The sequence below is a fragment of the Ammospiza caudacuta genome, chromosome 3 (genome assembly GCF_027887145.1).
Source record: "Ammospiza caudacuta isolate bAmmCau1 chromosome 3, bAmmCau1.pri, whole genome shotgun sequence".
In the NCBI taxonomy this organism is placed as follows: Eukaryota; Metazoa; Chordata; class Aves; order Passeriformes; family Passerellidae; genus Ammospiza; species Ammospiza caudacuta.
The window spans coordinates 43577601-43713025 of NC_080595.1; the positions used below are offsets into that span (position 1 = coordinate 43577601).

Genomic DNA, 135425 nt, shown 5'->3' on the forward strand with positions numbered 1-135425 from the left:
AGTGCTGGACCAAACAAATGAATATCCATTACATTTTCAGCTCACTGATTATTTCTACATGAAAATCCTTTTGGTGCTTTTGGACCTCACCTTTTTCATTTAAAAAGTGAAATGAAAACAAAAAAGACAAAAGCCTGCTGACCCAGTCTGCTCCCAAATGAAACTTTTCTAACAAAAACTGCCCAGATGTGGCCAAACAACTTCTGCTAATAAGTGAAATGTACACAGGAGTTATATTCATCGTGTGAGTGTGAAGGAAGATTAAAATTAATGCTCTTTTAATTTTCTATACAATGTATGCTCTGAAAGGTGTTATTTTTTCAGTCAAGTAATTACAGGGTGGAGAGAATGTGAGGCCAATGGCAGGAGGTTAATTACATGACCAAACACCCACTACATCTTGCTCAAAGGACCCTGAAATGATTACACATTGTTGTAACTAATAGCCTAGTCTGGACTGCTGGTTGGAGGGCTACCCTCAGCTTAAAAGGAATGCATAACTTATACCTAAGAATCTTTACTATTTTAAAAAATAATGCTGTATACCACAAAGAGACTAGCTACATTTCTGGAGACAGGAGATGTCAGTTTATTTACATGGTCCACTTGAGGATTTTACATAGACTCTATTTCTTATGGTCAGCCAATTTCTCATCTTCTTTCACAACACAGCAGTTGGTAAGAAAATAGTTTAAAGTAGAGATCTGTAATTAAAAATAAAAGCTATCAGAATGCTTTTTTTCATACCTGCAGCAGCTCTGAACTTTGCTTTAACTGATTTCATTTTAGATTATATCGGAAAAGGCCAGGAGATATCATCCGATAATCTAATGTGTATACCAGTCATTAAAACTCTCCTCTATACTTCTGCTTTGAAAAAAACCACTCCCTAGATGTAAAGAGTCTTCAAGAAAAACAGTCAGTATTTATCTGAAAATGAATCCAGCAGATATTACAGTATTAGGATAAGATTGAGTGGTCACCTCTTACTGGGACTCACCTCTCTTCCCATGTGCTTCTGATTTCCAGGAGCTATTCACCTGAGGACAAACACACATCTTGCTTAAGTCAATCTGAATGCCCGTGTGCTACAAGACAGTCAGACTCTCATCCCCCTTGCTGAACATGGATCACAGCACAGCTCAGCAAAGACAGGACAAAGGCTGTCTGTGCTCTGAACCTACAAACACAGGTATGCCTGAGCACCCCATCCAGCAGGAGACCCTGCCTTGAAGCCAGATGCACAAGAAGAGCTTCCTGGCTCTTTCTCTGAAATGGTCCCCTGGGCCATTTCAGCATCCAGATCCACTCCTTTATTGCCCAACTATCTGTAAGTTAAGTGGTTAGCAAAGTCTGGCGGGGAAATGGATAGCTCATAGACAACTCCTGGACATGGACTAGGAAAGAGCACGTGCCAGCAACCTCTCCAGCAGGCAATCTGCACACAGCCACTCTATTTTACGGCTAAAACAATTTTAAACCATGGAGGTGGTCAAGCTAGGTCAGCTGGCTGTAGGACTAGAGAAAGGTCCTTACATTGCCTATTTCATTAGTACAAATATAACTCTGGATATTTTTGATCCAGGAAGTATTTACTAATAAATTACTTTGAAAGATCTATACATGATAAAAATTAGGCATTTTCCTTAAGGGAAGTTTCTTGACAGTTTTCATCCATACAGAAACCAAAAAGTAAGATATATTTATTAAGATAGCTGCCATTTTATACAGTTCTGTGCTTCCCCCTCCCTAAAAATAGAGCGAGGATAATTGAACTGAAAAACCTAAAGATTTCCAAAACCCAATTACATAACTTGCCACACTTCCTCTGTTTTCCCCTCTTACTTGTATTTCAAAGAGGTCAAGGTTATTAAATACAGGCTTCTGCATTAATACAGTAAGAAAAGCAGGAACTAAGCACATACATTTAATGTAACGTGAATTTGCTCACATAGCCTGTATATAGTATGTTTACCAATTTGGGTATGAAATTGATACTTTGATGTCCACAGTGTGTGCAATTCTTCTAGGTGAGATAATGGTACATTAAAAAACTTTTTCTCTCCCTGATTTCTGTGTGCTTATAGTGTCCAAAGCTGCAATCCTTATTCTGGATAATTTATTTTCCTCAGTGGGTGTGTCATCTATGCAGACACTGCAGTTTGATGATCCAGGTTTGTTAATATTGCTGTAACATAAGGTTTTGCACTGCATTATGCCAAATTACAGCTCTGGTACCTCTGCTCTCAAAACACACAGATGCTTGGGAAGCCATGAGAAGGGTTACTTTAATAATTTTGGTCTTACATATGAATTTATAACTTTCAGTAGTGCACTGACTTACACAGCATGGCACTATACATCAGATGCATGCAGCCTTGGAAAATTAATGCTGCATTCTGGCAACCATATGGGCAGCTGGCAAGCAGCCAGGAGACCAGCAGAGCATGACCCTACCTTCATGCAAGCCTTCCCGATGCAGGAGAGCTGTTTGCATGGGCTGCACTAGCCAAGGAGCAGAAGTAAAGGGATCCTGTGTGTGGTTGTTGCTCATAACCATCAGATCCCACAGGGACCAGCAGATGCCAGTGTGATTAATGAGAGGAGCTGCACAGACAGCAGACAGACTCTTGTGGCAGGTAATCACATGGGCACTTGTGACTTTGTGATGTCCAGGGAACGAAGAGGATTGTAAAGTCTTCCTTGTATATCTATGTTTCTCCTTTATGGTCCTCTCTTCTAGTTGGTGCTCTCACCTGTGACAAAATTCAGCTTGCAAGCTCTACAGGGAAGGGCATTTATCTTATTTGTTCTGTAAAATGCATATTAAATATTGAGTGCTGAACAAACAATCAGAGTAATAGCTTACAGCACCTTAGTTATCTTTAGCATCTTGGAAAAGAACACTGTTCAGCAAGAAAAGAATTTTTTAAAAAATAAGTATCACTTGCAAGGAGAGCAGCTTTTGTCTTTTGCTTCACTTACTCTATTATTTTTATCAAGCATGTCATCTTCTAAGGACTTAAATCTAACTCTGCAACCAGCTTCAGTGGGCATACCTGCAGGAATGATAGTCTGAATTGGAAACTCCTCAAACAGGATTGTCTTCTCACTGTGCAAATGATAAAAATCTCATGAAGAATAGAGAGAATTTAATTTAATGGTTTCAAGTAACTTTACGCATAACCTTAAATGGAAGATGTCTTGATGACAGTCTAACACACAATCTTGTTTATAATACATTTTATACATATAATGCTTTCCATTCATAAATATCTTTTAATTTTTTTTACAATTATTCACAGGAATCATGTCACTCTCCCGGCTTTACAGCAGCTGTTTTACTTCTCATTGCAATGGCCCTGTGAAAAAAAAAAGGGACTGTAAGTGAAACAGCACACATTTTCCACAGAAAACTAGCTGGTACACTGTAATTTAATGCTTTAGTTCCCTGCACACTTGCTTTTCCAAGGAAATCAGGGCTTATGTTTTATCTTCCACAGTATAGTCTCTATATGCTGGTCCTGCTGGTTCACTCAGACATCTAAATTTTTGTCTACACCAGTATTTTCCTTAAATCCTGATTCTGTACTAAAGATGCTGTCATTTGCCTGTTGATGGCAACTTGTTCAGCAAGTACAAGCAGGCCTGGTTTCTTCCAATGCTGCTTCAGCACTGACCAGATCATGGCAGAATTAATCATCAGCATAGTTGCTGCTGCTATCTGACCATCAGTAGCATTTCCACTGCTCCTGCTACACAGAAATACGTTGTAGTCACGCAGGATTTCTGAGAAGTCACATCTAAACATTATTAGCCTGCTCCAATTTTGCTCCATTTCAGGGATTTGTTTGTATCCAGGCTGGAGTCTAGCTATGGTTTAGAAATGCTGACTAGACATAGTTAAAATAGAAATAAATAAATTCTCAGCTGATTATATCCACCATGTGGATCCAGCACAGTGATAATTTCATTCCTGGTGCTCCCTGGCATTTGAAAACGAGACAGGCCAGCAATGCTAAATCAACTACTTTCAGTAGCCAGTTTTCCCAGAGCAACCACCTCTTTTCCCCAGGAAAACCAATTTTATCTATGTAGCCTGTAACAGCAAAACATCCATCTATGCACACTCTGTACCTAAGCCTCCTTTCTAATCCTGAAGCAATACAGCCACTGTTTCTCACCCTGTGAATTGAACCAACCCATTTCACCAATATGCAGACAGAACCAAGCATACAAACCAGCACAACACTCTGCAAATGTCATCTGTGACAGAGCACAGAGATATCTGCCTTGGGTAGTGAGCTATCACATCACAGATGTGATACTTGGTTTCTGGGAGGCATTGCAAAATATCAAATGCTATCTGGTAGCACACTCTGGATTTGGGAAAAAAAATAATTCAGGCTTATTTTCCCCCTTTCTTTTATGTAAGAAGGGTTTTGTCTGATTTTTTCTTCTCTCTACACTTTACATCGAAAAGGAATACAGTATAGTTTTAGTATCATAGCACTACAAGAACCTGAGGTTTTGTGTGTCTCCCCTGACTCACGCTAAGTCCTCTAAGGGCTCAGACAGGCTTTCAACATGTCCCAAAATCTGGGACCCAGGAAATAGAATCCCTTCCACCCTTGGAACTGGAAACTCTGAATATGGCACAGTTACATATGTAGGGCAAAAGTATAACTGACCTTCACCTGTAAAACCAGAACTTCTGGTAGTTATACAGGTGCTGTACCACTGGATAAAAACAATAATTTAATTGCTTAATGTAGACAAGGCCTCTGAGGAATCTCCTTCTTTAAATAACCCAGCCAAATCAAAACTTCATCAGCAAAACTCACTCTTATGAACTCCCTCAGCAAAGAGGAACTTGAAATACTTTGCCAGGTATGCTAAAAGGAAACAGTAGTTCCCCCTTTTTAACCATTCAAAGAAACCAAAAAAGATACACACTTGGACAACCAAGCTCAAACAGGATTGTTCAAGTCCTAAGTTTCAGAGGATGCCCAAAGCACAACAAATATGACCGCTGAACTATCAGGATGCATTACTTCTGCGGGTTAAGAAACAAAGCCAAAGCCCCAGAGCTGGACCGAATTCCAACGTCTACACAATGGGCGATGCCTCGTAGGGCCGACTGACACGTTTTGTGAGAAACCACAGAAAAATGACGCGTCTAAAATCCATTAAAACGTATCCGATGCTTTAACTTCTTATCAGGTTTATCTCAAGCTGTGGAAATTTCTGTCAATACGGCCTTTTTAGACAATTCCTTCCACGCGGCGCTCCCAAGGCACTCCATAACCATCATCAAACGCAGCAGCGACCGGGGCAGCAGCGGAGCGTCGCTGCCCCGGCTGTGCCGGGAGACGCCGAGGCACCGCGGCGACCCGGGGGCCGCAGGGCGAGGGGGCGGCCTTAACCCAGGGCCACTCCCGGGCCGTGCGCCCTGACCTCCGCCCGCGGGCAGGGCGGGCTGGGCAGCGCCGGCATTCCGCCTTAGCGCGGGGAAGCTCCGGCGGGGCCGCGCCGGGATCCGCCCGCAGGGTCTTTGTTCCCGCGGCCGCGGCGGCTCTTTGTTGGTGCCACAGCCCGAGCGCGGGCCCCGCGCTAAGGCGGCGCCCGGGGCTCCCGCCGCTTCTCCCGCGGGGCCTCCCGCCGGCACCGCGCTCCCCACCGGGCCGCGCTGACCCCGCCGCCGCGTGTCCCCGGCCGCCGGGCGGGCACTCGCGCTGCACCTGGCCGCGCCTCGCCCCGCCCCGGCCCCCGCCGGGTCCCGGCCGTCCCCCCAGGCCGGCGGGAGCAGGGCAGCGAGAGGAAGGCGGGACACGGAGGCCACTCTCCGGAGGCGCGCGCCGGCGGGAGGCGACGGCCGCCGGGAGCGCGCGCAGGCGCGCACACGCCCGGGAAGGGGAGGAGGAGGGCGGGCGGGCGGCCGGGCGGGGGCGCGCACGGCCGGTGTGTGAGGGAGAGAGCGAGGGGAGGGCGATCCCGGGGCGGAGAAAGGCGGCGGCAGCGGCGGCTTCGCTCGGCTCAGGGCACGCGAGCGGCCACAGGCGCTGACGAGCCGGGAGATACAGCGGGCGCTGCCGACTCGGGGCATCCTTCCTCTTCCTCCCCGCCCCCTGCCCGCCCTTCCCCCTTTTCTTTCTCTCCTTCCCCACTGTCCGGCGGGGCCGATCGCTGTCGGCGGCACGATCCCGGGGCGTTTCCGCGGCGCCCGAGCCGGCAGCGGCCGCGGGGAGAGCCGGTGCCTGCCCTGCCCGGCCGGGACTGAGGGACCCCCCGCTCCGTCCGGGGCTCGGCTGAGAGGGCCTGGCCCCGGCCCCGGCTCGGCTCCCCGGCGGCGGGCTCGGCGAGGATGTCGGGCGGCGGCGGCAGCCGGGAGGAGGAGCGGCGCAAACTCGCCGACATCATCAACCACTGGAACGCGAACCGGCTGGACCTGTTCGAGATCAGCGACCCCACCGAGGTGAGCGACCCCGGCGAGGGCCTCCCGCCCGGCCGGCCCGGTGAGACGCCGCGCCCGGGCCAGGCCGCGCCCCGCGGCCGCCGGGCTCCCGCGCCGTCCCCCGCCCCGGCCGGCGGCTCGGACACGGGCGCTCCTGCGCTGTCCGCGGCCGGGGCTCCGCTCCTCGGTGGGCAGCGAGGGCCCCTGGCCGTGCCCGGGTGGAGGCAGGTTGCAGCGGCCGGGGAGAGGAAGGGAGCGCAGGGCCGGAGCCCTCCCCTCCTCCCTCTGTTCCCTCCCGCAGGCACATGCCGGCCTGACCCCGCGGGACAGGCGGCTCCGAGGCAGGGGAGAAACCCGCTGGGAGATGGAGATGGCGAAAGGGGGCGGGCAAGGGCGATAACACAGGAGCTGCCCCCGTCCCGAGCTCGACAGCGGGTACCTCCGTGGGTTTTTGGTTTTTTTTTTGTCTGTCTGTGACTCTAACAGTACATACAGGCGACTGGTGGAGGAGGATTGAGGAGCCTGGTGCTAGGCGCTTTTTTTGTTGCTAGCTTGTTTGTTTCTTTAAATATTCGTCTTTGTGCGGAAGGCGCCTCTTACAAAGCAACCTGCCGCTTGCAGTCCGGCGGCTCTCCGGGCTGCTGGTGCAATCCCCGGAGTGGCTTTCCCAGGGCGTGACGGACGGAGCGCCTTGGCTCTCCGAGCCTGCAGGCTGCCAGCCCGCCGCCTAAAGTAAATACCATGAGCAGGTTCGTAGACCCGAGTTTACATGTTGTACTGGAAAAACACAGCGGGTAATTTCTGCCTAATGAAGTGGGTGTTTCTGATGGCCTAGAGAGGCTGGGGTTTGTCCTTTTTTAAAAAAAAAAAAATGTAACAGTCAAACCACACCCTCCCGCTGCCCCTTGTCATGTTCCCTTTGGCTGGTTCGTGCTGTGCGTCTGGTTTGAAAGCGGCGAGGGGGGGTAGGGGGAGGGCTGGGGACGCAGGTTACAGCCCTGTTTGTGTGTGACAGCGGGCTCCCTGCTCACAGGGTGGAGGCTGATCATGTGCGTGTTCCCGGGGAAAAGGAGGAAATTCACACTTGCTCTTGGCCTGGCCCTGGTTGTTTATTAACAGAAGCCTCTGAGAAATCACGTTGGCTTGGTCTTGGAGCTGGCTCCTGTTCTGCACCTTGGTGCTGACTGCTAGCAGAGCCACGAAAAAGTGTTGAAAGCAATTCTAAGATTAGGAACTACGACACCTTCGGGTATTTTCAGTTCTGCTCATTGCAGACAGTTTCTTGAACACAAAGATGAAGGTTTTCTGTGATTATTCCCTACATCTTCCAAGATTTATCATAATTAGAGTTCCTTGATTGCATTGCTTAGGTTTTAACAATGTCATTGTTGCTTGACAGTCACTGTCTCAAAAAAGTGGGCTGAAGCCAGTGTCAAGAAGCTTTCCATGATTGTGTTTGAGAACATAGCACGGTCTTTTTGGAATTGCAGGTTGACTGCTAACTGCCTGTGGCTGAACTTCTTGTTTTATTGATGTGTTTGTCCATTCCCAGTACGTTCTAACTCCAGACTGTGTTCTTTGTGTTTATGGCAGACTGTGCTTCTGTGGTTTTGTTAGTAAGTAGTTTAACAAATTATACTTTCTTTAGGTCAACCATGCATGTTTATTATTGTAGTTAACTAGAGTTTGCACAAAAGTCGCCAGCTTCATTATAAATATTATTGAAAGAAAAAATAATTTTACTGGTATTCACTCCACACTTCTGCACTTAAGCATCCTGTATAGGAGCATACTCACCATTGTCAGTGATGACATTTCAGTTGAACTACTGAATGTAAAAAATTAAGTGCATGCATAATATCCTTGAATACATGAGGTCTTTAGCTTACTGGTTCTAAAAGCATTTGATAACACTGCAGGTGAGTTTACATCCAACTGGCAGCAGGTAACAATTTTATAGATAAAGTATGTTTTCCTTCCAGATAATTACATTTACAAATGCTCGCATTTATTTTCACTCTTTCCCTGAGCTGACACAAATTTGGCAATATTTTCAACCTAGATCATGGTGTGATTCACATTTGTACTGTTTATCAGCTTAAATGAAAGCTCTTTTACTAGACTGCTTGAGAACTGACAATCCTCTTTTGTTTCCCTGTTTTTCCAGGCTCAGCTTGATCATAAGGCATATCTTGCTTTTTGTAGGGACTGCAGCAAGTCTGGCATCTGTGAAGGTGCAGTAACCTGGATATGACTTTTGGCTGTGTGTGCCTGAGCTGAGTCAAACTGAGTCATTTTAAGCTGTCCAGGCATAGTTGTTGAGCTGCTGGGTCAAGTTTGTAGCCCAGACTGCAGACTGTCGTCCAGGAGCTGCTGGTTGGATGCATCAGTAGAGTTGATGCCTTGTAGTGATTCTTCAGGCGCTTCCTCAGTGAAAGTGACCTGGTTTAAGTGAGTTGTAACTTTCCTGTGTAAGAGAGTAGGATTTTCCAGAGGGCTAATCACAGCCTTTATAGTGGGGTTCAGAGTTTTTGGTAAAGCAAAGGAAAAGTGAAATCTAGTGTAAATTGACTAGGGTTCTGACAGTATAGACTATGCAGTTACAGTGAAAGGAATTCAATGTGACCAACTGATGTACCTTGGTATTAGTTTGGAAGGTCTGATTCTTTGGTGAGATGCAGTTGTTCCAACTCCATTACATCCTCTTGGCTTTACTGCAGTGTGTAAAATGTGACTTTGTTTTGAAGGTTGGGTGGCATTTTGAAAGTAGTTCAAATGTGTGGGGCTTTATTCGGAGAATTGGTTCATGAAATTAATCTGTTTGAATTCCTGTTAATATTTTATTGAGTAGACTAGTCCTAGGGGATTAGAAATCTACTTGTTTACTTGCCTCTTGAGAGACTTCAGGAACAAATTGTTAAGGTATGTAAGACATGGAAGAGCAAAGCCTGGATAGGGCATGTTGAGTTCTGTTACTGTTTCTTAACTTCTCTTTGACTCTAGTAGTTAACTAAGTCATTCAGAGCGCCTTTACCCCAGCAAAACAAAAATAAAAACTTTCTTTTGCATGCTCAGAGTTGAGTATTCCTCTCTCTGTATTATGTGGAAAGCTGAAAGACTTCTTGGGAGTGAGGATTTCATATCTTCACTGGCCTTCACTGAAGTAATTTGTGGACTCATGCTTGAGAGCAAAGTGATAATTTAAAATTTATTAGATATTTACCTATTTGAGCCATTGTTGCTGTTATGAGAAACCTGTTAATTTGCACTATTTTACTCTGAAATTTTAAAATTATTTTTATTCAGAAAGTAGCTCAGAGAAGCTCTGTGGCTTGAGAAACTTATAATTGAGCAAACCCAAAACTCTGCATTTACTAGCAGAAGTTTAAATGATAATGTTTCAGGAGTGCTGCTAGGTACAGACCTTTGTTAAAGATGTTTGTAATACTGGTCATCATTTAAACTTGATTAAGCTTTAATGTCTCTACGTGAGGCAGCTACTCACTTCGGCAATTTAAAAAAAATACTGGGCTTTTTGGGGGAAGGTGGAGTGAATTGTGTTTTTGTTTGTAGATAAATTAACAGATTCAAAATGAAGCAGAGCATTAACCTTTTTCTTCAGTTGTTTCTCCTTGCCCTTGGTCCAAGTATTGTGGATGCTTTTTCCTTTTTCTTTATTATTTTTGTCAGGCATAGAAACACAGTAGAGAGACTTAGAAAAGACTCTGGCCTTTTGCAGTAGGAGATAAAATGATGGTTTGATCTTGATTTAAGTCTTGGGTGCTTACAGCATCCAAAGTTTTCAAAAAGGAGTGAGTTCGAATGAATGATTTTGTAATAAGTGCAGCTTTTTTTGGGAACTTGTAGATAGGAAATGATTTGCATTTATACAGTTTAGCTTTTTTAACCTCCTCGTTTAATAAAAGTGCTAACTGGAGTTGATTGTTATATAAAATGGATGTTTTGGGAGAGAGGAAGGAATGGAGGGGTACTGTAGACCATGCATTTATCACTGTTTGAATGCATCTAATAAGATGCCATATCTGAACTCTGTGTTACAATTATTGTTGATGACAAAATAAGGTTTCATCTTTAATTTATGCTTTCATAGCTGTTATATGAGAGGAAGAGAGGTGTTGTGTTTTTTCTAAGCATTGTTTGTGGACTAGGAGTGTGAATTGCATTTAATTCTTTTGAGACAGACACTTTGTAGAACAAGTGGGATTTTTTTATAACAATTGCCCAGGGGCTGGAGGATTGTTGTCAGAAACATTGATCTGTTGTAGTTTTGTTTTCTGATGGAGAATGTTTTTCTAGACTAATATACCTCTGTGTCAGCAAAAATAGAAAGGTCTAATCAAAAAGCTTAGAGAAATAACATGCTTTGCATTAAAGAATAATTCCTGAGACTTTGACTTTTAAATGGCCATCATTAAAAAAAAAAGAAGGCATTTCAAAAGTCTTCATGGTTATTTGATTACTTTATGTGTGAAAAAACTTAGTCTTAACAACAAGTTATTAGAAATAACCCTTCAGAATATGGGCGGGGCTTTTTTTTCCAGGTTGCTTTGTTTTGGTTTTTTTTTAATGTTGACTTTCCATGTGTTGTGTTATGTATGTTTGGTCTATTCAGTATGCTTTATATTGTTTTCTTTGGCTTTAAATACAGGTAAGTAGTCTATTAACAGAAAATATTGCACAGTACACTGCATGGCAGGATTTTTTAGGGCTGATGGAATTCTGGTCTTCTTCTGAACTTTTTGGTTTCAGATCTGTTTCTGGTTCATTAAGTGTCACAGGGAAGGTATAAGCTTTACAGCCTTTTAATGGTAGTCATGCAAGTTTGTTATTTAAATCTAGTTAAAGCAACAAGAAATGGGAATTTTTAGGTTTTAACCCCCCTGCTGTTTATCTGCATGGTTGCTCACCTGCAAAAAGATCTCACCCTTTAAAAATCTGGCTCTGAGGCTTTTTCAAGACCTGTTTTTAAAATTGGTAATCTATTGTGTTATGGGTGATACTAGTAGTGGAAATGCAAGTCTGGAGCTAAGGAAACACCATCTAAATGGTGGAAATACTTGTGCCCTCTCCACCAGTTGGATTGTACCACTTTCAGTAGTTTAAGCAAGTGCAACTCTTCACACTGTGTAGACCTCAAGAAGGTGGTAATATATCTGAAGGTATTGTCCTTTTCAGTTTGCCAAACCCATGGTGTGGAAAGTAAACTCTCTTTGCAACAAATGTTTAAACTACTATTTAGTCAGTCTGGGAGGGTGATTGGAATCCTGAGGACTGATGCCTGTGCTTTTTAGTGAACAGAATGTTTTTCAAATAATTGCTACCACTGAGCAGGCACAGTTCAAGAGGACATAAAAACACTTTGGCATTAGTTAGAGGTTTGGGATTACTAATTGCACTTTACTGACTCTGTTGAGCTCTGCATTAAAATGGTTGGAAAAAAGAAGTCAGGGATGCAGGCCTGCTCACGTGCATCAGGAGGAGTATTTGGAGACCAGTTTTCCTTTAACTGAGTCAAAGTGAATAGTCATTACAAATGAAGTCTTAGTGCTCTCTAGAGAGTCCCAATTATTAGTTTGAATTAAGATATTGACCACAGTCTACAGACATCATAATGTAATGAAAATAATTATAGGAAGAAGTTTTAGACTGTGCTTTTAATATTCCTTATATAAGTTATTTCTTGAGCCAGTGGCCAATTAGTTCCATTCAATTCAGACATGCTGGCTTTAAGAATTCCCTCCTGATGTGTGGATCTGTTCCCTGCCTGAAATGCCATTGACAAGCATTACTTTTCAGCTGAAAAACCCCCAGTCATCTAGACATGTAAGGGATTTGCTTTGTTTGTGCAAGTGTGTTTTTTCTGTCAAAACCATTTCTCTTTTGGAGAGGTTAAACCAAGATGAATGGAACACACTGTCATGATTTTTGAGGAAAACTTAGCTTTATGATTAATGAAATTCTGCTCTTGTGTCTAGATGCTTTTGTCATCTAAAGGGGGTAACAAAAGCTAAAACTTAGCTGGAAGGTGATAGAAATTGAAATGAACTGGTGTTTGTGGGAAGGCTGTAGATAATAAGAAACCACTCTGTTTGTCTTTGTGTCAGTATCTGTTGGAGTAGTTGCATTGTTATAAATAAAGGGAAATAAATGGTAGCTGTGCAAAATTCAGAACATGCATAAAGAAAACTCCTTGTTTTGAGCAATGGTTCTGAAGAAGGTGGAGTTGAGACTCACAGTGTGAATTAGTGAACTAAATGTTGTGATAAACTTTAGAGAAGTCTAATTTAGCAGATATTACAGATACGTAATGGAGTGTCTACTCTGTTTTTCGAAGTCAACTTTATGCTAATGGAAGCCTCTTCTGAAGTGTATTTGAGTAAAGCACTATTTAGGTAATTGTTGATTTTTCAAGGTTTTTGGCTAGATTTGGAAGAATATTTACATGTAAAATAGATATTGAGTGATGCTCGTTTCATCTTGTGCAAAGACTGAAGCTTGTTAATTTCTGCTGCTAAGATTGTTCAGTAGATAAATGAAAGAGGTAATTGATAGTTGTTCTGGATGCATGCATCACTTGGCTCATAATTGTGTTAAACTTCTTGCAGAGATTCCTCTTTCCCCTCAGGTCTTTAATTGCGAGTAAAAATTACTGCTTTTTTGTAACTGTCCCTGTCTGGAAGCTTAAGAATCAAAGATGAAAACTTGAGTCAACAGAGATAAAACTCTGTAGTAGTTCAGACCTAGCAGTAGCAGTCAAATTATCTTCCTGGACTGTATCCTGCCTCATGAGCTTTTGCATAATGAAGATGTATAACGTTGTAACATAACTTTTTTCAAGTTTTCCACGTGGTTGGTTGCCTTCAGTCATTCAGTTGCAGTTCTGCCTTTCGCTGCTGTCTAGTTTGGTTCTCAAGAAAGACTAAAAAATCTGCTTTGACATGAAGAAGTCCAATGTTCTTTTTTTTTTTTTAGCCATCACCTGTTTTTCTCATACCTTCTTATTATGCATGGCTTCAATGTTTTCTTGTTAGGTACATGTAACTTGCTAAAACTGTTTTCTTTAATGCTTCAGGATAATAGTCATCTCCTTCTCTTACAGGCATTGCCCTCAAGGTTATCAACTTATTGTTATTATATATTCAATTAAATTTTCTAGATCTTCTTCTGCCATTGCGTGCTCAAGTCAGACAGCTCCTCTTCAGATCATCTTCTAGCACAGAGGGCTCCCTCTTACTAGGGAGCCATTCCTCTGATTCTTGCTCATTCTTGTCTCCTATGAAGATGCCTTCTATGTAGATACTACTTGCTTCATTTCTCTATGCAACTGAGTAGAAGAGGGCTCTTTAATGCCCTGGTCTGTCTTGCAGAATTTTGTTGTAGATTACTCATTACTCTGGGAAATTTGTTTAGAGTTGGAATCCTGTAAGAACTGGAAAAAGTCCTAGGACTAGGGTTGTCATCTAGAAGATCAGTATAGGGCATTAGTTTTAAGTGCAAATTTGCACTCAAATGTGAACTTTACTTGGTTACGTGAATTTGTAATTTGTGTTTGAATTTCATCATATTAATAGAATAGTCTGTAAGAGTTTGATTGTACTGATGAAATTGTGTACACTGCTGTAAGTTTGTTCATGTCACCTCTTCCAGTGAAGAGCAGAAATTACACACCATTACTTTTGAAAATTTTAAACTTTTATTAAGTGGTGCTTGGTATATCTTAAGAATAATAATAAATGGATTTCTAATTTTACTTATGTATTACAAGATTATGAAATAGATTCAACTTTAAAAAAATATGAGTTACTATAGTGATTCTATTCAAGTATGTTAGAAAACTGGCTGGTTTGGTATGGAACTGGCAATTGTGTGTGTTTGGCTATGACCCCTATTGCCAGGTCAACTCCTGGGTAAATATTTTGGAATGGCTTTTATGCACTGCAGTACTAGTTGCTATAGAGTGATGGCAGACTGAAACAATGGCTGCAGGGTGGGGTTTTTTATTTGGTCAGTGTTTTTCTTACTATGATAATTTGCACTCTTGTGACCAGAACTCAGAAATAAGAAAGCTCTCACAAAAACTCACTACCTAGTGAAAGATGATAGTGTCCTGATTATGTGGTTTAAGGCTTCCCCTTGGTGAATTGTGTCCCAGGGCATGGCCCTGCTGTGTAGTAAGGGAACCTTTTATAGTGTGAAAAAGTGAAAAAGAATAAGTTGTCTGACAACAGTATTTATTTGGCTGACAAAGTATGTTGCTCAGAGCAGTATTTGTGAACTAAGATTTCAGTGCGTAGACTTTTCAAGCACTCCATGATGTGTTTAGTAGAGCTTTCTCTTGGTTAGATGACTTGATTTGTCAGTCCACACTCTTCTATTTTTTTAGAGGCAAGATACAGTTTGATGTCAGTGTCATGCTTTTACATATATTTACATTTTGCTTTTTCATATATTGCATTGCTTACAAAACCCAGTGGAAAATCAGTATCTCACTTCTTAATGAAAATTAGGGGCTGTTGGATGACCTGTGGTTGGGCAAGAGTTCAAAGGACAGAGAAACCCTGCCCCAATATCTAAAACAAGAAAAGGTCTCATTCTCTTTGCCCTCCAAAAGGTGCTCTGCTTTGAGCAGTACATCAGCTTGAAATTCAGAAGGTCCCTTTAAACATTTTGTTACTGTTCTCAATTTTAGTAAAAACAATTTTGCCATGTTCTTAATTTTAAAAACATTGTGACAATGCTGTCTGTGATACAGTGCCCTGGATGGGAAATTGTCTATGTGGAAACAAACAAAATTGAACCAGGTTGTGTTACAGAAAGCTTTGCAGTGCTAAAATGCTTTTCATAATATCACTTCTTTTATGTTGAGAAATCTGGTTTGCATTCACCTTCCGTGTACAATTTGATAATGTTTTCTGCGTTCGGATCATATCCAAGCATCGCATATTTCTTGTAGAATGCTGTGTGTTTTATTGGGAAACATGTAAGTTGTTGCCACTTAAAGTGATAGCCTTACTGAACATGGCTGCTACTTACTTTCAGTGCAGACAGAATGAAAGTTTTAAGACTTCTTTAATACTCACTGTACGGCTTCTGGCTGTTTAAAGATTAGGACAGTTTATTTTCATATCTGGAAAAGGAAAATAGTCTGAAAGTGGTGATGGAAAGCCAGTGTTTACTAATGAAAACACTGCTCAATCCTGCTAATTGATTTTGATGGATTTGCCTGTTAGGTCTAGTGTTTGCTGTATAGTGAAGAAGGTCAGAACTGGAATTACTTTAGATTATTGTATTTTGTGATCCAATTTTTTAGCTTTTTGAAACCTTTAAAAAAAATAAAAGGCCAACCAACTGTTTCCTTCTTTAAAAATCAGTGAAATGCTCTAATAAGGCCCTTCTTTGTTCTGAGTGGGATGTATTGTAATACTTTTGATAAAGGCTCCAGCAATACTGAAACTGTATCTAGTATTTCATGAGAGTTTTTCTTGTTGCCATAGTGCAGTAAAGACTATTTCAATAAATTCACTTGTTATGCCTATAGCAAACTGTTTTCAGACAGATAAGGATTGATATGTAGAATGGGGAAAAAAAAAAGAGAACAATGAAGTAATTTTATGCGCTGACTACTGGTATAGTCACCAAAGCCATCTACCAGCATCCAAAGTGGTGACATTATTGCTCATTATTGCTGCAAACCCAGCTTATTCAATATATGAGCTGGGTTTGCAGTCTGCTTCAGGTGTTCTGTCCATTTAACAGGAAAAAAAAAAGTGAAAGAAGAGAGGATTTATCTCTCTCCTGGAGCCTTTGTCAGGATTTACAGTAAAACATCTAGTTTTCTATTAACTTCTGATTTCTGCCTGTCTGTAGCTTTTGGCTAAAGTAGGATCCTGTAAAGTAGGATCTGTGATGAAATTAGAGTGTGTGAGTTTTACAGTGTTCAAAATTCTGGTAGAATTTTCTGAAGCAATAATCAACTGTATCTCCTAACATTCTGATACTGGCTCAGTATCTTGAGTATTAGATGTTCTGAAGGAGCTACTAATTCTTACTGTTGTAAATAAATTGTTTGTAGTCTGCTACAAGCTCCAGAATACTTTTGTTTCACGATTTGCTTTCTCACCTGCATTAAGTTTAAGCTTGAGCTCAAAAAATTGGTACCTCAAATTTTTGATAGATTAGACACATTTGAAAACTTTGCCTTCTCAAAGAAGTCTTCATTCATTTTGAGTGATCAAGTGGCAACACAAAAATTGGTAGCGTGTACCAATGTGAGACAGTCACGTATTGAAGCTCAAGTGTTGTACAATGTTCTGATACTGGTGGTTTGGAAAAACTTTTGAAACTCAGCACTTGCTTAAGTGCCTGTCTTATCTTCAGTGTTCCACATTTGTCTCCGGGTCTTTGACATTCTTGTGTGTATGGATGCTCATAAATATCCATGTATATAATTATAAATGTACTGATCTAGCTTTCTCAGTAAACCTACCTGTGTTGAGACCTTTTCCCCCTCATTTCCTCCCACATGCACTCTGTGCCAAAACTCTCACATCCACAACCTTAAACCAGACACTCCAAACTTCTACTTTCAGGGAAAAATACCAATTACAGCAATCTTCAAATGTGTTCTTCCTGCTGCACTGGCTTCAGAGAGCAGCCTTATGATTATCTGCCTCTGTGAGAAGTTTCCCGCGAGGTTACAGATCAGCCATTAGATCCTGTACAGCTGCCATGTGGACTTTGTAGTTTGGAGTGGCCTTGCAGTTGAAGCTGTGTATAACCAGCTAGTCTGTGTGCTGATGGTGGCTGTGACACCTGCGTTTTCTTCTAAGGGAGGGAGTGCTTTTTTGCTTGCTGTACTGTTATAACCATAGATACCTTTCCCTTATTTTGGAGAGGATTCCTTTTAAGAAGCTTTTGGCTTGTGTCATCTCTTCTGGGTATCTGCTCAGTAGAGACAGAGTGAGTTTCCTGGATTAACTGAATTCCTTAGCTGCTGAGAAGGAAATCTTGCTCCAAGGGGAAAAATGCCTTCCTAACCACCTCAGTGGTAATAAGGATGGTACTCAGAGCATGTAGAGCTTAATTTATCCAAATCCCGAGGATAAATAGGATGTTGCTGTACATTGCAAAAGGGTCAGGACAATTTCTCTGATCCTTGATGTACATGCCTTTCTCCTAGTGTCTGTTGTGTTCTTCTATGGCAATATCATGATGTTATCAGTAGTAGTAGAAACCTGCAAGTAGAGTGAGATACCAACATATTTCTGATACCTTTATATCCTTAATTTATGAAGTGAAATGTTGAATAGCAGTGTTCTTTGTCATGGCTGATGGATGTGTGAGTAATCTGAAGCTATTTCCACCCCAGCAACTGCAAGAGAGGATGAACACTTTCACAGGTACACACACACACACACTGTGTTCTGCAGCCCCTTCTTCATCTACCTCTCAGCATTTCTGAGGCACAGAAAGGAAATGGGCAGTGTTGACCCTTTTCCTGCCATCCCTGCCATCATGTGATTGCTGTCATGGGGTTCTGTCTTCTGCCACGCAGGACTGCCCATCTTTGATTGTCTTCCAGCTCTGTGGTGTTGATGATACTGACTTTTACAGCAACCACAAGTACATGGTAGCATTAAATTTGTATGACCAGCCCTTTCTCTGCCTTGTTCTCCACCCCCAATGTCCGTCTGACGTAAGCGTCATTAAATGTTGACAACATTTTGAAATTGGTGCTTAGTTTATTTCAGCATTTATTTTTTATATTTACATATGTGAAATTTAGGTAAAATAAAAAAAACTTTCAAGTTTAGGTTTTGCTAAAGCTTACTGCATTTGTTTTTGGGAAGAGCTGCTTACTTGTATGCAAGGAGACTTTTCAATTACTGAGCTTTCCTGTTTGTATATGCCATTACAAAATAATGTGGTAGTCTGACTTTTCCTTATGTTGATTATCTGTCTAAACCAGTTTTATAAGTAGAACATTTAGGATACATTTTGTTCACGCAATGAGCAATTTTAAGTCTAATTCTTGAAAGTGGGCAATGGTCATTCAAGTGTGTTTGGAACTGAGCCATATTACTTGATTTGACTTTTTTTTCCCCTTTGGAATGCTTCTCCAAGTTGTTGCTATTAGCAAAATTCAGAGTTGGGACTAGATGGTGTTCAAGGTCCCTTGCAGCTCAAGCCATGACGTGGTTCTAAGATGATATTTATTTAGATCATGCTTAGCTTGTATGTGTGAATAGCTATATCATCTTCATAAACTGTCTTGGTTTGTATAAAAGAAACCTAACATTCTCACTTTGTTATAATGTTTCCAGGACAGTGGGATGCTAAAAGTGATGCAGATACATGAAGTAATGTGTTGAAAACTGTTGTAAATTTAGTTACTACAGAGGCAGAAAGAGAAGCTAGATTTTTATAATGTATGCAATTCTCTAGGTTATCCTAATTTGGGATTTCACCCTATAGGACATAGGGATAAGGGAGTTAATCACACTTAGAGTGTCATCTACCAGCACCATCACACCACCTCTGGTTTAACTCTTGCATGTGTTCTATGGTGCAGCAAAGATTGCCCCTTTTCTCTATTGGGGAGCTGCATACAGTTGGAACAGTTATGTATCTTCCTGGGAAAATTGAATAATTCTCATATTTGGGGTTTTGTTTGTTTCAGAAATACTTCTGTATCAAATGTACACGAGACTGCCTCACTTCAGTAAATAGGTAACCTTAGTTCCAAATGTGAGGAATCAAAGTGCTGAGGGGGTGGAATGGACCTTAAGGATCACCTGGTTACAACCCCACCTGCCATGGAGGGGCCCCTCCAACTAGACCAGGTTGGGTTATCCAGTCTGGCCTTGGACCCTGCCAGGGTCAGGGCGTCCACAGCCTCCCTTGGAAACCTGTTCCAGTGTCTCACCACCCCCACAATAAAAAACTTCTTCCTAATATCTAATCTTTCCCCTCTTTCAGTTTTACTCCTTTTCCCATCACTGGAGTTCTTGTCAGACTCCTTTTCTAGCTTCCCTGTAGGCCCCTTTCAGATATTGGAAGGCTGCTTGAGATTTCCACACAACCTTCTCTTCCAGGCTGAACAGCCCTGGCTTTTTCCCCAGCAATTTCCTTTTTCCACATGTGTAACTTTCTGGTGTTCTAACATCTTGTAAGCTGTTAATTAAGGCAAGCATATATGTTTTATTAACATTTTTGAAGTGAATACTGAATAGAAAGAAATTCAAAATCCCCAAATACTTTGCAATAGTAGTTAAAAAAATTAAATCTATTTGAATGAGTTACTCTAAGTATCTAATAATGGAGAAAGTTTGTGTCTCATTGTGGAGAGTAATAAAAAATGCACAGAACAAATGATACGGTGTTAACTAAGACTATATAAAATGTGCCTGTGCTTTTGCTTGGAGTTTGGGTTTTTTGTTTCATATGTTTTTGTTTCTATACAAATAAGCTTGTAGGAATAAGTCTGGAAAAGTTCACTGTCCTCAGTGGTAGAGAAACACACATGCTGTAGTCAGGATGCATACTGCACTAGGAGACAGCATTGGTTGTTATTTAAAAGGAAAAGAAGCTAGAGACTTCTTAGATTTGTAAATTCTTTTTCACTTCTGCATGATCCTGTCTTTGCTTCCTGACAGAATTTTTGTTTTGGGTCATCTTCTCCTATTCTTGTGTCATACTCCTGCACTAATGAGAGGGTGGACCTCATTGGTATAACTTTTCAGCTGTGTTAATTCTGATTATTTGCTGCAGAGATTGTTTGGCTAATATTAGCAGTTAAAGCCTAAATTGTTTCACTGTGAGTCAGAGTGTACTTGAAATCTTGTACAGTAGTATCATTTATGCCTTCATTAACTATGTTTTAATATCTGAGTAAGCCAAACCAAGTTACTGAATGCTTTTGTAATCTGAGCCTGTTTAAACTCGAAATAGTCCTGTTCACGGTTAATCATCTGCGTTAATGTTTGCATTGTAACTTGTCCTTGCTCTGTGTGCCACTCAACTGACAGGCCCTTGATAAGGATAAAATTAAGGGTATTTGATACAATTGTGTTTCAGAGCAAGAAAATGCCTGAAAGTAAGCAACCATTTAATTTTCTGATAGTTTGTTGCAATGTAGAGATGACAAATGAAAGGTGGGAATTTAAGTGAAGTTAACTAAACATACAAGCCGTGTCACTGGCTGCAAAACTAACCACTGGGCAGGGGTGCAGAACTTGGTTAAAAGTGAGAGTTCATGCACAGTACACTGGCAAACATTCTTCTGGCAACTGCTGATTAACAGAGCTGTAGAGACCAGTTTTGTTAACTAATGTTGTATGATGAAAACAGTAATTTCTTCTCTTCTAGAAGAAATCTGTAGAGTAGAGCTGGTGGCACTTTTTAAAACACAGCTCTTTGGTAACCAAATGTGCTATTTGAAGGTGAAATGAGCATTTTTATAAGTAGACTCCCCTGAGCAGAGTTACTTTCCTGGCTTGGGAAATACTTCTCACTTTCTTGTTCTATATTTTAAAAACGTATATAATAATATTCTATGCAAATTAAAAAGTATATTTTTTGTGTGTTTGAAACATATTACAAAAAAGCCAGTTGCAAGAATAAAATTGCAGTATAAAATTTACTTCAATGTATTGAAAGAATTAGATTGTATTTTCAAAATAAAAGCATTTCAAGCATTTTTTTCATGAAGCTGAAGAATATTCTAGAGGATTGGAATTTAAATAGTGAACAAATTTTACTTAAGAAAAAAAACCCAAGAATTGCATTGCTTTAATAAAAATGCATCTGATCTGGGCTTGATTATTGTAAAAATCTGCTCCTTGAGATGACTTTGTTCTTGAAACAAGCATGAAAATTTTCAGTGCTTATTTTTGTAAACCTTACTGATGATGAAGAGGGGGTAGCATGTGGGACAGGGAGTAATGGCATGTCTGAGTTCACCAGTTCTTGATCACAGCTTAAAAACGAATGGCTACTGGAACTACCATTTCTGACTTTGATGTTGCAAATGACTCCATCTAAGTTTATTAGTATGGATTGGTCCAAGGAGAACAGCTTACAAAATGGACATCTACATCCTTACAGAGAAAATTATGCTTTCTCTTTTCTGTCATTCAGAAGAGCTTCTGAAAAATTTTACTTTGGGGAAAAGATGTGTTTGCTGGCTTTGAACTATTTCAAGGATAGGGCATCCACCACCTTGCTGGGCAACCTCAGAGTAAAGAATTTCTTCATAATAACTAATATAAATCTACTCTTTCTCAGTTTAAAACCATTCCCCTTAGTCCTGTCCATTAAGTGCCCTTGTAAAAAGTCCCCTCTCCATGTTTCTTGTAGCCCCCTTTAGGTACTGTAGGGCTGCTATAAAAATGCTTCCCTAAAGTCTTCAGTTCTCCAGGCTGAAAAACCCCAATGTCTCAGCTGTCATAGGAGAGGTGCTCCAGCCTTCTGATAATTCCTCTCCTGATCTCTCTTTTACCTTGGTCTATCCCACTTCCCTTGTGTTCCTGCTTTCTGAGTTTGTTTTCTTCTGATGTTCTGTTGCTTTGTGGTGTTCTCAAAATCAAGCTGTTTGCTGTGGTTAGTTTGTGATTATTATTAATAATAATAATATTTCCACCCACTCCTGCCTTCCTGTGCCTCACATGCCCTATAGCAACTATAGGTTAGCAACAAATGTGTATTGATGGTAATGAATCACTTCCCTTGTTCCACTCAGGTGCCTGTCTAGAGCTTCAGGACTGAACTGCTTTCAAAAGTAACATGTAGAACCCATGGAAGTCTCACTGGTTTGAGGATGTAAGGAGGGTGGGGAATATTGAAATTTTTTTTTTTTCAAAACCACTTCTTCTGAGTTTTTGCCTTAAATTTCTGTATCTCTTGAGTTTTCTGATCTTTCATTGTTTTTTGGTTATATAATCTTTCTTGAAGGATGAACTTCTATGTTAAAAGAAGTATTATTTCAGGCATACAGGTCATTTTATCTATATTAAAAGTGAAATCATTATGCAGTTCACTAACTACAAAAGTGTTCTGCAAAAGAAAACTTCTCAGATGCCAGGGAATAGTCAAGTAGTGGAACGGGTTGCACAGGGAGGTTGTGCAGTTTCTGTCCATGGAGATTTCTAAGAGCAGGCTGGAGAAAGCTGCAAAAGAGCCTGGGAAGACCTCAGAAATTACCTTTCTTTCACTAGGAGTTAGGATTGGAAACTCCTGAAGTTCCTTTCTCCATGAATTATCCTGTAATCTTAGATGGTTCCATGGTGTACATACCCATTCCAGTTTATTTCCAATTGTGATGGATTGCATTGCATTATTAATTACTCTTCTTATGTGTACTAGAACCACTTATATAGGCTTTACTGTCTCTGTTGTGTACCAGTTGGGCTTGTACCTGAAGAGAAATTTACAGATGTTATGCTGCCACTTAGAGTACTTTATTTAGCTTTTTTCATCCCTTTATTAGTCATGGTTCTTGTTGAGACACATGTTGGTACATCTCAGTATTGGGAGCTCTCCTGTTGGTTGGAGGTCATGCCTAAATTAAGGGTATCTGCCTGCCTGCCTGCTGTAACAATTAGTGTTTTCTGTAGCTGAACAGTCTTGGAAAATTAGCCTGTCCTCTACAGATGTTTAAATATGTTCCTTTGATTAAAGATGTTAAAATATGATCTTTTGATTTGGAATAGACATCAGGAGATTTCTGCTCCAGCCTTCTGCTTGAAGAAGTGTCAGTCCTGATGCTCCTGAGGGCTTTTCTCATAAGGTATTGAAAACCCCCTAAGGACCAGTAACTGCAGGAGCTCTGGGCACTCTCCTTCATTGGCTTGACTGTCCTAATGATAAAAAAAGTTTTCTCTATAGTCAGTTTCAAGGCTGCTTTTGTTTCAACTTAATGTCCAGTGTTTGTCCTCCCACCATGCCCTGATGATCACTGTTTCATTGCCTTCTTGGCCTCTGCAGATCCTCTGAGCTGCTTTGTAGGTCTCCCCAAAGCCAGCTCTCTCCAGGAGCCAGAAACTCAGCTCCTTCTGTCTTGCCTCCTAAGATGGTTCTTCAGCCTCCTAAACATTCTGTAGCTCTCTGCTGAACTTCAGCTGATTTCTGTTCTTCCTGTACTGACAGCACAAAAACTCAGTGTTGGGTAGAGCAATACAATTGTTTTACTTGACCTAAAGCTTCTATTACTCGTGTTAATGCAGCTAAGCATGATGTTGACTTTGCTGCCAGGCCATGCATCTGAATCATCTTCAGCTTGCTGTTCACCAAGATCCTCAGATTTTCTTTAGCAGAGCTTCTTCCCAGCCAGTCTTTTCTTGAGTCTGTGTTGTTGCAAGATATTTTACCTTTCATATTTGTCCGTACTTCTGCCCTTGTTGAATTTTGTTGAACTGAAAATCTACTCAAAACCTCAAGCAATTAACAAAGCAAAAATACCCCACCTAAACCCCCACTTTGAAGAATTTCCTTTGGCAAAGCCTTTAGGCATGTGCTTGAAAGCTTTGAGTATTGAAATGCTTAGATTCTTCTTGAAATTGAGCGCAGCATTCTTCTACCCATCCTGCACAACCTTCGAGACTGAAAATACCTTAATGTTTCAGGATCACTTTATGTATCCTTTGACCTAATCAAACTATGTTCTGTCAATGTATCCTGTGTGAGGGATTGCCTAGGGGAGATCGGGTGAGGTCCTAGTGCTGCAGGACTGGAAGTGTTTGTAAGTTGTGTAAATTGCACACAGTTTTGCTCCCATTTTCTGTTCCAGTGCCTCTTCCTTCTCCAGGTGATACACCTGTATGAGTTACTGGAATGGATAGTTGCAGTGAATGAACTGTGCTGGATTATTTTTGTTGATGTGTGTTTTTTGGGAATAAAGATTTGCTTTCACTCCTGATTATTGTTAGTGTATAAAACTGTATTTGTACAGTATGGTGTACTGACTAGTTCAATTACTCATTCTCAGCGTCATGTTCTTTGTTTTGAGTTCTGCTATTGTGATATTGGTCTCTGTGTGATGCTGAAAAATAGGCCATGCTGGTAGTGTACCATTTTTGATAGAAGAAGTGCTGAAGTTTGAAAGCAAACTATGATCTTGCCTGGCCACAGATATTTGTAATGACTTTGTTACTTCAATGGAGCATTTTTACTGTTAAAATTAAAGTTGCTGTTTTGAAACCTGGTTAGCATTAGACTGTTAATACTGCAAATGTTCTTAGGCCAGTTTTAATATAATAGGCATTTTAAACTGAAATAAACCAAATAAGAAACATCTCAGAAACTCAGTATTGAATTGTATATGTTGATATTAAGTTTAAAGAAGCTTTAAGTCACCTCTTCTGCATGCTGTGTTTGAATCTTTTTTGATGCAATCTTGCTAGCCATTCTTAAGTAGCTGAACTACTACTTTAGCTGTTAATCCCTACATCCAGATGCTTGTTCTAGGATTTCCTTCCAAAAAACCATGTTTTAAAGGGTTTATTGTGCACCCTGGAAAGTCATTACATCAGGACTGGTTTGCCTCAGAAGTTCAGAGATCAGAATTGTGAGTTCCTGAAGAAAAATACCCTTCTGATGGTATTCCTTTCATAAGTGGAATGTGCTCAGCTGAAGACAGTCATTGCAGTGAGTGGGGGGAGACTGCCTAGGTTATGACAACATGAAGTCTTAAGGGTGAACAAACTCTGGAAGGGAGCTGTTGAGTTGGATTCTCTAATATCTGTAATCATCTGCTCTCTCAGTTCTAGGAATGAAGCTGCTACCTAGAGTAAGCAATGTACAAATACAGAATTGCACTGTTTCTTTTCAAGTTCCTTATTCCAGACTAGGGTGGGTAGGAAGGGTGAGGAAGAAAGTAGTAATGTGAAGGATGCCTATGTGATGATTAAGTATTCAGCTTTTCAGTTGTCTTTTTGTTGTTTCTATCTCCTCCCAGCTCCACACACCCAGTCTTGTAACTGATGATGTGACTGACCTGCCCTCTGAAACTTCCTCACTCTTCTGTGAGCAGGCGGTGGCAACCTTTTGTGAAACAAAGAGCAAGGCACTGCGAAATGAGGGGGCAGTATTAGTCTGCTTGCTGACCTACCAGACTAGATTTGTTCTGATGCTAAAATGAGAAGTGAGCAATCAATTCTTGACTGCTTCAAATTTTGGGAACTTAATCAATTGAATTAATCCCATACTTGCTTTTCAACCCCTCATCAAGTCTAAAAATGAGGATAGATTTCTGCATTACCTTATATTGCAACAGAATGATAATTTAAGGTGTCTTATATAATTTTAAAGAAGTAATGATATATTAGTGTTTACGACTGGGAAAAGAGCTGCCTTTCTACTTTTTGAGAATCATATTTTTTCATAAAACATGAATAGTCTTGCACAGAACACTTACTCTAATGAGAGACTCAACTCCAAAATATTTGAGAGGTTATGATAACAATTATAATTCAAACTATTTTTTTGAACTGGGGTATGTGTATCTCGACTATTGTTTGAAAAACTGTTGGTGGTTTCTGACTGAATTCCTTCTGACAGAAAATCGCTGGAGTTGGTCTTTATGCTACTACCACAAGATACCTTTCTCTAGATTATTTCTGCTGTTATGAAGAGAACTGCAAAGGAAATGAGGAGCTTCCTGTGTAATCAACTGGTCAGCTGCTGTTTCCTCTATCGGGAATAGTGTTGGCGATTACTCACAGTCGCTGTGTTTGCATTGTTGTCCTGAGCATGGAATAAGAGACTGTGAAGCAGTAGGAAAAAAAGGGAAATACAGTGGCCCTGCACTTATGGAATACTGCAGTTACAGAAAGAAAGTAGCTTTTTACACCCATAGTTCAGCTTTTGAGTGCTTCTCTGTTTTAATGAATGGTGGCACAATAAAACGTTACCTTTAGCAGATCTAAGTGAGCTTTTTAAACATGTTTAGCCCACCATGTCTCTGAACTGACTTTGTTAATTGACTGCTTCTTAAAATCTCATTGCCTTTTAATAATTTTGTTTCCTCTCCTCCTCTGGCTTGTTTTGTTGGAATGGTGCTATTGTGGTCTCTGTAGGACTTTGGAGACTCTGTAAAAACTGCCAGTGTTTGTGTGTGGACAACATCTGATGCAGCAGTGTTTTGCGGAAGATCTCTTGGCATTGCTGAGTAATTCCTGTACCATTTGTGTCATTCCTGCTTGAGCTGAACCCTTGCCTTTTTATGCTCAGGACATTTAAAAAAATTTGGAGGCTAGAGTTAGCTGGTGATTTGAGCTCTAATGGACTTTGCACTTGGTGGCTCCTGATGTTTTGGAGAAAATACTATTTACAATAGAAAATAATTCCACATTGGTCTTTGATACCTTTAGTTACTTTTAGTTGAAACAGTAGAGAACTATGTATATTTGTGTGTAGTGCTACTCATAGGTGAGAGTTGCTATGTCCTCTAGTACTAAAAACCATGGCTAAAGTTCTGCTCAGTTAAATGGTTTAATAATTGAATTACAGTCTGATTTTATTTTAATAGCCTTTTTTAGGTCTATTATAGTGAGTTTCAAATACTGTATTACTTTCATAATGTTTTGTTTGTTCATCCTTAGGCAAGTGAAACAGATGTTTAGACAGGGATGATGAAATTTCTGCATTCCCACAGATAACCAGTTTATTTCCACTTGGAAGCCAGCCTCTATCATATCTCTATCAAACCTCATGATTGGTTGGATTTCTGGGTCTGCAGAAGCATTCCTTGCCTCTGTAAACTACTGCTGTTGGTTTTATTTTGGGTGCCAAAGCTACCCAAGGGAAAAGTTTGTGAGTGAGGTTTCACACTTATAGCTGAAGTTGGTAAAATGGCTTTCTAGCTGCAAGAGAGTGCTCCCTTCACCCCTTCTTCAATTGAACAGGTTTGTTTGGGTTTTTTTAATGCCTTCTTTATGCTGGCTTTTGGTTTTATGTGACTCCATGGTGAAGTTCTTAGGGAAGCTGGGAGACTAGGATTAGTTCTTGTTGGGCTTTTCTCTCTGAACTGGCTCATTAGAGTTCACCTAAAAGCCTGTGTTGAAACAATTATAGTGACACACAGCTGGAGTGGGGGTAGAAAAGGATGAGGAAAGCCCTTTCCAATGTAACTGTTAGTTGCCATTGGATTAGCTTAATGTCATATTTTCCCTTGCTGCCACAAGCAGGATTTACAGAGTAATTTTGCTCTTGAGATAGCCATCCAGTAATCAACAGTCAGGGACTTTTTGGGGAATGTATTTCTACGTCTATGTGACTAATGCCTTCCGTGTTCTGTAATAATAATAATAATATGGAAGATACATAAAAGAAGAAAGTATTTATGTATAGAGATTTTGTTAGATAAGCCTGTTTAGAGAGTAGGACCTTTCAGCCAATGAACTTGCTTCCAGTCTGGCAAAACAGACGCTGTTGTAGATTGGGAGCAAATCTGGAACCCCGTTGGGGAAAAGGAAGTTGGTGGTAATTGGAATGTAAAATCCTTCTTCAGTGAGATGGGCGCCAGCTCAAGTACAAAACATTAAAGTGTATTGTTGTCTTGATAGCTACATGGTATCTTCTCTTTCAAATCTAAAAGTAAACAGAGCATTGAGGGAGTAAAATCAGAAGCAAGGTAATGTTTTTGGTTGTGCAGGTGCCTTAGGAATAAACCTTTTTATATGCTGGGGAGTGCTTTGAGCTAGCTTTTGTGATGGAATGGAGGATTTTGTAGTATGAGAACAGTCAAAAGAAAACATCACAAAACAGGGAGTACAAAACCACTGTCAGTATGAAGATATTGTACATGGTGTTTCTGCAGAGAAAGCCCCTTTTTAGCTGTCAGCAGTTGTTTTTAAATGCAACTAACTGAGGCTGAATGTCATTCACGAAGCACAGTGCTTGATGAAATTGTTGCCAAAGATTATACAACAGGTTTAAGTAGGATTTGCAGAGAGAAGGCTATCAACAGATGAATTTTACCAAACTATTAGAATTACTGGATAGATTTTTCACAAACTGTCTGTGGCCTTGGTAGTCCAACATGAAGATAACCAATATTAAGATAACTAACGACGTTAAAAAACTGCTTTGTAAGTTTTAAAAAATTACCTGATTCCTTTAAATATAAAAATGAGGCTTCCTGGAGGAGTTTTTGAGTGACTGAATTAAAAAAAAACCCAAATAAACAAAACCACAACTCTTTTGGGGACATGCTCCCATTTGGAAGCTGTAATGTCAACCCTGTATTTTCTTTTTAGTATTCAAGTTAATGCTTTCTAATGTTGAAAACTGTGTGGCAATTTCATGTGTTAATTTGAAATGTGTTTGGTTGTAGTGAATTAATATCTTTTTTTTCTGCATGTGTGGTAGAAGTAACCAGAAGGATGTCTTGGCTCGTGTACGTGTATGTTTACCCTAGACAAAGCTGCATATAAAAGCAGAGAGGTTGTGTGTCTTTGGCTATGACACAGATCATCTCAATAATTTCAGTCATCAGTGCAGATTTTCAGTTTGGGGTTTTTTTCAGAGCTGTTTTTGTAGCCATACTCCATAGTCTGAAGTATGGCTGATTTGCCCTTAAAAAGCAAAGGGGAAAGTATTTCAGGTAGGGAAGAAAAACAGTAGTAGTTCAAAAAGAGATCCTTTGCCCCATTTCTCTAGAATTTGTTACAGTAAAATTGCATTTAGTGGTACATTTTGATGTTATGATATTACTTAAAACCTGATTGACTAACGTGATTCATTTGGGAAATAACTTTTTGAAATCTACTCAGAGGTTATATTTAAATCAGAATGTTTTGAGGTTTGGGGTATTTTTATTTTTATTCATGCAGATTCCGGGCCGCAGTTTGTCTGCTTCAGGAGAATCAGGTGCTTGTTTTTTGTGTTAGGCTTGTTAGCATTCCTGCTTCAAACTCCTGACTAATTAGCCTGGTTGCCAAAGCTCCTCCATCAGTGTATCAGATAGCACCAGCGTTTTTCTAGTTCAGACAGTGTAGCTGGATGTCTTAACCCTGTACGGTGCTGATTCCAGTTCATCCCACAGGAATGGGAAGCCAGGGTAACACAATCAAGTTTATCATTACTGAGTAGAACTTGGCTCAAACTTTACTGGCTGTGTCAGCATAGATACATGGCATGACCCTTGTTGCATTATGTAAAATTGATTCTGTTTTTATAGTTTCCTTTGATAGCCTCATCATACTAAAGCCTGATACTGAAATAGTAAAAATGCAGTGCTAATTACAAGAAATTAATCCAGACAGTGGTTCATTTAAAGTATTGTTGGTGTCGGGGTTTTTTTGTCCTGTAGTGAGAGTTTATTTATATTATTTCCTATATAAATATAGAGGTTATTCTGAAAGCAAATAAATATGAGTGTTTTGTCAAGTGAATGTGAGGTGGTTCAAGTGGGCATGGTTTCTGAGCTGCTCTATGTATTTGCTGGTGACAGCTTATCAATGGGCACCAGCTTGTCAAATCTGGGTTTTATTTGGTCTGTTGGTTCTTTGATTGAATCTTCAGCTATGTCAGGAGTGTGAAGTTGCCACTGTAAGAGGTCAGAAACAGACAAGAAATTTGATTTAGTTTGTACTAACTAGTATATGTACTTCTGGACACTAGAGAATCTGTATGGGAGGGAAATGTTAAGAATAATTTCATTTGTGCCATCTACAATAAAACTCATCAGCTTTCAGAAGACAGCCACAAGAAACCAGGCTTCATGAGTTTGATTGCTGGTGGAAATGTTTTTTTTTCCTGTAGTGCAGCTTTCTGCTGTAAGTAGATTGACATTTCTGTTAGAAATACTGAGTTTTCACTCAAAAAGAAGTATCTTTTCAGCTTTTAGTAGTTTCACAGATGAATTTGCCAACTACTTGTATTGTTATTTTTTATGGGTTTAAGACTGTTCCTAAGACATTCCAGTATCAGAGTTTTATTACAGAGGAAAAACTGTAATCTTTTTAAGCTTAGAGAAATTATCATGTAACTCTGGAATCTAAGAGTTTGTATGCCTGTTACAGAAATAGCCTTAAGATTACAATATTCTAAATTTTACTTTGTGACTGTAGAAAATAATTTATCTAAATGCCATGTGATTGTGGACTAAGTCTTTAAAATATTTGAGAGATTTGCCATTCCTGTAACAAGCTACAGTTTCCATTCAGTTCATCAGGACTGCCAGTCTCTCTCTGCTAGGCTGCTGCATTCCTGCTGCCTTCTTTGGTCTGGTGCTTATCTGGCTGTGTCAAGGCTCACAGCCGAGCCAGCGTAGCCTGGGACAAAAGCAGTAAGAGCCCGCTGGCTTATCGTGCTGCAGGCAGGTACGTGCTGGTGCTGGGGCAGAAGGGGGAATGAAGTGTCCAGCTTGGCAGAGGTTGCTGTTTCGTGGTTCCTTCAAACTGACACATGGTACCAGCAGGAGAGTTCCCCCAGCTGCTGGCTCTGACAATTTCCTGCACACTGAATGAAGGGAAGGGAAATATCTTCCGAGTTAACCTGATTCATGTTGCTGTACAGCTGCAGGATGCTGGTGCCTGGCATAAGAGAGGAGGTGGGAATGAGTGTGTCAGTATGAGGAAGTGCTTTCTGCAGCACTAGAGTTTCTGTTGCTGACTGTGTGTCTGCACTTTTAATGTTAACGTGAGTAAGGGCAGTCTTTTTTGTGGCCTGATTGATGTCTGAAATATTTTAAATACAGGGATTGCAGCTCTGCAAGTAGCAACGACTGAAAAATCAGACTTTCTAGTGCCTGAGCTTTCATTCTCACCCTTCAATTTTCCTGTTGTATTTTGGTTTGAGGTGGATGTAATAACCTGTTTCTTTTCCTCTAAATGGAACTGTTCAAAAGGAACAGTTTTTAACACTGTAAATAGTATGGAGAACTCTGATTTATTTCAGTGGGTTTTTAAGATGCATCTGAAAAGTGTTACAGGGGATTGTCTGTACTTTTAATTCTTCTCTAAGTTTTCTGGTGTTGCTCCTTAGCAATTGTCTTAGTTGCACAACAGGTTGTAAATAAATAGTAGAAAGGTAAGCAATATTTTATTTGAGGTCCTTTGCTCTTTGTTATTTTTCCTCTTTTAAATATGTCATGTTAATTCAAAAGAGGCTTTGTTTGGTTTTGACTTGCTTTTTACCTGGTTTCAGGTATGATTGAGCTCTGCCTGTACCTCTCTCCTGTTGCTGGAGACCGTCAGGGTATTTTGATACACCAGATGTACACCAATCACTTTTCTGCTTCCTTAATGTCACATCACTGCCTTCAAACAATTTTCCTAATCATCATAATAATAATAACAGCTTTCTTAATAACAGCTTTCTTATTTTTTTTTTTTCAGAGTATGTGTTGACAGTTGCTGCAAGGCCCTCAGTATAAGGGTATTGGGAGAGTCTCTATATGATACCAGCATTAATATAGTTTGTAACTGGTGGTATGTTTTAACTTGGGGATATGATTTAAATCTTCTGTAGCTTTATTTTTATTTTGAATGGCTGATGAATGATTAAATAGTTACCAAGCTGTTGGTAGTGCTTATTGTTGAAAACATTTTTTGTTTGATTTCTTCAGTTGGCTGAAGGTTTCATTTTGTACAAAGAACAGATATGGGTGTGCTCTGGTTGATTGTGTAAATGCTGTCCACCGCAGCTTAACAAAGCACACCCTGCAGGGGGCAGGCAGCAGCTGTGTTGCGAGTGCTGTGCTGATTTTGCTGATCAGTACTGCTGGTTTGAAAATTAAGGATTGGGAGGTAATGTCTGTCATGCTTTTGAGGAGTGCCCTTGGCAAATTTTTAAATTTTTAATGAAAAGTTGCTTTTCGACTCATAAATCTTATGTGAAGACAGTTCATATTGCTTGTGTAATAATATCTTTTGTAAAAGGCTATGAAAACTTTGGTGTATTCAGAATGAAGTAGGGTTGATGGCACCACAGAATGTGGCTCTGGTAAAAGACTACTCTGAAAACAACAGGTTTTGTTTTATTTTTAAGTCAGCAGGAGTCGCTTCATCTACCTGGTGTAGATGGGACTCTTTTGAAACTTAATTTTTTGATCTGTGAGATGTAAGATAGCAGGAAAATATGGAAGATTACAATAGTGTTTGTTTAATCCCAAGAGTTTTTGTGTTAATTAGTCTTGCTGTTGGGGACAGATAAGCAACAGGAAGCAGGGACAATGCATATAAAGTATACAGTAAAATATCTACATCTGTGATAATTCAGGGTTCATATGGGCATTAAAGCTGCATTTAGGAAATTTAGTCCTTTTGTACTGGATGTGATAATTATACACTTGAATTTTGGCCTTAGTTTTTGTGCACTGTTATACAGTGCAGTGGCTTTTGCATTGACTTCATTGCATTACATTTATATTGTGAAAGTGTTTGTAGTATCTCTTGGTTTTGAGGTTTTGTTTCAAAACGTAGTGGGGTTGGTTCATAAGATGCAATTTTCCTTGGGAAAATAAAGAGGAGGTTTCACTTAGTTATGATCTTTGTGTTGTGGGTTATTGGTAATTCTCCTTGACAGAAAGGTCAGCTGTTGGTCCTGCTTCTGTGAACATTACAGTGTCTGAAGTGTGGCAGAATGAGTCATTCTGTAGTAGCAAGTCTTTGTTGATCCAGGTGTCAGAGGTTTGGAAGAGGAAGTAAAGCTGATGAAAATTATTTTTTATAGGCGCTGTTTTTTCATCTGTATTGTCCTTCCTTTCTTCTGTTAGATTAAAGGTAGTCTTTTATCATGAAGCTGCACTTTTTGAACTTAACTCAAAAACTGTAGCTTAACAAGAGCATTGTGTTTCTTTTTTACAGAAGAAACAGTTTATAACAGTTACCAGGATTTTAAAAAAACCACCCCAACTATTTGAAATTCCTTTTTAATAGGATTGTCTGTCCTCAAGTTTCAAGTTGGGTCATTATTGGAATTGAGTGCTAGAATTGGGAATGAGTGCTAGAAACCTCACCCTCATGTAATTTCACAGTGCTTATTGCCTTACTGATTTAAATGGGTTTTAAAATATCATAGAACTTTTTTTTAAATATTCTTGTACTCATTAGAGTTCCACAGATTTGTTGCATACATATGGCTTTTGGAGAGGCAAAGGAAGCAATTTCATTTTGCTGTGTAGACTGACAACAGGTCAGATACAAAGGCATTATATGAATGTTTCAGAATATTCTGCAGTGATAATACTGTTGCTATGCTGACCTGTTATATCAGTATTGTGACCCGAATTCATTTGAAAGCAACTTCTATGTGCTTTAATTCTACTTTCTGCACTGTGGATTTGTTTTATTGTTATTTATATTCTATTAGCAAAACTCCTGAGCAGCAAGCACATGTACCTGAATAGTAATTGCAGCTTAGTTCTCTGTAGATTTTTGCTTGCAGAATTTGAATGGGGCACGAAGAAAGATGTGATGTTCTTAGTGCTGGATTTCGGTATTTTCTAGATGCAGTCATGCAGAATGTGCTTGCGAGGCAAACAGTGTTATCAATGCAGCTGAAAGAGATCAAAGCCTCTTGGAGGGGGTGCAGATGAGGATTTCTGAAGGGAAGCTTGTATATTCTCTGCTGCTCCAGAGACTGAATAGTTCACAGAATGGGTAGTGTGTAATACTCTTTAAGTATTGAAGTATGTAGTGTTTTGTGATGCATACAGGTGGGATAGGAGTTTTAACAGCCTATAGGTAGTCTTTGCTGGCTTGTGGGAGTAGTAGTTAATTCATTGCTGTGCCCTACATATTGTGATAAATACTCTCATTATCTCTGACACTTTAAAGCAGGGGTTTCCTTTCTCATGTGAGCATGGCTCCTGGATATTACTGTTTTGTTTGCCAAAGCTCCTCAGATTCTTCAGGAAGTTCAGGTTTCCCTGCTGCAAGTCCCATTGTGTCACATTGCAGGCTTTTTCTGAGCTTCATGTACAGTGCAGTCTTTTTATCTCTTACTACTTGTTTTCCATATACCTTCTTGACTACTATATTCATGTGTAAAAAGCGTGGGATGATTGGCAGAAAGAGAGGTTTGGACGTGATTTTTTTTTTTTTTTTTTTTTTTTTTTTTTTTTTTTTTGTGGGGATTTTCTTTGTTTTGGATTGCCAAAGTATTAAACAACTTTGCCTTCCATAATTATTAACACTTTTCACATGTATATATAACCACTCTTTGTAATTGGAGAGGGGAGCTTGAGATGCTCTTCCCTCCATCCTTTACTTACTTGGATTTCTCTGTAGCATAACTTCAAATGAGTGATCTTGATTATCACTCATTAAAGTAATAATGCTTTACTGCTTTAAAGCAGAAATCCACCCTTGATAGTAAGTAACTGGGAACCAGATTTAAAGATCAAACTGTTTTGAGAAACCAGAGTCACTTTTGTGAAGCCTCATGGAAAAAGTTGGAGGGAATTTATATGATAACTTATGCCTCACATCTTCAGTTTTAAGTGTGACTTGGGTGCTCTGTGTGACTGACTTCATTATGTATTAAAGTTTGTTTGCTTCCTGCTTTTGTAATGCTCCTTTTCATTTAATGATGGTCTGATGTCCTCAAGGGGAATGTCAGAGGAGAGTGATAGCATGGAGAAGGCAGATGTTTTCTAAGAATGTTTAATGGAAGCTTTTCACAAGATTTTGTAGAATTATGAAGTAGTTTCACTTTATGAAAGTGTTTCAGGTGTTTCATTCTGATGCTTTTGTGTGTTTGTATTTTTGTTTTCTGAAGACACATTTTTGGAACATTTGTTCCATTGGTTTTAAAGCAGTTGCTGCCTGTCATTGACTTTATGCAAAAAGTCATAACTGGACATTTGAAATGCTTCTATGAACTCTTTCCTTTGTGCCTAATGAAGAGGAGGTGCAGCTTACTTTTGTTTGTAAAACAGGAAAACAATGGTTAACTGGAAACTATTATGTAAGTTGAAACCTTTTGAGTAGGATATGTTTTGGAAACTACCATAACTTCATTTGATACTAATAAAAAGGAATAATTGTGCTTTGTATTTGAGGAAAGTCGCCTTTATTATTTGAAAGGCCTAAAAAGCTGACTTTCGCTGTATGATCTCCAAAATATGTTTTGCGGACTAGATGATCAGAATTAAAATTTTGTGAAAATTGACTGTACTTGTGTGGCTGAAGACTGGTCTGTATCCTTGCATTCCTGCATGATCCTTGAACTTGTACTGCAGATACACAAAATACCAAATGTGATCAATATTAGATTGCTTAAATTGCTTATCATGCATATAAACTCCTGAGAGGAATTTAGGAGTGTTTATACACTTAAGTAATCAGTCACTCTTGAAATCCAGAAAACATTTTAATTTCTTTTTGATAAAGGACAGTTCTTATCTTTGGAGAAAGATAGATAGTTTCAAGAGATTTGTAAGTGTTTTGGGGAGATTCCTTCACTTACAAGAATATATCAGGGAATAATAAATACACAAGTATCTACCTGGTTTAGGACAAGGAATTCTTGTTCTTCAGCCTCTTTCTCTGACACAGAATCGGCAGTGAATATGCCTAGCATTCTTGACAGAGAAATTCAGTTGTGAATGAGTTTGAGGATGAAACACAAAACTCTGAAAAATAAACACTTTAATGCAGAGTTAGAGTGGAGAGTGGAAATTTAAGTGCAGTGCCTGCCTTGTTGTCTGAGTGTGAGTGGTGGCGTCTGTTTCTGTGCAGTTGGGATTTATCTGCTAAGCATGTGGCTGCAAAGTTAAATGTGGCTTGAACTGCAGCAATACACACACACAAACACGACATCAAAAAATGATGAAGACTAGAAGGGATCTTTTTGGTTTTTTTGGTCTCCTATTTCCTGATTTTTTTGAAATGTGAAACCAATTACTTCCATGTCATCAAATACTTTTATTTAAATCTATAATAATCCAAGCAATACCTCAAGGTACAGTTTGGAATGTAATGGAAATTAAACATTAAAATGACTTTTATATGGAGAAGTGATAGAAGATTGTGATGCTGTTGTGCAGTCTTTTTTTTTTTAGCAGAAAACTTTGGAAAAAGTAGAGGGGAGGGGAGGGGACAAGGACATGGTTTGTGGAGACAGCTTGAGAAGCTGCTGTAGAAGAGATTGGGGGATAATGGACAGTCAGTGGTCACTGCACTCAGTTGTTTTTATATCAAGGTTGTCAAATGCCAATATTAGGAAAACACATTACTTCATTTGGAAAATGAAAACAAAACTTGCTTATACAGACATTGTATCTTGAGAATTCAGAATACACTTTTGTCTCATCTGCTTTGTTAGTACCTGGAAGCAGAAATAAGTTGTAACTTGCAATATTATTGATATTACTAATATTAACAACAACAACAAACAACATGGTAGTTTAGAAAGCTTCCTGGATTGTTTCTTACATCTTCTCTGAATGGACCTTTGCTCTTCAGTCTGTACTGTGTTGTTAAAATATCTGCAGATTAAAAGCATGGCTACTTGGCAGTAGAATGTGTCCTCAGTAAAATAATCTGCTCTCCCTAAAAAACAAACAAACAAACAAAACAAAAAAAAAACTGAAAAAAAGCTACTTGAGTCTTGTCTCATTATGTACTCACACAGTACATACTGCATGGAAAAGATTAGGAATGGGCTCATTTTTCTCTTTTAAAATTCTTGCTTCAGCAGTACCTTGAGATGGTGGTGGGGTGAGATGGGGTTTCATTTAGAACATTTATTTCCCTTGTATAAAGGGAAATAAGTGTTCTAAATGAGACATGATTGCTTCATGATACTTCCGTAGAAGGCTTATGTGTTGTCTTTTGCAACGATCAAACAAGTGGATTGAAACTTAAAATCGATTATAAAAATACTGTGGCTGTTTTGTGGAGCATCACGATTAAGGAGTAATAGCAGGAGAGGCAACCATTTAAACCAAATCTATACAAAAGTGTGCATGGAATGTGGCTTGGAATATTACCTGTGAGAATGCTCTGCTTTCTAGAGATCATGACATGCTTAGATTCTGGCAAAAAGTACAGAATTTCCCAAGCCAGTTGGAGATGCAGCATACCAGCCCTAGGAAGGCTTGGTAAAGCTAAAAGGGGCAAGTAAGTAGCCAAGTGCCTGTGCCTGCTGAGAGTTAAAGATGCTGTGCTGGAGGTACAGACCAAAAGCATGCCAGCTATCGAGGGAAGTGTGAAAGGAAGTTGGCATGACTGAACATCATAGGAAAAGATAATTACTAGAAAGCTGAAGTAGTATCCAAATGAGGAAAACTGTAAGGATGTAAAATCTGATAAGTAGAATATAAAAGCATGAGATAAAAAAATATATATAAAAAATTGAGGAATGCTTTCAAGTCAGTATTTGTTAAGAGAGAAAAAGGCAGGAAAGCAAGTTACTAGAACTAGAGAATCTTCATCCAATAACTGGAGGAAGTGAGGGATGAAGTAATTTTCTAAGTGGTCTGTAATGGCTCTGTTAGGTGGACACCTTCAGGTCGTTGGATGCAAATGCACTGTGAAACCAGTATTACAAAGGGTGTTCACTGATGTTCTGTGTAAGAAGAAACTGCATTAACCTACAGAATTCATGGACACGTGGTGTCTGTTATAACATCTTGTAGAAAGGTCAGCAGGACTTAGAAGAGAAGCTGTGCTTCAGACCTTTTGGAACTCATGGAAGGAGTTACCAAGAGCACCTGTAAGGGAAGCTCCAATTCACTGTGATAGCTAGGATTTCCAGAAGTCATTTAGTAGCCTTCTGCATGAGAGGGGTAAGTCCTTGTATGGATAATTAGTTAATAATTCGATATATATAATTAAAGACAAGAAATGAAGTAGACTGGATGCTTTTGAGAGGTGAGTAGTAGCAAAAATGTTACAAAAATGTTCACAGCTGAAGAATTATACTCATGGTCGTATAAACTGCAGTTAAATTCAGAGTGTGTGTAGAGGTGGGAACTAGCTGGAGGAATGTGGAAACTGTAACTTCTTGCAGGAAGGAACTCTGGAAGGAACACTGTATTACTAAGTACAATACATAGTTCTGTGGGAACAGCAGTGCAGGCTCTGAAAGATTAATTCTGTAAATTGTTCAGATAGCAACAGAGAATAAAACACAATTGGCCATTGTCAAGGTCCATAGTGCATTTCATTGGACTGCTGTGTTGGTGTAGGCTTGGGAATATCCTGAGAAGAACAGTTCTTATTTCTGCATGTATCTAGGTGACACAGATGTTTGTCTAAGTGTAGATTATTTGAATTCTTAATTCCTTTTTAAATATTCTTATGTTTTCATTTCTTTTTGCAAAGGTCTTCTGAATGATAGAGTAGCTTCAGTAAATATCTTGATTCTTTGCTGTTCAAAGAAGCATTGTAAAGCGTGTCCTGTGATCAGATGTAGTACTGGAAAGGGCTGTGCCTAGCATAAAATCTATCACTGTGCTCAACACCTAAGAATTTACCTATTTCAAAGCCTCTGGAGAGTGAAGACAGGAGCAGTGATTATTAAACTGTAGAGTAAACTTGACAAAGTCAGCTGGAGACTTGAATATCCTTGATTTCCCTTGAGTGCAGGGCCCCATGATTGCTGGGATTTATGCAAGGGGCAAAAGTTGGCCAGGTGGAGACCACTGGGGAACTAAAATTTGGATTTGGAGTTGTTGTTCAGACTGGTAGTGGAGTAGCATAAGCAGACAGTATCCTCCTGAAGTTTGGTGTGCTGCAGTAGAGCATAGGCAATGGAAATCACTTGAGGATGTGAAATTACAATAGTTTGAACAAATTCCCTTTGCAGTTGTAGTGTAGCCACCTGGCTGACAGCTGCAGTCCCTTTCTTCACCTCGTGTTGGTGCTGAAGCTTTTTTCCCTCACTGAGTGCTTAGGGAGCTGTACCAAAGAATAACCTTTCTTAAAATAAAAAGTAGAAGCAAGTCAAATGGTTTAGCTTCCTTAAAAGGCTGCTTCTGGGACAAACAGATGCCACCATGAGACAGGAGTGCCTGAAGGGGTGAAAACAGGAGAGAAAAGATGATCCTGTGAGTTCTGTGACAGCAGGCTGTTCTCATGAAGACACGCTGCTGTTCCTTGAGCATGCACTTTTACAGACTTGGGCTGCAGGGGCCTATTCTCAGTCTTCAAAATGTCTCTAGGTTTTAGAAAAGAGGTTTTATTAATTCTCCTGAATATAGCTGTAAATTTGAATACTTAAAAGATTCAAGTTCAGTATTTTCAATAATAGATAGTTCTTAATTTCTTTTTGCAGGATAGCTTTTCAAGTTTATAGTTTCCTGGTTTTTAATTCTACTATTATGAAAATTTTGAAAACCAGTGTAATATTTGGAGGGCTGATATTTTCATAATAAATTTGTAACAAATAATAAAAGAACTCTGAACCTTATAAATGTTAGCCAGCACTCAGATTTATATTTTTATTTCTTTACAGGATCTCGAGTTTCATGGAGTAATGAGATTCTACTTTCAAGACAAAGCAGCTGGAAATTTTGCAACAAAATGTATCCGTGTCTCCAGTACAGCCACAACTCAAGATGTCATAGAAACTCTTGCAGAGAAGTTTCGACCAGACATGCGAATGTTGTCATCCCCTAAATACTCACTTTATGAAGTGCATGTCAGTGGAGGTTTGTATTTATTCATTAAGTCCTTCCTGCATCCTCACCACCATTATATCTACTCCCAGCCAAAGTATCTTTATATTTGCCCTCAGTTTCTGAACCACATGAGACTTGGGTTTCTTATTCTTAAATATGTTGCTATTAATTGTTTTTGGGGAGTGGTTTTCAAAACCTGATTATACATACTAGGCCTGCAGTTAATGTAAGATTTGATTATGATTTTTAAAATGCCGTGATTGACATCCGGTTAGTGTGTTGACATTTTTGAGAGAGTTGCTATTTTTAGGATTAGTAGGTAAAGACTAAATTTATAATGGCAGACTAGGATTGTTAAATTGACCAGTTGAGAGTACACCTTCTGTTCTTTGACATTGTGGGCCTGTGATGGTAATCTTGTAACTCATGTTCTTTTACTGCTGAAATGGGGAAGTTCAGCTTAATATTGTTTGAAGCCACTGTGTTTCTTAAACAGATCCTCTGATGTTACCTGTGGAGAACCTGGATATCTAAATAGTCTTTGGTGCTGCTAAAATTTGTCTGTTTCAGATCAGAAGGTGGTAGTGTGGGTCGTGGTGGTGGGGACAGATAAAAGAGAAACTATCTTTTGGTTGTGTTTTTTTATTTTTGTACTTAAGAAGTGTACACAAGTGCTTGAACAACCTTAAATACTGCATTTGAACGACTGAAAAGAATTTTTTTTTCTGCTTTATATTTCTTTAAAAGTCTGTTAGTGCTGTACCTATAGTCAAATGAAATTGTTTTCTTTGCGGAACAAGTTCCTGATTTTTAAAAGATGATTGAGGCATACAAGGTCAATAGGAGTGTTTCTTACTGAACAAAATAACCACAAAGACCTCGTCATTGTTTTCCTGGGCATATGTACTGTCTCCTCCTTTTCAAAGGGAAAGTCAAATGGCAAGACTTCTTAAGTTTTTTAACCACTCTGTCAGTTGTTTTTTCATATACTTAAAATAGATGTAATACTCTAAATGAAATTTTGTCTTGGATCTGAATAATGTCGTGGGGGCTTTTGATTTGTTTTATTGTTTAAATTTTGTAATCTTGTTTATTTTTGTGCAGTCTTTTTAGGATAGTATTTTTGGGCTGCAACCAGACTGTGGTCTACTTTAAAAAAAGTAAATTTAAAAGTAAATTTAAAACAAGAAAAATGAGTATTTACAAGGCCCAGAATGTTACAAAGTGCTAAGCATTTCAACTCTAAATCTGACTTCTCCTCCAGGGTGGTAATGTTGTGTTCCAAGACTTAGTTCTGAGAAAGGAGTTATGTGTGACTACTTTATGGGGACATTTAGCTTATGTAGATAGATGGAACACTTGGGCTTGTTGCTGGAAAGGAGACATGCAATTAATTTTACATTCCCAAGCTTGCTTTCTGTCCCTGTACTTAAGAGGGAAACATCAACTGATGTGTTCTGTTAAGCAAACCTTTTGGTTTTATTGAAAGCTTAACTTACTTCAAACTATCTTTGCTCTTGAGATACCAAGTAATTATTTCTGCTTTTCATTTTTTTGAAGAAGAAAGAAGATTAGATGTGGATGAGAAGCCTCTTGTTGTACAGTTAAACTGGAACAAAGATGATCGCGAGGGAAGGTTTGTCCTCAAGAATGAAAATGATACACTTCCTCCAAAGGTGAGTCTCTACAGAGCATGCTAGTGCTAACAGCAGTTTTGAAATCTCTGGGGTTTGGTTATATAGGAAAACATAACTTTCACTTTTCTAATTCCTGAAAGCAACTGCTGCTCATGACCTTCAATATCTGGAGCAAGTATTTTTAAATACTTGAAGTGCATCTTTGCGACACAGCTCTTTTGTTATCTTTAGATGGCTGGTGATGCTGTGATCCATGTAGCTGTCTAGTACTGGAGCATGCCTAGAGAACTTAAAGCTTGCTTTGTTATATTATGATGACTTGAAAAATATCTCAAATAGTATATGGTGCTGCATACCAGAAGGTAATCCTGTCTCTTGCAAAGCTTTTAAAAGGGAGTGCCAGGGGGAGTTATAGAGCTAAAAATTATTACCTCCTTAGGTAACATTCTCTTTCTTGAAAAAAATGATGGAAGACTTTTTCCTTTTGTGCAGGGTTTTTGGTTTGGTTTGGTTTTGCTTTTTTGGTTTTTGATTATTTTTTTCTCTTACAGATGCAAAATGAATGAGTTGCCAACATCAACTGTACAAAAATTTGCTTTAATATTAGCAATTTAAACGTTAAATTAGATTAGATTAGATTAGGCTCCTGAAGTCATATAATTATATATATTATATGTAGCTTGTTTGCCTATAGCTATGGAAAACATGCTATTCAGTGTGGGCTATCTTAAGGCGAGTTTTTGATCTTGTGCTGAGCACTAAATTTCCTTTGCTTTTGGAACTAGAGCTTGTTAATTTTAGAAGTGCTTTGGGTATAGGGATGTGAGCCTGTACTGGGCATTTGACTACAGGATACATCCATGTTACAGGGCGGAAGGGAAAGTTAATGATGCCTTGCACTACATGTACCAGCCCTGCTATTCCTATTAATTGAATTAAGTGATTTTCAATCTTCCTTCTCTATGTTCTTTGCTTCCTGATAGAAATGAGAAAATCTGCATCTTTCTCTCATGCTCTGTAATCTTTAGAGAAGGCAAATGAGCCTAGGATTGCAGGTATCATGTGTATGCAAGGAGCAGGAATTGAAGAACACAATGCTGGAATGACAGCTTGGAAAAATATACCACTGGGGAAAAGTCTTCTGTAATGTTTTTCCTTCTGCAGTTTATTCTTATCTGGTGCCCCAACAGAGTTGCCTTGAAAGCAGATTAAGCACAGCACTGTTACAGAGTATTTTTACTCAGAAGCAAAAATTTCTTTTGCAGCTTCAGTTAATCTTTTGAGGCCAAGTAGATAGCAGGCATTATTTAAGTAAAAATCTGCAGTTCATTCACTTGGTTGGGTACAATTAGTTCGTACCTTCTTGGGAATGTGACATTATATTTGCCTTCTCTGTGTTTCCCTTGAGAGCATTAGTCCCATCGCTGTGTAATGGAGTGTTGGCTTTGGGTCAGTGATACTGTGTCTTAAACAGGTTCATCTGCAAAGTTAAAATCAATGCTAACTTTTCTTTGGATTGAAATTGATGGAAGCTGTTTTAAACTCATTTATTTCAGAAAGCTCAGAGTAATGGGCCTGAAAAACAAGAAAAAGAGGGAGTAATTCAGAATTTCAAGCGAACTCTCTCAAAGAAAGAAAAAAAGGAAAAAAAGAGGCGTGAAAAAGAGGCATTGCGACAAGCATCAGATAAAGATGATAGACTTCTTCATGGGGATGATATGTAAGTGGCTTTAACTTATTTTTTAAAACTTAAATGATAGTTGTTTTTAAGTGCATTTGCAAAAGAAAGTGTGACATGCAAACACATGCTAACTCAGCTTTCCCATGCTTTGCAGTATTGGAAATCATAATAAAGTTAGTAAAGTAAATCACAATAAAGCTAGTTATGTAAAGTTTCTTTAATGTCTTTCCTCCTGTCCCTGTGTCTAAGAGGTAGAAGACTTCTTGTTTTCTTTAAAAACTAGCAGCTAGTAGTCCTTAAATTTATATCAGGTGAGCATGGGTATACGAACACATTAACTATGTAGCAAAAGTATTAAAAGTGAAATTCATGTAGAAACCATCTTACAATAACTTAAATGAGCTCCTGTGTCTATGAATCCTGTTGTTTTTTTATCCTATGTGAAATAATAAGGATGTATTTATTTTAAGCTCTTAATGACATTATTTTTATTTAAACTAACTTGGCAGTGAGAATTTTCGCCTTGCAGCTGAGGTTTACAAAGATATGCCTGAGACCAGCTTCACTCGCACAATATCCAATCCTGAGGTGGTCATGAAACGGCGACGACAGCAAAAGCTAGAGAAGAGAATGCAGGAGTTTCGCAGTTCTGATGGCAGGCCAGACTCAGGTAGTTGAAGTTCTTCTGCTCAAGTTATAAACATTTTACCAAGAGAATATTCTTAAGGCCAGCAACTCCTGTAAATTTGACTTCTGCTTTCTCCAACATTTTTTGCACATGGCTGGTTTATCTGGTGTGAAACTGAACAAAGGGTTTGTGAAGGTAGGATTCCACAGGGGGATGTTCCATTGTGAGTGCAAGTCAAAGTTTTCAGTGGTGGGCAGATTGAGAGAGAGTGTGCTCATTGAGCTTGCTAACAGTAGTGCTAAACTGGGAAAAAGGAAGGATGGACTTAGCCTGGCAAACTGAGGAGGTTGGCTGAGATAACTGACATTCCTTGTACTAAGAATGAGCTGAATGACCTGATAGAAAATTCAATCAGTAGTGTAAATAAAGGATGTAAAGGACTGATTGTTCTGCCTAAAGGATTCTGGTAGATCTTGTGAATAATAGTGATTAAGTATTTCTCATTCATGCAATGGGGACATAACAATGATTGTATATACACCATTAGAAAACAGCAAGTGAAGCTATGTTAAAACTTCTAAAATCTGAAATTATTATCTGTTCATGGAAGAGTAGTAAAGAAAGAGTTAGAGGTGTAGAGAGCATTGTCCTGAAGGAAATCTTAAATGGGCTTGTTAAAGAAAGGAGAGGTCAGCACAGACTTCCTGACAAGATGGTAAAGGTCTGTTCATCAACCAGTCATTGACATTATTTCATTTTAACTTCATGCAATACTAAGCATGGTGAAACATTAGGAAAACACTTCATTAGATAAATTACAGAAATATCCCTGGAGATTTTTACCAGTGGAGAGATAAATCTATTTTGGGGATATTACATAATTTTTCTTTTATTAGTAGAATAATGAAGTTATTTCTGAAAGGGTTTGTTCTTATATTTTGTTAGAAACATAATGAATTACTTCATGTCTGTCATTTTATTCTGTGGTTTCATTGTTAATTCCATTTGGTTTCCAAGGTGGGACGCTGAGAATTTATGCGGACAGTTTAAAACCAAATATACCGTACAAGACAATCCTGCTGTCCACTACAGATACTGCAGACTTTGCGGTTATCGAAGCACTGGAAAAATATGGCCTGGAAAAGGAAAATCCCAAGGATTATTGTATTGCTCGTGTAAGTTTCTAAAACACGATCTTCTCACATTTAAGTTTGATTGGTTTTTTTTTTTCCTTGCAGTGGCTTCCAAGCTAAATAGAATGACTCAGATAGTTCTGTGACTAAATCCCCCACCCCAAAATCTAACAGCCTCAGGAATTGTGTAGTGACATATCAGATTTTTTTGTTTTTAAAACTTTAATCTTCCAGTTGTTTTGCTTGCTGTACAGGAAAACATTAATACTGAAAATGACATATTTCTTCATTGGGCATTTTTATGGATTTTATACCACTAAATATGCTGGTGATTCACAGATGTATAAGCTAATAGTTCATCCTGTGGATACCTAAATCTGTGCACAAAACTATTTCCCTGAACTAAGAATGTCCTCTCTGAAGGGGAAGTGCTGAGGTGAGCTCCATTGTAAAAGGTGTATGTTGTGTGCTGTTTCCTTAAACCTTGCAGTGGTAGCTGACCCTCACTACAAATCAGAAAAGATTAAAGGGACGGTCTTAATTTCAGAATTCAATTATTTTAGGAGTTCTAAACGAATTGCATAGAATTGTTATTTCTTAGAGAAGTGGCTTTAATGAAAAAGTCCCATGGGCACTACTGATTAAAGATTACAAACTTCTGACCATGTTGTCTTCTCAGGGAGAACAGTGAGGCTTGAAAACAATATTTTTTGAGTTCAGTGTTTGATTACATTTTTGGCTATGACGTGTCTAATAAACTTGCATTTTTGCTCCTTAAAATGTTGGAAAAATGGGAAAAAAGTTTTGTTTCTTACAATACTATGGTGGTTTGGGAGAATCGTGGGCTACAGCAGAGACACTGAGACTAAATTTGGAAGATAGTTTTACTTTATTCTGCTTAGTTCAGACTTATGATGCCTGAACTAAAAAATTAAAAAAATCTTTGAGTATTAGGGAATTTATTGGACTAATTGCACCTTTACCCAGGAAACTATTGAAAGTTATTCTTTTTGTAATGGTGGTGTTCCCCCTTAGATCCTATTTTCTGATCTTGTGTGGGGATGTTTAATGTAGAAAATAGTCTGGGGAACCTTGCTTTGATCTTGGCAAAGGTTAATGAAGTTATTGCTGCAAAAGAAATGTTTTTATATTAGTTTTTTGGGAAGTACTTCTGGAAAATATTTTGTGTTTCCTGAGTAGCACATCTTCATACAGTGTGTCTGAACTGATGTCAGTTGTGTGCTTATGTTTACATTTGACATACAGGAATGGTCTGCATTGACCAATAGCAGATCTGTTTCAATAACTCTTGCGTATAGGAGACCTTATTTGCTCACAGTAAGTTGTTGTAGTTGGCTAAAATCTGCTTGGCCATCCTCTGCTTAATTCTTCTTTTATTCATCAAGTTGAGTATTTTATGTCTAGATTTTAAAATCTGCTTTTTTCCTGATGTTTTATAAAGCTGCTTTCCTTGCTTGAAACATGAAAATACCCAAGAATTAGCCTGATGTGTCTTTAATCACTGTTGTCTTTTTTGGCAACTCAGAAATGCACCACTAAATTTATCCAATGGCACTCCCTTTATACTGAAGTCTCACAGCTGTTCTCTGTCCCTGGTTTGGCTTTTGCCCCTGTTCTTCTGGCACTTTATGGTACTCGGTGTTAGACAGGTCCTGCACATGTTCTTATTCTTTACATTTTGGTAAGTTCAGCTATTATCAGTGGAACATAAAAGTTCAGTTTCTTACTGGTTGGGGTTTTGAAACATTTTGTTCTCTTTGAGTGCCAGGTACAGTGTCTTCTCTGAAGATTTAAGCAGTTGGCATTTACTTAATTATTAAGATGAATTTTAAGTTACAGGACAAGACCATTATAAGGCTGTATAAGTACCTGTAATAAAGATCACTCCTGAAGTTTCAGTCGAAAGATAAACATTGTAAGACTTTTTCATAACATTTTTGACAACGTTTATTGTAAATGGCATTTTCCTATTGGTTGTCTGCTTTTATACATTGGTTTGCAGTGTATCAGGCTGTACTTTTATTCCTCGTTCTAAAGTGTTTTTCTGTGTGAGCAAGTAGACACCAGTTTGTTCCAGTGTGTGTGTTTTGTTTGTTTCAGTTTGCTTGGTTTGAGTTTCCCTGAGTATTGTGGGGTTCACTGCACTTCTCTGAAGATGTCAAATTAATTAGACAGTCTTCCAAGCTACCTGTGCATATTCACTTCAGGGCATTAGACTCCAGGCATGCAGCAAACCAGTTAACTCTTGAAAGCACAATCTTGATTAGATTTTGTTTTTAGCATGCACTTATTTTTTTACTTGAGGGTAAGGCATTTATATAGCTTCTTGTAATGTCAAGCAAAAATATGCATTTAATGGTGAGTAGTTTTATTGGGTATTTTTAAGCAGTAGTCGTTACAGACATGACACAGTAAGTATTTTAGCAAGATTCATTGGGGGATTTTGTGGGGTTTTTTTGTGGTGGTGGTGTTGTTGTTGTTTTCTTAGGTTTTCTTTTTTTTGGAGTTTGTTTTTTGGTTTGTTTTAGTAGGCGCATGCACGGAGCCTGCATTCCCAGCTTGTAAGGAAAACTGTAGATTAATCATGATAAGCAGATATACTCAAATATACTATAGATATGAGGCTTTTTACTTAAACATTAAAATTACAGAAGAGCTTATTGAAGACCTGTTGCAGCATGGAGTGTTCTCATGTGAGACTTTTTTTAAGGATGGGTCTGATAATTTGATCTTTAGTTATCACAGGAGACTTAATAACTCAAATACATGCCTTCTCTTACTTGTTTATTCCAGCAAATGTTATGAAAGTCTGAAGTTGCTGTGGTCTTCATTTAAATTTCTTAGCTTGTATTTTCTGCATGTTTCACTGCATTTGGTTTTTCTTTGGTTTCCTTCCCAGTCCAGTATTGGTCAGGTCCTAGTATTGCATGTATTTCGTGCTTTGTAACTAGCTACCTTCTGTCTCAAGGGCTTTGGAATTTTAAGATTGTTTCTTCTTGAACACAGCTTGAAACACAGTGTTACCCTAATTATCCTGTATGTGTAATTGTTTTAAAATCTGAGATGCGAAATAGAGCAGTTTAGCAGGATAAGGTTTGAGTGTAGATGTGTTTCTGTTTCCCTCTGGTTTATACATTTTAATGTTTTCCTTCTTTTATAATATCTTGTCTGTTTGAAAATCTAATTAAAGATAATTTAATTAGTCCTATGTTTAGCCATGTTTTGCATAGAAAATGGTTTAGGGATTGCATACTTTTAATCTTAAATGTAGTTGTTTCCTGCCTGGAAGAAGATGAAAGGTTGTTTGAGGTAGATCTGTGAGAACTTGGTTAACATAGAAATGGGTGTGGAAAGAAGGGAACAAATGAGAGTGCAAAGTCTTTAGAGGGCTGCAGTGTAGTAGGATGCTGTAGCCAATGGCTACATCACTTCAGAAGGTCTTACCTTGGTCATAGTTCAGAGATGGGAATAATTTGGAGTAGTTTGTTTAAAATAGAACTGTCTATGAATTTCAATAACATTATTAGGATTACAAGTGTGGGAGTACAACATATTTTATTTTTTGATTCAGCTTTGAAAGATCTGTCTTTAATAACTGTAATACTGCCTGTCATTGTTACTTGTTCTTGATCTCTGTGGGGAGCAGTAATACATGAAATTACAGGCTGTGTCTCCTCTAAGATCAGATTTCATGAATCAAAGTTTCCCCCTTCCTCTGCCTTGTAAGGATGTAGCTGTAAAAGGTAGCAACAGTCTGCAGTTCTGTCCCTAAAGTATTCTTGGTTTTGTTTCTTCCTTAGAGCTAGGCAGCATGAGGGCAGTTGTGTGAAATGCTCCAGTTGTGCCCTTAGTCCCTTGTGTAGAACAGGTAAATTTTGGGTAAGACAAGGATGCAGCAGGTGTAACATAGTCTTTGCTGTGTCTTTTGTAAAGATATATACATGTTGCATATAGCAGAATGGCATTAGCAAAATGAAATGCTGATTCCAGTGTGTGAAATAATAACGGAGAGTTCAGTTTTGTTTTTTGACTATCATCTCCACAGATTTTTTTCTCTTAGCTGATGAGAAATTGAAATAACTTTTTTACTGAAAGATGATCTTGCATGCTTTAAGTGTAACTTGCTGTTCTTTGCTTTTTAGACTCACTTGGTGTTCTAGGAAGTGCGATTTAACTGTAGCAAGAGGCGAGAGAGGAGTGTTAGAAAATCTTGGAAACAAAATACATTCCAAGTTACTGAATTCTTTGGCCTTATCTCTTGTTATAAATAACACATGCAAAAAAGTTATCAGAGAATATATCCTTGAATGTTCTAATTGTCCACTAATAGCTCTGAAAACTGACAATTCTTTTTTAGGTCATGCTGCCTCCTGGTGCTCAGCACTCCGATGATAAAGGTGCTAAAGAAACTATTCTTGATGATGATGAGTGTCCACTGCAGATATTCAGGGAGTGGCCTAGTGATAAAGGTATGTCCAAAAACCTTTAAGATATTTTTGTGCCTTGGGTTGTAATCCATGTTGTGGAGCCCCTGTAAAGGAAGAAATTCTAACATATATTTTGTGTGTTTGGGTGTGTTTTGGTTTTGGACACTTAAAATACTAGGGAGTATTAGAGTTATTTACTGTTTCATTATGCACTGTTTGTATTATTACACCATTAGGTGGTAGAAAGGTTTTCCATTTTGTCCTAAATTTTCTAAATTATTCACTATAGTGAAGTATCCTTTTAATCTGTATGTAGTTATTTTTAAGTTAAAACTATTCTAAAGAAGTGACAGGAATTTAGTAAGCTGAAAGTAATCCTATGGGACACTTGCAGATTAATAGATGTTGGTTGTGTGCTTATGCAGTGGTGCTGTGACTCAAAGGATGATTAATACTGTGTTTTAGGAATACTGGTGTTCCAGTTGAAAAGGCGGCCTCCTGATTATGTCCCAAAGAAAACCAGGAAGATCGCTGATGGAAAGGCATTGAAGGGGAAGGAAAGAGTTGACGGGTCTGGCTATGGCTCTTGCCTTCCTCCTGAGAAACTACCATACCTGGTAGAATTAAGCCCAGGTAAGAATTCTGGCTGTCTAATAAGCTAAATCACATTATTATGTATTGATTTGGATTTTTCAAAAATAAGACACTCTTTGTAAGCATAAGGAACTCTGTGTCTGTGCCACATGAGTTGTTCTTCTGATGTCAGATTCAGAATTGGAGGTTACAGTTCTAAAGGTAGAGGTGCATGTTGCTGTAATATCAAAATCTTAGCAGCAAATGTTTGGAGTGAAAAAAGGGAGAAATTATTTACTAAGCTTATCTGATTCTGTTTACGTTCACAAGTATATTGTAGCATATGTGGTATTTGACAGTGCCATACGTGGAAAATCACATTTTTTAACAGGACAAGAACATGAAGTTTTAAATCAAACTTAGATGTGAAACATTTTTCAGCATATATAGAACTTTCTAATCACTACCAAGCTGAGTTTTATTTTGGCATAATTGGAACTTGCCGGGCTTTGTGGTAACTTGCAGTTAATTTTATGATCTAGGAACAGCTGGGGTGATTGTGTATACACAACTACTAATAAAACATACATGATTTATGCTCTTAATTTCTGTCATCCTCATGTTTATAGATTTGGATATGGACTTTTATTTTTGGTGATGGAGTTATACAGCTCTTTTTCCTATTAAGTGTAACCTGAGTACACTCAGATATTCAAGCAAATGTTACAGTTTGAAGTCTGGTTGTGTACCTTTCGGGAATCAAGGTTGGAAGTTGGTGGTGAAACCTTTGCTGGATCAGAACTGCAAAAAAAAGTTTAAGTTTATGGTCAAATAGTGTGGGAATTTTTTTTGGCTTGTTTTAAATCCAGATGCAATTATCAGTACACAGAGTATATGAAACGTACTGTTATGTTCTGCAGATTGAGGTTTGGTTTCCATATTAATATTTTGAGTTCTTTTAATAGTACTGTTGATTTCTTTTCTTGTTCTCTTACTCTGTGGGATTTGGTGCTTTATCATTAAAATGTTCTCAGGCAGTGGCTCGAGATACCCATTAACAGAGAGAGTAAACCCCGTCTGCAATGCTGCAGGTGTCAGTGCTGTGTGCTGAGCCTCACACATTGCTTGTGGGACTGACCTGTTGTTCGTGTTCTTCTTCTAACAGCTTGTTATCACTTCTCTAAACAATAAGAATTGTTTCATTCAGTAGCTTTGTAGTACTGATTCTGCACAGTTTCTAAAATTGAAAGAGTTTAATGAACTTCATCCTTATAAATTGAATAGGTGTTGTCTGGCTACAGTTTCACCCTTTCCTGTCTTTTCTTTTCTTGCCCTCCTGCGCATGTTCTGCATGGTATCTGTCCTGCTGATGCTGCCTTCACCTGGGTCCTCTGCATGTGTTTCTAACCCCAGGGAGAAGGAATCACTTTGCCTACTACAACTATCACACTTACGAAGGTAACACTGTATTTGATAATCTTCTCTTATTAGCCACTAAAAACTTCTCTAACTATAAATCTTGAGTTTCTTTATGATAAATAAAGGACTATCTTATTTATCTTAAGGGTTTTTTTCCAAGGGATTGCTTCTGTAATGTAGTTATCTATTTTGTTAGTTACCATTTAATTATTTTAATTGTTTGTTAGTTGCCATTTAATTATTTTAATTATTTGATTGGTGAACAAACATCAACTAGGTCATGAATATGTTGTTTTCCAAAGAGTTCAGCCTTCCAGCTAGAGTTAAAGCTAAATTTCAGAGGGTGGTTTACAAGCAATGTTGTAGTAGAACTAAAAGTTCTTTGATCTATCTGCTTGCAGAAATCATAGTTAAAATGGTTATTAGGTAAATGGTATGGAACTTGCCTGTCCTTTTCAGTATTTGACTGTGTTGATACAGTAGATGAAGTCTGTGATGATTTTTATGGGAAATAGTGTTTTGACCTCTGGCAAAATTACTTCGCTTTCTACTCTGTGGTATTCCATAGCATCCTTTGGTATTTCTGCTGCTTGGTTTGTCTGACATTAATGGTGTATGTCAAAGATTTAGTGCTTCAGACAGTAGAGACTTGTTCATTTTTTGTAGTGCTCAAAATTGATAGCCCAATGTACAAATCATTATGGATCTTCAGTTCTCCTTAGAGTTTAGAGTAATGTGCAGAGGTGTTCTGGTTTGACCGATTAAACAAGAATACAAAGCCATTCTCTTTTCATTGTGAAATGTCTGCCAAAATATTTTTTTATTACTTTTTTCCCTTGTTTCCTCACTTTATTTTCTAGACTGCTGTAGAAGAACTACTTGTGGTTGTCAGCACTGCTTACCCTTTCCTTTATGGTTGTGGAGTGCAGTACTGGGGTTTAAAGAACTGTATTCAAACTTGTGTCCAGTGCTCCATTATGTGAATTGAATTCAGACTTCCATTTTGTTAACATTGTTATTCCAGAGAGCAGAAAGGTTTCATAGAGTGTGCTGAACTAAAACTCATGAATGGGCTCTGCAGGAGCACTTGACCATTAACTAGGAAGATTGAAATTTGGTTGCATGTCACTGGAGGAAAGAAAAAAAGATAGCTTTTTAAATTTTTATCTCAGTGTGTGAAAAAGAGGACTTCATACTCTAGAGTCAGACTGTGTCTTTGGAAAAAAAGCACTTTAGAATACTTTTATTTATTATAGAAATAACTCCAGTAGAAATGTTCTCCTGTCAAAACAGAGGCTGTTTATATTTTTGCAGAAGAACCAAGCAGACTCGCTTTCATGCCCTGTGCAATTGCACAAATTCATGAAGTTTGCTAGTGAAGTATGTCCAGCTTTTCCACTTCTCCACAGCTGCTGATGTTGCTGTTTGTACCACTGTTTCATTGACTGAAGATTAGATTCTGTATGGTAGAGGATACACTTGAGTAGCTTGTGGCTGTACATGTGGCAGCCAGCAATTGTCTCTGTATCCAAGTCACGTGAATGAAACAGTAAACTGAGATGAATCTGATAGTACTAGAAATAAACTGAGTAGACTGAAATGACATTCAGCAGCACTTTGAATAGCTGATTCTGTCTGTCCTATCTGTGAATATGGCTTTTGATGAGTTCAGGAATGTTAATAACTTCAGTTGTACAATCATAATATTTAAAGGCTGAGAAAAATAGCAAACCCCCATATTTTCAGATGTGAGCCTCAGATTCTACAAACCTGAAATTAAAATTACAAAGCATACATAAAAAATAAAAAGGCAACCCATAAGGCTTTTTTCTTGCTTCATCACAAAAAAAGAGCATCTTTGAGCTGTAGAACAAATAGCAGTGAGAAATATGGAGGACATGGAGGTATAGCAACTTGGACAGAAGAATTGCAGAAGGTTGGAGAAGTGAAAAGCCACTTGGAGAAGTGAAAAGACCAGGGAGCTTTCCTGGTTAAGCTTCTTTCTGAGAACAGAACTGCAGTTTGTGTAATACTTCTGCACATGAGTTTGTTACAATAAAAAAAAAGTTTACTATTGGCTCTTTCTGCTGGAAGTGCATATCTTGCCTGAAATTTGAGAGTAGAATTATCTCCTGAGTTCAACATGGTGTTTCAGATCTGCCCAACCATCTGCTAAGCTTATTAGTGTTTAAACCCTTGGTAGTTAGGAACTTGTAGAGGAAATATGCTTTAAAAGTGTAGACTTAAACTAATTTTATCTCAATAGGTAAAGCCCATTGTGTGACCATTTTTCTTCAACTTTGGGCTTACTTGTTTTCTGTGAGCTGATCGTCGTCATTTGTTTTGGTCTGTGCTAAGTCATTACCATTTCCCAGCATTGTTTCAAGCACTGGACCAGTGAAATCAATTGAAGTTATAATTTTCAAAGTGGTGTAGGATTCACCTTTTGGTGAAGTAACAAATTTAAAATATATATCCATGAATAGTGCCTTGTCTTGTTTTTTTTTTGGGGTTTTTTTGGGTTTTTTTGTTTGGTTTTTTTTATTGTTTAAAAAATACATGTTTGTGTTCTAAACCACTGACTTGATGTCCTTACAGTGATTATTCACTTTTGTTCACTGCAGGCTTTTTTTATAACATTACTATTTAAAGTATTTTTGACTTTGTGACTCTTAAGTGCATAAATCAGGTGATGAAATCTGTTTGTAGTGCATCATTTTCTAAGATCAGCCTTTGTGGACTCTTGTGGCCTGGGGAGTAGGGAGTAGGGCCTTCACCGTGGGTATAGCAGAATATCTATCCTGCTGCAGTGAGTTATAAGGGATACACTCCAAATACTATTTAGGTGAGGTTCCAGCTGTTGGAAAACAGGAAATACACTTTACACTATATTATAACACAACTATCCTTCCCTCATGCGTCCCTCCCCTAGAACAAAAAGGCCTTTCATCATTCTTAGGAGTTGTTGTAATTATCTTCAAGATTAAGATACCTTTTACTGTAGAAATTGGCTTTTAATACTGATGGAGTACAACAAATAACCCAAATAACTCTGAATAATTCCTTAAAATTTTCTCCTTTTTGTGGAGGAAATATTGCATTTGCATCTTGTGCTGTGGTTTTAATACAAGGTGTTCTGGGAGTTTACAACTAGACTTATAGACCTTCTGTTTATATTCTTTCACATAAAAATTTGAAGATAACTTGTAGCCTACTGCAGACAGTATCAATGTATGTGCCATGGCTTTAATAATATTCTCTATTGCTTTTTTGGAAATGACTTAAAATCTTTGTTCATTTCCACAGGTAAGACATTCTTTCTCTTGCAGCCTGTCTTTTACTTTGCTTTGGAGAAGAGATTGGAGAGTAGTTAGGAATGACAGTATTATTTCAGTTTCTGCTCATACTTAAAGTTGTACAGTTTTCTCAGAAGTGGAGAGGGTTTATATGTATGACAAAACCCATTTGTGATAGCCTGTGAAGGCACCAGCTAGATTGTGCACACTTTGTATGTCCAGCATTTTTCTGAGGGGAGTAGGAAGTTGGACTTGATTTTTTACCTAATTTTCTGTATGATGAAAAGTCAATGGAACTATAAAGACAAGGCCAGAAGTTCTAAAGTCCTGTATATTAAGACTAAATATCATAGGTAAACATTTTCTAGGACTGTCTTTTAATATTGCTCTAGTTCAGTATCTGATGAATTAGAAATAGTTTGGTATGTGGATCACTCGGCAGCAGATATTGCTGATAACGTGCACTTTAGTAAGGTCAGTAGATGCTATTAATGTGGGATCTGGAGGTGTTTTATTTTCTTTATCTTCTAAACCCATACTGGTATACCCATATAAAATCTTAGAGATTTACAAAAACTGTTGCATTGCTTAAAGTACTAAGGAAATAGAAAAGGTTTTTCATGGTATGTTCAGAATAGTAGTTCTTGATTACTTTATTCCTTGCATTTGTAGTGAACAGCTGCTCCAAGTAGGCTTTCTCTACTTTCAGGGTTCTTACATTATGAGGAACAACCAAGGTCCCTACAATCTTGAAAGAATGTCACTTGGGTTTTCTTTTTTTTTGTAAACATTTCTATTCTGACTAAGTTGCAGTAAATGTGGAGATACTGTGTGAATATTTGAACTTTATTAACTTACAAATTAATATTTGTCACTTGCTGTACAGATGGTTCTGACTCCAGAGATAAGCCAAAGCTCTATCGCCTACAATTAAGTGTCACTGAAGTTGGAACTGAAAAATTTGATGACAATTCGATTCAGGTATGGAAAAAGGCAGACTCACATTACAGTACTGATCTGGTCTCTGCTGTGTTATATGTCATTGTGGAGTCTTAATAAAATATGCTGTAAATATGCTTCAAAGTTTAAAGGGTAAAATATTGCTGAAATTTTGTATTAATGGTAATAATTATCTTTTGATTTAGTAGCACTCTTGATTTAAGAGAAGGGTTTTATTAAGTCAAATTTTTATTTTTTAAGGGGTTTTCTTTTTTGTAACTGTATCAAAAAGTGCATAGCAGTACTGCTTAATGGCTTTCAAGTCCTAGTCTCAATCCCATTGAGGTAGGATTTTTTAAGAGTATAAAACAAGCATATTTGTATGAAGTTCATGCCAGGGAGTTCCTTACAGTAGCCTGGGTCCATGTCAGTGCATTTAGTTGATTTATAATTAATTGCACTGTGAGATTGCATATAAAACAGCAAGTGGAAGAAAACAGTATATGACCAAAACAGTGAAAAGTTTTTCATTAAGGGATGTCTGCTGCACATGTTAGTTAAATATGTTTTATTATTCGTGTTGCATTGAAAAATGAAGTGAAACTCACTGATTTTAGTACCACTCATCTCTGTAAATTCATAATCAAATTTAAATAACCAGTCTGTAAATAGGTCTAGCTACATCTTAGTCTTTGGTTTTTTATTTCTGCTGCAGTATAATTAAATTTATTCTATGTTAATTAATTTTATTCCCAGTTATTTGGTCCAGGAATTCAGCCTCATCACTGTGACCTCACTAATATGGATGGTGTTGTTACTGTAACCCCAAGAAGCATTGATGCTGAAACCTATGTGGAAGGTCAGCGTATTTCAGAAACCACCATGCTGCAAAGTGGAATGAAGGTTCAGTTTGGGTCTTCTCATGTATTTAAGTTTGTGGATCCTACTCAGGACCATATTATTTCCAAAAGATCTACTGATGCAAGTCTTATGGTCAAAGGTCCAAGACACAAAACTGGGTGAGTAAAATTTATTTTCATCCTATTGAGGTTAGAATGAGAGCCTTGGGAAAAAATACATAATGAAAGCATTATAAATGGCCAGGGACTAGTGTGTGAACTCATTTAAGTGTTAAGTATATAATTTTAATACTTGAGCTCCACCTTGTGATTTTATGTAGGATTAGCAAGTGTCTTTTTCATTATGAAGTATTCAAACAAGTTTTCCTCATGCTCACTTCTGTCTGAAAAACACTATAATGCCTTATTTTCATATATCATAGTTCATCCAAGTTCCAGGAAAAGTCAAGAAGTTGTTGAATGTTTTCAGAGAGTCTGGTTTTCGTTTTTTCTCAGATAATAACTTTCAAAATTCCTCTAAAAGGATTTGGAAGTGAAGTAATCATGAAATGGGACTGTTAAGATAGGGAACTATATGTCTCAAAATAACAACCACTTTTTGTAGTGGTTTCTATGTTGCAAGGACTGACAGTCCAGAAGTCTACCCTGTTGTTTCTCATTCATATTTTTGATAGGTGCATAGTAAAAATACTGATCATGGATATTGTGACTCATAGGGGTTCAGATGTTTTGTTCAATGTCTATAGAAATACTCAGAAGAAACAATCTTAAAATCAGTTTGTATAGCAGGGGAAAAAGCAACATCCTATTTTCCATCTTCTCTGAGTCCAACTGAGGCTACTGTTGTTAATATACAGATTATTGTATAATGTTATTCAGAAAAGTAACAAATTGGCTTGGGGATGAATGAAAGATACCTAGAAAAAGAAGCTTATCTGCTGAATTAATATAGATGTATGCTTTAAGTATTTTTATTTTTTCTCCACTGTGTTTTCTTATGGAAGGACACTGTGCTTTTTTAGGCCCTGTCTGCAGGAAGACCTCCAGCCATGTGGTTGTCGTGTAATATTCTTGCTTAAATCTTGAGTTCATCCTGCATTTAGCCTGCAGATCAATAGATAAGTGCTCTTGCAGATTTACAGTTAACTGGAAAGCATTGTATTACTGCAGAGCTTTATCTGGACAATAAAATCTATGGCAAAGGCCTGTTGCAGCTTGAACAATCAATTTTTTTTTTAAATCTTTAGAATAAGGAGATAGTAATATGCATTACTATAATTTATGAGTTATTTACATTATGTTGCACATTTAATACTAAAGACCTGAGTAAAAAATTGCAGCTAGTCTATTGTAGTGAATGCAATGTGTATTTTTATTTTCTCACTTGACTGGGAAGATTAGCTATGAATCTGGTTTTGCAAATGAAATTGTCTGTGTAAATATTTTTAGGTTTTATTGATATGAAGAAGTAATAGAGTATTTTAAAAAGTTAATATTAACTGGACTCATGGTATAATCCTTGAATTGTAATTTTAATTACTCTGTTCCTTGTTTATTAAATGTTGAACAGTATAATCTCTAAAACATACTGGAAATGTTATCTTGCTTGTAGAACTGTCCAGGAAACCACATTTGATCTGGAGGGAGATATTCACAGTGGAACAGCTTTACCAGCAAGCAAGGTATTGTATTATGGCTAAGCTAGCAATAAATAACAGCATGTGTAAATTAAATCAAAATTACAACTGCAGTACTATTTAGGGAAGTGTGGCCAATTCATCAGTTTCCCCAGCTGTTTTTCCTTGTGGATGGGCTCAGACATTATATGCATTTTAGATTTGGTGTATTTTTTTCCCCAAAACCTTTTGTTTACATTTGTATTGGCATTGGGGATGCATCTCATGTCCAGGGTAGTAACATTTTTTAGAAAGAGAAGCTCTCCAAAGATGAAGTCGTTTCTCCTCAAACTGACTTCTGGAAAGCAGATTACGTGCAGGTAGAGATTCTTGATAGAACTGGTACATTGTTACCTTGTGGGTGTAGCATATGGCTGTTGTCATTTGTGATGGGGTAAATAAATGTTTTATATAAAATGTGAAAGGGTGTTCAATTTTAATTTAACTAGACTTTTAAAATTTAATGGATGTGACTTTAGACTTCAATAGAGCTCCTGTACACACATTGACTAAACAAACTGTCTCTGCAGTCATAATTATAAACATTTTATGAGGTGATAATCTTTTCATGCTTTCTTTCTGCACTTTCTGTTAATAGATTTTGTGTCAGAATTGCACTTTCCAAGAGCAAACAAAGAGTAAATGACACAATGGTTAATGCCTTACTTGCTATGATCGCATGCCTCAGATGAAATGAGAGAATGAATTATTTCAGCAGTATGAAATGGAGTAATCTTCCCAGAATTGCATTCCCTTTTATGTTTTATTTCTGCTATTACAAAACTGAAATACTTATAACTGTTTAGTGATATTAATGTAGCAGTGTAGGTATTAATAACTATGATAGTTTTTGAATGTATTTTTAGTCTTATTTGTTTTCTTACCACAGTCTTTTGATTCAGTTTCTCTATTTTCTTTGTACTGTTGGTTAGTGCTTTTATCTTATAAGTGTTCTTCACCTACTTCTGATGGGAATTTTAGTGATATTTTAAAAGGAAGAACAGAAACTTTGTAAATTAATAAAATGTCTTAAAATTTCTCAGAATAAGAGTTTCTGGCTTTATTATATAGTATTTCATATCCTATTCACAGGCATTAGAAAAATACTTCTAGTGGACTTAGGGATTAATGGGAAAATTTAGTTTCTTTTTCAGTTGTGCTGTTTGAGACTGTGTACATCATCTTGTTAAAGCACTGATGAATCACTCATTCTCTAACATTTGCTCTCTTCTAAGTTTGCTTTTCTGTTTGGAAAAGGGGTGACAGTAAGTTTAATGAAAGTTCTCTGAGATGTGGTGGTGAAAAGTGATTTAGTTCAATCTCTTGCTTTGAGATGTACTTGTTGGCAGGTTTTCCTATGTTGAAGCAAATTATTTGGTCCTAGAAATTTCTTAAGAAATGTTGAAACACTTTCTATTTTACTGATGTCTTGTTTTCTACTCTTCATGCTGAAAAAATTTGCTATTTATTTTGCTGCTTAAAGCAGCATATTTGTCCCATTCCTGATAGGGTTTGATTGAATTAGAAATCATAAATTAAAAGCTTCCTATTAAGGACCATGAGACACCAAAAGAAAACAAATCAAATGTTATATAAAAACATAACAGTTTGAATTACCCCTTCTTGTCTTGGAAATGTACTGCCTGCCAGATCAGACTTTCCTTAAGATCAGGATAAATTATGTTACAGATCAGTAGTGCAAACACTTGGAACTATTGCAGAAGCAGAGTGGGGGAGCATGACCAGTTTAAAATTTGTAAATACATTTAACTTTGTCTCTTACCTAAAGTTTTGATTCCCAACTCATTCTTACTTTGTGTTGTAGTTATGCAGCTTTTGATTAAAGATGTTTGCAAGCTGCATTATAAATTCTAGCAGTGCATTAACAAAGAGCTGCTCCTGGCTGGCTGTTGTTGTCTGTGAAACTGGAAGCAGGCTCTTCAGTGCTTCACTGTGGTGAAAACGCCCGCTGAGCTGTCACTCTCTGTGCCACATTCCCTTCTTCTGTTTCCCCATCTCTTTTTCAAGCCTCAGACCTCAGCTTCATTTTAGTGCTGCTAGGCACAAATAGTGGCTCATGCATGCTAAGCACCTGTCCTGCTGTTTTGAATTAGAGCACCAGTAGGCTGGACGGTGACAGAGCATCATCCGCATCCAGCACGGCCGAGCGAGGAATGGTGAAGCCGATGATTAGGATAGACCAGCAGGATTACCGCCGACAGGACAGCAGGTAGGAAACGTGGCATCCATTACTGCTCAGAATCGAAAAAATTGATTTGTTTTTCCAGTGGATCAAGTGCTGTGTTACAGTATTTTAAATTATCTGGTTTTCCATATGGAGAATGAGATCTCTCTTCAGAAAAGCCCCAGGATTAACAACCAAAGCAAAAAACTTCGCAATACTTAAAAAACCCCATAAAAGTAATCCTTTGCTTCAATATTCAGTTAGTTGTGGTTCTCTTTCTGTAAAGTCAGGCTGACAGTCATGTCACATCATTGTTGATTTCTGGTTAGGAATGTCATATAAAATGAAAAGTACAATTATGTAAAATTTTCATTTGTCAGTGGCAAGATGATGTGATTTTCTCTGGAGAGTGAAATAACCAGGTCGTTGCTATGTCTACTGTGCTGTTGTCAGCCGGTGTGGAGTCTGTCCTTGAAGATACTTTAAGATACTCAAAACCTGACTGGACACGGTAGTGAGCAACTTGCTCTTGTTGACCCTGTTTCGAACAGGGAAGTTGAATCAGATGATCTCTAGTGTCTTCTACACCTCAGCAAATCAGTGAGAATGTGAATATAATTTTTTTTCAAATCTTTAATCAAATACAAGATTGTATTGCTATGTAAATAAATCACTTTTAAATATAGATGAACTGCTGTGATAAATGGTAAGGTAAATGTGCTGCAGGGTTAAAATGTACAGTGATCCAAGTGGTAAAGCTTGCAGTATGAAGCTTTTTGTATCTTTAAATTGATATATTATTCACTAGACAGAAAAGAGAATTCAGAGATGTGAGTGGCAGGAAAAAAATACCAAAAAAGAGCAGAAAATTGTGCTTCCACTTGAATTTGAATATTCAAGTGTTTTATAGCAGGGGCATATTTTAAATACTTTCAGTGAAGTTAGACTAGAATATAACTCAGTTCTACTCTACACTCCCTTGTTAGAGTGCCTGACCATCTTCAGAATTTTCTTAAAAAATTCTTTTTTAGAATTTTATTAAGATTGTGAAGATTATTCTTGGAATACTAGTATTTTAATTGTAATTTTCCTCATAAAAGATTAACAGTAACTTCTTTCTGAACTTTTTATAGCCTGTCAGAAGTTCTTGAGGCTTCTATTCTTAATATTTCTTGAACTATGCTTCTGTATGTGTATGAAGTTTATTAAATTTCTATGAAGAGGATTATCTTGTGCTGTAGTTCTGTACTTCAAAAACACAGAGCCATCTGTGAGCAGTATCTTGGCTTCATTTTGATGGGGGTTTTTTGTCGCCTTAAATTCCTTTTAAAGAGAGTACTCATTGCTAGTTTTTATAAAGGCTTATTCACCATGGTTCCTGTGTGCAGAAATTATTTTTAGAGGCATCTAAATCACACTCAAATATGTGACAACTACAACTTCAGAGATCTTCATCACCAGCCCTGACATTGATATTTTATTTCTGTATATGTCTTAAATGTATATAGTGTGTGTTGTGTAATGAGTCTTATTCATCCAGATACAGCCCTTCTATCACGTGCTCTTTCTCAGATATATTCACTGTGTTCATGAGAATAACAAATTAGTAAAGTTAGGATGTCAGATTAGGACTTGACAAATTGGACAATGAGTTGCCTGAATACATGGAATTCTCCTTTATGGATGTACTTTGTGGACCTTCAGTTAGGTTTCCTCTGGGATACTCTGGTCTCATTTTGTGAACTCTAAGGGCAGTAATTGTGAACTGCTTTATTGGTTTAAAAAACCAAAAATTCTTCACTGGCAAGTTTCAGGTTCTTGTTACTGTACAACTTCCAGCCCACACTAAATGTTCTTGTGGGTACTCTGTGTTCATCACTGCTCTGTAAAGGTGAATAATAACACAAATAAGACTTTCTTCTAGAACTCGCTGAATAGGTTGAGACTGAAGATTAGAACTTGGCTGCCATATTTTTTTTATTTCTAGAAAGAAAAAAATTGACATCTGAGAGCATAGCTCCAGTTTACTTACTGGGTATGCTTGTTCTGATTGTAACATGATTCTTGGAAATCAGACATAATGACTACTCAGTTAAGGATTGTGGTCATACATGCTCATTAGGTAACTGACTACAATATAATAAAAATGAGAAAAGAGGTTTTTTTGTCTTCAATACCTTTCAGGAGTTCTTTAAGGTGTGTTTGGTGGGAAAGGAGTGTGGTGATATCTAAGTTGTGCTAACTGAATGCAGATGCTTACCTAATTCCTTGCCTTAAAAATTAACATGCCTTAAAAATTTTTACATAGTATGCCGACAGGAACAATCACACAAGGATGTTTCATTTTTTTATGTGGTTTATCAGAGACAAAATCTAGGGGAATACCAAAATATCAGAATGTATTACTGCTTTTAATGTGATTTTAAAATGTAATGTTACCTGACACTATACTGAGAAAGGAGACAACGCCTAATCAATATTTATGGGCCTTCTAAACCTAACTAGACTTTCAGACTGGTTTAACTCAATTTCATCACCACAGAGAGGCTTTATCTATAAGAGTGATAGCATAATAACAATATACACTTAAAGTGTATCCATTAAAATGTGTTATATCAGAAGCACAGAGAATGACTTCAACTTAGATTTCTAATGTGCAAGGCTTAATTAGAGAGTATTTTTTTGTGTGTTTTTAAGGAAAGGAGGAAGATGGTACAGGGGTTGGAACTAGATAATCTGCAAGGGCCACTTCCAACCCAGACCATCCTATGGCTCCAGGATTTGTTGAAGGGAATTCCTATTAGGTAGTTAAATAATTGATTACTGCATCAGTTCCTGGGCAACTAATTTACAGATAGAATTAAATTTTAAGTTTTTAAAGAATACTTTGTATTAATTTAGCTCTTGTGGCCAATTTCCAGGAGTCTGTGAGCAATCTTGCATTAATATCAGGCCTCATCATTCATGACACAGTGTCTCTTATTGGCTGGGAATCCAATTCCTCTGTTTGTGTGCTGAAACTAATCAATATCATTTTGTTCTAAGGAAAATAGAATAAATCATCAGCTGAAATCTGTCACTGGTTTACTGGCCAGTTTGCTGAACTATTTCTATCTCTTATTACTATTCCAATAATGAAAGATTAAAAATTTTTCTGGAGTTGTCACTATATTTCCATTTTATAATACTGTGTATTAGTAATTTTTCTGTGGAAGTCATTAAGTTCTCAGTGGAGGAGCACTTTTGACAGTGTGGAAGTAGTAACAAATTAATTAATTTTAAATTTATAGTGTAAAAAGATAGAAAATACTACAATTTACACACCAGCTGGGTGCTTTTCATAAAGACAGCATGCTGTCATGTTTGAAATGTAACTGAAATGGCAGAAATTTGTGTACATACTGCCATGCTCTGCCTGCTATTCCTTAACTTTTAACTTACACAGAAATTGGATTTGCTGAACACTTCTAGTAATGCATTATTTAGGTGGCATAACCTGAGTTCTCTGCTGCTTTAAGGTTTTTGCAAGTTTGTAAAAAAACAAGGAACCAAACAAACCCCCACCAAAACCCAAAGGTACCCCAAATTTTTGAATTCAGTATGCTAAAGTTTAGTTTAGATCTTTTGACAGCCATCAAAATTATATTGGGGATTTTTACTACAGGAGATACAACACTGAAAGCCTTTACTCAGTTATCTCTGCCTTGTGGCATAACTAATAATCTTCAGGACAATGATGTTAATATATTACATTCTTTTCTTTGTCAAAGTTGTTGTGTTACATGTGGTTAAAATGGTTATTGTATACAGAAGCTGTTAAGCTTTTACTCGTTCCCTAATAACAGGTGCCCAGCTGTAGAGAACAGCTCAGATAATGTATTTGCTTAAGGCAGTAATGATTTATTAAATTAGGAGTAGGTTTTTCACTCAGAGAGTGGTTGAGGACTGGAACTGGCTCTCCAGTGCAGGGGTCACAGCACCAGCCTGACAGAGTTCAAAAAGCATTTGGATAATGCTCTCATGCACAAGTTGTGACTCTTGCGGTATCATGTGTAGGGCCAGGCATCAATGGTTCTGATGGGTCTCTTCCTACTCAGGATATTCTGTGATTCTGGGAAATACACACTTAACCTTTTGCAGGCACCGGAAAAGTCAAATCTCTGTTCAGTTTTCTGCTTGGTGATTTTGATGGTTTCTGGTGAGAAATAGCTCTGCAGTCAGTTTCAGTGAGGACAGTTCTGGGGCTAATAGCTGTTTCTTGATGTAATGTAGCAACAGCTAGGTAGGGACAGGCTTTGACCTCCTTTCACCCTTTACCAGAAGAAAAGGTCCAATAGGTTGACTAAAGTCTTCATAAATTTTGAAGGCATAAAAGGCAGCAAAGTACATTTGTTGTAACTAAGCTGATGTTTCAGGCAAAGCTTCATTCAATTTCTTTCATGTGTCCATGAATAATTTGTTATTTGAATGCTGTAAATGGCAGATGGCAAACTGATCCTATCAGTCTGCTGTGCAGCACACAAGAGGGTGCTCATTAATATCACAGACTCCATAGTTCAAGTCTGTTGTGTTGCTGGCAAATACAGCTTGAATGATTCTGGAGGAAAGGTAAAAAAAGTGTCATTCTGTGGAAGGTTGTTGTGTCAATATTTGGAACCAGTGTATTTGGAGTAATATGTAATTTTACAGTAATTAATATCACCGATGTGGATTATTTGTTTCAATTTTTCTCATATTTCTTCAGATCTCAGGATACCCATGGACCAGAACTGATACTGCCTGCCAGTATTGAATTCAGGGAAAGCTGTGAGTAAATTGTGAAGTTACAATACTAACCTGTTAATGCATTCTTCTATACTGTAATATTTCAGTCAGCTTAAAAACTTAAGGGTGATATAAGTAAACATTGAAAGAAACTATGACTATACAGATGCTAGACAGTATAAACAGTATAACTTGTTTTGTTGGGAGGGTGAGCAGATAGTTTAGATATTGAGGCGTATCTTCATGCATATCTTAATTCTGATGGCATTTCAACACCTTCAGATTTTCAGATTAAATATGAAAAAATTTTAATTCCACCCCAGTACCTTGGATTCATTGTCTTCTATATAGTTCTCTGTGCCTTGTGTAATAGATTTCATCTTGGTCAAAATCCATTTTCTATAAAGTCTGATTGGATTTACATTGTCATTTAGAGTTTAATTTATTATTATCTTGGTCTCCAGGCTTTTAAGGCCTCAGATCTGGTAGCAAAATAACATACTAGAGATTGCCCATACTTCAAATATCTGAAACTAAATAGATTAGTGAGCAAGCAAAGAGTGATTTTTATTAGTACAAGAGCTTTGTTGGAGTAAAATGTGCAAGAGAAATCTTTCATTTTCCTGTTCCTTTGAAGATGCAAATTTTCAGTAGATAGGAAATAGTACAGAAATGTTTCCCAATGATCAGATTTTCTGGCTTTATATGGAAGTGTTTTGTAAGTGTGTCTAACTGTAGTACATAATAGATAACTTAGCGTTCAAATGCCTGTAAGTTGCTCTCCCTTCCTCTTCTTTTCCCTAAGAAATTCCTTTAAGCCTGAAGTTAGGAAATAGTTTTCTTTCATTTTCTTTCTGTCTTTGGATTTATGACATAGTGTTTCTTTTCCTCTTTGTCTGCAGCTGAAGATGCCTTCTTATCTGCCATTATAAATTACACAAATAGCTCGACAGTTCATTTTAAGCTGTCACCAACATATGTTTTGTATATGACATGTCGGTATGTATTGTCCAGCCAATACAGACCTGACATCACTCCTGCTGAGCGTACTCACAAAGTCATTGCAATAGTCAACAAGATGGTGAACATGATGGAAGGAGTGATACAGGTGAGTTAGTCTGCAAAATATGTCAAGGGAATTACCTACAGTTTGTTGATAATCAAGCAAACTTCTTAGCCTTTTTCTTAGTCTGACCCTTAACAGTAGTTGATTAAACAGTAGTACCTGCATTGACTGCCCTTATGAGGGGCAGTCACTGCTTTTATGTCAGTGAATAATGTCTGTGGTAAGAAACTTTCTCCTGAGCAATGTGGGAAGTTAGGGAGTGGCTGTTGCTCTGAAAATTATGTTCCCTGACAAGAGGTGACTCCTTTCTAGAAGGTAAGGTCTTTGGAAACATTTCTGGCTGTGAACCCTTGTAAAACAAGTTGGATTGGCTTATTAAAGAATACTGTATAGGTAGCATTTGTTTGCACTGACTGATACTTGAAATGAACGTATTAAAAGAATCACAACTTTAAAATTCCAGCCTTGTCACTTTTACAACTTTTGTAACCACAAAAATGGTTGAATGTCTTAAACATAAAGCTGGATGTAAAACTTGGGCATCTTGAACCAAGCTGACACAACTGCTTTGTAAAGAGAAATATAAGTTCTCAAATGTTCCAGTGTTTTATATGTAGTCTAACACTCTTGTACTATATGTGCAAGACTTCTACAGAATCACAGGGGAAATTCTGTTTTGTGTAAAAATTCAGGATAAAATCCACTGGGCTGTCTATGATATTGGACAGTACCTTGCATTGTGCACCTTGCATTGATAAAACAGACTGGTCATTTTCTCAAAAAGGAGTACTAGTTCATGTATCCTCAGTAATTAATTAATTAAACTTCTTTGTCTGCAGGTTTTTCTCAGAAGAAAAATTGAAATCTGTTTCTATGTTTATTAAAACAGGTGTGTTCGTTGCAAATAGTGCTGCCAGAGTAGCAGCAAGAACCCTGCTGCACTAAGTGCTGTACAGGCATAACATAATACGCAGGCATAAACATAAATGTGTCAGTCCTGCTTAGAGAATTTACATTGCAAGTGTTACACAACAGCTTGAGTGAGGGAGAGTAGGAAAGTAATCAACAGGAGTGGCATGAAACTCAAAACAAACCAAAATTGTTCAGGTTTTGGAAAGATTTAGTGAAGTTTTCAGCAAGGGAATGTTAGCTCTAGACACTTGTGTAATCTTATACAACAAGCTGCTCCCTTTCACAAGAAAGATTGGGAGGAAATGCTGTTGTTGAGGACACTTTGCAATAAGAAAGTAAGATCTGTGTACATTCCAAAGTTGATCAGAGACAGAACAGCAGTTTGCTTCTGATGTGGAGAACTAGTATGTTGCTTTGAATCTTGATGTCACAGTCAGCGGATATGGAAATGGTATCAAAAATTAGTATCAGGCTCTCTTATTAAAAAAAAAAAGAAATTAAATCTGTAAGAGAGGAGACTGTGACTACAGGGGAGAACATGAACTAGCAAGAGCCTGCACATCAGCAGTTCAGTGGCTAGAATGTAAAGTAAACAGAGAGAAGTAGGCTTCAAATATAAACTTGAAATTACAGGTCTGAATCAAAGAAAGTCACTCAGTTTATAGAACTAATGCATACTAATTATAATGAACCTAAAAAGACCTGTAGTAGCAGAGGCAGGTACAGTGGGAAAGCAGAGATAAAGTTTTTTGTTCCTCGTTGAATGGCTGACAAGGTGATTGCTGGAAGATACTAGAGGGATGGACTCAAACATCAGTTTGAATTGAAAACAAATCAAAGCTCAAAAGTAAATTATCCTGTGAAAAACATTCATTTATTGCACTGAGAAGGACTTCCCAAGTCACATGCAGCCTTGTGTTTGTAAGCAAATGTATTTTCTATAATCCTGCTAATACTACTGTTACAAAACTGTTAAACCCAGCTGTTTGTCTGGACTGTCCTTTGTGGAAGGCCGTTTCTACAGCCTTGTAACTTCAGCTGCATTCTAATCTCCAACCTAAATATTATGGAGCACATCAGCAAGGAAGCAGTATTTGTGGTTTGTGAAAGATGTTGCCTACTTGCAAGAAATTACCTGAAAGAAGTCAGAGGTTGCATAGAAATTGGGAGGAGGTTCATTCAAATGTCACGGTGAAAGGAGCCAGAGGAAATGGGGGAAAATACACCCAGGACAAAAGACAAAAACTTTAGTGAATTTCAAGGTTAGTAGTCTGAAGGCAAAGAAATACATTGATTCTAGGGACCAGTAAAATGTCTTTAGCTTGTACCTATCTTAGTGGAGTAGAAGCAGTACAAGATTAGCTAAGTCAATTACTTCATCTAAGGTGTAACATAAGTGGTTGTATTTATGGCTGTCACAGTCAGATCACCATGTAATAAATTGTATCACAATAGCTCAATGTAAAGTGTTCCTGCACTGAAGGGGATCTGATGGTGAGAGACACAGAAAACAAATGAGTGGCAAGTGGAGAGAGGCACCCAAAGCAGGAGTGAGAAGGTGCACAAAATCCTGTGCTGTATTGTGGGAGTAAATTAATGACTGAGATCTTAATTTTGCCTGCCTAGATCAGAAAGCTATTAAGTCTCTTTGTGAAGTTACTCAAGAAGTATTTGCTGACAAATTAAATTTGTGACTTCATATATAGTATTTATATCCAAATATTATAGATGACTTTGTATGAGATCAGAATAAAATAGGAGAGATCTATGAGAAGGCTCAGTGCTTTCAATAAAAAAAGCAGGATTAGAAATTTAGTTCATATTAAAAAGCCCTTTTTTTGTATCCTTATTTTTTTTCCCCAAATCATTCTGTGGCATTTTTCATCCTTTTTAAATTTTAACATTTGTTTGTAGAAGGAGCATTTCTTTTTGTTCTGTGCCAACACATCTTCAGTCAGTTAAGAGTGCTTTGGTTGAAAAGGGCGAGGAAACAAAAAAGCAGCAATTTGGTGTTTTGAGCTCTAACTAAAATTAAAACAGTAACACCTCAAATATTTGCATCTAAGCTCACTGTGTTGCAGGTGGGGGAGAGTGATCTGAACAGAAAAAAAAATAAGTTCTAAATAATCAGACAAACATCTGGTGGGTTCTTTTTTTTCTTTTAACTCAGTGTAGCTTTATATTTACCAACATTTAAGAAACTTAGTATGGTATTTCATTTGACTCTTCTGTTGTTTCAAACAATCTTTTTGTTCTTTAATTGAAAAGTTATGTATTAAATCTGTCCTAGGTGTTCTGTGTATTTTGTTTGCTTTTCAATGTTGTTGTTGGGTTGTTTTGGTTTTTTTCCATTTTGGATGGGGATTTTCTGTTCTCTCTTTGTATGTGTTTGTACATTGTCTCTATTGCAGCAGTGTGGGCAAATGGCTTCCAGAATCTGTTGTTTGGATGGCTAGTTACCCCATTGCCTGCAAAAATTTCTGCAAGGTTTCTCTGGCACACTGAGCATGGAATAACCAGTGTGTGATGGCAACTAGTTTAAGACATTAATTCCTTGAATTAATTGTGACATGTAGGCACTTCAGTTTGTAGCTGTTGTGCTACTGGTCCTAGTAAAATCATTAATTTTTTAGAAGAAGCTCAGTTGCATTGTGGCTACTGATTAATGCATCTGTGTATAACTGTGAACATGTGTTGTACCTTCATATTTAGTGTTTGATTTCTAAAGCTTTCATGATTGTTCACAAGTTTCTTTCTTCTATTCTGTTTGATTTCCTTCGTCCGTTTTTCTCCAGGAGGTAGACCAGGTTGATCAGGTAGGATATATTTGCTGGGAACTGATCCTAGCTATGTTGGCTTAGCTCAGTTTCTCATGCTGCTTCCATATCAAAATACAATACTCAAACAGCTGGACTTGAACAGTTCATAACACTCATTCAGCAACTGGAACATGCAGTACTAAAATCCTTTTTTGACTTTGCAACTTTTACGGCATTCCATAATTTCTGCTTAACGCACTTCAATGTGGATATGAAATGACCAAAGTTCTTTTTCTTCCCTTTATTTTCTTTTTTTGTTGTTTGTGGTTCCTATTCTTTGGATTTCATCTGAGGTTGCCTGGCCTGGCATTTGTGGTCGGGAGATGGTGAGATAGATCAGTACTTGATACTGAATCACGTGGTATCAAAGCCAGTGAGTGCAGTATCAGTGTGGCAGTGGGCAGTAGTGAATATGCGCTTAAAAGTGCACAGATTACCAGATACTGCATCTGCTAAGCTCTTAACACTGTGTAATTTGATGCTTACACTGTGGCTTTCATTCATGTGGCTATTGGCAATTTATTAGCATTTCATGTGTTCAGTGAACATGTTAAAATTAAACATAGTAGTTACAGCAATTGCAGTATTACGTACAAACATTTTGCAAATATCTGGTATCTGAGAGATGTTTGGTGAAATGGGAAGAGGTACTGGTCTATCTTTTGGAGCCTTGTTAAGCTGCCATGCTTTATCAGAAAATTATTTCCCTGTATTATTTCTTGCTTCTTTCCACTTACAGAAACAGAAGAATATTGCTGGGGCCCTTGCCTTTTGGATGGCAAATGCATCTGAACTACTCAATTTCATAAAGCAAGACAGAGATCTTAGCCGAATTACTGTGGATGCACAAGATGTTTTGGCACACTTGGTTCAAATGGCATTCAAGTAAGGATAGCAAACTTCTGTTTCAATTACCATTTTCTTTGTTTCTCTGATTTATAGAACAACTTCACATTTCTGCCAAATTTTAGATATTGCAATAATATCCTTTGAGTATTTTTAAATACCTGAGAGGAAAACTTAAAAGAACGGCCTAGACTTACTTCTTTAGACAGATGCCCTGTTTTGTGAATAAGGATCACTGAGTTGTGCACAAGTTTTATCTCTTAGATAATCTTGTGATAGTTGAGGCAGCCAATGATAATTTTAGGGAAATTTAGTTTGTGTTGATTGCTTTCTCTTAATTTAATGTGAAATTGTGAGGTAAGTTTGGTTTTGCTATTAGTATGTAAATTCATAGGCTTAAATATTCCTGGGTCTTTAAAGTAATGAATCTTGTGCTCATTAAAGGCTTCTAAATATAATCTACTTTCATAATTCTCCTAAATAGCAATTTTCACAGTGTTTTTTTTGCATACTTTTTTCTTTAAAAAGGAAGGACAGGTTTTGGTTTGGAGTAAAAAAAATCAAGCTATACGTGTCAGCTCAGGCAATTACAGTACTGATTAAAGGAAAAATTGTATTAAATAATCAAATGGGAAGGAGAAACCCTCAGAGGAAAGTGTTCTTGAATAAAGATAACAGTATTGGCTAAGCACAACATTAATCAAAATAAAGGCTTAATTTTTGTTCATATGCAGATTTTTTCCTTCTCCCCAAGCCACTGCTGATGGAACCCAAGATTGGCCTGACAGCATCTCTTTGTGTAGCATATGACTGTCTCTTACCAGTGTGGTGGCAGTATTGCATGTAAATGCATATTGCTTGTTCGCAGACAACCTAATTATTTGTGCAACATTTCTAGGAAATTTGTGGGAAAATTGGTATCTCAGCCCTTTTAAAAAAGTATTATTGGGTTTCCTATAATCAAATTCATAACACAGAAATTTCAGGAATCTTGTAATATGGTAGAACTCTTCTCTTTAGAACCTTTGTAATGAACACATGGAGGATTTAAAATTCACTTTTTCCCCCATTTTCCCTTCCAGGTACCTGGTTCATTGTCTGCAGTCAGAGCTTAATAACTACATGCCAGCATTCCTGGATGATCCAGAGGAAAATAATCCTCAGAGGCCTAAAATAGGTTAGACTGCTTGATCTCTACTGAATTTGGTCCCTTAAACCTGTATCCTCCTTGTGCCAGGGTTTCTGAAAGTGGATGCTGTGCTCCAGAGGCAGTCTGGCAATGCTGAGTGCATAGGAAGGATTGCTTCCCTCTCTCCCTCCTGCCAGCGGCACTGCTGCTGACTCAGCAGCTAAGTGTGCAACTGGATACCTTTCAAGCAACAACGCACTGTTCAATCACATTCATCCTGATGTTTACTAGGATCTCTCCATAATTTTCATTTGGGTTGTTTTCTGTTTGGGTGGCACCTGTCCTGTGCTGTTGCACAGACTTACTCTGTGCTACGTGCAGGACTTGACAGTTGCCTTTGACCTTCATGAAATCCCTGTCAGCCCATTTCTCCAGCCTAATGAGGCCCTCCTGAAAAATGCTGCTGCTCTTTAGTGTATCAGTATTTTGCCCCCTCTTGGTATCATCTGTGAACTTGCTGAGAATGCGCTCCATCACATTGCTCAGATCAGTAATTGCAGGCATCAATTAAACAGTATCAGTCTCCCCTCAAGCATGAGGGAAGCCACTAATCTGTGATTGCCAGCTGGACATTGCAAATGCACTGAGTCCTATTGTCCAGCCATGTGTTGCCATCAGTTTATCCAGTCCTCACCTTGGCGGTTTCCTCCCATAACTGTAGAGATGTTATGGGAACCTGATGAAGAGCCTCTCAGCTACTAAGGTCAGGCTGACTGGCCATGTAGCTTCCTGCCAGGCTTCCCTGCTGTGATACTTGAAACATGATGCTTGCCACCAGAGCACCCTGCTCAATGTGTGCTGTATCACCCTGCGTTTGTAATCTGTGCTCAGTGACTCTGCTCAGGCTTCTAATGCCTCAATAATTGAAGGAAAAGTGATCTACAGAGCAATTAAACAGAGCATTCTGTTGAAGTACGAAAATTTAATAGATACTGTCTGGTACTTTAGATATTAAGCTTTCTGTTCTTGCTTTTTCTCCTGCATTGAACCTTTAAGGAAGACTGAAGAGGCACTGCTATGTTTGTAGGGCCATGTACTATGAGAGTACTTCTGGGGGCACATACCCAGAAAATGTAGCAAACTGATACTGGAATAAAAGCAGATGCTGTTTATTATTTCAGTTATTTTTGAGCTGCATTATAGATTTCTCATAACCATTATAGATATTTTTTGAGACACAATCTTGAGTTTCAATTCTAAAAAAACTAATGGTCTCCTCAAAAGAGATTTCCAATTAAAAGTATTGCTTTAAAGAAGACCTGGAGATAAGTGTGTTGCTTCCACTGAGAAATATATGAGGATGTTTGCTCTTGGTGATGCTAATAGAAGTCCCTCTTGCTTGTTAGGTAATATTGGGGAGTAATTGGAAAATGGGATTTTGAAGTGTTTTAAAAATCTGATGTGTGAAAAGAAGGTGCATTCTATAGTTTAACTGCATCATACAGTGCAAATAACTTCAGCTGAAATTTCTGAGTACAATTTGATACTTATAAGAAGCTATGGAATAATTAGAATATGCATTTGAAACAGTAAAATACAAAGGTTGCACAGAAGAACAGAATATGAACTTGTTATAAAAACTAATAGAAAAATCAGTTTACTGAAGTGAGAATGTGATTTAAATATTGGGTATAGCCAGTTGTTTACTTGCATGATAAATATTTTCCCCAAGAATTTATTTTCATTTCAGGAGTTACGTTCCACCTAGCATCTGAATGTTGTTCTATCTTTAAAATCATGGACCAGTAAGTGTATTTCTGAAAGATGTGTAATTAAATACACATAGGTTCCACCTAGCATTCACCAGCCTGACTTGAGTGTCTTTGTGTTATTGCCTAAACCAGGTGTACTCTGCAGTTTATGAACATGAGTGACTTTTTGTTTTATCTCTGTAGATGATGTGCTGCATACCTTGACTGGAGCCATGTCCCTGTTGCGACGATGCAGAGTAAATGCTGCTCTGACCATACAGCTCTTCTCCCAGCTCTTTCATTTTATCAACATGTGGCTTTTTAACAGATTAGTTACAGCCCCAGATTCAGGGTTATGTTCACATTACTGGGGAGCTATCATGCGCCAACAGCTTGGCCACATTGAAGCCTGGGCAGAAAAACAGGGTTTGGAATTGGCTGCTGATTGCCACCTGAGCAGAATAGTACAGGTGAGTGATTAACACCTCTCACATATTCATATATTCAAAGACAATATTTGCCTATGCTGTGTTCCTAGAAAATAGTATGTGGACTTGAGTGAGTCAGTCCTGGAATGCTGAGATAGCATTGAGGTAAAGACACAAAACATGTTTTCAATATCGTTAATGTTTAAGTTACAAGTGAAATTAATAGTGAACATGGTTGTTAAATTTTCATTTATTAGAAAGAAGACTGAGCTGTAAGACTGAGCTGTAACTATACCAAACAGAGACAGGAAGAGCAGCTGAAAAATTTATTACAGCTTCAATATTAATTCATCTTTATTTAGTGGTTTTTTGGGGAGGCTATTGATGTTGCTTCTGTTACATATCTGTCTTCTTGCTTTCTCTTTTCCCATATCTAAAGAGCATTTAGATATAAGGCCTAAAGTTTTATTTTGGTTTTAATTTGTCATCTGGGACTTTTTTCTCCCCTCTAGGCAACCACATTGCTTACCATGGACAAATACTCACATGCAGATGTTCCAAATATTAACAGTACTTGTTTTAAGCTGAATTCTCTGCAGCTACAAGCCTTGTTGCAGAATTATCACTGTGCTCCAGATGAACCACTCATCCCAACAGTAAGTCTCTTCTATCACTCCAGTTTTAACGTACTGGAGATAAAAAGCCATTGGCTGTGAATAACTATCTTACCTTTGGTGGATGTACTTCACTGACTCAAGCAGGGTGTTAACAAGAATCTCTTACACTGAGTTGGAAAGGAAGGTGCCATTCCATGTTTCGCATATTCAGAGATGTCACTGTATCTTACACCATTTGTAATGAAATACAGAAAGGTGTTAGAAGAGAGAACAAAGTGCCCCTAAAATCTGGTGCTGTGTAACCAGAAGGATCAAGGTTTGCTAATTTGTAGAAATAAAGGAAAGCATCAGAAACAATACACTTTTTGACACATAGGAGGTAAATATTGAGGCATCTTGAATCCCTTCATACAAGTGGATGATTGTTCTTTGATTAACGTACTGATACCTGCAACTTGTATGTATATATATATATGTATAATGTTGGTTTTGGGACTGTGTTTTTTCTTGATATTTAAGATGACTGGCTATTCTAAGTTTTATCCATGGCAAAATTAAAAAGACAGCTGTGTTATTGCAGAATTGTAAAAAGCACTCTTTGGGTAAACTCTGATAGTTCACTGATCTCAAAAAGAAAAGAAAAAAAAGGCAGAGGTAGTCTAATATTTATATAGCTGAATGCATTATTTGCAAAGTCCATCTTTTATGAACTTTGGATACATTTGTTTCTTAAGTCAGAAGCACTAATACAACAACTGAAAAGGTGTTGGGGGAATGGGAGGACGGATGTGTAGCTTGGAAATGTTTTTATGTATTGGCTGCCAAACTAAAATGTCTTTTGCTGAAGAACATAACCCATATTACCTGTTTACACAAAGGTAGAATTCCATAGTTGCTTAGGCTTTTTTTATTATTGTTATTATTGTTAATAATAATAATAAAATTAAAAACATGCACCACAGGTTTGGAAAATACTGAAGTAAAAATAAGAGCTTATGTCTCATTTGCTAATACAATTATCTATGGGATTTCATAAAATAAAGCAATGCAGTGTACTGACTGTACATAGCAGAGCCAAAGAAGTTGATTTTTCTTGCAGTCTTAGCATCACCTTAATGTAAGGTTTTTTAACTTCATAAAATGATTGCTTTGTAGTAATAATGTCTTTCTGCCTTCTGTCCAGGAATTGATAGAGAATGTAGTAACTGTTGCAGAAAATACGGCTGATGAACTTGCTCGCAGCGATGGCCGAGAAGTCCAGCTGGAAGAGGATCCTGACTTACAGCTACCTTTTCTCTTACCAGAAGATGGCTATTCCTGTGATGTTGTCAGAAATGTTCCAAGTGGTTTACAAGAATTTTTAGATCCACTCTGTCAAAGAGGTTAGTTCTTTTTTTGTTTTGCAATGATCTGTGTAGCAAACACAGAACGCAGAATATATTTTAGTAAAGTGTAAGCAACTTTTTCTTTGTGTATGATTTAGTCTTTTTATTCTATGCTCTTCAAGTGTTTGCTTTTGCAAGCCATTGAAATTATTAAGGCTTTTTTAATCCTTAACCTTTCTCCCTGTCCCTTTCTTTCAGTTTAAAGGTTCTGGAGCCTGCCAAAATATTGTTGTGCCTTAGCTCCAAAACTTTTTTGATTTTTAAAACTATTGTGAATTGAATAGTTAGAATCTAATTTTTCTTTACTCATCAGCTGCTTCCATATTACATTAAAAAACCTTATGAGGTTAAAATAATTCTTTCACTGTTGATCAGTGTAAGAACTTATGGTTTGGGCATTTGTAGTCCAACAGAATTTCAGATGACAAGTAGATGATAGATCTTGTGGTTGCATGAAACTGACTTAAACCTGTGGAAGTAAAGCAGGGGGTCTGTCTGAGCATTTTCAGTAAATCAGCAAGTTATAATCTTTATTTGGTGCTCCTCAATTTTATTAGAATTTCTTAATTTTCTGCTTAAAAGCAGTTGTTTAAAAAAACTTTTACAGGAATGTCAGGGTAAATAAGAGGCTGTAGCAAAGGAGGTTGTTGAAAAAGCAAACTCACTCTGTACTACAGTGAACCTTTGCAATTGTTGCCTGCAACTTAGTTTATAGAAAAGCTATATTCTTGCATTTAAAAGAAAAGTAGGAAACTCACTGTTTTGAAAGTCCAGTTAGTAGCAGAGGGCAATTTTGAAACTAAAGGAGCTTAGTAGAATAAATTATTTAATTAGTAAGTATAATTCGTTGCCATACGAATGGCTGTATATTTATTATAAGTAAGGCTTTTAAAATGCAAATGTTCAAAATTTTGCTTTTTGGGTATCCCTTAAATTATGCTGAGGGGCTTTTTGGAGTGAAACAATGTAAACTGAATTGCAGAAAAATGGTCTTGATGAGGAGGAGAATATCATATATTTGAATGCAGTGATTAATAATTTCTGTGTGATGTGTGTTCTCAGTGTCCCTGATGTAGGAGAAAATGTTGGATATTTCTGAACTGCTGCGGCTTCTTTTTCAAAATTCTAGGAATTTTTTAAGTTAAAAAAAGGAAATCAAACTAAATACCTGTAAATTGCAGTGCTGCATTTGAAACCATATTGAATGCACACAGAGCTTCTCCTCTGCTAAATCTATGCTAAGACTGGTTAGCTAGACCCTCTGCAAAGTAAATTTCTGTAGCACTGATTTAATCAGAGTTCTGGTAGTTTGTATTCTAAAAAATTATTTGGTGTTTCATGTGTCTTCTGAATCTGGTTGGTAAAAGCAATATTTTGCAGCCCTGGAGTTTTCTGTGAGCTTGCAGTGTTTTTAAATAAGTATGTTTCTGAGAAGCAGCAGCTATAGAACTGTAGGATTTTGCAGGTAGTAGCATAAAATTGCTGCAAAGGCCATAATGGCATCTGAGATATAAGATTTGACATGTTAATGAACATAAAAAGGTGAATTCTATTTTATTTTAATTAATCCCTTGAGAAAATACCATGACTATATTGACATTACTTTTTCTTTTAGGCTTTTGTAGACTAATACCTCATCCACGGTCACCAGGCACATGGACAATATACTTTGAAGGTGCAGATTACGAAAGTCACCTGTCCCATGAGAATGCTGAGCTGGTAAGTACTGATTTAGTGAATAATTACTGACTGCAATCTTGGCAAGGCATTGAATTTTATGTGATCAGTTTTAGCCCTTATTAGGAAGAATAGGATTCATTGTTAAACATGTAGTTCATCAGTGACTTGGTGCATTTAAGGAACTGTTTGGATATTTTTTGAAGTCGCTGTTTTTCTAGGCTGTAGCATGATTATAATTTTCACATAAGTAAACTTTATCATATTCCCCCATCTGAGAATAAACAGTGAAGAAATTTCTTCTGAACACAGGCAAAAAAATATATGGATGTGAGTCTATAAATAACTTACGGAACCCTAGGCTGATTTATTTATAAATTGGCAGTTACCAACCAAATATTTAATATTAAGTTCTAGTCTAATGCTTTTTCCTGAAAAAAACCCAAAAACTTTAGTTTTCCATTGTACTTACTGAAAAGAGTCTCACTTCAGTGCAAGGTAAGGGTTTTTTTCTTTTCTGTTGTAAGGGTTTGTTTGTTTGTTTTGTGGTGGGTTCTTTCTGCTTGACTGTTTGAATATCAAAGTTACAGAACAGCTTGGTTTTGGAAAGATGGTGTCTGTATGTGAAATAATTTTTACAGCAACTAAAGCAATATAGCATCATATTTTAATTAGTATTTTCAGCTTCAAAACTACTTGCATTTCTAATACTTGAACTCAGTCAGAAAGTACAAGTTTTTTAAATTACTTTCCTTGGCTTATATTTTTACTTGTCATGGGTCTTGTGGAACTTGCAGTTATGTTTCAGTATGAATACAAGCTGGTGTGCTCCAACTGACATTCTTCAGCTAATGAAGATTGTGATGACAACTTTTTGAGTTGAGGAACTGGCAATGTTAAAAGATATGTAAAATAAATTACCGAACATGTCTGGGGACTCCGGCTGTATTCAAGAGTATTCAGAAGTGAAATTTTTTTAAACTTTATTTCAAAGGTTTAATTCTCCTTCTGAAATTAATTGGCTTCTTAATAATTCTGCAAAGAAAATATCATTTTCTGGATGCAGCGCTAAAAATTGAGCTCTCTGTGTAGATCACCCTTTACCTTTGTAATAGGCAACTGTGGAGTCTGAAGGTCAGTTTTCGTTAAAAGGTACTACAATTTTATGGAGCAGTTACGTTTTGATTTGTGATTCATTAATAATCTCTTTACTGAATTAAAGAAGGAGGAACAATGAGTAGATCTCAAGTTTCAGCGGTGTAGTATAACACAGGTGTAGTACTTAATATGAATCCATATTAATTAAATGTTAGCTATTCTACCTTTCTACCTGTAAAATAGATACCAGATATATTATTTAGGATGTGAGACCTGCTGCTCTAACAAGGTAGTTTTGTTTGTAATGAACTATTTTGCTTAATTACTTTACTAGCCTGGCAGTGAATATGAACTTCTGAATTTTTTCTTCTTTCCCCTTCAATATTTGATAGGCTCAGCCTTTGAGAAAAGAACCTGAAATTATCACTGTAACACTAAAAAAGCAAAATGGAATGGGACTGAGCATTGTTGCTGCCAAGGTATGGAAGTCAGTTTGTTTAAGTCTTACTGAGAAAAGCCTGCTGTGGAAAATGTTAATGGAAAAAGTCTGTTTCCCTTAAGTTGTTTGTGCACATTGTGTTGATCACGCTTTTATTCTGATTGGGAAATGTTTCTGTAAAATACACAGATGGAGACAATACAAGGGAAGCCATAATATGGATGTAGTTATTACAACACTTTGATTCAAACCTCTGGTACAGGTTTATTCCATTTTTTCAGAGCCGAAAGTTAGCAGTGTTATTAAACGGAATTAATAAACAGGTGTATTTAGCACTTCTGCTGAAAGTCAAGAGGTAAACACAAAGAATGTGTGTGTGGGTTAATTGATGAATAAACAAAACAATTCAAAGGTATACAATAAAGTTGGAATACTTTCTGCCATGAACACAACACCTTTTCTTTTGAACAGAATAGAGGTGCAAGAATGGATTCAGTTTTGTTTCTTTACAGTGGAGACCTACAGTGTAATCGCTAAAATTGTGGGTGTATGCTGCAGCTAGTATCTGTAGCTAGTAGCTAGGGTGTAGTGTAGCTTGTAGCACTACATAGTAATGTATAGAATGCACATACAGCTCCAGCCACCAGATGGAAGACTCCACTAGTTGGTTGATTTTGCTTTATTAACTGAGTCAAATAGCAGACATAATCTTTTGCATTTAAAACTTGTTATAAATTATGCAACAGTGATACTGAAAAGTCTATGTTGTGGTTAGGTGGTTTACAATAGATGGAGTAAGTCTTTCCTAATTGCTCTTCACTGTGTAGTATGTGAAACTTCAGAATAGTGTGGTACTCTTAGCACTTAGTGCATGAGCTGAAAACATGATTGTTTTACTTTTAAGTTACCTCACATAGTTAATTGCTTCTAAACATCACTGTTTGGTTTTTTGGTTATTTTTACAACCTTTACTCATTTCATAGTCTGTTCTTGAAATGGTAGTCTTGCATGGTATCAGCTTTTAAGAATTATTTCTGTCATCTGTAAGAAATATCTGGTGTCAGGTGTATACTTCTAAACAATTAGCAATTATTGAGGAAACAGTTCAGGATCTGGAAAGTCAATTTTCCGCTCTGATTTTAGTGGAGTGGGTTAATAATCTGAGAAGCAAATACTTGTTCTTGACACTGGATTAAATATGTATTGGACTTCTGACTGCCATCTGCATTTCTGTTGAATGTTTCAAAATGTGCCATGGAAGTAATTTTTTTCACTTTACTCTGTGAAATCTAATTTCTCATCTAGAGTGAAGCAGCATAGCACAGGGGGGAACATTTCCTTTTTCATTGGAGCTGGCTGGCTTCTAGATGTTGATTTAACAACTGACATTTAGCTTTCATTAACAGTATGCAATAATGCTACTGTCAGTGAGTAAGCTTGATCTGAAAGTTTTTTACAAGTTATTTAATACATTTCATGATTTCTGACATCTGTAAAGGAATACCTCATCAGTCATGGAAGGAACAGTTTTCATCTGCACAGTTGCAGGAAACAGTGGTTCAGGCAGTCCCATTTTATCTTACCACTGTGTGCTGCCCTAATATTGGAATTCTGATATAAAAACAGTCATGTTTTAAATTTTGCTCTGAAATAAGCAAGAAACAGATTGTTTTAGTTTTGGTGTATATACAATAGAAATTCTGTTTAATATGAAGTCGTTAGAATGTTCATTGGATAGAAATGATTGTATGCATTGTTTGAAACAAGTTGCTGTAGTAGTTAAGTAGGATTATTTTCAAGAGGTTCAAAGTTGCTTACTGTGAGTAATTATCAGCGTTGCTTTTCCTGTAATAGGCTTCATTAAAAAAAAGAATAAAGAAGAATAAAAAGAATACACAAGCATTAATTTTCTCAATCTGGTCAGGGCAGAACAGCTTAGAGAACTGAGTGAGTGTGACTGAGAAGCTAGCAAGGGTTGGTGCATTTTTTCTTTCTATTCCTTAGATTGGTGATATTCGCTAGCATATATTTCTATATGTCTCAAGTAGTATATCTTTTAACAGCATAAAAGTTAAAATTCTCATTTTTAACTTCAAAAAGGTAGGAAGAAGTCCAATTGACTATTTGTTAAAATTTTGTAATCATTAACTGGATGGAATGCCTGAAATGAGAGGGAGAGGCAAGTATTAGAATAGATTCAGATTTTTCTAAACTTTCTAATAGTAAAAGGTTGGCTATTAGGTGCTCATAAAGTTGAAGAAATGAGAGCTCATACTTTGAGAAATACCTAGTTGCTGCTGCCCTGCACAGGAGCCCAGCTTGATTGCTGACCCAGTTGTGTTTAATGAACTGTTGGTTTTCACAGTGCTTTGCAAGGGGCTGTAGCAGTAGCAAGTGCAGCTGGTCAACAGGCCCTGCTCCGACCAGTGAAGGACAACCCTGACTCTGTTTAGCTTTTGTTAGGAAAGCAGTTCTTTTCCTGTGATGTATTTCCTGAATACTTGTTCTCAGTAACCTGTTGTGACAATACCTTTGCATGTCAGTGCTGACCTGCCTTTCTTGTTACGTGTTACGGGGCTTTTCATACTTGTCTTGGGCTTTGGATTGAGTTTGTTAACATGCAGCTTGATGCTATTCTAGAGATGGACAAAATGGGCAGATTCTCAGGAGATCAAAAAGAAAAATAATACCAATGGACTGTTTTTCTTTCTTCTACCCATTGCAAAAAAATGTGTGCTTTCCTTGTAAATCTCTGTTCATCTCCGAGGAAACATCTAAAATATTTGTAATCTAATGATTGAGTTTTTATTAGTTTTGAGGTTTTATTGGCTTAAAGTCTGTGCCAATTAAGAATTTCTAATGACAAAATTAGAAATCATACCTTTTATAATACCTTTACACCAAATGTTCCTAATTATCAAGTGATTGTTACGCCTTCTCTTTTGCAATCAAAAAACAAGGATTGAAGTTGAAACAAAGGTTGTACAAGCAGAGAAGGAATGCAGTTTGCATTGAAATGCTGTGCACCTGTTTATTCTTATGATAGAAGTATTACCTTGGGATACTAGGTGTTTGCAAACACATGTACATTAATATAATTAAAACCAAAATGAAACCTGAAGAGGTGAGTCAAGGAGTATAGGAAAGTGTCAGGTCTCTGGAGAACTCTCTGTTGGATCATCTTCCGACCTAGAGACAGGTAAAATGTTTAAGTGCATTACTTCTTTCACTTTCTAATCACAACTACTTGTATTTTATTTAATTAGAAGTTTTAAAGGCTTGCTAGGAGTGCCAGAGAGAGCAGAAATTCAGTGCATCACCTAATTCACTTCACTTTGGTGTTATCTGAGACAGGACAGTCCCTCTGAGCAAATATGTAGTAAGTGCATATGCTAAATGCAAGCATAGCAGAGAAAACAGGTTTACTTATGAAACAGCTGTTCACTTCCAGAGCACTGTAAACAGTGTTGTGCTTGTTTGGGTTTTGGTGGGTTTTTTTTTATAAATGGAGAAAATACCTAATAGCAATTCTTAAACTGAATGCTTTAAACCAATTTTTATTTTTATTTAAAATTAAAGTGTATAGCTTCATATGTGATCCAGAAGAACAACTTCTTTGTTCTGCCTTTTGGTAGATATTGCATGTTTTCTTACAGTAATACTCTGTAGCTTTATTAGCAATAGCTTTTGTAATGGAATATGGAAATGTAGTTGGTAGGAGTGGTCGGGCATAGGGAACGGGGAACAGTGTTGCTTTTTGAGGTTGTGTGCAGACTTTGGTTGCTCTAACCCTGAAAGATGTTTTGATGTTAAAAGCTGCCAGACTCCCAACCACATTGTGGTTAAGTTTTTATGAAATCCAGATGATTTGGAAGCTGCGTGTGCATGCAGTTTACTTTAAAAATATATCACTTTTTTGGGGGCTTTCGCATGTGACTTCTTAGCCATCTGTGGGCCAGCACATTACTTCCTGTTTAATTTGGAGGTTTTTTGTCTTTAGTACAAAAGGGCTCCCTTTTTGTTTTTTCTAGCAGTTTTCAGAGTTTAATAAAGCCTCTAAAGTAAATGGAAGTCAGAACGGCATAACTGATTACGTAAGAGTCTGAATATTGTATTGGTTATAGCTGGTGTTGATAAATGCTACACTGTGTCATAGCATCGAGCTCCGAGTTATCTCGATGGGTATCTTGGAAAATCCAGCAGACTAGAGCTGGTGGTTGCTGTTGAGGGCTGGAAGAGAAGTGGAGAATTGTTTTTTTTCTTTCAAGGATCTGTAGTCCCGGAGATCAAAATGTGGTTTTCTGTTGTTGGAAGAACAGAATCCATGGTAAGTCCGTTCAGGTTTCTGTTGGGACTGTTTTTCTCTGAAGTTTTACTATCCCTGTACTTTTTCCTGCTCTCTTGCCTGTTTAAACCTGCCAGTAGTTATTTGTTCATGTAGCAACTATGTAATACAGCATGCAGTTAAATATAGTCAGATGTTAGTAGCTAACTTTCTAAAATCTAGAAAGAAAAAACTAATTTTTTAGCTTCTTCTTCATATGTACTTCTGAAATTTGTGGAAGTGACTATTAATATTTAAAGTTTCAGGTGTGATAACTACTATTTTACTGTGCCAGAGCATGAATAGCATGACCTGTGATCTGTTTACTTGTCATATTAGTTGGCTTTAATCCAGGTTCCTCTAAAAGTCTGTTTTCCTCTTAAAAAATCTTAGTGGAATAATTAAAATCAATGTCCCAAGCAGTGTAAGATTTTTAATACTCTCTAGACCCTTCTGAAAAGATCAGAACATTCAAATTTGTTGCAGTTAGGGCTTCTTATTGAACGTGTTCGCAGAGGAGAGGCATTTCAATTCTGTTTAGATTCCTACTGCACGAAAGAAAGGATTCCCATGTCCTGCAGGAAGTTTTGTTGATTAATCTTTGCATGCTGGTTATACTCATTAGTGTATTGTGATTTACTACTTTAAAGTATGGCACACTTCTACTTCTTGTCCAGTCATCTTTTAGTAGTATCAACAGAAAAAGTTACCTTAAGATATATACAAGGACCTTAAAATGCACATGTATGTGGCCCCACTGGCACATAAATGAGAGTGTATTTTCTAGGATTTTTTAGCAGGTAGGCAGACTAAGTAGTGCTTACTGAAATAGTGTGAGAGGTGATAAGGTGTTTCTTTTTTGATAGAAGCATTTTAAACATGAGTGTGACAGTTCAGCAGTAAATACTCCAGGGAACAGACTTTCTGTTGTAAAACAAATTTGTAACATCTTACCCAGAAATAATTTGCATTATTTTGCAACCTTGTTTGTTCTTAAGGATGAGTTAAATGATTCTAAATTAAAGTTGCTTTAATTTCTAAACCACTGTTTGTCATTTTATATTTAGCAGTCAGTACAAGATGTTAAATTTAAGGAGGGTTTGAGTCTACAGGAATATCAATTTTAAAATAAAATTTTTATGAAGGTTTTTCTGACAAATATCTTGTAGGAGATCCATGTAGAAGGAACAGGTTCAAACATGATTTTAATTTTTTTTTTCCCAAAATTGAAAATTATGCTTATAGTTAATCATACTGGTAACAATATACAAATGTTGATCCAACTTGTCTTTGCAAATACAGACAGTTGATGGGATTTTTTTTTTACTTTCTCAGCTTTTTACAGGTTCTAGGTCTTAAGATTTCAAATATCTCAGCATTAAAGCCTTCCTGTGACTGTGTTTTCTAAGCATTTAAGGAAATTTTCTGGCCTTTTCTCCCAGCATGAATTAATTGAAATGTTTCAGTAATAGGATTTAAAATTTTGTGGAGATGCCTTTTTATTGTTTTTTTTTTTTTTTTTTAAATGTTCAGTACTAAGCTGCTAAACTAAACTACTGGTGTTGCCTTAACAGGCTTCTTAGGAGGACTTTAGGGAAAACACAGTGTATAATTCTCATTTTCAGAACAGATTTCTCAATCCCACAGAAATAAAATAGTATGTAGTTTGCCAGTTTAGTTTTCATAATGAACAAATAAGTAGCTGTGTGTTAGCAATTTGCTTGGTTTTTGTTGATTCCTAGCTTCCAGCAGAGTTTTTGCTTACATTTCAGTGCCCTGTAGATGTTGTACAAAAATTTTTTAATGCTTTTATGTGGTGTGTAAAATCTGAAGGTTACACTGTCACAGTGTGATTTTTCTTCTCAGTAGCTGTGAGACCTCAGCTCTGCTGAAGTGGAGTGGGTTTTGTCTTATTTATTCTCTGGTATTTAGATTGATACTGCAAATAGGTGACCCAGACATGTATTATAGGCCTTCTGAAAGAAAGTGAGTTTTAAAATTCACGTGCCATTTCCTCATTGCACTAATACCCTGTGTATGCAGGCACTTCTTAGCATGCCTGCCAAAATTGTAGCGCACATACACTCTAGCTAGAATTCCTGTACCAGGCTTCTTTAAATTGTGGCATTCTAATAACTTTGAAAATTCTGTTTAGATACATGTTAATACAGCTTTTCTTCTTTTTTTTTTTTTTTTCTATTAATGGAAAAAACTTTTGGAGCTTAGTAATTTCTGTGTTGACTTTTTGCTGTATGAGTAATACTCTCAGTTGGAGTAGGAATTTAAGTGCTTAATAGTATATGTTAGTGTACACACTGATCCAGGATTACTTTGTATCCATCTGAAACTGCAGAGCCTGCATTATGTGGAAGTTAATGCTCTGGGGTTTTTGGTTTGTAATTTATCCTTAGCTATAAAGGCAAGTTCCATTTCTTTGAAAAAGTACAGAGATACAGGGTGGGTTTTTTCCCAAAATAAATTGCCCGGTATGTCTTGCCTGTGAAGCCTAATGCAGACATAATTAAGCTGAGCCATAGGATCAGAATTGACTTATCGAGGAAGAGCATCAGAGAACCTGCAGCACAACTTGTGGATTTGTACATAACTCTGAGTATTATTAGTGTGTCAGTGCTCATGGAGTATTTATAGCAAATATACATGAAAAAGTTAACCCTTGTCTGGTGAAATAGAGCTCAAGCAATAAATTTTCCTTGAGCTCAGTGAAAGGGTTTTCCTTTGAACAAAAGAGAAGTGGAATCAAACAGGCTCATGTATTTAATTTCTTTTTTTGTTTTTTTTTAATTAAATTGCTTTTAATGCATTTCTAGTATATTACATTAAGTTACAGCATTTATAATAATAAAAATGATGACTTTTTCCAGAAAGATCAAGACAGACTAATGAACAAAATTTGCTTAGTCTTTTACAAATGTTGTATATGAAACCTTTTGCATTTACTTAGCACTTTTCCCATTTCTTGACAGTAAGAATAAAGTAAAGTAAGTTTGGAGCTGTTGCATACTTGATTCCAATCTTAGGGTTAAATGTTAGGTCAGTTGCATTCCTGGAGTGTGAGAGCAATTATGCTGTTGTAAATTTATATATTTCTGTTTAGCACAGAAGATGCTAGAGCTCTTTGTGTCAGTGTACCTGCTTTCCATGCTGAACACTGTTAAAATCCCCATACAACCACATATGCACAAGAGTACAGCACAGGATAATTTATTAATGCCATTTCAGGACATCCACTTCAGAACATCCTGGGTTGTCCTGTGAGAAGCACATTTCAAAGACGAGAGTATATTCACTTGCTTGCTTTGTGTGCAAGTCAATCTTGATTGCAAACATTCTTTTATTAAAAAGTAACATGTAACCCTTATTCCATATTAAAAATAACAACAAAACTCTTCAGTCTTTTTCTTTACTCCCTTAGAGATTTCTTATAAGTAGAGCATCTGGATACACCAGACATAAAGTTTCTAGGTTGTTGGATGTGTCAGATGTTGGATGTACTGCTGCCAATCTGCCTTTTTTTTTTCCTTTGTGTATTAAGGCACTTCTCATCTGTTTTTCCCACTCAGTGCAGTTTAAAGCTGCTGTGGAATTGGTCATAGCATTTAAATGCTTAGTATCTTTACCTGTTGAATAATATTGATTATCACCAAAGTTTTGGTGAGAACCTTGTGCTTGTTTTGTTTAATTGGAAATACTTTGTTTGATTGGAAATATTTTTGTTTGTTTAATTGGAAATATTTTGCCCATTTGTCACTGTACTTTTCCTTGCTCCAGAAACATTTGGGTCTTGGCCCCCAACATGGAGGAGTATGTGAGAGGGGAAAGCAGAAGTATGTAGAGCATGGGTCAGTTTTAAAATTCTTTTTGAGTCAGGGTACAACGTGACTCAGTGCAGCTGTAACTAACCACAGCTAACAGATCAGTTTTAGATACAAGTAGGCTGGTTCACCTCATTTATATTTGAAAAGTATTTTCTCTAATGATGACAGATTTCTGAAGTGTCTGCATTGGTCTTGAGACAACACAGACCTTACCTTTCTCTGACAAAGTGGGCTTTTTCTGATTTTCAAGTCCAGAAAAGTGTGCACTTGCTAGAGGCGGGACCAGTAGCTACAGAGTTGGCCTTTCTCTGCCTCTGGGCCCGCAGCAAGTAGTTCAGTGAGTCTTAGACTTAGTATATTTAGTACCTAAAGAAGATAAAATTTGTACTCATCCAGATACAACCTAAAGAACACATGCAGCTTTATGGAATGTGAGTGGGTGGGTGGTCAAAAACCTTTGCTTTTGACTCCTAGAGAGTGAATTTGTAAATGTGCTGCATAGTTTAGTAAACTGTTATTTTTTAAAATGCTTACAAGCTTGGGTTATTTAATTGCTTCTAGATAAATTACTTTCCAGGGCAGTCAGAATGAGACTTGATTCTGTTCCATAGACTTGCTTTTAAGGATGTTTATTACAACTTGCAGAGAGCTTCTGTGGAAGCTTAAGAATCTGGGATCGGGAATTAGCCTTGATAAAAATCAGTGAAATCTGCTCTGGATGTAGGCAGATAAAAGGCTTGATGGCTGGTATCAGGCCTGATAAGCGACAATTCTATGCTATTTTCTTTAAACACATTTTATTTGCAGTTGATTCGTTGCGTATCAAACTGTTTAATTTTTATAAAATACCACAGAAGCTTAAGTGACTTGGAAGAACTGTCAGCTGTAAAGCATTATGAGATATCCCAGATACCTTTAGTAAAATGTATTTGTACACATATATATGTGTAAGATGTGTGCACACATATATGTGATACCTACATTATTAAAATAAAATCTTATTTCATGTTTGCATAAATATGAAGAATTTAAGAAAATCTTGAAAATTACTTATTTTAAAAGATGTGTGGTTATGTGAACTACTGAAATGTTTTGACATATAGTCTTGGTATCTGAAGCCACTTGGAGTATTACTTAAAAAGGTTGGTGACTGTATGACACTTTTGTGGATTCAAAGTATAGTTGGAGAGCGAAGATACTTTCAGTTCAGTACTACTTTTTCATTTTACTATTTATGTGAAATGTGAAACCATTTACATGTATATGTACTTAAGACGGAAATGTACATTTCTATATTGAAAGATCATTAGGAAGACATTCTGACATTTTATGGAAATTAAAGTCAGCTTTTATATTGAAACTTTTTTTTGTATTAAAGCATCTAAGATTTTAAAAAAATTTGTTATTGAAGGGTATGTTTTTAATCAGGTATTATTTTGCCAGACTTCATTGGAAGCTGTTCATTGCTTTAGTTTTATCAGAGTGATAAACAAAGTATATGAAGCTCAACGGGTGTGGGCAAAAGAGGCTTCAGAACAAGTAATGACAAGACCTTCCTGTTAATTGTCTGGAGCAGCACCAGTTTGGTTAGGTGCTGTACTGCAGATCTGCTCTGCAGATGCATAGTTTTTCCTTAGTTACTTAATACAAGTCTTCTGTTATTTTTAACAACTGTAAAACTGTTTCTATAATAGTTTTTGTAGTTCTAGTTCTCATTATAGGTATTGAAATAACCAAGTCATTTTACAGGTCTCCTAAAACTGCAGGAATATTGCTAACCTCACAGAAAGTACAGCTGGTTTGTGATCCACCTATGTTGGGTGGGGATGTGTGGGCATGGGAGTGGTTCAACTGTTAAGAGGTTAGCACCTGGTCAACAGATGGACCTTCACTCCCTCTTATTCCTTACACTGGGATGCTGGTGGGGCTGTGTGGTGTCTCAGCACCTCCAGGCCATCATTCTGCAGGTGGCAGGTCCTCATGAGCGTGTCACAGCATGGGTGGCTCACCTGGGAATGAAGCTGCATGTTGATTCTCACTAGAAGGAGCTGGCTGTTGTTTTCACCATGCCTTTATGGCTGCTTGTCCTGGCAAATACCAGATGGGAAGGAGGAGTAAGCAGAATTTCTTCTGCCTGCTTTTCATGCTTCTGTGGTGACTCACCAGCTCATGGATAGCTGTGCTGCTGCCATTAGGAAGTCTTTTGGATATTCCTGTTACTCAAACTGTGACTTTTCTGTACAGTTGCACTGTATGATGTTCTCTAGTTTTATGGCCAATAGAATGTATGTCAGACCAAGTTCCCTGTGTCTGTTACTGACAAGGAAGTCTTATAAAACTCATCTTGTGACTAGCAATAAAATCTGTTCTCCTTAACTTTTCTGATTAAATCTGTCGTGTTTATTAATTTGTTACTGTGGTACTTTTGTACATCCTCAATTTTATATCCTCCTGATGTAGGACTAGCAATTTCTTTTTTTAGATCACTGTAGTTTATCTTGTTCTTGTCTTCATTAGTCTGAATATTCTATAGAAGTAGCTGTAATGGTTTGTTTTGGTCAGGTATTCTTTAATGCTGCCTCTTTTATTTCTACAGTTTTCATAGTGATACTCTTAAGCAAATGCAGTATTTTGGGCACAATCCTTTCAGAGCAAGGAGGGGCTTGCAAAATGATCCTAATTGTGCAAACAATTATAGGCTACTGTGTACTAATATATTAAAAATGGATGTGATGGAAAAGGACTTGTTTCTTGTTAGGCTATCTCAAAAACTTAAGTTAGATTACATTATCCATCTTGGTCCTTCGGCTTCTTTAACATGACAGAATTTTTGTGATTAAGGAGAAAATTGTACCAGGCTTAAAAGAGGCAAATACCCTTTTGGATAACAGGTATGAAATCATTGTATAGCATTGTCTCAGCTGAACTTTTTTTTTTTTTTAATGCATTAAATTGACTTGGCTCTGTTGTATCGAGTTAGTTTTTCTTCTATCCTCCTGCTCTCAGTGAATTTGTACGGTTTTTTTTCTTTTTGAGATTGAAGTCTTTGTGACTTGAAGAAAGAAAACCCTATAATTTGGGGGGAGGTTGTTTATTTTCTTCACCTTTCAGGTTCTCTTTTAGTGAGGTACTGTAGTGGTTAGTTGTTTGCTCCCCTGTCCTGTGTCAGTGCCATCTTAAATATAATATATCAGCATTATAGAGACTGAAGTTGTGCTGAACAGAGGTGCCAAAATTGGCTCTTTAGCTGCTATAGATTGCAATAGGTACATGAGTTCTCGGAACTCTTCCAGTCTTTCAGGCCCTACAGGAAAGTAATTCAGTCAATTTATTTGTTTGTTTGTTCAATAACTTCTTTACTGAATTTCTTTATGAAAGGTGATATGTCCTGAGATCTAGCTCAGGTTTTCCAGTTATTCTACTGCTATTTAGAAGACAATTGTAAGTGAAAGTTTATAGAGTCTTCATTACATCTTAATTTTCCAAATATGAGTACTTAGCAAGCACTTTTCCTGCATTAGTTGAGAAGAATATATATGTGTCCATGTATAAGAGCACATTTGTCAGAATATACCAATGTTATTTATGTTAAAAAAAAGTTATCTCTTAGGTGAGATTTTAATGTCGACTTTAATTGTTGCATTTTAATGGGTTTTTTGTTGGCTCCAGTCTGTCTGAATTCATTCATCTCCAAGATAAACAGTAGTGTTTTTTTAAAAAATAACTGGAAGCTCTTGCTGCAGTTCCAGCTGGTTAGCTGTTCTCTTCTCCAGTCTTTGGTCTTATAGTCAAGTGAAGTTAGATTTGCATGGACTCTGCAACTCATGGCCTGTGACCAGTACTGATAGAAAACTCAACAGTCATCGTCAGCCAGATGCCTATTAAACCCTCTCTGTGTTTTATTTCCTTGCTTATTTTCCTTTGGTTTTAATTTATAGCCTTTGGTTGTAATTTCAGACTCCATCTTGTAAGATTTTTCTAAACGTGCTTTTGTTCTGTGGTTCTGCAGGCTTCAAACTAGCCTGTCTTGTAAAACACAGAGCTACTCCTCTTTTCTTACCTTCAGTCCAACTTTAAATATTGTCACAGCCTGTACAGGGCCACACAGATGAGATAAAGGTATGTCTAAGGAAAGTAGAGCTCCCAGTGAATTTTAATCTCTGAATTTATTGATAGTGTTTCTTACATCAGTTTTTAATTTATCCCCTTGACTTGTAGCTCCATTTAGTCTATCAGTAAGGGAGGACTCCTTGTTTATTTTGTTTTTACATGGTTTACATGGTAGTTTGGACACTTCAACATTTTCCCATAGTTTTTCTTCATTTAGGTTTAGAATAATGACCCAAGTTACTATTCTAGCAGACATCTGTATGCAGAAGTGTCCTGTCTTTATTTTTACCTCCCAAGTAGGATTAGAAAATCATTTAGAGTTCCAGTTGTTAAAATTCCAGTTAAATGGAAAAGTTGTCCTTTGTCATAGAATTCCAACCTGTAAACCACAGCAAATTTAGGATTAATTATTCTCATACTCTGACTGAACTTCAAGTGCAATGTGTTAACATCTTTCAACTTGTGCTCTTTTAAAACATTAAATTACTTCTTAAGATAAGTGTGAGATGATTAGAAAATCTTTATACAGGTGTTGCATCTCATGCAAATGTGTGGCTTCATCTTGGAGACTGGATTTAATAGCTTGCCTCAGTTTCCCCCATGTGTTGGCTTTATGCATCTTAAAGATGAATAAGCCCAAGCATGGAGAAGATTATTTTCAAGAATCTTTTCATGCTTGGCCTCAGAGATCTAATAAAGTTCTGTGGAAAAAGTGGAGGGCAGGAACATAATATTTATATCCCATTGTGCAATTAAATGAGTAAAAGCGCATTGTGCTTTTTAGCCAGATGCATTTTCGTCAGTTCTACATGTGTCATTCATCTCCATCCCTTGCTAAAGTTAGGAAATTTTTTACATTTAGAAGGAGAATGGATGGGACTTGGCAAAATTGGGAAGTGTAACTGGTTCAGTGCGTTTACCATGCAGGCATTCAAAGGCTTAAAAATTAAGACATTTTCCACTGTGTAGTTTACTTCTCTGTGTGGGAACCTGCATGTATGTGGGTGTTTGTTTTGCAATTGTTTTGGGGATCAGCTCCCACTAGAATACAGTTGTTTTGCAGGCACTACACAGAGCTGCTTGAAAAGTTAATAGGTGAGCTATTGTAAGATTTAGGAATTTCAAATGGTTTAAGTTGTTGGGTTGAAAATAACGTTATTCACCAAATAAAGGAATTAACCTCCCTTAATGATTCAGGCCCCTCCTAGCAACCTCCTTTCCTGCACTGTTATGAACAAATCATGCTGTGCTGTAAACAATTTAGGGAAGCTGATTAAGTTGAAAACAAAGCTTGTATTTGGGAGGAGGGGAACTGGAGACAGGGATCAGCTGAGTCTCCAGCCAGGTCTGTCATGGGACCTGCCACAACACAGTAGTTCCTGCACAGCTCCAAGTGTGAGACAGCATGGGAGCAGACAGGTGGGTTTCTTCCTGACACTCTGTATAAGTACACTACCACTGTCACTGTAATTAAATTATTATTATAGGATTTTTAAAATCCTGAAATGTGTGGAGAGTGCTTCTTTGCTGGCCTCCAAACTAGTTCTCTCGGCTTTATGCGCTTTATTTGTGTATAAAAGTTTCTGTGTATTGATTATTTAACTGGATTGTAAAAGCACAGAATGGAGGTGTTTCTCATATTGCAGCTTAGGTCTGATGTACATCAGGTATGAGCATTTTTAAATACCATATTTCCTTCTTCAGTCTTCAGTCCTCAGTTCAGTATTTGTTGAATTCTGCTCAGCTAATATATTCCTTGTGGAACTTCTTTTTCCCTAGGGACCTGTTTTGGCTATGCATTGTAAAAGTAGGTGTCATTTAGAAGTCCTCAGAGTTGTATTATAGTCAGTTCAGTTAGAGAATATTGTCACCCAGGTGAACTGAAGCGGCACTAGCAGTTTAGTGGTTTTTTTCCTTAAAGTATTACTTAAAGGAGAGGATTTCCCAAATTTTTCCTTCAAAGAGTATCTTTTACTTTCTGCAAGGATTGGGGGAAAAAGTTGCATCAAGTGTGAAAGAAAATGAGTAGATTGGTAGCGCTAGAAAGTGTGGTACAGCAGATGAGGCTTTTTTAAATATAGAATATCTTATTTTTTGAAAAATCCTTGAAAAGGTTTTTGTGATTTTGTATTTGGTTATGTATATTTGAGAAAATATGCTGTATGTTTCAGTATGTTGATCTTGGGGAAAGGGAATAAGCCATCTCTTTATGCTTACTGCAGTCTTGCTTTTCACAGTCATCTGACTCCTTTACAGTTGTGTTCTTCTGTTTGGACTAAAAGCCATATGGATGCACATGCTTCTAGTATTAAAGATTGGAGAAAATAAAATTAAGTGAAAAGAAGGTTTATCATACTTTTGTTGCTGATACATACATGTTATTGCTCTATCTGTGGGGGAATAGTTTTAATTATGTTGACTTTCACATTCCTTTGAAAGAAAAGCAGTTTAATAAGTAGTTCACAAAGAAATCTGTTTAATTGTAAATCCTTAAATGAAAACAGGAAAACCCATGTGGAGCATATAAGAATTTTATTCACTTTGGAGTTTAGTATGACTGACTACATATTAAGAACCATTTTATGTTTCTAAAAAATTGTATATTTTCTTCTAATGCAGCCTTCTGAAAGGTAGAAACAAAGCAAAATCAAGTCTATTTCAATAGAAATTAGGAATTTGGATTCAAGTTACTGTAAAGCTTAGGGTGAAACTTGAAGGGAAGGTGATGAGTTGATTTTAAGGTATTTAGTGAGAAGTCTTCCCAAGCTTGTACATGTATATCCTTAGAAACATGTTAAATGACATGTGAATTAGAGGAGAAGCTCACTGGTCCTAGTAAGACATGAGTAAATGTGGTAACTGGTAGAGATTTTCTTGTCATGTAATCTGAACAGAGATTTATTTTTAAGTAATTTTTATGCTTTCAAAATGCATTGTTTTTGTATTTAAGTGAGATGACTTGGAGCTAATACATCTGCTCATAACTTCCTTTAAAAGAACAGGAAAGAGATTGACAAACTGTATAGATATCACAAAAACATTGTAAAAGAAGCAATGAGGAGTAAAATGCCAGCTCCTTTGAATCATAATGAAGAATTACTGTCAGGGTTATAGACACAGTTAAAGCAAAAATCTGACTGATATGGTATCTTCCAGCTGTGCTGCCTTTAGCCAAAGAACATAACAAAAGTGTAAGATCTTCCTCTCCTGTGAGGGAAGGGTGGGAGAATTGGGATTGTTCAACCAGAAGTAAAAACCCCTGAGTAGCCTAATTGTGGCCTTCCAATACCTAAAGGGTGCCAGCCAGCCAGCTGCAGAGGGACTTGTTAGAAGAGCAAGACAAGGGGGAATGGCTTTAAACTGGACAAGAGTAAGTTTAGATTAGATGGTGAAAAGAAGTTCTTTACTGTGAGAGTGGTGATGGATTGGAACTGGTTACTCAGCTAAGTGGCAGATGCCCCATCCCTGGAAGTGTTTAAGGCCATGCTGAACGGGGCTTGGAGCAACTCACTCTAGTGAAAGGTGTCCCTGTCTGTGCAACGGGGGTTGGAGCTAGATGGTCTTTAAGGTTCTTTTCAACCCAAATTATTCCATGGTTCATCCTGGTTTCTAGCTTTCTATAATTTCAGAGTGCCTTGTATCTGTTTTGGGGGGTGGGGGGTGGTTCTGTGTTGGTTGGTTGGTGTTTTCCCTAAAGCCTCAAAGAGCTCTACCGAGAATCCTGGCTTCTGTTTACACTTTGGCATCTTTCAGCAGTCTTGTTCCTGGCTGTTTCCCAATTTAATTATGAAGTCTTATGGAAAATGTTTTGCAGGGTGGAGATTGGTTGCATTTTGTTTTTGTTTTACTATTTAAAGCATTCTAGATGTGATAGGAGAGGTAAGAACATGTTTTCTACTGGCTGATCAGAGAGATGATAAATAATTCTATCAGTGCAACTCATAATCCCATTGGCCTTCAGTTCCTTGATTGTTGCTGAGCTGAGGAGCCAATGTGTCTTCTTAGTTGGTTCTCTCAAGAAAGGTATTCCATGTTTCTGATGATTCTGTTAGTGTCATTTTGTAAGGGAGTAATCAGAATTATAAGCAGTTTTCTAAATGTGACCCTTTTAGATTTTTAGTGACCATAGTGGTTTTTGCTTTGTTCTTTTCTATTCTGCTGGCTTCCAGATTTCTGAGCTGATATAAGATGGCTCTGGAAACAGTGATTAAACTTTAGATGTTAAAGTCAGTTTAGAAACCATTCTTTATTGTATTTGTGCAATTGGAAATGTTTATTTCATCATTATCTGCAAACCAATATAAGCCACGTATCATGGGCTTATAGAGAAGGTTTCAGCTTTGTTTAATGTGCCTAAGAGTCATAATCAAGCATGACAAAGGTGATGTATATGGATGAATGTAGTGTCTAATGCAATAAATGAGTACCAAAGTTGTGTGATTAATGTGTGCACTGTTTTAAGTGGCAGTGCTCTTCCAAAGGTTTGCTTGTTTTTACCTAATCATGGGATGAGACAGATCTTTGTCTGAATTTCTGGACCTAAGGGGAAGAGATTCCTGCTAGCATCCTTTAAAGTTAGTACTGAATAAAAATGCTATCAATTCCAGGTGGCTTAAGAGGAATCTGATTAGCCTTGGTCAGTGTGGCCACTAAAAAAAGCTGGTGTTTGGTTCCTGCAATGACAGATGTGATGCATGAGGTTACAACTCAAGGGTGGTGAGTTGCTGTTGATTACTTTGCCCTTTGGAATTCAAGGTTCTTGCCTTCAGGTATGCTTAGTGACTCGAGGCATAGGAAGGGACATGTAAATGCTGTCATTTAATTTTCAGTTCCCAGCTAGGAAAGGTGGTAACTGGTTCTGCCAACAGTGCCCTGGTGGGAACCAGCACCTTAGAAGGTTGAAACATTACATCACATTTGAACCAGTGAAGTACATCTTCACCCCATTACTGCTCCAGTGTTCAGCATCAGGTGATCCATCTGCAGCTCTTGGTTTTGACTTACTTGATGAATCTTCTATTTGGTACATTTAGTTACATTACTATTAGTTGCCATTTTTTTGGAACATGTAGGAGCATGGTAAACAGCGCATACATTTAGGGCTCCTCTGCAAACTTCTGTTCCTTGTGAAAACGAACAACTTTTGATTCATTATTGAACCTGTTATTAATACACAAGGACAGGTTCTTTCTTATTGCGTGTCACCTTGAAGTCTTGAAGAACTCCTGCTAAAAGATCTTGTGATGTCCCTCTTGGAAGTCTAGGTGTTCAGCTAGATCATCCTTCCTCATACACATCTTGGTTCTTCGGGGGAAAAACAAAGAGATTTGTGAAGCATGATTTCATTTTCCATTACATTTATCTAGCTATCTTCTGACTTGTGTTTCTCATAACTTTAGCCAATTTGTCTGGTATAAAGTTAAAATTATTCTGCAGTTACAGCAGTGTTTCTTTAAAGCTTAAAAAAAAAAAAAAAAAACAAACCAAAAAGAAACTGAACTCTCTTAATTTCTTTTTATTCTTTCTAGACAAAGAAAGTATCTGTATTTCAGTTATTTTTTGTATTTTTCCTTTTTACCCATAAGTATGACTTAAGCAATTATTATGAAAAATTTGGACATGTCGAATGTCAATCTGGAATCATAAGACTTGAAGGAATTATTTTTCTGCGTCTTTTGTGTAAACATTTGGGATTAACCTAAGACTTAATGAAAATAGGTCTTTCACTTGTGTAGAAAACCATGTCTGTGTAACACTAGCTTTGGAATAATCTTCACCTTGGTTCTTATTTTACTCTATTAAAACAATGGGAGCAATGCATGCTTTTGCTACCAAAACAGAAGAGTTGCAAAGGAGGAGGGCAAAAAAGGAGTAAGCTGTATGTTCAATATCAAAGCAACTTGGGGGGTTGTACAAGAAAAATGATGTTACAATTAAATCTGTTGAAAACATACTTAGCACTCTCCTAAGTGACTTGCAGAGTGAAATGGCACCATTTGCTGAAGTAGATAAATGACAAGTAATAGTCTTACATTATAAGAGACAATTGAAAGGTTTGTGATACTAACATTTGGACTGATTTGTGTGGTGTCTTGTACATTGGAGCATGTGGATGACACAACAGCATGGCTTGAATAGATGCTTCCATTCTTGTATCTTGGTATCTGTTGGTATCTGTCTTGCAATAAGTTCATTGTTAACAGTCCTTCCAAAATGTAGCAGAACACTTTTGAAAAAGATGTTTTATGGACAAAATTGCATGGTTTTGCACTAGACTTAAATATTGGCTCTGTCAATTCTAAAATACTTATGTCTGCTTTACTTGTTTATGTAAAGCTAAAGGCACTCTCTGTTTCTTTACACTGGCTCCTTTACAGTCCTAATGAATGTAAAAAAACATTTCTATTCCGTTTTCATGTAATCTGCAGTTTACGTTGTTTCACTGGGGTACAGTGTTCTCTTTAAAAACATAATACAAAGAGTTATAATTAACATGTGTGTAAAAGTGCAAATAAGTATTTCTTATTAGAAGGAGACTAGAGCAAACTTCTGAAGTATAAGTTTTAGTTAATGTATTTTTTTTATTCAAACTTGCATTAAGACCAAATATTCTTTGCTTCTAACAAAGCTTGCCGTTTTGATAAGCCTACTATTAAATTTTTCATGTGACTTTAATTGAATGTAACTTTTCTCTGCATAATTGGTTTTTCTCCAGTTTGAAAATATATAAAAGTAATGAGAAAGTAGAGGTTTACTTAACCATGTAAACTTTTCTAAAGTTTGTGGAGTGCTTAAGAGATCAAATATAAATTAACTAAATTAACGCCTCTTTCTCTGTAGGGTGCTGGTCAAGACAAACTTGGAATATATGTCAAGTCTGTTGTGAAAGGAGGTGCTGCAGATGTGGTCAGTAATATTCTTAATTCATCAATTTCAAAAGTAGTAAGAGCCTTCAGAAATGCTTGCAAATCCTTTGTTTACTAGTTTGTATGATTCAGTAGTTTGGGAATGATTGATTGTTTTAGTGGAGATCATGCTAGCATTGATGTATGAATTTCCTTCTCTTGAACACGTATCTAGGATGGTCGTCTGGCCGCAGGGGATCAGTTGCTTAGTGTGGATGGTCGAAGTTTGGTGGGCCTGTCCCAGGAGAGGTACGGAATGCTTTCCATGGTAGTTTTTATACAAAGAAAATGTTAGCTTAATGATGTACCAAAATGGGCAGAAGCTCATGATTTTTACACTTTATGCTTTGTCTTGGTGTCTGATAACTGCCTCTGGATAACCTTAGCAACAAATTCAACTGTTTGTGTAGTATTTTTCTCTTCTTTTCATACAGTATGGCTTATTTATATAGAAGAGATTGTAAGATTGTATCATACATTTGGATTTTGGTTTTGAACAATCTTTATTTCAGTCTAATTTTAAATACTTTGGCTTCTGACCTTTGAAGCAGAAACTGGGACTAAATAGTACTTCCCAGTAGGTATTGTCTGTGTGCATAAGCCTATCTTCTTGTCATTATCTTGTAATTTTTTTCAAAGTGATTTTAAGTATTAATCTGAAAAAGAGTGCTTTGTCAAGCAACAGATTAATGATAATAAGGGTAACTAAGTAATACAGTGTCTAATTTAATTTTGTTTTATTTGCGCTGCCTTTTTTTGCAGGGCAGCAGAACTTATGACTAGGACAGGTTCTGTAGTAACACTAGAAGTAGCAAAACAAGGAGCAATTTACCATGGCCTGGCAACCCTGCTTAATCAGCCATCCCCAATGATGCAAAGAGGTAAAGATACTAATACTGATGTTAATAAAAGCTTTGTAAGTCTGTCTTCTGCATTCATGAGAATGCAGAAAATAGAATAATTTACAGTATCATACCAAGCGTTACTATAATATTAAATCAGAAAAGAAAGGTAATTGCACAGAAAAAAAGAAATTTCCTTTCTTATCAGAAATTCATCTGGTTTTAAATACTGCTTGAAATTTTCCTAGTTTAGTAATGAATAAATCCTTTGCACATGTACCTTTTAAAAGTTAACTATGCATTTAAACACAATTCTGATTTGAATTAATTTCTGTTTTAACAAATGGAATATAATTAATATAAAGGGCATTAAACTCAATGGCATTTTTGTCCCTTTTATAAGAGCTTCTCTCCTCTCAGAATATGTCTTCTTTGTAACCACAGAGTGCAATGTAACTAGTAGGAGAGAAATAAATGTAAACAGAAGCCCTGAAATGTATTTTGCCATTGAATTTTAATTATTTTTTTAACTAGAAGTGTTGAAATGTATCTTCTTAAGTTTCAGTGTCTGATCATAAGAAGTTCTTGGATGCTTCTCCAGTGTTTTATTTTATCATCCTACTTCGGGGTACTAACAAAAGACATATTAAAGTCCAATATAAAATAGTATTGTAAAGGAAATAATTTTGTTAATGAAGACATTTTCTACATACAGTACCAGTAGAGGAGAGAATGGGTTAAAAGAACAAATCCTTATTATCACAGTTGACACCACCATCCCAGATGCCATATGTCCCAGACATCCAGAGACCTCTCAGTATAACATGTTTAGTTTTTCTAATTGTTGTGGTACCTTGTCGGAAGTTCTTTTGAAGAATACAGATGGAGGGAATTCTGTACATTTGATAGAAGGTTGGGATTACATATTTGAAGAAATAAAGATTTTTAAATCTAGCATTTGCTTTACTGGGAACTTAATTTTTAAATATAAGCTCAAGGTAGCTCTGGTTTGAAAAAAAATACGCTAGGCAGTAGTTAAGTGAAAAGGAGAAACTACATATCCAACTGTTACAGTTTTTGACCGCCGTGGCTCAGGTAAACCCCGACCAAAGAGTGAAGGTTTCGAGCTGTACAACAATTCCACGCAAAATGGATCACCTGAGAGTCCCCAGCTGCCCTGGACGGAGTACAGTGAACCAAAGAAGCTGCCAGGGGATGACAGACTGATGAAGAACAGGGCTGATCATCGTTCCAGTCCCAATGTAGCAAGTAAGAAAAGTTATCCTTCTTTAGGGGATAGATTCCTCCTGCAGTAGTTTTAGAGGCTGTTGTATTCAAAAGGGGGTGACTGTTTTTAAAAATGGATTAAGTTTAAAATACCAGTGTAGTGGTAACATTTGGAGCAAGCTTCTTGCTAGAACTACTTAAAGACAAAATAGTTATTTTGTGAATACTGTTACTTTATTAAGTCTTTATTAAGGCTTGTAAATTATTATTAACAGTCATGTAAATGCTTCCTTTAACTTTCCAACAGATCAGCCTCCAAGCCCTGGGGGAAAGAATGCTTATGCATCTGGAACTACCACCAAAATAACCTCAGTCTCTACTGGAAATCTTTGTACAGAGGTCAGAAATGGCAAGCAAAATGCTGGCTATTAAACTTTCTTTATCTATTAGTAGTGTCAGTGGACTTGACTCAAATCAGTGTCTCACTGAACTATTTGACCACAGTGCTGTTGCTTGTGACTGGGTGGGGTTTTGCTTATTACAGCTAATGAAAGGTTTGGAAAGTTTTCAATGATTTCATTAAATTTTGTTCATGAAGTTGTCCTTGTGATTTTTAGGTCTGTACAATGTTGCATACTCGCTTTGAGACCATAAAAACATGAGTCATAGCTACAGTTATATTTGATGCTAGGCAACCTCTTCATCTCCTGTCCCACATGAGTAATGCTCTTAGGAGCCAAAAGAAAATATTTGGAAAAAGCATGTTTAGAGCAATCTTCAATACAGATCTATGTGATTAGAGAATCTTACCTTGTTTTTTTTCTCCCTTTTTCAGGAACAGATTCTGCCACCACGACCTGAAGCTTATCCCATCCCAACACAGACCTATACTAGAGAATATTTCACATTTCCAGCTTCAAAGTCGCAGGATCGAATGGGTCCAGCTCAGAGTCAGTGGCCAAGTTATGAAGAAAAACCACAGCTTCAGGCAGAAAGTAATAATTCTATCAATACTACCATGCAGGTAAGAAGTAATTTTTTTTCAGTATGAGGAAACAAATCAGAAGAAAACCTCTTGCTTTCCATTCCTGGGCTGCTAGAGACTTTTTTCAGAATAGTCAGTTCTCTACAACTATACCATAAGATGGGAACAACTGTACTTTTGCCAAGGTGGGCTTGAGTTCAGGAACCCTATGATTTGGATTTTTTTCCTTCGCATTTTGCCTTTTTTCTCCCCGCTTCCTTTCACAGAATTTGTTACCATGTTCTGCAGACCTGTTATCTGGGATATTTTAATCCCCCTGTTGGAGATAATGAGGTGTAAGTGGTAGTAGGGTTCATCATGTAAAATGTTCTGTGGCTTTCTGAAAAGCAAACTAAATCTCCATTCTTCTAAGAAGGTTTATGTCGAAAAATATTTGCCTGAAGGGTGTGTTTTTTAAGTGACAAAGTATTAAAATTGAAATAAAACAGTTCTTGAGGCCTATCCAAGGTGTTCACTGAAACACATTCCCTGCTCCAGTTAAAAAACAGAAATACGTAATTTCAAATCGTATCTATTATCAAAGTGTAGATGCATCTTGATATGGAAGGAATTTACACCCATTGTACTTTTAGAAATTCAAACACAGTGCTGTTCTGCTCCTTTTAGTGAGAACTTCACTCAAATCCATGCAGGAAATTAAACCTAGATTTCCTAAATCTAGTTACTGGATCATCTTCTTTCTCTAATCTACCAGACTTAAAAATATAGAGAGCTTTTTTTTCCTTGCTATTTCTTAATTAGTGATAAAAGCAGAGCCTTACACCAGGCTTATCTTTTACTTTTGGAAAAGTGCTGTGTAAATTAGCTCGAGATTCTGTCTAAGTAAGCAAAGAAAAAATTGTTTATAGGTTGCTCACACATGCATGGGCAAGTGTATTCAGTAAAAAGTCACTTATTTTAGTGGTTTTTTAGTATTCTAGAGATAAAATTCTTGTTATTTGAGCTGTTAAAAAAAATAGATGTTTTGCTCAAAGTAAGACAGTCATTTTGAAAGGGAAATGCTGCAAGTTGAACAACTTTAGCAAATAGATACAGAAATATTTCACTGAATTTCCATGCTTAACTCTTACACATTTCATGATTTCCTCTCACTTAATCTTAGCTGCATAGCTAACATCTACATGCTCTCTGTCAGTGATGGGAGAAAGGGAGGTGGGTGTCTCCAGAGAACAGTTCCTACCCATTTGTCTTGACTGAATTCTATGATAATTGTTGCCTGGACATGCATCTCTCCCCTGCTTAAAACAAACTTAAGTGACTAGCTTAGATGAGGTGGTTAAAACTGGTAAAGATGAAGCCCATCTATTAAAGTTGTTGACAGACACTGAATTTGAGCTATAGCCTTAAGGCTGAAGGCAGGGCAGAAAAGGATTTTGCTAAAGCAAAATAGAAGGTTTAACTCCTTACTAGCGCTGAAAGTGTTAATAGATTTTCCCTGCCAGACAATAGTTCTTTTAAGTTGAAAATTAGAAGAAAACAGAAGAAAAACTTTTACAAAAATAAAAAAATACACTTTAATCTTTGCAGAAAAACAGGGCTTGTAAAAAAAGCTGCTAAATGCCTGTTTTCTATTCTGAAGGCATTAGCAAACTTTGGCTAGGTGCATCTTTACAGCAAATCTACCACAAATAACTTGTGTTCAGCTCTGTTGGACTAATAGAGCATAAAAAATACACTTGTTCCTCTCAAAGAAGGCATTCTTTAGAGGTCATGGTTAAGGTCATTGATGGAGGAAGATAAAAGGAGTTTGCTTTGTTAGTCTTCTCTCAATTGTTGATAATTGGTGCATTATGTGTTCAGTCCTTAGCAGTTCCTAACATTCAAAGTATGAATATTTGCTTCAAGAAAATCGTTAACAGATTTAATAAGCCTGGTTTATGGTCCAGTGTTCCTTTTCAGGTGGTTGTTCAGTGCAATGGGACCCAGAGCTTCTATAGAAAAAGACTTGGTGTTGCACTAACGTGACAAAAATCTCAGACCATTATACTCATGTTCCAGGAGCAGGTAGAATTAGACTGCCTGCCTGGATTCTGTACCCTGAATTGTGTCAGTAATGGGAGCTTCCTGCAGGGCATCTCTCCTGCTAATGGAGGAGGGTAGGCAGAGGCGCTCTTCTGTCTCTGTCTGCAGCCTTTGTGTTTGCTTTCCCAGTAGGAAAGATGCTCAGTGAAGCCAGTTGAAGTCTGAATGGCAGAGCTGGTATGACTGAGCCACTGCTCAGAGCTACCAGGACTTCCATGCTCACACATGGGGGAGGGGGTGTCAGGGATAGTCCTGAGAAACTGTGCGAGCTGGGGAGGTTTTCAGCTTAAACTCCATTTTGCATTCATCATTCCTCCCAGTCCAGTTACCAGGCAGTTCCCAGGAGCTTGCTAAGTCTTCCATCACTTAAATGAGTTGAGAAGACTGAGAAAAATATTTTATTGTTGGTTTTGGGAAACCTACTGGGTATGGAAATGCTGAAATTCGTTAAAAGTAATTACTTTCAGTAATAAGAATGTGTTTTGTAAGCCATTTTCAAATATGTTTTAATGTGGATGGACTATGATACACATGCCTTGTTTAATATTTTTCAGCGTGTAACTCGTTCTCAGGAAGAGCTCAGAGACAAAGTTTTCCAGCCAGAGAGGAATCGTTTGGAAGTCGTTATACGCAAGGATGTGGAGTATATTGATCGGAAGTCAGACAGCGATCAGTGGATGAATTCATCTGTGGATTCCAGCACATCTAGCCAGGAACATCTGAACCATTCCTCCAAACCAGTGTCGCCTGGGTCTTGTTTAACTAAAAGTGGACCTGGCCGTTGGAAAACTCCAGCCACTAGCCAACCGACTCCAGTGGCCATTTCCCAGCCCATCAGAACAGATCTTCCCCCTCCGCCGCCTCCTCCTCCAGTGCATTATGCTGCTGAATTTGATGAACTACAAATGGATTTGCCTCTTCCTCCACCTCCTCCTCCAAACCAGATAGGAGCACAAGCATCCTCCCAGGTAGCTGCTGCTGAGCGTAAAAAAAGAGAAGAGCATCAGAGGTGGTATGAAAAGGAAAAGGCACGTTTGGAAGAAGAACGAGAAAGGAAACGTCGTGAGCAGGAGAGAAAATTGGGCCAAATGCGTTCTCAGCCACTAATTCCTGCTCAGCCTGTGGTTCCTCCTGTCTCCCTTCAACAAGTGAAATCAGAAAAGCCCTCAACTTTGCAGAGGCCTCAAGAAACAGTTATTCGAGAGCTGCAGCCCCAACAGCAGCCGCGGACTATTGAGCGGAGAGACCTGCAGTACATTACCATCAGCAAGGAAGAACTGTCCTCTGGTGACAGCCTCTCTCCAGATCCGTGGAAACGGGATGCGAAGGAGAAGCTGGAAAAGCAGCAACAGATGCACATCGTGGACATGCTGAGTAAAGAGATTCAGGACCTGCAGAACAAACCTGATCGTACAGCAGAAGAAAACGACCGCCTCCGCAAACTCATGCTTGAGTGGCAGTTCCAAAAGCGACTGCAAGAATCAAAGCAAAAGGATGACGATGACGATGAAGAAGAGGATGATGAGGTGGATACTATGCTCATCATGCAGCGACTGGAGGCAGAAAGAAGAGCAAGGGTAAAATCCTTTCTAGAAAAAAATACTGTAAATTTCTAGCTTGGTGGGTTTTCATGCTTTGAGTGTTTTGATGTTCTTAGACAGTAAAGGGGATGAGACTTTCTTAAATGGCTTGAATTTTAAAATTAGTAACTTAGAGTGGTTTCATCAGTTAAGTAATATATTGTGAAAATATCAAAGCTACCTTTTATAGAATTCAATTTTAGCAATTGAATTTATTTTTCTGGTTTTGGGGAGAGAAAAGTTTCCTTTGGATAAAGGTATTTTGCCATGTACCTAGAGTATGGTTAGAAGGTAAACTATGTTAAAAATTTGCTTGGATAAAGGTAAGCAAAAACATGTGAAATTACATAGGTTTGTAGGAGAATCAGGAATAAAAATAGTGTGATTTCTCCCTCTCCTCCCCAGTGTATTTACCTCTAAAAGTTTTTATTTATAGTCTTGGGTCATGAACACAGACACTGAATGCCTACTGTTTCCAGGGAGTAGTGAGCTGAACAGACATTCCAACTTGCTGGTCTGATACAGCTGCTACCTCTACCTTTACCACCCCTCAGTGCTGACCTCAGCAGTGGAGGGAGCATTGCTTGAGCTGTGTGGTATTGGATGGTGTAATAGCTAATACACCCTGTCTAGAGCTCCAGCTCCTCCTAATCGGAGGCCTGGATTTTTCATGGTGTCCAGTTTAATCAGCATCTGAGGTTTGCCTGCCTTAGCTTCAGTTCTCTGAATGCTCATAATATATGTAATAAGATAATACAACTGAACAGTATGGTGAAATTTTTAACCATTCTTGCTGGTGGCTGTTGTCTCCCAAGACTCTGCTAAATCTACTGTTATTGAGAAAAAGTGTCTATAGGAAAATCTGTTCTTTCCTGAATAACAGCATGGATTCCAAAATTACATACCAATAGCTATGCTTTTCCAGGCTTAAAAGCTAGCTCTGTAATATGTTCAGTGTCTTCTGTGTGTTTGTCTTGAAGAGTTTACTTAATTCTGTGATAAGCAGTGTTTAATTCCTGAGAAATGTTTGGACATGCTTGTTTTGACATTCAGAAATAGCTGGTGGCTTGAGTGGGATTTAAGTTCACGATTGTTTTGGCAGCTTCGTTTCGTAAACTTACTCTTCTCGTGTTCGCTGCAGTCTGCATTGCTTTCCTTTTTTCCCCCTTATGCCTAACTTTATTACTGTGTAAAAGAATAGATACCTCAAACTTGGAAATTGAAGAAAGAAAAAGCTAAATATCGGCAAACAGGATTCCCTAAAGTCCAGCATTGCTAACAGGCAATTTGTGGCACATAGACAGTTACCTATGGGCATAAAAATTAATGTGTAACTGCCATTTTAACAAACCGTGTCTTAAAAATTTTACTGTGGCAAGGCTAAGAAAGCCACGTGTTAATAAAAAAAAGCCAGTTGTATTGCATAACAATATTAGTCTTCTCTGCAAGTGCTGGCTTTAAAACACTATTTGTGCATGAAGTTCTTCCAGCTTTTTGGAACATTTTGAAACTAAAAAAAAACAGTTGTATTGAACTGAATTCATGTTTTCATTTTGATTACATTTCGCTTTTAGAGATGCAGTTAAGTAGCATCTTTGCAGAACTACTGAGGTGGATTATTTGGATATTTTGGATTATTTGTTTTAATTTCTGTATTTCACATTTATGTCCATTCAGTTCCTCATTCTAAAACAGCCAACTAAACAAATAAAAGAAAATGCTTTTGAAATAACACATGTCTAACCTATCTTTATTTACACTGTGCATCTTTCTTTTTTTTCCCCTTTCTTACTACCTGCAGCAGACTGCTGTGCCAGCAATCTCTGTTCTAGATTTGGTATGTTTGTTTCTTTCTCTTCAATATCTCTTTCCCATTTCAGTTCCTTATTATTATTAATAACAGCCCTATGTGCTTTGGATGATGATCTGGCATCTTTGGGTGTTCAGAGATCATTATGGTACTGTAAGCAGTCATTTCACTGCAAGCATGCATTTGAATGTTTTCAGATATGGTGATTCCTTTCCCTGTGTTTCCTTCCTCTTAGATGTTGTGTTCTGCTTGCAGACTTGATTTGTTTGTTGCAGCAGTGATCTAACAAAAACTGTATCTACTGATTTGTGCAATTTTGTTTATAAAATCTTACTAATAACTTTGAATGAACAGGCTGTGAGGTAAGATTGCTTCCTTTCCCTTTTGCACCCATGCAGGTTTTAGAAGAGCTCTAAGAACATTTCCTTTACAGTTTGAAGGGAAATTGTACTGAGAGCCTAATAATACAGCACACTTCTTCAGCACATGCTGACACCCTGTTGTTTGCAGGTGTTACAGGTGTTTGGTTTTGGCAGATTAACATAAAAATTGATTGTAAACTCAGAAATCACTTCCAAACTGATATTTCCAAGCTGGTTGCATAAACATGCAATGATTAAATTACAATATAATTTCAGTTTCAATTGGTTAATACTATTCTCTTGGATCTAAGACATGACAGGCTTTCAAACTGCAACAGTAATTGCTATTACTCCAGCTAATTTTGTATTTTATTGCACTCATTAGGCATAGAAAAGGAGTTTTGCAGTCTTCCACAGCAAAAATGCATCCCCTTCAAAGTCAATTTCTGTGTAATTAGTGTACCAATTCTAAAAGAAAGGGGATATTAGTAAAATTTAATTTGTGCTGCTTGGAAAAAGTGTCAATGTGTTGGTTCAAAATATGGATTTGAATATTCAGGACTGCCTTATGAAAAAAAAATCACCTTTTAAAATGCATACTTCTTATAAAATCTAAGGTGCTCAGTTTTCTATCTGTGTGCTAGTGAGTGTTAAACAGTTTACAGCAGTGGAACAGGTGAAGCATTTCACCTTCTTGAATTTAAGGACAAGCCAGGAGTCGTGGATTTTTCAGACTTGGTATCTTACCAATATTTTCAAAGTACTATCTATATTTTTTTTGCTCAAACCTTGATTCCTGGAGCTGCAGCTCAATAGATAGAAAGCTTTTCCAAGCAGACAGCAAACATCTGGATCTTTCAGCAACAGGAGGTTGGTGAAGGCAGACGGTATCAGCAGCTTGAAAAATGGATTAGACAAATACATAGACATCACGCCTGCAAGCAGCTGCTCAGAGGATTAGACAAGGCTGTACCAGATGACATCTCTAGTAGTGTGCTAAATGCCAGGGGAATGCTAGAAGAGAAGGCCAGGCTCAAGTGCAGCTCTTTTTGCCTTGGTCAGAGAGAGAAGAATACTGGGCTAGATGGATGCATGGCCTGAGTCAGTCGATGATTTATGATGTTCATAAAATTAGTTTTAAAAAAAGGCAGCAAGCTAATACTAAAATAGTTGAACACTACACCCAGAAAATACCACTTTTCATAATTTCATTATTTTTATCCCATTCACATGACTTTCAAGACATAAATGCATCTAAACAATGCCACTTCATATACCCAAGTAATTGTTTTTTAAATAAACCCCAAAACCAGCAACAACAAAACCATGTCTTGTTTGATGCTTATTTTGTATGTCTAGGGTGAGCATGGTTGATAGCTGTTCTTCTGATTACAAGGCTGAAGGAAGGTGATGAACAGTTAATACAAGAATTGTCAGCTTAGATAGTGTTTGTTTTTTAAATTCCCTAGGATCTATGAGATCTGACACAGCTTTTTAGCTGTTGTTAAATAAATAGGTATAAATTTAAAGTTCTCCTGGAGATCTTTTAGACTTTTATAAGCAGTGCTTGGAGAAATTAAGGATTTTTGAAATTTGAGACTTCCTGGATTTGAGAATGGCCTGCCAAGCCTGTGGATATCTTAACATTCCTGATAGGATCAGCCCACTGACCCCTTTACCAGGATCAGTAGCTCAGAGGAAGGGTGGACTTCTCTGCCCTCCGAGGCGTAGGAGTAGTGCTGTGAGTGTATGTTGGCAATAGGGAGACAAAGCTGTGTGACTGAGCAAATGCTTGGCACTTTGCAGTAGAGCTGGGTCAAAGCAGGGGAGAAGAATGGGTGCTTTGTGCTCAGCTGCTTTGCTCGGTTACAGCTGGGAGAATGCTCTTCTCCATCACTCTGGCTGTACAAATTAGTTGTTCTTCCCTGTTAAAATATGAGCACGTGGCTTTGGAGGAGATAGTGGAAGTATAGTAAATCAGGTGAAAACATGTCTTTTAAACAAGAGAGAAACTGATTGGGATAGAGAAGCATCCAATCAAAATACTCAACCTGGGAATCTTACAGCCCTCTCTCTAGAAGTGAGATGCAAAGCTGATTTTCCTTTGCATCTTGAAAATTTGGGGTGAAGTTAGAACTAGGTACTGTTGTACACACAGAATTACAGACACATCCCTGCATGTGCTCTGGCATATCTCATCATCCTACCACTCCCTGCCTTGGTCTGGGAATGCTCCAAAATAGAAACTAGTTAGTGATCATCAGGAAATTAAATGTCACCTCCTAATAGTTTCTGTATTCTCATTTCTGCCTTCCATACAATTTTTAGCCATTTTCCTATAGATATTATGTCTAGAATAGCCTCTGACCTGAATACAGTTGTCTTCACAATTCTTACAATTCCGATGTTAACAACAATTACCAGGTGGGCAGCTTGGTAACTTTTGCCTTATGGTCAGAAGACAATTAAACAAACCAGTCCTAACTTTCTCGATAATTTAGTTGGACATTCTTTACCATTTAAGTGCTTTTGAATAGGAATATTTGCTGCTAAGCAGTAAGGCATCCATACCATAACCTGGGAGCAGTAACTTCCATGTTCAGGGTGTTTTTCTAATATAATTGGGACAGGAATTTTCCTGTATTTTCTCACCGTGCAGTTTTTGATTGCCTTTTTTTTCTTTTTTTTTTTTAATTAGTATTAAGAGGAAATTACTTCTCTTGTATAAATGCTTGTGAATTACTAGCTGTATTTCCTTTTGACAGCAATATTATCTCCTTTGCTAAAATAATGTCTTTCTAATAACTGAGACATGAAGTCTTAATCCAAGCAGGAAGTTAGTTAACTACTCTGTTCCCTGCTCTGCAGTGCAAACTGAACTTTATCTTTGTTGTTTTCAGCAAAATTTTAGCCCTAAATAAGGGGAATTTACTTGGAAGTAGCATCCTCTAAAATACATTCATCAAATTAATTTTGTTCTTTAGCTTTCATGCTCAAAAATGAGCAATGGGGGGAAATAATTGGAAGAAAATTAGCCAAACTGCTTATACTTTTTTATTAATTAATTGGGGAGGAAGATACTTGCATTAAGGTTGTCCTCACAAAATCTATTAAGATTTAATTTCTCTTTCTCTCTTGTACTACTTTGTGTCTTAAGGGTCTTTTTCTGCAAGTGAATTTGGATTGTAAAATAAAATCCAGGAGTAGAAAAGTATCTCTGTTACATGCAGTTTATAGCAAAATCAAATCATTTGTTGATTTAAACTAATAAGGATTTTTTTTAATTGTGTGGAGGAAAAAAAATACTTTGAAACATATGCAGCAGTAAGAAATAACACAGCATGTAGTCCAGTAATTTCTACTTGTATTACTGTGCCAGTGAATATTCCTGTCCATCAAGGGCTTACATGCTGCTAGCTTTAAAGAATCATGCAAATTTTGGATAGTGCTCAGTTTTCCTATCTGTGCAGCATCATACACGTATATAAACCAGTATTGTCTGTTGGACATGAGTTGTTCTTGTGCGCTGTTTCATCCCAGTAGTCAAAGGTTTTCTTTCCTTCTGCTTTTTCCAAAACCCATCTGCTGCAGATACAGTGGGAGATTTTATTTCCTGAGGCTATTTGCAGATTTGCTGAATGAGCCTGTTACTTTAAATGGATTGACCCTTTGACTAATGAGTCATGATTTTCCGGTGCTTAAATTCTAATCCAGAATGAAAAAAACAATTGACTGCTGGAGCTGTGGACTTTTGGTTCCAAGTATTTCATTTCATTTTACTGTACCTATGAGACTGTGGTTGTTGAAGCTCTTTGGAGCATGAGTCACATCAGTCTTCTACTGGGGGTTCATACATGACTGCTAAAAATGTCTCCCTGTGTAATTTGTGCTTTTATGTATATAGTTCTGTGCACCTCTATTTTGCTTTTTCTTTCCTTAGGGATTTTAGGCAAGCCAGTGTAACAAAGCATACTCGTAATGACTGGAAATTGTATTGATGGATCTGTAGCATAGCATCTTCTGCTGAACGAGTTACTTTTAGATGCCAGTATTTAGTTACATTTTTAGTTACCTTTTTGGCCCATCTTGCCCATGTGAGTGACCAGTTAAAATTGTGTCTCTGTTAGTTACAGGACGAAGAACGCAGACGGCAGCAACAATTGGAAGAAATGCGGAAACGAGAAGCAGAGGACCGGGCCAGGCAGGAAGAGGAGCGCAGACAGCAAGAGGAGGAGCGGACCAGGAGAGAGGCTGAAGAAAAGGTTGTGGTCTTCTGAGTGCCACAGGGGTTCTTGCAGGCCTTTCCTCTTCAGCCTGCCCAGTACCAGCTCAGTGTTGGGTCTGCAGGGTTTAAACACAGTAGCCTGGTGGTAGGGATCATGGCCCAAGGCTTCAGTTTGTCTATCCAAACCAAAAAGGAATTAAAGAAACAGCCCATTCCTGCTGGCTGGAGTTGACTGGTATTGCAGAAATAGTACTGCAGGCTTAATGCCTGACAGTTCTTAGGAGGAGCAAGCTCTTAACTTCAGAGCCTTTCTTAAAATCATGGAAGAAATCAGGTACTTCCTGTTTCCCTTCAGCTCCCATCATAAATTGCATACCTTTTTTATTATCATGGCTCAGTTAGTGCTATTGGGTTTTCCTATGTCCCAGTAGATGGCACTTACATATTTCTGTAGTATTTTTTAATATAGATACAGAGAGAAGCATGAAATACGATGGAGTAGTGATGAATATTCCATATTGTTTTTTATGTTTGGACTGTGGGAGGGAAGTGGTTTCTAGAAAGCAAGTAAATAATCTTAGCAGATAAGTGTGCAGTCAAATTATAAAAATTCAGGGTTGTAGGTTCTGCTGAGACATTATACATAAATATGAGAAGCTTAACTGATCAAACTAGAAGACAAAGCAACTTATTTGACTCAGCATGTTTCTTAAGACCTTTTTGTTCCTAGAGAAAGCAGTTACTTCTGTTCAGTTTGCCTGTTAGTAACACTGACTTCAGAAAGAAAGCTGGATTTTAAAGTTGTTCATCTTGAAAGATTGAGCAAATACGTTTAAAAAGCCTCCAAACTTTAGATACGTTAACTTTGTTCATTTATTTTTCAGGCTTTGTTAAATTGTTTCCCATAAACAGTATGGTTGGATGAGTGGAAGAGGTGGTAATAAGAGAGAAGTGAGGAAGGTGTATCTGGAGTGCGGAAAGTTTTTAAAAGTAGACTGTAGACACCTTAAAAAATGCAACCAACAAAAAACAACTATGGCTTTCTTAACTTCTGAAAATGATGCAGCCAAATGACATTTGGATCACACTTGAAAGAGTTTTCACTGGCAGATGTTGACTAAGATACTTCTACCAACTCAGAACTCAGTACCATCAGGAAAATGGTTTTAGAGAGTAGTACAAGGAGATGAATTTCATGTCTTTGCCGCAGATTAACAAGATCAGATCTATTTATTATTTTTTCAGGATGACTGACTCAGTATTGGACAGATAAGCATTAAGGTGGATTTTTTTAAACATGTGGATTAAAACCAGAAGTTAAGGTTATTTCAGATGCCATATATTCCCAGCAGAAATTATTCTATGCTTATACGCAAAGGGTTTTGTAATGTACATACAGTTCCCAAATACACCTCATTTGTTATCGAACTACTGAATAAACCCTTGTATTAATTTACAGTGTGTCTGAGACAAGAGCTGAACAGAATTAAATGTTATTTAGTTTAAAAACAGAACAGTCTTTTAAAGAGGAAGAATACACAGAAGGTATTTAATGACCTTTTAAATGGTCAGTAACCTCATGTAGATATCATTAGCATCATTTCTGCTTTAAATGCCTTTAACGGTATTTGTTTGATGCCTGTTTTGGAAAAATTCTTCGTAATACTTTTTTTGTGTGAAAGTAGTGTTCCTGGTGTTTACACTAGAAACTTGGTTAGCAGTCATCTATTCCAAGGCTCTGTTGACTAATTTACATTGTATAAGTTTGAAACAAAATCACAAAGTTCCTTTTTCAAGGCAGTAGTTAATTTTAGTTATATTCCTCTCCCACAGATTTTCTACAGCTTTAGTAAATCTGCACCTTATTAACTCTAGTTACAGTTTGAGTAATAAATGCTGGAATGCCCTTAGTTTACGCAGGCAGTTGCTTTAGTGACCACAGGCAGTGGTAAATCTGTAAATAACAGCTACACTGTGTTACTGGATGGCTGCTGGTTTTTTGCAAATGTGACGGTTTGACCACTGGCCAAACACCAGTGCACCCATGAAAATCATTCACTCTTAGTAGTAAATGTTCTCTGTACGAGTACATATAGATGCCCTGCTTATAGCCAGAAAAGGAGACAAAAAAGATTGATGGAAGATGTTTGTAGCTCATTGATGGAAAGCTTAAATCTCATGGATTGAAATGTCTGACCACTGTGTTTCTGTTTCCTCTGGGCTTTCAGAGGCGCCAGGAAGAGGAGTATTACAGTCGCTTAGAGGCTGAAAGGCGCAGGCAGCACGATGAAGCTGAGCGAAGATTGCTGGAACCTGACGAGCCTGGTCTGTACAGACCTCCGCTTCCACGGGAATATGAACTCCCATCCCCAACCCCTTCATCTAACGCTCCTCCTCCCCCACCTCAGCGAAACACCTCTTACCTCAAAACACAGGTCCTCTCCCCTGACACGATTTATACTGCCAAGTTTGTTGCTTACAATGATGATGATGATGAGGAGGAGGATTCCAATCTAGCAGGTCAGGATAAGTACTCCAGCACAAGAAAATCCTATGGTGACTTTCCTCCTGCCACCCTTAAGCCACAGCAGCCCTCCCGCCAGCCTCGCCCAGTTTCAGATGGCATCTTTCTTTCCAACTCATTCCAGTCATCTTCTGTCAATGCCAACAGTACTACTGTCAAAAAAAGCCAGCCCCCGCCCCCATCAAACAAACCAAGTTTCGTCCATGCCAGCAGCTCTAAAGGTAGAAACAATGAAATAAGTCATCTCTTCAAAACTGTCCTTGTATTTTCAACTCCAGGGTTCTAGATTTAATCACTTATTTTGTGATTTCCCCCTCCCTTAATCACTATTTTCACTCTGGTGATCTACCTTAAATCTTGATCTTAATATGAATCCTTCAATTTTTAATTATTTTGATCTCTCAAATTTTCTTGCTCTTTACCCAAACTTTTCAAAAGCAAAAATTCCATCTTTCATGTATGAATCAGAAATGATTTTAACTGCTACTCAATCAGTTTGAAGTACTGTTGGTTTTGGCTTTCACTCTGTATCTCTAAGTGATTTGTTTTGTATGACTGACTGCTGTTTACTCAGAGCATCTGGAAGTGCACCTTTCTTGAACACAGGAAATCTCTCCTAATGGGTTCATGGACAGATCTTATCTTCTGCTTTGTTGTTGGTACCAGGGTTCTCTCTCTTTTAATAGTGTGTGCAAATGGCTTTAAAATTTGTATTTGTAGATGTAGATCTTAAATACACAAGCACCAAGAGAAATACAGGTCTTGCAGTCAGTTTCATGTATTAGGCACCATTCCTGAATTTCTGGTTTGTACAGTGCAGTTTCCTTGCAGAGAGACAAAAATCTAAATTTCATCTTAGTACTGTTTTACTCCTTCCCTTCTAGACCTCTATGTTTCTTTGACTCCTCATCTTGTTGTTGTTGTATAACTCCAAGCTAACCATAATGAAGTTTAATTTCAGTTAGAGTTCTAGCTGCCAGGAACTTCAGCACCATATTTTACCTGCAGAGTACTAGTTGAACTATACTCTTGAATTCAAAGCTAATTCAGTCCAAAGTCTGGGGATATTTTTTGAACTGATGCTGTATAGGAGTAATCTTGTATACTTGACTATTTGAGTATGTCTCACTCTGATAAGATTGCACTTTACTGATATAGTACTTTGTCTTTAAACCAGCATCTGTTGGTACTTCTACATTTGTTTTCTTCTATGTTCTTTTGAAGGTGGTGGCCATGACATTCTCATAGTTTATTCTTTTTACTTACACTGGCAGTTAACAAGTGCCTGACAACCAACTCTATGTGATCAATTCATCCTTCTAAAATGAAAAAGGTAGCAAGTCACCTGAGATCCCAAGGGAAGGTGTTTATGCTGGCTTCTAGCTGAATGGTCAGCTTGTTTGCTGGACTCAAGTCTCAGTGGCACAAATGGAATCCTGTAGTGTGTTACATCCCTCATCACTTTTTTGGCTACCTAACAAATTAGGAAAATCACTCACTTGCTTTATTCAGCAGTGTGCCCTGGGCATTGAGAAGATATGAGCCTCCAAATAGGTTCCATCTATTAGAAGCACTTCTAATCCAGCTGTAATAATATGTGAATCTGATTTAGGATATATACAAAGCTACTGAACTGCTTGTCCACATCCTGTTCAGTTGAGGCTCAAGTCATCATTTTCCAGCAATGAAAATTAGCATTCTTTCCTTTGCAGGGCTGATAAGCTTCTGCTACCATTGAACTGCTTCCAGTGCTGAAGAGAAGCTTTGCACTGTATTGTGTAGTTTTTAATATTACTGAAGGGACAGTTTAGCTCAGTTATAATTACTGTCCCACTGGTGCAGTTGATGATCAGTAGTTCCACTGTTTGTGGTCAGCACAACACCCAAGTTGCATAAAAAAAGTATCTACAGTGATTCTCCTATAAAGTCAGGGGAAGCCTGATAATTTATGCTGGTGTTGCCTGTGAGATCTCAGGATCTAGTAGTCTCTGTGGTAATAGCCTCTCTTCTGCAAACCCACTGTCACTCCTCTCTAACTCTGTAATAGGTCTGAATCTTAAAGGAAAGTGAGGGAAGGTTTTAGCTTTTCAGTGTGTTTTCATTAAACTGGAGTATAATTCTGGACGCTACATGCTGTGTACTACCATAATGCCTACCACCATGCACCTGAAATCACTGATAAACCCACAGCCAATTTTGTACCAGAAGAACTTCAGCTTTTGAACACCAGATACCACAAAGAATTAAAAATATTCTGAAATGGCAGGCTTCTGACATGAAACATGGATACTTTATGTCTGTACTTAATTTTTTTTCTTTCAAAGGACTTTCTAGGAATTCTTATTTGAAATTGACTGTAATAAAAAGTAAAATGTGCCTTCCATCACAGCATGTAGGCTTGCAAAAGCCGTTGCTTCCCTTCCCTATGTGGCATTTAGAAGGCTGTACATGTAATCAGTTAGGCAACCCTAGAGCCATCAGTCACTAGTTGTCACCACCACTCTCCCTGCCTCCCATCATCCACAACCCCGAATGCTATTTAGTATATAATTGCATTTCTAATCCTGCTTTCTGTTAATATTAATTGAAAAATGAATCTCAGGAAAGTGAAATGTTCAGTGGTATTGTTTGTGCACATTTGTTTTTTGTGGAAAACAATCAAAGGACAATTTACAAAGATTTGGTTAGGGTTTTGGTAACAATTAAGGAATATTGTAGTATGATGCTTCGCCTTTAATAGCCTAATTCATAAGCCATACAACTAATTATGAATACTCTTATTTCATAATTTTTAAAATAGCCATGAGAACAGGTTAACTTCACTTGATTGCTCAAGCTTCTCTGAAGACTGCCTGCGTAATGTACAAAGCCGTTTGCACAAAATGCAGAATTCACTGTGCAGTTTGACCATCTCCCATCTCGCTGACTCTGTTACATTCCTGTCCTTTACAGCTCTTTCCTGTTCTGAGTGTTAACTCTAGTGAACCATGCTTCTGCAAATTTTGCTCTCGTGCTTTCTTCCACTGGGTCTTTAAAGACCATTGGGTCTGTCAGCTCACCAAGGAAAAAGTCAACACCCAAATGAAAAACACTATCTAAATGCAAATGAAACCTTGTGGATCCAGCCACAAGCTTTTCAAAGTAGGGAAGGCAGTACTTACAGGAATGTAAGACTCACAACTAAGAGGAAAAAAAATCTTTATATGCCTGGCATACCTAGTGTGATTTGGTTTGCTGCAAATTTTTGATGGAAAAAATTTCTCCTACGCCACATTAGCTGAATTGGCTTATGTGTTCCAGCCTCACTCAGAATTACTGAATATTTCTGAGAAGTTAGATGTACCAGTGGAAGAAGCAAACATCTCCTTTTGTACCAAAGAAGGTTCACAAGACATAACATGAACAATATTGAGATCAGAACTGTCTGAAGACAAACCTGAGTAGTGTGCTACACTTCGTTTTACTCTTTTCGTGACAGTTATTAAGAGAATATGGTCTTAAATATAAATTAAATTATTAAACTTCTGATTGGAAATAAAAGGTTTTGTCTTGTGGCCTTTACAAGGAATTAATATAATGTGTAAAACCTGTGTGTTATATCAACTTAAAGGTGCAGTGCTGCAGGACTTGAAATTTAAATTCAGAGGTGGGAGGGAGGGGCCATCTCAGTGATACAGTTTGTGTATCAGACTTAACAGGGACTAAAATTTAGATTCTGCTGAATTGCAAAGATGGGATACACTAATCTTTGCTTACTTTTAGCCTCAGAAAGAGAGGAGCTACAGCTAACTTACTTCCTGTGAAGTTTGTCACAGGATAATGAAGAATGTTGCTCTTTCTGTTGGTCTTCTTGAACAGCTTCTAGTATCTGTTTTACAATAAGGCTTATTAAGATAAAGACCATGATTTGGCATGTGCTGGACAATCTAAACAAAATGGGTTTTGACTCAAAATTAGGAATCAAAAAAATAGCCCATTTGAAGAGGATTTGAATTTAACAGTACTGGGATTAAATATTCTAGGTCACATGACCTCTGATTATTTATGATTCTCATTTGAATTGTTTCTTGAAAGAAGCACTGCACCTTTTTTAAGGAATACAGTATAAATCTTCTGTGTTGTTGCTGCTGTACTTAAACCTACTTCTTTCTTTTGCATAAGGATTAAATTCATACACTGGATCTACAGGAGCAGCTGCTGGGGAAGTTTATCGGGATCCAAGAGACAAAAGATCTAAAAGGTGATATACAGGAGTCCACTGACTTTTATACAACTAACTTGGCAACTTCTGCAGTATTTTCTGTTGTCATCATTGTATCTCTGGGGGCTGCTCCAGAGTTCTGCTGTTGGCTCTGTTATGGGTTACTATAAAACACAATTAAGATCTCTCCACATCCCTTAGATGATCTGAAACACTGCTGAATAGCAACAAGTTTTGGCACTACAAGTAAACAAAATGATCACTGTAAATGAGCAACTTCACCTGGTTTAGGTGTATTTATAAATCTGATACCTCCACAGTGGGATTCCTACAAAACTTGTAATAAGCATTAAAGATTTAAGCTGTGTACACATCTCACACAGGCTTTACCATGTATCATACTGATGATGGGACAAGAAAAGGACGAGAAAAGCACTTCCAGTGCTTTTCTTAGAAATGTGCCTCCACAGAAAACTGCTTTAGTTTAGCCAAAGCAGTAATGCTGTGCTAACCCAGGCAGAGCCTTAGTTTATAACCTGCCATTCATGTTGAAATTGGCAAGCATTTCCATTTATTCCATGGTCCAGTCATGAATTTCTCTCAAGTGACAGCACAATGTCAGAGTTAAAGGTATATGTGAGGAACAAAACCTTTCAGAACACAATGGAGACTGCTTTGCTGTAGTCAAAGAAGCTGTAATTACGTGTCATCAAGAATGATTATGTTTAAGGATCTTGTAGATGAGAATTATAAAAAATATTTTTTGTTTCCTTTGCAGTCAAGATGCAGATTTACCTGGAGCACCAGAAAACCTGACGTTCAGGGAACGCCAGCGACTTTTTTCACAGGGTCAGGATGTATCCAATAAAGTAAAAGCTTCTAGGAAACTAACGGAACTGGAAAATGAGTTGAACACAAAATAAGATTAAAGCACCTTATCAGATGTAATGGATGATCTCCAAATTGAGGGATTGAGATTGGGGGCACACTACTAAGTATGAACAGAAAATGAATGTTTTCTGAAAGGAGTGACTTTGATTCCTCTATATCTAAGACTGTTAATTAAGACTTAGAGATGTTGCAATAGCAAGAAAACTGATTACTTTGCCAGGAGCTTGTGGTTTATACAATGAAAGCACTGTAAATTTTTAAAGATGCGAATCACGTGAAGGTAACTTTTTTTCTGTTTTGGGGGTAAAGTTCTTTTGCACCAGACCAAGTAGCACTTGTCAAAGATAAGTTCTGTTTCCTGGCGTTTTACAGACACACTTTTGTTTTAGCTGCTGAGCAGAGAGAGTGAGAATAGCTTGAACTGCCTAAACTAAACTGTGCACTAGAAGTTAGTATTTTAGGTTGTTTGACAAGAAGCCAATGTCTGGGCCACCTTAAATAAGGTTTCATATGCAAGTGTGACATACTGTATGGTGTTCATAGAAGAATCAGTATATCAATACAGATCTTACCATTACTTAGTACTGGCATAACACACATTCTCTAGATAGAATCTTGGAATAAAAATGTCTCTATTCCTATGTATTTGTTGGGTCTAAAATGGATGCCTAAGATTTTTTCTGTAGTTATGGAAAAGTCTACGTTCTTGTATCCCCACTATATGTGCTTCAGACTTTGAAAAAATGTGAAGATAACAACCTTTGGATAACTGTTTCACTAAGAATTACATAAGCAATAGATAGTAGGCTACACTTAGTGGCCCTTCATCAGCTAGGACCAAAATGTTAGTAGTGTGTTAAAGGCAAGGATTACAGAAGGTGAGCAGAACACGTGGGTATGTTTTCTGAGAAATTCATATCAGAAGTGATTGGGCAATTAGGCCTGGTACAGCATTGATAAGTCTGTTATTATCAGTTCAGCAATAGATTTTTTTCCTATGGAGATATCAACAGGCATATTAGAGAAGAAGACTGAAGTGCAAAGCATCAAATACAGTACTGCAGTCTGGAAGTGGGAATGTTCATAAGGTCATTAACAGAGCTGGTGTGCTAGCAAGGAACCATCCCTGCTCATGCTGAGGAGCAGTGCTAGTGAGCTCCCATTCCATCTAGCTGGCTTTACTGACATCCTATTATGGTTGTACTGAAAGCCTTTTTGGCAGTTCAAGCTATTTTTTCACACTGTTATAGCCTTATTTAATTTTTAATTGTTAATCTTTTTCCTCCCACTATTTCCTCAGCTATGCTTATGTGGCTGATGATGTTGGGAATAAGGACCTCATCAGAGTCTTTCTCATTGTGTGATGTTAAGACAATATATATTGTGATTCCAAACAAATTTTCTATTTGACAAAGCCCTTTACTGGCTTTAGATGATTTTTTTTCCCTGTATCATATTGTTCTCTTATAAATATATATTTAGGGATTTGTGCACACTTCCAAATACAAAGGGGTAGACTTTCACTGCCTTAGGAATGAAATCACTTTTAATAAGAGTTGTATGATAAATAAATGCAAGTTAATGAAAATTGGAGTGTAAATATTTTTTACGTATTTCAGGTTTCTTATTTGAAAGTGTGCTTTTACCGTTTCACCTGTTAAATATGAAGTAGAAGATTAAACTGGTTCAAAGTGTTAATGAAGGATCTGCATGCTTGCTATGTCTGTTCATCAGCAAAAGCAAGCCTCTCCCAATTTATCTTGAGAACACTAGCAGCCTTACAGTGACACATTTTTCTTGAAGAAAAAAACTTATGCTGTGGCTGAATTACTGTTGCTGCTAGACTCTGAAAAAGGCTTAGCAAAAAAATACCTATAACCTTCAGTTGAGTGGATTTGGCCGCTATTGGGCATTCAGGTCAAGTGTGAATATGTGTAAAAGTGCTTTTCATATTTGTCTGTGCATTATTTGAAAAAAAAAAACAAACATCAAAACTGCTGTAGTTTCCCATTTCTACTGTATTTCACTTGCAACCTATTTTTAATAAAGTTTGTATTGTATTTAACTTTGCATTTAATGTTTTTTGTATTCTTATTTAATTCTGCATTCTTAACAACAATATACCAGGAGGGCTCTTAATATGTTTTGCCTTGCCTGTCCTCTTAAAATGTATTTATGAGCAGTCAGTGTATCTCATATGAAAACTGCACATTAATTTTACATGGAGAATCAACAGAGGCTGACCTTCACTAATCAGAGAGGAGAATTTCTTAGCCTGTTTGATACCTGTAGTGCTGACATGAAGGAAGTGATTTTTACAGCTTAACCAGCAGTTTATGAAGTAGTAAATACCAGATCATACAGATTGCTGTTTGTATGTCAAGCAATGAATACACAAGTAGCAGAATAAACAAGACTGTTCTTTACCTCCTTATTCAATTAGAGAACACAAAACCTAGTCCTGGTAAAAAATGAGCTTCAGTAATAACAGTCTTAAAACACATGCAGTGACTCATGTATGATAAGAATTGGCTCTTCCTCTTGTTTTGTCAAATGATACTGCTGTCTCAGGGTCAGTTACTGGTTGTGTGTTCCAGAAGGCAAAGCCTCACAGGCTAAAAATTTGGAGTTGGCTGACTTCTTTCCCAGCTGTAGTAGCAGGTAAACATAATGAGATCACAGTGCAATACACCTGCCCAGAGAATCTCAGTTTATTGTTACTGACAGGTGCTCAGAACTCAACTACAGTTACCCAAAAAATGTGCAATGAGATATTTACAGCTTCACCAAATAATGTTTTTACAGGGTGTGTGCAGTACAGCAGTCTCAAGTTACCATCTGCTGAGTATGGAGAACGTCACCTTGCAGAGGCAGTAGAAAAGGCAGGGGTGTACAGCAGAATCTCTCTGTGTTTGGCAGAAGAGGGATAATGGCCTTCTCCCCTGGGCTTTTCTACTCATTCTGCATTTAGGAATGTTGCAATGGACAGCTCATCAGAAGTTTATGGAGCTGCGACCTCTTAGGTCTTGTTGGTTCCACCACTGGAGTTAAAGTGAAATGCATCAGAAGTATTCAAGATAATGCTTACTTAATAGTAACCTAAGATTTGTAATCCACTGACAGATATTATAATCCACGTACGGCATTTCTCTGAAGCTAAAATTAAGAGTCAAATGTGGGTTTAGACAGTTCCATGACATTTCTGGCCCTGAAGTTCCACAGAAGGGTCTGTAATATGGCAGGGCCTTGCATCTGCAGGGGGAATATGGGATCAAGTTGGTGAAAGTTGGGGGAAAAATTATTCTTCAAAGTAGAGAATCAGTGTAGAAGGGTGTGCTGCAGTAGTCTGGCAGCATTTCTAGAAGACAGCTGGATGTAATTTCTTTCCTAGGTCTCACCAACAGGCTGTGTCATTCATCAAGCAACCTCTCCTAAGCTTTGGAAATAGAAGGAAGATCCCTAAGGAAATTTGCTGCTGTTATGAAGAGTTACACATCATACTGAGATTTTTTGTTTTTCTGCTCATGGGACAATTTTTAGTACTATTTGACCTTCAGAGGTGCACAGAGAAATGACTAAATAGGAGTAGTGGATGCTATTTTAGGTTACTACTTCAAAGAGTGCTAGTAAATTAAGTCTTGTCTGTTACAACCTACAGAAACAAGATCCTTAATCTCATTAATTGTAGGTAAAATCCACAGTGAGGGAGAGATTAACCATTATACTTCAGAGGTGATCCTTCTGGGATGAAGCTGAGTATCGCTGGTAAATAACGTTGTTCTGACTTGATTGCTGCTGCAGGATAAGCATTACATAGAAAATCACAGCTCATTGTCAAGAATTGAGTGAGTCACACCCTGCAAGCAACTAAATCATCCTCCCCAAAATAGCTGATGTTGATTAAAATCCTGTCTGCCTTACTTAGTGCCAACATCTTGTAACATCTACACCATTTCAGCTCTTTTGAACTGTTTTTTAGCCTGTATCCATTTGTCAGTTCTCATTTTTCCATCAGAGCAGAGCTAGTTGCAAGGAGGAACTGCTGAGTTACACTTTTGTGTGCCAAACCTAACTGCAACCAGCCAGATGGGTCTTTGTTTTTTTTTTTTAAACAGAGGCTATAGATTGTAGCAACTTGTTGAAGATGCAGGATCCCAGAAGATGGTGGATAGAGCTGCACAGGGGTGTTTGGTTTGGTCTGTGACAGCTGGGCTGTATCTGGGTTCCTTAGGAAAGGAACACTATCTCTTTTGTGCCAAACATGGAGGAATTCACTGCTCTGTGTCTTTGGATTTTCTACTGTCCACATGAGAGCACATTTACCATGTTCAGTAGAGAGTAACTTGAGACTGCTATTTTGCAGAACTGGATTCCTCTGTAATTATCATGTTGGTTTTGGTTTAAAAAAAAACAAAGAGACCCAAAGAACTATAGTGCAAAAATAGTGCTATTTCCCACTTCCAAGAAGCTGACATGTCTGTATCTGGTATACTTACATATTTTATAGCCAAATAGTATAATGACTGCTTTCAAGACCATGTAAATCTTTCAGTGCAATACAGTAGAGTACCAAGTAATGTTGCTAATGCATGTCACATTTTCACCTTGGAAACCTCAGTGGAAGACCCCCAGCCATAGCCTGGATGAATAGTTCCTGCTCTGGGCAGCTCCTCAGGAGTGCCACACGACCTGAACCCACAGGCTTTGTGCTTGTCCTAAGACCAGCCCTAATGCCGGCCGTGTTTGCAGTTAGTGAACATCCCCTGTGGGGCATCATCCAGCTCCCTGTCAAAGCAAGGTCAGCTACAGCTGCTTGCATGGGGCTGGGTCTTTGAGAAGCTCCAAGGATGGAGACTCCATCATCTCTCTGGGCAGCCTGTACCACTGTTTGACTATCCTCACACTGTCCTTAGACTCCTGCCTGAGCAGTCCATACTCTCCATCAGGTATTTGCACATCCTGTGATCCTGGTCCCCCTCAGCCTTCCCTTCCTCCGGGCTGCACTTCCCCCAGCACACTCCATGTAACAGATGTTCCTATCCCTTAATCTTCTTTGTGGCCTGACAGCCTTAGCCCAAGCACACATCACCGGCTGCTTAGGGGGAAATCGTGTAGCCAATATCAGAGCTCTCAACTCTGTCCTTCTCCTCGCCCTTTGCGCTGATGTGAGGCTTGTGTCCCTGAGCCCAGGAACAGGGTAGCCTTACACCGGCCTTGGGAGCTCCAGGCTTTCCTTCTATTCCTGCACTCCATGCCCTGATCCTTGGCCATGGTCTCTGAGATCGGGACGCTGCAGGCACAGGGATCCCCCACCCTCTGGATAATGGGTACGGACCTCTGAAGTCCTTTGTCCCGCGGGAAGCTGTAGGCAAAGGGACCCCCACTCCCATGGATAATGGGTAGGGATCTCTGAGGTCACTTGTCCCGTGGGACGCTGCAGCGGAGGGACCCCCACTCCCATGGATAATGGGCATGGACCTCTGAGGTCGCTTGTCCCGCGGGACCCCCACTCCCACGGACAGCACGCCCGTTCCGTGCTCAGCCTCCCTGCTGGGGGCGCTCTCCGACACAGGCGACAGCCGTGGCCCCGCCCCGTTCCCGCTTCCTGCTCGCGGATTGGTTGACTGCCCTGCCACTCAGGCATAGGGCGTGGCTGGCAGGCGGTGGCGCTCGCTCAGCCAATCGCAGCGCAGAGCGCCGGGCAGGGAAGGGGCGGGCCCGTCGCCATGGCAGCCGCGCTACCGCCCCAGACGCGTCCCGGGTTAAATCCCCGCCGGAGCCGCGGCCTGAGCCGGAGCCGGAGGAGTTCTCGCTCTGCCTCGGCGCGGGACCGGGCAGGATGATGCGGCCGCGCCGCGGGCTCGACCCGAGCTCCGTGTGGGCGCAGCGCCTGCGGCAGCTGGAGCAGCGGTTGCGCGTGAGGGGGCGAGGGGCGGGGCCGGGGCGGGGCCACGGGCGGGCGCGTGCTGTGGGGCCGCGCCTCAGCTGCCGGGCGGGAGGGAAGGGAAGGCCGAGAGGGCGCTGGCATCCCGGCTCCTCCTGGGTGGGCATCGCCAATCCCGCCGTGCGGGGCCGCTTTTAGGCTCCCTCGTGTCGGAGGAGCTGGGGCTGCGGTAGGAGTGCAGTGTCAGAGCCGTGAGCGGCTCTCCTTCCCCCGGGCCCCACCGCCGGGCAGGGCGGGCGCTCGGCGCTCTCGGGAGGCGCCCCTGGGCTGAGGGAGCGTCTGGGGGCGACGCTGAAGACTTCTGATAGTACTGCCTTGGAAATGGAAACTTACGTGCTTATGCATAAATAAATAAAATAGTGCTTTGGTAAGGACCGCGGGTCTGGAAAATGCCAGGAGGAGGTGGTTTCGAAAAGCAAAAGTGCTTTAAATGGTGTACCTATGCGTTCCCACACAAGCAAGCAACGTAACAGAAAAGATGGAAATAAAGGAATATTGAGAGTTTATCCTAATTTTTGCATGCTCATATACAAATATTGTTGTGATTAAGAAATGGGGGTAGGTAGTCCATTGATCTCAGAAGTTTGAGAAACAGTGGAATATGGTAATGAAGGCTATCATAATGGAATTATATTAATCAGACTCATTTTTTTAATTTTCATTTTTGTGTATTTGGGTGGATTTTCTTCCTTAGGCCAAAGAAGAAAGAATAGTTGTCTTGGAAACTGAAAATGCTGTTCTTCATCTAAAGCTTGCAGAGGTGACTGTTGCTTATATTTTTCAGAAAGAATTAATATGGAAGTAGAAAAAAAGACACTGACATCTGCCTTCCTCTTTTCAGGTTTTGCCCTCTTTACCAGTTGGGAAAATCTATGAAGCGTTAAGGCTCAGCATCTCTTTCTTTTCAAGATCATGAGTGGTAGCAGTAATGATAGGCTGATCAAGTAACTAGAAGTCAGCTTGAATTTAAATATTTGCTATTGTTTTAAATCTAGAAAGCTGAACTGAGGGAATTACTCTGGAAGCGTTAAATATGGAATATCTCTTCTTACAGGGAACATATTTGTCTAAAAGACAATGGCAGATTTTTCAGGAATGCTTTTTAGACACAACTGGGATGATGCTTGGAAAGGAACTGTTCACAAAGTGCAGGAGAGACATTTCATTAGGAGTAGACTTACCAGGGATGCCCTGCTGTGGTTTTAGTGCTGGTATTGTTCCATGTGTGCCTTGTCACACAGCATGCAGCAATAACTTGAAGCCCTCATTGCCTTATATCTTTCTATAGGATAGAAGGATATAAGTATAGGCTTTTCCTAGATCCTCACTAAAATAAGGAGCAGCCTGTGGTAATGTTAGGGGCCTTCAAAGGAGGGGATTTCAGAGATTTAAAGAATTTTGAATGTAGATCTAGGCTGCTAGAGCAGAGCCAGCTGTGAGTATTAGTAGCGATGGAAACTGTTGGCCAAGAGTTTCTAATCTGGGCTGAGACATTAACTGGTTGGGTGACCTCAGGGAAGCCATTTGCCCTCCCTGTGGGTTTGCTAACACCCATGGATAAAAGTGGGTTTAACATTTTTCAAAGTCTAACTGAAAACAGGTGGTAAATGTGAAATGAGTTTTGCTAGGTATACAGAAGAACACTAGTTTATTCTGAGGAAATGTGTTTATTGTCTTTGTTCTTCTTTACAATATTCATGGAAAGCGTTAAGTATTTCAGCAGATTTTTATTATCCTCACAAGGACAATAAATTAATTATTCTAGTCAATAAGGTGTGTCAGATGTAGGAAGGAGTTGTCTGTGTATCAGAGAATGAAGCCTTGTTTTTGAAATAAAGCACTGCTTCATTTTATTGAAAAATGTGCTGGAAGAAATGGGCACCTACAGACACACAAGCAGTGTGTTACCACCACCAGTCAGAAACAATGTCAAATGAAATCCTTTGCAATTAACCTTGCACTAATGGTTCTTGCACTGATTCAGGCAGTTATTTAAGTACACTTTAAAAAATTGCCTCTTCTTGGTTAATGTGCCCCAGCAATCTGAAAATACAGGCTGAACTGACATCTATGAAGTAGTTTTACCTTAATTGAAGACCCTCTATTAAAAACAATACTAATTGAAATGAGTATTATTTAAGGTTGTGCAATATTCCACAGTATGTCCTAATATTCCACCAGCTATGCTGGAGAGAAAAGCTGCTGCCCTTGACTGTATCCCTGATCCTTCAGATCTGTCAGTGGAGCTGCCTGAGTGATTGAGCTGTAACAGGTCCAGTCACAGGGACCAGGGTTAACAGAGGTCTCATCCTTAACTTGTAAAAGCTAATTGGATTCATTTTGTCTGGAGTGACTTGGGAAGCTTTGGAGACAAACTTATGAGGATTGCCATAAATTAGGATTTGCAGTGTAAATGTTTGTCTATAGGTTGCATCAGTCTAACTAAAATGTTATCTCCTGCTACAGACCTTCCCTTACATGCTTGAGACAGTGACGAACTTGAGCACTTCTCCTGTGTGCTGCAGCCTGGTGTGTGGTTATCGCAGCAGCATCCGGGGGGGGCTGTTACTGCACACAGGCAGGCAGATTTCTAGGTAGATCTCCCTTTGCCCTGCTTTTTCCTGTTTGGAAGTATGTTTATCTTTTATTAGCAGTCTTTGAGGGCCTAACCCTGCAGCCTTCTTTATGTAAAGCCAAGTCTGCCAGAATGGATCTGATTGCAAAAGTGAGGTTTCACTTTGGAGAATGCTATTGAATAGTTGTGTTTCGCTTCTGCTTACAATAAAGCTGACTGTAAAAATGTTTTGGTCCATTTTTTGCTTCTATGCTCAAGCACAGGTTTGCAAGTGCTGGCCTATGAACAACTCTGGTGAATGTTAAAACTGTTTTGGTGGAGAAAACCCCAAAACCAAGGCAACGTTTGCAATGAAGATGAATAAACAAAGTGATGCAATAACAGTAGCATCAAACTTTCTGCTTTTGTCTTAGCGTTGAGAAATGTGGAGGGTCAAGGGGAGCCTGTGCAGATGGTGCAGATTAGGTGCTAAAAGGAGGTTTTAGCTACCCTAAGCTTACCTAATAACAAGGCTTGAGTACAGCAGTTGTTTATATACATATGCTTAACTTTTCTAAGCATTGTAGAGAATCAATCTCAATGTCTGGGACCTTAAAGCCTGTAACAATTTAAAAAAAACCAAACCTCTTCCTGCTATTTCTTGTAAGAACTTTTTCTAATAGTGCTAAGGTGGTACATTGTTCTACAGACTTTCCAATTGCATGTGTAAATAGAAGATTCATGGTTTGTGAAGGTGAAAAAGCCACATGAAAACATTGGTTTTGATAAGTGAAGTACTTCTTTTTTTGAAAATACAATCTGTCTTTATCCTAACAGCTCCAGAATGTTGTGCTGTTTTTGTCCATATTGCCTGTAGTTAAACTGCAATTAAATGTTTGCTTTTTATCACCTGATAAATGTTATCAGATGATTGGAATTGAATCAAATCCATTGTGTGAGTAGGTTTAGCTCTTTTATGTCTTCTGTCTCTTCTATGCTTTGCTAATTTAAACAGGGAATTACAGTCACAGAATATATGATGTGAATAAAAAAGGAAATAAGTCTGTGCAACAGGCAAGTGCATTTCAAAAATAAAGAAGTAATTGGTACTGATTAATGTATGATAGATGTGAACAGGTGTCAGGGGAAAATAGCTGAAGTTGCAGCTCATTTTAAGCACCAGGACTGTCAGAAAATTACAAAAATGCATTTTTTTAGTGTTTTAGAGATTCTTCTATACTGCAGAATTTCACGAGAAGTCTCTACCGAAATGACTCTTCTTGCATTCATGCCTGTAAATATTTAAAGTTGCATTATTTCTGTTTTCCTTTTGATTTCAACATCTCAAAAAATTCTCAAGTTGGCCATAAAAATTGCTTTTGCATAATAGGTAATTTTAGACTGTTAGACAGGATTCTTCTCCACAAACTTTAAAAATTGCTTTGGTTGCTGTGATTTCTGAAGACCCAGAGCAGGGCTTTGTTGGCCCAGCTTGGCACCATTGCAACCCTAGTGCTTGCAGTGGAGTTGGTGTTGTCAGGGGGCACAAAGCTGGGGGCTGTGTATTCAGGACTTCAGTGGTTAACACCTGTGTCTTTGTCTTTGTTCTGTTTCATGTCCTTCCATGTGCTTTCTGCATTGAATCTGGTTTCCAGAGACACTTAACCCAGCTGTGTAACCAGCCCTTTTCCCTAAGCGAAGGCACAGTTTTAACCCTTTAGATCCACATCAAGCATAAGTAAGGGGTTTAGGTACTGCAAAAGCATTTTAGTAGTCTGGTGCTCAGGTTTATGACCCAAGAAAGTAGAATTTTGTGATGTTGGCCTCATATTCTTCACATAACTCAGGAAAAGGTAAAAGCAAAGAAATTAAGTATTAGCAAAATCCTATGTTATCATATAGTTGAATTACCAATATTTACAGAGAAAAAGGGGACAGAATGCAACAGGAGACAGGAGTGTTTTAAGTGATTTTTTGTGATTTTTTTTTTAATAGTACCAAGGGTTGGCTGGAAGAAGCACCAATGAAGTATTGCAGCTCTATGCTGCTCATGGCCAGCAGATGAAATTTCACAGGAGTTCTGTTGTAACCCAGCTGCATGGAGCAATAAAGGTAAGGGCATTTAGTGATAGCATAGACATAATCAATACCCCAAACATTTACATGATTATCAAATATAGTAAACCCCAGAAAATGGTGTGCTATGAACCTGATCTGTGGCTTTATTGTGTTCACAACAGAGCTTGCAGAGAGTTGTAACAATGATCTCATAGTGGTTTTGCTGTGATAGGTTGCAAAGTCACCTGCGAGGCTAGTAAAAGTGGATGGTCCTGAGCTCCAGGATCTTACATATAGGGTGCTAATAATACCTGAGACAGATACTTTTGTAGTCAAAACTTTACAATTCTCCATGCAACTGTCATACAGACATCCCTAGAAACTGTAATTGCAATATACCTTACCCAGGTAGGCAATCTTTCAAAAAAGGCATTTTAGAGCTCCACTGATTACTAAGAGTTCTCTGGCAGATCTCACAAGAAGTTGCTGTATGCTCACTCAGGTTTTAATTTTGCATCAGAGAGACTGAAACTGTTCTCCTAGTGCCAGTACCATAATATTTGCCTTTGTCAAAGTACTTCTTTGTGAAGTTACTCCACAGAGTAGTGACTTCCTTTTAGGGATGCTACCAAATATCAGCTTTTCTCAGGGCAGCACCAAATGCCTGCATAAATGACCAAAAAGTATCTCAGGAAAAAATCTGATTCTTAACAGATAGAAGGATGCAACTTAATTGCAGCATTGTTGGACTAGATGATTGTTGTATGTCCCTTACAATAGAATTATACGGTTTTATTCTAGTTATAGCAGTTCTGCTTTGTAAATTTTGTAGTAGTATTTTCCATTTTTCATTAGCTAGAGTGGCATAACTGCTTGTGGTGCAATATCAGTGGATTGAGGTAGTAAACTATCAGATGTCAATGAATAGTAGGAGGAGCAAAGCTCTCTAAATAAAAGTCTAGATGAACAATCATCCTATGCCCATACCAACAAAAAGATACTCCTTCCCATTTACATTGTATGGCCTTTGAAAGTGAGAAATGCAGTGATTTTGTCCCTTTAGTTTAGATTGCCTTTTTATCATTGAAACTATTTAATTAATTCAAGGTCGGTACCACAGTTAGAAAAATAAAATGTCACAGAATAACACTTTGTAACACAGGCTGACAATGAAATACCAGTGTTTCTGTGGCATAAGGTACTGTTAAGTTCACCTTAGAGATGGTTTTGCATGTCCATTTCACGACTTGGATGTCAAGAACTTTACTAATCCTAAAATCAGGTCAATTTGTTTTTATTTAGGTAGACTTGTAAATGAATATATGCCGATCTTACAAATATTTAAAAGCCTCATCAGGTATATTACACTGAATTGCATACATAGTACAAGTACTTTTCTGAACAACATCAGTTTCTGGGTTTTTTCAAAATACATCTGTTCTCATAGTAAGACATAGAACAAGCCTATACAAGAAATGCCTCAAGTGAATCCTAGCAAATACCTTCTGATCAAAGTGTGGAAAATTAAAGTAAGGGATATATAGTTCACAATTTTTCATTGCTAGTTCTGGGTATGACTTAAAAGTGGACAGAGCCCACACATGCTCACACACACTTATTTTTGTCTGGTGAAATAACAGAGACTTGGTTATACCTGAAGCTGTGCTACAGTCAAAATAGGTATGATAAAATAATAAGGATCCATAAAGTCTTGCTGAAACTTTTAGGAAATTACATTGCTGAATATTTTGCAGGATCCTTCTTTAAACATACTGAAAGATATTCTCTTGAAGGCTTCCTTCCATCAAGTAGAGGGTTCTTCCTGTTTGTGGTGTCTCACCATAATAATTTGGGTTGTTATATTGATTCTTCTTAACTGTTGGTTCTGTGTCTATAACATATTTTTCTTCTTGCTAAGAAGAGGCTTAAGCAAGACCTGAAGAGCCTTCATTCATTTGCTCTTGAGCTTTCAAAAGACTTTCAACGTCAAAGCAAGACTTGTCTTTACCAAGTTCTGGCAGCAGTCCAGGGGATACAGCTGCAGAATGAAGCAATGCAAAGTAAGGCTCACTTAGATTGCACTTAGATATCAAACATGAAACATCAACAATGTAATTGTTCGATGTTACTAATGTTAAAAGGTTGAGGTTTATTTTTGAGAAATGTGTCACTGAAATTGTAGCATTTGTTTCTTGTTTGACATTAAATCATCAAGAAGTTCTGAAGCATTAGAAGAAGTACAAATAAGTCTGCAGAGGTTATGACTGATAATTTGAATTTGTCTTTTGTGTGGATTATAGCTGCTATTAGACTGCTGCTGAGTTGGCTCAGCTGTAGCATTTTTAAACTGATGCTCTCAGGCTTGTTATCTTGGTTATTTTAGAAGAGCCAAATAAAGAATGCATTGCTTTTTAAAGCTGAAATTTGTCTGCTTTTGACTGTTCCAGGAAAGGACTTGGCTTATTTCAGAGGTTTCTGAAAATACTGCCTGAAATGAGGATAGACTTGATTTTTAATATTTCTGTGTATTTATCAAAAAAGAAATTACTTCCTATTCAAAAACCAGTTGCATCTTCTGGACTGTAGATACTAACAGTACATGGATTGCTGTTTTGGAATTCAGGCAATTCCTTGTTCGTGTATGCATAGGAAAGAGAGCCAGTGCACAGGTGCACTCTGCCCTCATCCCTGAGGATTAAGTGCATGGGTTCTGCACCTGGATCCCATGATGTGGGATCTCTGCACCTGCTTCCAATCTCCTTGAGTCTGGTGAAGCTCCTACCAGGCCTGAGAATCACATGACACATGCAATACTTAAATTGTTGGATGTGTGGCAGCCTGGTGAGCTACAATAAATACACAAATTTCCAATCAGAGGCTCTGAAAGCCATGTGTCACTATTTACAAGGTATGTTTTCTTACCTTGAATTATTTCGTTTTGGGACTGATTTGGTTCTGATGAGACTCCTGATTTGGTTCTGATGGAATGTTGCTATGTCAATAGCAACAAGCAGCACTCTTGGTGATGGGTGTTTACAGAACTTATTCCTGTATGTTAAGTACTCAGTTATAAATAAAATTTATTTGATTACTGTATTATTCTTGTAGAAAAAATGCTCCTTCAAGGAAAAAATCCCAAAGTTGAAAATAACTTTATCTAAAAAGTGAAATTTTCTCTTATTGAAACAGGGGCTAAATGAGCAGATATGAGAGTTTGGCACTGAGCTATTGTGGTGAAATAAGTGTTCCTTCAGAGACCTGGCAAAATTGTGTTGATTGTTCTCAATTTGCATTTCCTGGTGCATTGCTCTTTGAAATCATAAGCAGGAGAAACTTCCCTAACTATAACAAAATTAGTATCCACTTGGTGGATGACTTTTGTTTTAATTTGTCTGGTTTTCAGTTCTCTGTCAAGTGTTTTAGATGGAGATTCTATTGTTTAGGTTAAATATGACCATTGGAATTGTCATCCTTAAATTACATGTAATCTTTTGTAGACAGAAAGCCCTAAGTATATATTCTGGAGACAGTATATATTACCAGTTTAATCTTAAAATAGAGATTGAACACAAGGGAGAAAATTACAGAAGAAGCATTTGAGTAGGTAAATTTCAAGGTTGTAGTTGACATGCAACAAACTGTAAAACTTTCTTATAGTAACTGAATAGTCCTTTGCTTAGAAATATCTATTCACAATCTGAAAACCAGGCTATGCCACCTTTCCCACTGAATTTAAGCAGTAGCTGTTCAAAAGAGAGAGAGGTGTCCATTATTATGTTGTTATAGGTCTGTTTCCCTCAGGGATAAAGCTGATATCATTTTTGCTAAAAAAATTTGGCCACAGAACTGCAAATGATACTACTGAGACTGATACAGTAATTCAACAGATTTTTGGAAAGGTAGGAATTAATGAAGAATTGAGATTAGGTTTTAGATTGCTTCACCATGCAGATATTATCAGAAAGAGGAAATTGTGGTGACTTATAAGCCTCATGACTTAGATATGCTTTGTAGTTCCAGGACCCTTTCTCTCTGGGATGGAAAAGATTAAAAAAGGAGCTTTCCCATTTTGTCCATGTGCTACCACCTATGTTCTTTGCTTTTCCTGGAGAAAGCTGAGCTCTGCACTGTGCTAATGACTTGTATTGGTGGAACATGGACTACCATTATCTTTTCTCCTCAACTCCACAGGTGATTTTCACCAGCTCAGCTGCCTTTTGAGAGCGTTTCCCTTAGTAGAATAGGGAAGTATGAGCAGGACCTTGGATCCAGTAACAGAAATATTGTAGCAGCCTAAAGAATAATCCATAGAATGGTTTGGAAGGGATCTGGAAAGGTCATCTATTTTCATTCCCCTTGTAGTGAGTAGGGACATCTTCAACTAGATCCCGTTCTCAGAGGCCCATCTGGCCTGATCTTGGATGTTTCCAGGGGTGGGGAATCCAGCATCTCTTTGCACAACCTGTTCAGTGTTTCACCACCCACACTGTAACAACCAACCGCCTTTCTTATAGCTGTTGTGAGTCAACCCTCTTTTAGTTTAAAACCATTGCCTGTTGATCTATTACAAGAGACCATGGGAAAAATAATGTTCCAGGGTGGAATATAAAATGCAGCTGAATTCAAAAGAAGTTTTGGTATTAAGTCTATTGCATCATAGCTGGTTGTCCTAGGAGACATGATTAGATTGATCTTCTTTTTAAAAATGGGCTCTAGACTGGCAAGAAACATTAAAAACCCCAGGGGACTATGGGGACTGCTACACATCCATGTCTCAGATGTGCTGTGGCTGTGCTAGCTTATGCTGCCCCTCTTTTTCATGTCCCTGTTATGTTTGTGTAACTGTTTGTGAACCACACACAGAACAGATCAGGGAGCTGAGCTAGGACAGAATTTGCTCAGAAGGAAGGATTGTTTTTAGACCCTTGTGTGACTGAGGAAGCAGTTGTGTGAGCACAGCAGAATGTCCAGTGCAGCACTGAAGGGGAGGGAATATAAAGCGCTGAGACTCAATTGAAGGAAGAAGACTGTAATGGTTACAGTCCTGAATACACTTGCAAGACATCACAACTGTTAGACTGATGTTACTGTGGTTGGTAACATTTAAACAGAAAAATTGCTGGCATTCCCAGCTCCCAGAAAATTTCCATATCAATCAGTGAAATGGACAAAGGATGGGGAAGAGGGATGTCCGTAATGGCTCCATTCATGTGGTGACTACTTCTCTTGCCTAATCAAGAGTGTGTTATTAAAACAGATGTACCCAATGTCTACCCCTAGGTTAAAGCTGAAGATGTAATGCCTTTATTGCTTGCATCTGATGCCAAGCAGAAAACTAGGAGAATGTTAAATGAATGTTTATATTTGTAACTGCATAACTCTACTTTCAGAAAAAACAGTAGAAGTTCAGAAATAATTTATGCATCAGGAAACTTTTGTTCTTTCAGTCCTGGAATAATGGAAGAGTACCCTCAACATCTATTGCTTTATCTTACTGCTTGTTTCAGAGACTT

The 135425-nt window shown here is 37.9% G+C and overlaps 2 protein-coding genes across 16 annotated transcripts in view; both read left to right on the top strand.

Moving 5' to 3' along the window:
- Positions 1-6070: 6070 nt before the first annotated feature.
- Positions 6071-121388, top strand: AFDN (afadin, adherens junction formation factor). 15 transcript variants are annotated; one of them, XM_058802835.1, is made up of 35 exons: positions 6071-6475; positions 39881-40076; positions 41607-41722; positions 43240-43403; positions 43874-44034; positions 45010-45167; positions 49504-49615; positions 50039-50206; positions 51560-51604; positions 55748-55842; positions 56557-56819; positions 58273-58342; positions 60451-60566; positions 65266-65327; positions 66188-66393; positions 70059-70079; positions 70822-70967; positions 72011-72105; positions 74013-74278; positions 74749-74892; positions 76037-76235; positions 77854-77957; positions 79406-79492; positions 98563-98628; positions 98803-98876; positions 99390-99508; positions 100544-100738; positions 101004-101095; positions 101532-101720; positions 104318-105340; positions 107145-107180; positions 111643-111777; positions 113969-114485; positions 118426-118504; positions 119244-121388. In XM_058802835.1, the coding sequence occupies exons 1-35, from the start codon at positions 6365-6367 to the stop codon at positions 119386-119388; spliced, it is 5775 nt and encodes a 1924-aa protein (XP_058658818.1). In that variant the 5' UTR covers positions 6071-6364; the 3' UTR covers positions 119389-121388. The 15 variants fall into 15 exon arrangements, with proteins under 15 accessions (XP_058658818.1, XP_058658820.1, XP_058658827.1 ...); XM_058802837.1 differs by lacking the exon at positions 107145-107180 and having other exon boundaries at positions 111649-111777; XM_058802836.1 differs by lacking the exon at positions 107145-107180 and having other exon boundaries at positions 6072-6475.
- Positions 121389-125164: 3776 nt separating this feature from the next.
- The window catches only part of KIF25 (kinesin family member 25), a 40860-nt gene continuing 30599 nt past the window's right edge, over positions 125165-135425 (top strand). Inside the window, exons 1-4 of the mRNA XM_058802300.1 lie at positions 125165-125273; positions 125995-126060; positions 129850-129966; positions 131834-131972. Coding sequence (XP_058658283.1) covers positions 125196-125273; positions 125995-126060; positions 129850-129966; positions 131834-131972 — 400 coding nt within the window. The 5' untranslated portion in view covers positions 125165-125195. The remainder of the gene's footprint in view (positions 125274-125994; positions 126061-129849; positions 129967-131833; positions 131973-135425) is intronic.

Coding starts and splice junctions, on each gene's coding strand:
- AFDN (XM_058802835.1), top strand. CDS start 6,365: ATGTCGGGCGGCGGCGGCAGCCGGGAGGAGGAGCGGCGCAAACTCGCC. Junction 74,893..76,036: donor ATGAACCACTCATCCCAACA/GTAAGTCTCTTC, acceptor CCTTCTGTCCAG/GAATTGATAGAGAATGTAGT. Junction 101,096..101,531: donor CTGGAAATCTTTGTACAGAG/GTCAGAAATGGC, acceptor TCCCTTTTTCAG/GAACAGATTCTGCCACCACG.